The sequence below is a fragment of the Lutra lutra genome, chromosome 9 (assembly GCF_902655055.1).
Source record: "Lutra lutra chromosome 9, mLutLut1.2, whole genome shotgun sequence".
Lineage (NCBI taxonomy): Eukaryota > Metazoa > Chordata > Mammalia > Carnivora > Mustelidae > Lutra > Lutra lutra.
The window spans coordinates 132,534,904-132,660,359 of record NC_062286.1 but is presented as its reverse complement, the minus strand read 5'-3'; the positions used below and the strand labels follow the sequence as shown (position 1 = coordinate 132,660,359).

General features: G+C 44.7%; 1 protein-coding gene across 1 annotated transcript; it reads left to right on the top strand.

Moving 5' to 3' along the window:
- The first annotated feature begins 48,815 nt into the window (after window positions 1-48,815).
- Window positions 48,816-125,077, top strand: B4GALT5 (beta-1,4-galactosyltransferase 5). Its single transcript, XM_047744676.1, has 9 exons — window positions 48,816-49,152; window positions 104,453-104,587; window positions 114,844-114,957; window positions 115,867-115,991; window positions 116,962-117,078; window positions 117,702-117,889; window positions 118,594-118,716; window positions 120,881-120,982; window positions 121,914-125,077. Exons 1-9 carry the CDS (start codon window positions 49,038-49,040, stop codon window positions 122,059-122,061), a joined length of 1,167 nt encoding a protein of 388 aa, XP_047600632.1. The 5' UTR covers window positions 48,816-49,037; the 3' UTR covers window positions 122,062-125,077.
- Window positions 125,078-125,456: the final 379 nt, after the last annotated feature.

Genomic DNA, 125,456 nt, shown 5'->3' with positions numbered 1-125,456 from the left:
GACCTCCTTTCCCCTGTTTCCCCTTGTTCTCTGTCCTCCAGTGATCTGGCATTCTCCCAGTTGCTCCACAGCCCTCACCCTCCCTGCCACTGGGCCTTTGCACATATCATCCCGTGCCTGAAATGCTGTTCCTCCTCCACTTCTTTTACCTGGTTAGCCTCTAAACCTCTTCACAGGTCATGTACAATGACACTTCTTTCAAGAGGCCCTGCTGGAATGGGTTGAGTTTTCCTGGTCTACATTATCATAATTTCTCAGATTTCCCTTGAGAAATGCTTTCCCCTCCTGGAATTACTTCATGAATGTTGGTCTCCCCCTGTCAACTGTGAGCTCTTGGAAAGCAGAGAGCTTTTCTGACTTTATCATTGTTGTGAGCCTGGCCCCGGAGTGACAGACCTGCCTCTCCTACCCTATCCCGGTCCCATTCTAACATGGCTTCTTGTATTATAAAGGTGAGAAAGTGAAAAAACACGTTTCCTAGACATCCTTGCAACAAACAGGTGTGACTTATGCAATCCAGGCTCCCCTGGTGAAGACTGAGAGACAAATACAAGCTGTTGGATGCCAAGTGACTACCTCTCTGGGCAAGCATAGTGGTCGGAGTATCTGGGCCTTCTAGGGAATAGTGTGTGTGTGGGGGGGGGGGGGGTCCCATCAGCCAACCCCTAGCCCCCTAAGTCCTAAGCTGAGGTGGTGGCAGCAGTAGTGACTGTGATGGTGGGTCCTCTCCTGGCTCTGGTGCTTCTACCCATGCTGTTTATGGTTAACATCTTTGGTACTACCTGAACCCTTTAGTTAGTCCCTTTCTGTGTAAGCTGGCTCTAATTGTTTCTATTGTCTTCAATCCAAAATGCCTGGCCCAAGCACTCAATAAATATTTGTTGGGTGGATGGGTGGATGGATGGATGGATGGATGGTGACCTCTTAGGAAACTTCCTGTTCCCATTGCTTTTATCCCCAGAGGTAACGTCCCAGGCCCTGGATGCGTTCTGTTCCTAGAAAGGTCAGGGACAGGAAGATGACTAGAATGTCTTATCCTGCCAGTGATAAGACAGAACAGTGAGGTCTTAGAGATGAAAGAGAGCCTGGGGAGGGAGCTGGGCCCTCTGCGGGGGTAGGCAGTGGAGCTGGCCAGAGTCAGGGAATGCATGAGCTCAGGGAAAGGCTAAAATGAGAAGGAGGGAAGGGAACAGGGGTGGGGGGGATCATTGAGTGGTCCCAGGGCCACCTGGGGGCGTTTCTCTTCCCAGCATCCTTTCTGCTTTGTACACCAGTAGGCCAGTGCGTGTGCTGCATATCAGCTGAAAAGCAGGTTGGAAAAATATAGTTAGGAGGCATATGTGTTCAAAGAACGCTTGAACTGCGTGTCAGCCAGAGCGCTTCTGGCTGCGAGTGACAGAAAGCTGATCTTAGGAAGTGCTTCAGTTGGGTTTCCACAGAAGCAGATCTGAGACAAGGGTGTGTGTGCAAGAAATTTATTTAAGAGAAGATGGTAGGCGGGATCCCTGGGGGCGGGGGGAGCGGGAAGTGAGATGGGACACTGGAAGAAGAAATATGAAGTAAGTTACTGAGCAGGTGGTCCCTCTGAGCAACCCCACTGTGGGATTCCAGGACTCAGAGGAGAACAGTCCTCAGGATCAGGATCAGGATCAGGATCAGCCACCTAAGGCTCAAGGGAGTTCAGGTATTTTTCCAGCAACTTCTGTCATTCATTGGTTAAGGCTGTTTCCAGGGAAAGGGGAGCCCCCAACATTCTCTCCCTTTTTGTGCTAAGCGCCTGTGGGAACAAAGGCTTCCAACAGAGAGACTGGTGCCATTACGCTGTGGAGCATCACAATGATGAGTGTCAAGGGGATACGAGGCCCAACACCGTCTGACAGGGTGACGCTCGCCAGGCAGAGCCATGTGGGCTCCGAGAAAATAGCATGTCCAAGGCTACGTGGGCTTCAGGTACGGCTGGCTAAATCAGGGGCTTCCTCAGGGTTCCGAGCTGTCTCTCACTCTCTCACTCTCTCACTAGTGGCCACTTGGAGCTTCAGAGCCCCCTCACACTCTCTCAGAACAGCAGAAAGAACACAGGGCAGTGCCAGAGATTCCGAAACCCGAGGGCTGGCTCATTGGTCCACGTGGGGCTCATGCCCATCCCTGAACCCATCCCTGTGGGCAGCGGGGCTGACCGGCTGGCTTAGGGCACCTGGCCTGCCGTGGAGCCAAGCATGGAGTTTGCCCCATGTGCTTCACAGGGACAGGGAACAGAGGAGGGGGCTCCCAGGAAAATCAGGGTGCTGTTACCAGAGATCGGGGACTTGATACTGAGGAGATAACACCACAAGGACAGATGTCGTCCAACCCAACGTCACTCATTCTTACAGCGGCAACCCAGATTCTTTTTTCTTTTTTTTTAATTTATTTGAGACAGAGAGAGAGAGAGAGAGAGAACACACACAAGCAGGGGAAGTGGCAGAAGCAGAGGGAGAAGCAGACTCCCTGTAGAGCAGAGAGCCTGACCCAGGGCTTGATCCCAGGACCCTGAGATCATGACCTGAACAAAAGGCAGACACTTAACTGCTTAACAGACTGAACCACCCAGGTGCCCCAACCCCGTTTCTGTCTCAACCCATCTGTCCTCTAGAAGCCAGTAAACAGCCCCTGTTTAACCGACACAAACCCTTTAGTACCCTCCTATCCCAGGTCCTCGCTCAAGTCATGGCTTCTGTGACTCTAACCCATAGGTCCCTGCTTTTGAGAAACAGCTAAGCCCTCATTCCCCAAGCAGAGATACTGAAAGGTTAAAAAAAAAAAAAAAAAAAAGATGTAATGCAGGGATTGGCAAACTTTTCTGCAAAGAGCCAAATAGTAAATATTTTCAGGCTTTGCAGACACCACGTAAAGCCTCTGTTGCATATTCCTCTCCTCCTCCTCTCTTCAACCCTTTAAGTATGTGACAACTATCCTTTGCTACAAGGGCCTGCAGGCTGCCATTTGCCAATTGCAGGTGTAGCCCAAGGACATGGGACTCAAACTCCAGAGTATCAGAGGATGGGCTCCAGCGCTTCCCAGCTATGCGGTTGAAGGCATCTCTTAAGCCCCTCAACTATTAAAGTTTTTTGTTTTTTGTTTTTTGTTTTGACAGGCAGAGATCACAAGCTGGCAGAGAGGCAGGCAGAGAGAGAGGAGGAAGCTGGCTCCCTGCTGAGCAGAGAGCCCGATGCGGGGGGGGGGGGGGGGGGGGGGGGGGGGGGGGGGGGCTCGATCCCAAGACCCTGAGATCATGACCCAAGCCGAAGGCAGAGGCTTCAACCCACTGAGCCACCCAGGAGCCCCAAGCCCCTCAACTATTAAGAGGCCACCATACTTCCTGTGTCCCGAGGCCGACCTGAGAAATAAAGATTATGAACCTAATGTGTTATATATTAGGGCTACAAAGTAACTATGACTTAACGAGGGAAAAGTTTTTTGTCTTCTTAAAAATGGAGATAAAATTCACGTAACATACAAGTCACCATTTTAACCACTTATAAATAGACAATCCAATGAAGAGAGATTTTTTAAAATTTCATTTGTTAATCTGTCTTGGAACTATGTGGGTGTCCATACTCCGGGGCCAGGACAGCTCCCTAACTCTATGGCTGTCGTTTCAGCCAGAGGGAAGGGGTACAGTGGAGGCCAGAGCATTGCGCATTCCTCGGGAAGCGCAGGACCCAGAAGTTGGTCCTTTGGATGTGTGGGAGCAGAGCTTTCCGTTGGCTGTCATTTAGTCTAAACGGGGCTCCACCTCACTGCAGAGAAGGGTGGGACATGTGGTGAAGCCCCAGAAAGTTGTGGGTCCTGCTAAAAATAATTTCTTCTCTTAATAGTAGAGAGAAGGCAGGAACATAAATGGGGAGGGGGGGGTCATTCGTAATCTTTACTCAAAGCATCTGACTCAGAGAAGCTCTGCAAAAGATACCTGCTATTGTTGTTTTATTTTTATTTTATTTTATTTTATTTTATTTTATTTTATTTTATTTTGAGAGAGAGCGTGTGCAAGCAAGGGGAGGGGCAGAGGGAGAGACAGAATCCCAAGTAGACTCCCTGCTCAGTATAGAGCTGATGTGGGCAGGGCTCGATCCCAGGACCTTGAGATCATGACCTGAGCCTTAATCAAGAGTCAGACGCTTAACCGATTGAGCCACCCAGGTGCCCCCTCAGTAGGTATATTTGAAAGATGTCCATAAACGCTGGGTGCTGACACCACCCTGCATTGGACTTTGGGATCAATACAGTAAAGGTTGAATCTTTATTCTCATGCCTTCCCAGGCTGTGCAAACTTGGATAAGTTACTTAACCTCCCTGAATCCTGCCTTCATCATCTATCAAGAAGGGATAAGGGTATATTCCTCATTCAGGGCTTGGGAAAATCAAATAAAGCTCAAACACAACGTTCAGCTCAAAGAGAAAGTTCAATAACTGATCATTTTATCAATAAGAAACGTGTATGGTGGGGCGCCTGGGTGGATCAGTGGGTTAAGCCTCTGCCTTCGGCTCAGGTCATGATCCTAGGGTCCTGGGATCTAGCCCTGCATCGGGCTCTCTGCTCAGCAGGAAGCCTGCTTCCCCTCCTCTCTCTCTCTCTCTGCCTGCCTCTCTGCCTACTTGTGATCTCTCTCTCTCTGTCGAATAAATAAATAAAATATTAAAAAAAAAAAAAAAGAAAGAAACGTGTATGGTGGGTAAGAAAATGACTCGGAGATCAGACAGACCTGCATTCCAATGCAGACTCTCTGCTTCCCAGCGGAACACATTATTTAAGTTCTCTGTGCCTTAGTCGTCTCATCTGTGACATGGAAGCGGTAACAACTACAGCCCGCGGGATGGTTTTGAGGCTCCAAGAAATGGCTGGTGCCTAGAAACCAGCTTCGCAGAGTTACCCAGTTCCCATTCCCACTTGGAGCTCGTGGAGGAAGAGGGGAGGTCGAAAGGCCGTTGCTACAAACATGTCATGTGAAGGAGTAATAAACAAAAGACTGAGGGCCGTATGATCCACTACATGAAGTGCAAAAACAGGCAAAAGTAATCACCAGTGTTGGAAATCAGGGTCAGGGTCACTGTTGAGGGTGGTGGTAGAGACTGGAAAAGGTCTTCTAAGGGATTGGGAATGTTCTGTTCCTGGTCTAGGGGCGTTGCCGTTGTGAAAATACTGAGCTGTCACTTCAGTGTGCGTTTTTCTGTACATATGTTACATTTTAATAAGTTTCCTCCAAAAAGTATCTGTGGTCTATTGGAGTCCGTTACTGGCCGAGGGGCCAAGGGGCACAGGTGGGGGCATCGAGCATTGCCAGCCACTGAAGTTTCTGTTTTGACCCCAAGTACAGGCATCAGCTTCCCTAAATGCTCCACCCCTGGTGCCTCTGGCCACAAAATTCCCCTTCGCCCTGTGATGTGGTCTGATTACCACATCCAGGGCCGGTCCGGTGCCAGCCAGCCTGAATGCCCCCGTTATCAGCTCCTGGACTGCGGGACAGACTTGTTTCAACAGGGAAGTTTCAGTAAGTCACTATGAACAGCAGCCTCTGATCACTGATCTCACAAGTGGGATTCTCGCTCTTCATTCCTCATTTCATGAATTCAAATGCTTTTTGGGTGCCCACTCTGCATGTAGCTCTAGCAAGTTTGTGTTTGGTGCAAAGATGCTTCATTCATTCATCTATTCATTCGTGCAATAAATATTAACTGGGCACCTACCAGGCACGGTGCCAGGTGCTGGAGGTGCCTCTGTGTGCAAACAGACGTGGTCCCTGCTCTTTCTGACTGTTAGTGGAGGTTGAGATGATGACCAGTGCTATGGAGAAAAATTAAGCAGAGTGGGGTGTATGGACTGCGAGACACATTTGGAGAGGTTGCAGTTTTTGTTCAGGGAATGCCTCCTTGAGGAGGGGACATTTAAGCAATGACTTAAAGAAGGGGAGGATATGGGCCATGTAGGAGAGAACATTCCAGCCAGAGAGGAGAGTGGGGAGCTGAGATTGGAGAAGTTGCAGGACATGTGATCTCTCGGGTCCTCGTGGGCTAGGGTGAGGATTTTGGCTTTTCCTCCGAATGAGACAGCAGCCATTAGAGGGATTTGAGCAGGAAAGGGATGTGGCCTGATTCTAACTTAACTTTGGGTTTCAATTTGAAAGTAAGTTATTGGGGGGGGAAGGCAATAAGACTAGTGAAGAAGCTGCTGGAATAATCCCAATGAGAAATGATAGTGGTTTGGCCTGGAATGATGTTAGCAGAGAAGTATTGATTCTGGATGTATTTTTATTTTATTTTATTTTATTTTATTTTATTTTAAGAGAGAGGGAGTGGGGAGAGGCAGAGGGAGAGAGAGAATCTTAAGCAGGCTCCACACCCAACATGGAGACTGATGTGGGCCTCCATCTCACAACCTGGAGATCATGACCTAAGCAGAAACCAAGAGATCATGACCTAACCAGAAACCAAGAGTTGGACACGTAGCCAACTGAGCCACCCAGGTGCTCTAATTCTGCATGTATTTTAAAGGTGGTACCAAAAAGACAGGTTGGGCTGGATATGGGGGGTGAGGAGGAGTCCAGGATGGTGCACAGATTTTTGGTCTGGGCAAATAGGATGGAAGAGACATGAACTAAGATGGGGCTGGTCGGGTGAGGCAAATGTCAGGTGAGGCAAATCTGGATTTGGGATATGTTCCTTTGGAGATAGCTGCTAGGTATCTAAGTGGAGACGTGGAAGAGGTAGATGGAAACCTGTTACTGAAGTTCAAGACAGAGGTGTTGGCTGAAGACATACATCTGGGATGTCAGTGTTGAGATGCTATTTCAAGCCAGGAGTCTGGCTGGGAGAAGCTGTCTGCGGACTGAGCTGTGGGGCACATCCAACATGATCAAGGTCAGAGAGACGAGGAGAAGCAGCAAAGGAACATGAGCAGGAGCAACCGTCACTAAAATTATACTGGCCCATCGGTCTGAAAATAAAAGCTGACCTTGGAATAGATTGTATCCAGATGGGATGCACTCCAAGATACACCTTTACAAGAAAACAAGACAAATGTATATATTTCTATGACCAGAAAATATATGTTTTTAAAAAAATTTTGTTTATTTATTTATTTACTTGAGATAGAGAGCATGTACGAGTGGGGGGAGAAGGGCAGAGGGACAAGCAGACTTCCCACTGAACATGGGGCCCAATGCAGAGCTTGATCCCAGGACCCTGAGATCATAATCCGAGCTGAAGTCAGATGCTTAATGACTGAGCCACCCATGTGCCCTCAAAAAAAAAAAAAAAAAAAAAAAAAAAAAAAATATATATATATATATATATATATATATACATACCCATAAACCATCACATTTTGACTGATTCAGGCAAAAATTAACAGTGAATGCTTTGGGGCGCCTGGGTGGCTCAGTGGGTTAAAGCCTCTGCCTTCAGCTCAGGTCATGATCTTGGGGTCCTGGGATGGAGCCCGGCATCAGGCTCCCCGCTCAGCGGGGTGTCTGCTTTTCCCTCTACCCCTCCTCTGGTTCACGCTAGTGCTCTCAATCTCTCGCTTTCTCTCGCTCTCTCTCAAATAAATAAAATCTAATGTTTTTTAAAGTTAATGTCATAAAAGACAAAGAGAAGCTGAGGAATCGGTCCCAATTAAGGAAAACTAGAGATATAATAACTAAGTACAAAACATGGCCTTGAGCTGGATCCTGTCCTAGAGAGAAACAGTGATTAAAGGACATTATTGCAACAGTTGACACAGTTGGAATATGGGTGGTAGTTTACAGTGTTGTATCAAGGTAAATTTCCTGAATATGGTAACCATGCTTAGTTATATAAAATAATATCCTTTTCTTAGGAAGTGTATGCTGAAATTTAAAGGGTAAATGGTACATGGTGTATATAATCTATTCCCAAATGGTTCAGAAAAATAATTATGTTTTTTAAAGATTTTATTTGAGAGAGAGATAGAACGAGTGGGGAAGAAGAGCAGAGGGAGAGGAATAAACAGACTCCGTGCCTAGCACAGAGCCTGTTGTGGGGCTCAACCCCACCACCCTGAGATCACAACCTGTGCTGAAATCAATAATCAGATGCTTAACTGACTGAGCCACCCAGGTGCCCCCAGAAAAATAAACATTAATAATGATACATATTCACATGAAAGAGAGGGTGATAAAAACAAACATGGCAAAATATTTTGAAAATTGGTGAATCTGGATAATAGGGATACTGCAATTCTTAGAATTATTCTTGAACATTTCTACAAATTTGAAACTATTTTGGGACCCACAGCTGTGGTGTGTCTGGAGGAGGGGTAGGTGGGGAAAAGAACAAGAAAGAAGAGAGATTGACTTTTCACCTTTTGTACTTTTTACAGGTATGATCTAGCCCAATAAATAAGTACAAAGTGAAAAATAACGGAAGTTCATGTATTAGGCACATATTCTAGGTGTTGCGTGAAGTCACTTACACACGTGAGAGGATTCTCCTTTATTCCTTTTAATCACGCCCATTGCATGGAGGAGGAAACTGAGGCTCAGAGAAGGGAGGTGATCGGACCAGAAACAGAAATTAACGCAGGTCAGTCTCATTTCAGAGGCCTTAAAATCATTTGGGCAGGATCTTTGTCCTCAAGAAGAGGAGATTTCTCAAAACCTTCTTCATTGTTTAAGAAATAAAAAAGCATGACTTTGGTTCTGCAGGCGTGCATTGTCTGCTATGAAGATTATTAAATTGCGGTGTAGCTATTTGCCCAATTAGTCATTCAGCAGACATTTATTGAAAATCTTTATTGGGTCCAATGGTAGGTTTACCATGATTTACCAGTCCTGGTAGGTACTAGGAGTTCTAGAGTGTTCTGGAGTCAGTGAAGGGCAGCTAGGGTACTATCGGGAGGCATTTCTATATAAATTGCTCAAAGAGATCTCAGGAAAAAGGGTCCCAACTCACCAAACATCCAATAATGTGAGATGAGCTATTTTTTTCTTTGTCAATAAACACTTTTGTACCTATTTAATATTTACAGCTTTGTATTTTTTTTCTAAAATTGCATGAACTTCAGAACCCATAACCATCAAGAGTCAGAGAGGGAGCTCCGTGAAGCTCTGCTGGGGGAAGTAGAGGCACCGTGGACAGATGGTTCCTGAGCCAGTCACCCAGGGAGACCCAGTGCCCGTCTCTTCCTCTTTCTTCATGGTTTGACTGATGATTGATATTATTATTATCTGTTTTCTTGCTGTCTCCAAAGTGACATGGGGAACGAGATCGCTCAGCAGCACACGTGTGATCATAGTAGATCATGTAACGACTGCTCATGGTGGGCTAGACATCCCTCCACACACTTCACCAATGGAACAGTCCCATGGGGGACATAGGACTGTTATTGTGATCTGCATAAAACAGAGGTTTGGGGGGTAGTAAAGAATGTAAAGGTTTAGCACTTTGCTGAGGTCACAGAGCAAGCGAGTGGAGGAAGCAGGAGTCAAACCTGGGCAGTAGGTCCACGGTTCCTCAATACCATGGGCATCTATGGCTTGCACCTGCTCAGAATCCTGGTTAACTTTTGGGGACCCACTTGTCCCCACTTCTGACCACATGATTTGGAGGGAGCTGACCATACTTCTTTGACTCTAGGGTGGCTCATGTCACCCTGTCCTGAACCATCAGAGCAACAAATTGTTCTGGCCACAGTGAGCAGTGTAAGGGTGATCCAGGCCAGGTCAATGAGAACGCTCCTCCAAAACTTTATTGATACTATGCAGAACTCCCCAGAGTGGTGGGGGTGTTTAAGAGTGAGGCAGCTTGGAGCGGCCAAGGTCATCTTTGTCACCTGCTTGAAAAGACAACACAGGCAAATCTGAGCTTGACAAAACCCATTGACATCTCTGAAACTCCTGGATCCAGCCATGCCTGAAACATCCATGAGCTTTTCCATTCTTCTTCCCTCCCCTTTGTTGTCTCAGGCTAGTTAAGCACAGAGTAGCAGATATTCAGGCCATTCTCTTACTTTTTTTTTTTTTTTATTTTGACTTGTGTCTTTAACAGCTTTATGGAGATACAATTCACATACGATATAATTTACCCATTTCAAGTGTACGATTCAATGGTTTTTCACGTATTCACAGCCGTGCAGCCATCACCCTAAGAAGAATATTTTCATCATCCTGAAGAGAAACCAAGTACCCATGATTAGTCACTCCCTGTTTCCCTTCCACCCTTGACCCCATCCCAGTCCCTGTCACTCACTAATTTACTTTCTGTCTCTATAGATTTGCCCATCCTGAACATTTCATATCCATGGGATCATAGAATATGTGTTTCTTTGGGGCTTTCCTTCACTTTGCCTGTGTTCGGGATCCATCTTGTGTCACAGTTTCATTCCTTTTCGTAGCAGAATAAGACCCCATTGTACAAATAGAACACTTTTTTTTTTTTAACCCATTCATCAGTTGCTGAACATTTGGGTTGTTTCTACTTTGGGCTATAATCAATAATGTCACTATAAATCTACTTGGGCGTGTTTTTGTGTGGACGCGCGTTTTCCATTCTTGGGTTTATTCCCGAGAGTGGAATTGCTAGGTGCTGTGGTCGGTAATGCTATGTTTAACCTTTGGAGGAAATGCCAGGCTGTTTCCCAAAGAGGCTGCACCGTGTCCCCTTCCCACACAGCAACAGACTCTTGCCATGTGACTCACTTTTGCTGTGTGACTCTGGTAAGTTGTGTCAATTCTCTGGGCTTTGGTTTCCCCATTTTTGAAACAGGGATGCTCTGTAGCGAGGATGAAAAAGATGTGAGGTTTGGAGCAAGTCTCCTCAATCCTGGGCCTCGGTTCCTCACCCCAGTGTGACACGCGGAGAGCCAACGCATTTCCCTCCTGGGGTTCTTCTCAGGAGGAAAGGAGACTCAGCTGCTAGGGACAGGACACAATCAATAAAAAGTGGTCGTAGACCTGGTTATAATGGGATTCCCCTCTTTCCAATTGAACAAAACTGGCCTGAACATCTGTGGACTATATGCCCAGCTTGTCTCATAAGTATTAATGCTCCCTTGATTCTCAAGTTGGAATTCCTTTGCCTTGTGAAACTCTGGAAGAGTTCTTGTCCAATCTGTGACCTGACATTCAGGAACTCACAGAGTGGATCAGTAGGGTGACATGGTCTGCTGATGAATGACACATTTGCTGAGATACAGAAACTGTGCCAGGCTTGAAGCCAGAGAGTGTGAAAACCCCATGACTGAGTCATGATCTTGGGACTGGGATGCCGGTGGGGAGGTGGGGGGAGGGGCTTGGGGCAGGGCCTGGCTAAAATTGCAATTCCCTAAAGGCCTCCGGCCTTTCTCCCTGACCTCATCACTTCCGCTCCCTCCCCACACAGTACCCGTGGGTCAGACTAAATCACTCACATTTTCCCGAACAAGCAATGTTCTCCAGACCTTTGGACATTCCGTTCCCTCTGCCAGGTGTACCCTTTCTGCCCCTTTTCTCCCTGTCACCTGGCATAATCCAGCTCATTCCTGAGTTTTCAGCTTAGAGGTCAATGTCTCCAGGGAGCTTTCTATAGCGGGGGATCTTTTATCTTGCTTGTACAGCATTGGCTTTTGCTGGATCAGAAAACAGCCTCTCTTTAATTTCCTGTTGGGGAACCACTCCCTCCCCCACGCTTATCCATGGGGTTCAAGGAGGAGTCCCTGGTTCTATGAGTGAGCCTGGCCCATGAGCATAGCCTCCACCCCCCACAGTGATTGGTTTGTCGCTGGCCGTCTTCGCCAACAGGTGCAGGAAGCCTGTCTGAAAGTAAATTCCAAACAGAGAAAAGCAGAGCACAGAGATGGAGAGAGAGAACGAGAGAGGAAAGAGAAGAGACGGAGAGATGTATATGTATTTTTTTTCCAAAGACTTTATTTATTTATTTATTTATTTGACAGAGAGATCACAAACAGGCAGAGAGGCAGGCAGAGAGAGAGGAGGAAGCAGACTCGCTGCTGAGCAGAGAGCCCGATGCTGGGCTTGATCCCAGGACCCCAAGATCACGACCCGAGCCGAAGGCAGAGGCCTAACCCACTGAGCCACCCAAGTGCCCCGAGAGATGTATATTTTCACATCATTTGAGCCCCTGGATCCAGTCACACGTGAAGGCAGTCTTATGTCATGATTTCTCATAAACCAATGAATCCCTCCCCCAATTTGTTTCGCTACTTAGTGGGTATTCTGTCACTCAAAACCTAAATACACCTGACTAGTACTCCCTGGCCCCCCATAACCCCTGGGATGGAGTGGGTACACTTTTGGCTTTTCAAAACAGCCTGTTTCTCCATTTTCATTGCACTTAATAGATTGTGTTATAACGATCTCTTTGCTTGTAGCTCCTAGGACGCTCGAGGAGCAGGTGTCCCACGTTACAGCTGTGTGGCTTGCACCTGGTCACGCCTGGAAGGTAAGAGCATCTCAGTAAAATTGATTTTAATTCCTTTTTTAAAAATTGCAAACAGTTCATGATGGCATACATTCAAACACACACAAAACAATTCAAAACTTTTCTATGGACCTGCATGGATACATACCAAAGAAGTCTAGAAAGACACCACCCGTGAGTCCCAGTGTGAGTTACCTTTCATCAAGGAGACAGTGCTCATGTATCAGTCATTATTAAAAATTAATTAAAAACAAAGCTGAACAAAGGAGCATGTACTGTTTGTAATACTGAGTGCATACAATTCAAAAGAGTTACCTTGTCCCCCCAATAATATGTGTTGGATAAAGGAATAAAAGGCATAACTACAGAGTTGGTGAATAAATGATTGAATAGGAAAACAGCTCTGTCCAGACAGACTTCAGCTCAAGATGAACCCCCTCTTGCCCCCAGCCCAGTGGACCAGCTGGTTTCCCCGAAAGACTGGGCCTGAGGCCAATGTTTTATTTCTTTCTGGGATGGGCCCCTGTCTGGGAGTCCTTTTTCCCTGGAGCCTCGGAGAATGACTCACTGGGTTTTGCATGGACAAGGAGTCTGCTAGTGACTAGAGGGTCACCTTCTGTTCCTTAAGCAGGTAGATTTTGAGTAGATGCTCTAGGGGGTGGGTTGTCAAGGAAAGGGGGGCTCCTGTGTGTCTGCGTGGCCAGTGGCTGCTTGCTGTTCCCCAGGAAACAGTCTCCAGCAGACTCTCCGTCCCCAGTTGTAACAGTGGAGAGTCTGCTGGCCCAGACTGTGGGCTCAAGGTTCAATCTTGCCAATTAACTTGCTGTGGGGCCTTTCCCAGCTATAAAATGAGGGAGGTACGTGGCAGACACTGCTGGGTACCTACCTAATAACCATCCATTCCTTCTTTCTTGCTTATAGAACCTTAGTTTGAGGGTGGGGAGCACTGGATGGCCATGTGTTTAAGGGGAAGGCTGGGCCTGTCTTCAGCCCTAATTTTCGGTGTCTGGGTGCACACACCCATAAATCTTACACAGCCTAAGTGAATCACAATAACGCTATAACATCTACTTGCCAGTAATGGGTTTAGGCACATGATGACATTCTTCTCACTTCTATTTGGCTTTGGGCTTAATCTCACTTAAACTTTTTGGCCTCGGTTTCTCCTTTAAAATGGGAATCATTCTTTTTTTTTTTTTTTTTCTAAAGATTTTATTTATGTGACAGGGAGAGAGATCACAAGTAGGCGGAGAGGCAGGCAGAGAGAGAGAGAGAGGAGGAAGCAGGCTCCCCAGTGAGCAGAGAGCCCGATACGGGGCTCGATCTCAGGACCCTGGGATCATGACCTGAGCTGAAGGCAGAGGCTTTAACCCACTGAGCCACCCAGGTGCCCCAAAATGGGAATCATTCTTACGTGCCAATGTTTGCTGTGGCCCTTAAAAATAACCCAGCTAAAAGACGCCAGGTACAGGAGAAGTTAGAGTAACATTTCTTGGACACACTGTTGGCTTCCTTCTCTGTTTGAGGACACCTTGGATTTTTTTCCATAAGTACACAATGAGTGACAGTTATTAACACAGTCTGCCCCTCCAGCTAATTCCATCTGCAAAATGTATGAATTATTACAGTATAAGTAGATTTTGTTTGATAAGCAAAGTAATTTAAAAACATTGGGGGTATGTATGAGGAGAAAGCTGTAAGGACAAAAGACAGGAGTGGTGGAATGTGGAGAGCTGCTGGTGTCTGGAAATTGTTGCTATCTGGAAAGCCACCTTGTGGGGAATACACAGCTGCTGGCTCCATCCCGAAAGGTTTAGGCACAATGGGGCTGGGATGGAGCTGGGACCTCTGGTAACGAGGATTTAATCAGTTGGAGAGTTTGGGACTCTTTTTGAGTTTGGGACTGCTTTTGTGTTGTCTTTTTTTAAAAGAAGATTTGTTTATTAATATATTATTTTAGAGGTGGGAGAGGGTCAGAGGGAGAGGGATAAAGAGAATCTCAAGCAGACTCCCAGTAGAGCACAGAGCCTGACATGGGGCTTGATCTCATGATCCTGAGCTCATGACCTGAGCTGAAATCCAGAGCCGGACGCTTAACTGACTGAGCCATCCAGACACTTTGTGAATCACTTGGTTTTGACATTAACACTAATCCCTGACTTTGCCCTTAACCATTTAAACAAGTCCTCCTGTTTCCATACCCTGGTTTCCTTATCTGTAAGATGATGGTGATATTATCAGCCTTGGTGGCTTATAGGACAGATTAACAATGGTTCTCAACTGGGGTGATTTTGGACCCCAAGGGACATGCTGCAATGTCTGGAAACATTGTTGGTTGTCACAGTTGGGGGAGGGTGCTACTGACACCTGGTGGGTAACAGGCCAGGGACATTGCCAAACATCCTTCAGTGTGCAGGATGACCCCCCATGACAGAAAATTATCCAGCCCTAAGTATTAATAGGACCAAGGTCAAGAAACTCAGGGGATATGTATTAATGTGCCATGAGGTTGGAGGCCAAGGAGACCATTCTATTGTTTTATCATAAGCACAGTTGCCCACACATAAAGGCCTTTTCCAGTGCAGGGAGATAGAGTTAAGTGTGTGTGTGGAGAAGGTTGGAGAGCCAAAGAGAGCGCCATTGTTCTGTGTTGCAGGGTGAGGGGGGTGGGTTAGTGGCACTGGTGCCAGAGTCTGTGTGTGACTCACTGGGAGAAGCCAGCGGGCTGGCAGGGGCTGCGGTATGTGTGTGATGAGCTTGAGTCCCTGTGTAAATGGTATCCACAGCTCCATGCCAATGGACAGAAGTTGCTTATTGCTATGCTTTATATAATACTAAGGAAACATCAGTGGTCTACCTCAGTGGTCCCAAACCAGGGGTCATTTTATCTCCTAGGGGATATCTGGCAGTGCCAAAAACATTTGTGATTGTCACAACAGTGGGGGCCGCTGCTGGCATCAAGTGTGTAAGGGCCAAAGGATGCTGCTGAACATTCTACAGTGCAAAGGATAGGACCCACCCAATATGATTTGGCCTCAAATGTCAATAGTGTAGATGTTGAGAAACCCCAGTTTATACTAGGATACTGTTGCCATTGGGGTCTAAAACCACCCCCCAAGCTGTCAGGGGATGATGGGGGACAGGTTTGGGGGATGGAAGTGATACCTTATATTCGGACAGGTTAAGCAGTCCCTGAGATCATTTGGGAGCTAGAAGGGGGCCCTAGAGGTATTTCCCAGTGTTTCTTGAGACCACACGACATGACATGCCTTCCGCCCTCTGCTGACCACAAGGGCATATTAGAGGGAGTTCATCTCAGCTCTGAAGAAATGTCCAGTTAGCCAAATGACAGACACTAAGGATTCTGAAGGGTACAGAGTCCTGATTTTGATTCTGTGAGACCAGCAAGTGCCTCCTCTGTTCTGGTCCTTCATTTCTAGCTCCACAAGTCCTGGAATCCCAGGGCTGAGATGATCCAGAAACAAGGTGGTAGGGCATGCAGGATTCTGGAAGCAGGACAGAGGTTTTGGCATCACTGGGGTTACCAGTGGAGGACGGAGGAGGTCCAACAATGAGAACAGAGAGTAGGCAGAAGGCTTGGCTACCTTTTAGTCAAACAGGAAGTGATGAAGGGAAAGAGAAGCTTGTTTGGAGGAGGAGAGAGCACAGAGGTTACACTTCTCCACCTGGAGTTAGGGTCTCAAGTGACATGGGGATGGCGGCATTGACCAGAACCCTCTTGTCCCAAATGGGGATGGTCGGTCACCCTGTTCCAACTGCCCATTTCCAATCTCCTGACCTGGCCATTGTCAGAACCTTCCATGAACGCTGGCCTAGACGTCATCTCTTTGAGGACTTTCTTAGGTCTCCAGGGATCAGTTTGTTCTTGCACGCTTAAAATTATGGGCAATTAACGCTCCCGGGAGTAGCTGTCAGACAAGGACTAACAGGAGTTGTTAGTTAAGCCCCTCAGTGCCCTCTATTCTACAATGGGAAAGCTCCAAGATGCATGTTCTACACTGGCTCGCAGAGTTCCCTGATGGGATTAAGCTCCAATTGCCCACAGTGGTAACTTGTTCAAAAACATCTTGACCTCCTACCTTTCCCTATCCATTCCCTCAAGCCCCTAAGGGTGCTACCTGGGATCATCTCCCAAAGAATGTACTTGCACTTGAAATCCTTGTCCTGGGGTCTCCTTGTAGGGAAGCCCAAGCTAAGGGATGCAACGATCTTCCCTGTTCCCAGGTCTCCATCCCTATATGCTGGAAGTGAGACTGACCCCACCCGGCAACTCCAGAGTTGCAACTGCCCATTCACTTCACCATATGTCTTTGACTACCGCGATTGGTTCACGGATCACTACGTGACCCCCACCCCAGGCCAATGGCAGCTTCTTCCTGGACTTCTGGTGAAACAATTGAGAACAAGAACATCTTTTGACTGTTCAATTACTGGTTTGGGGGATGGTGTTCTCTGCCAATGAAGCCACCTCAGAGGACAGTGGTGCCGAGATGAGGAAGAGAAGTCAGATCCCAGTGGCCATCTGTGCATCCCTGGTTCCAGCGCGGTGTAGACATAATTTTACATGTCATTTATTAGCGTGGGATGTCCTGAGCGCTCCTGTTGCCCCACAGACAGACCAATTTCCCATTGCTACAGAGGCTTGCTCTCCCTATCTGGCCCCTCAAGTGACAAGGTATGCAGTCCCTGGGTTTGGCTTGGAAATAGTTCTTGCCTGACTGTTCTGAGTTGCTTTAGCAACACTGTGGAGCAAGGGGTGTTACCAAAGCTTATGGTGGAATAACCTGATTGAGAAACTAACAACTTTTCATTTCCTCCACTCCGGAGTCACTGGGAAAGAATGAAAGGTATTTCCCCTCCTCTTTGCCAAGAAGGTAGCTGGACTTTGTGATCAAAAGGTCTGGATTTCTTTTACCCCTTGTTAGGATAACAGACCATCCATCCTTCCCCAAGGTCCTAGAGGCTCCAATGGGGGTGGGCAGGACCACCTACGTTAGGGGACTTGGAGGAGCTGGTTCCAAAGTAGAGTTTCAGGCCCCAGCCCTAGGGGACTCAGTCTTTGGGGACCAGACCAGGGAATTGACCTTTCAAACACACTTCTCCAAAGGTTGAGAAACTCGGGATTCTTTTACTTGTAAGTGATAGAAAACCCATTTGAAACTGGCTTTCCACAAAAGAGGCAATGTATTGGCTTAAGGACCTGAAAAAGGACTGGCTGAAGCAGCCCGAGAGCTCTGGCTTTAGGGCTGTCTGGATCCATGAAATCAAATGGGGTCACCCAACAGTCTCTTGCCATCTCTTGCCTTGGTGTCTTGCCATCTTGACATCTCTTGCCACCTCCAGTGACTTGGCTCCATCCTCAGACTCTACCTGACAAGATAGCAACCAGGAGCTCCAGGCCTGCATTCTGCCAGGTACAAGTCTGGTAGGGAAAAGGGGGTCATTTCCTGAAAACTCTGCTGTAGTTCCGGTACCCACTCTGATTGGACTAACTTAGGTCATGGCCTGTCTCTGAACCCATCACTGTCACACCAGGAAGGCAATGTTCTGATTGTCTAGGCTTGGTCACATGCCTGCTGAGGTAGAGATAGCCTCTCCCGAACTACAGGGACTGGACCTGTGGAGGGGACGTTCCCCAGAGAAAGACTGAGTGCTGTGGGCATACATGGGAGAATGAATGCTGGACAGGCAAGACAATGGTGTCCAATGTAGAGTCCCCGGTATAGGCCGTGTATCTCAAGGGCTCTGGGCTTCTTGGCACTCTTGTGGGTCTAAGTTATTCTTTGGTTCAGACCATGAGAGGAGAACCAAGACACCCACTCAGGAAACAACCAAAACCATGAAGTAGACTCTGTTGATGGCTTCATTCCCCTTCTTCCTTGCTATCAGAGCCTAATTTTGTTGGGGTGAGGAGCAACATGTAAGGCCCAGAGAATGAATATTTTAAAAGATTTTATTTATTTATTTGAAAGAGAGTGAGGTCACGAGCAGGGCCAAAGGGTAGAGGGAGAAGCAGACTTCCCACTGAGCAGGAAACCCAATGTGGGACTCGACCGCAGGATCCCAGGATCATGAACTGAGCCGAAGGCAGATGCTTAACCAACTGAGCCACCCAAGCGCCCCCAGAGAATGAATTTTGACTGGTCTAAGCCAACCATGGCAATCCTGTCTCCTTTTGTCCTAGTCTTGGGGTAAGCATGGGACCCAATTCTGGCCAATGAGGCAGCAAGGGTAGTTTGTGGAGGGTTTCCAGGCAGGATTCTCCTCCCTGTTAAGAGAGAGATGTTTTCTCCCCCAACCCCTTTTCTTTCTTATATACATTTTTCCATCCTTTGGACATTGTTGTGCTAGGATGTGACCTTTAGAGCTACAGCACTTACTCTGAGGCTATAAGGGAAAGGCAAAAGGGATCCTCAAGAAGGGGACCCATTGCCCTAACACTGAGAGGTTGAAATAGCCAAATCTGAAACATCTTACTCATTGATTTGTTGTTACCTGAGATAACAAAGATCGACCTGTAAGGCTGTCTTGATGGAGTGTCCAGTTACCTGCTGTCCAAAGTGCCCTAACTGGTCTCCCTCTAGACTATAAAAATGGAAGGCCAGGAAGGCAGAACAAAAAAGGCTACCACTTCTCTGAGATTATTCTGGTTCTAAAGCCAATCACACTTCTCTCATTTGGCTCTTTATTCCATTATGAAGCTCTTGTTGCTGATAAGCATTAATAATTCATCAGGACCCGACTATTCTGGACTGAATTTTGTCAACTCCCTCATAAGTCTAAAAGTTGCCTGAAGCCCTGTGTGAGTATTTACCACGGAGAGGGGAAGACTGGGCTGACCTAGGAGCTTGGCCTCTAACATTTTAATTTTTGTTTTGAATCTTTTAATTTGTGAATACTATTAAAGCTACAGAAGAGTTAGATGAATAAAAACAGGACAAAGAGCACCTCTATACCCTTCACCTCAATGTACCTATTGTTAACATTTTACTTTCTGTTTTTTATCATTTGTGCTCACTCTGTCTCTCCCGTTTGAGCATAAGTGAGGTATATCATGGTCCCTTACCATTAAGAACTTTTAGTGTATATTTGCTAAGAATAGGAAAATTCCTTACAGGACCCCAGTAGTTATCAATCTTGGTACTTTTTTAAAAACATTATATATATATATATATATATACATATTTTTTTAAGATTTTATTTATTTACTTGACAGAGAGAGAGCGATCACAAGCAGGCAGAGAGGTAGGCAGAGACAGAGAGAGAAGCAGACTCCCCACTAAGCAGAAAGCCTGACATGGGACTCAATCCCAGGACTCTGGGATCATGACCTGAGCTGAAGGCAGAGGCTTTAAACCACTGAGCCACCCAGGCGCCCCAAAGATTATATTTTTTAAAAAGATTTATTTATTTGTTTGAGAGAGAGTAAGAGCAGAGGGAGGGGTAGTAGAAGAGGGAGACAAGCAAACTCCCCGCTGAGTGGAGAGCCCAACATGGGCTTCCATCCTAGGACCCTAGGATCATGGCTTGAGCCCAAATCGAGGGTCACACGGTCCACCAACTGAGCCAGCCAGATGCCCCGCCCCTCCCCCCTACCCCACCCCCCTGCAACTTGGTACTTTAACATTGATAAAATTCTTTAATCTACTATTTGTATTACGATAAAATACAAATTTTACCAACTGCATACCAATTTTACTAACTGATCCACTAATGTCTTGAAGTGTTTTTTTCCCTCTAGCTCAAGATCCAGTCAGTTTAGGGCTCAATACTGCATTTAGTTGTCATGCCTCTTTAGTTTCCTTTAATCTGGAACATTCACAGTCTTTCTTTGTCTTTTATTATATTGACATTTTTCAGTAATACTCTCCCCCACCCCTTGTTTTTTTTTTTTTTAATAATATTTCTATTTTGGAATTGTCTGATATTTCCTCATGATCAGATTCAGACTGTGCATTCTCAGTCTGGCCTCTAATTTTGGTTCTAACAGAACCTGACCCTAAGACCCCAAGCAATCTGTATTGTCTCTTTGAGCATCAGTTTCCCTATCTATAATAAAAAAGGATTGGATTAAGTGATGATTAGAACCCTTCCCTAAGGAGTCTACTATCATTTTTATATGACACCAGCCCTCTAAATTCTTTTCTTGCTTCTCAGGGCATGTGGGTGGCTCAGTCAGTTAAGCATCTGGCTCTTGATCTCAGCTCAGTCTTGATCTCAGGGTCCTGAGTCCAAGCCCCAGGCTGGGCTCCATGGGCTGGGCATGGAGCCTACTAAAAAACAAACAAACAACGACAACAAAATAAAACTTTTCTAGCTTCTAAAAAGAAAAAAAAAAGAATAAGAAGAATTAATAATAGAAGTAAATAGCTATTGTAGGGACGCCTGGGTGGCTCAGTCAGTTGGGCGTCTGGTTTCAGCTCAGGTCATGATCCCAGGGTCCCAAGATCCAGCCCCGCATGGGGCTCCTTGCTCAGAAGGGAGCCTGCTTCTCCCTCTTCCTCTGCCCCTCCCCACCGTTTGTTCTCTCTCTCTCTCAAATAAACAAAAATCTTAAAAAAAAAAAGAGAGAGAGCGATGTATTACAGGAAGTGGACCACCCACAATTATGAGAGGAGTGGGGAAGTGAAGGTTTGGAGGAGGACTTGAAGGATCAGAAAAGAGTCACCAGTCAAACCGAGAAACCAAGTGTGACCAACAGCAGAAGTAAGACTGAGTTGGAAGGATCAGGTGACCATTCTGGACCAATCATTGCTGAAGGGGAATGGGATCACTGCTTCTGCTTAAGATGGGTCATGATTTATCTGTTGGGGCTGGAGAGCAGTCCACCCTCCAAAGATCAAGCGATTCCTACCCCTTAGCTGAGCCCCAAATCAAGGGAGTTACTGGAGAGATCTATGGGAAGCAGTTGCCTCTGTGAGTCAACAGCCAAACATCTGGCCATGGGCCTAAGATAGCTTTCGGTCAGCAGGACTAACAGGAAAAAGAGCTGGAAATGGCATAGTGGAGAGCAAAGACAACTTCACCAGTCATAAGAACAGACAATTACAATCTAGTTTGATAAGGTTTTTTCTTTTTTAAATTTATTTATTTCTTCTAGTGTTCTCTATACCCAATGTGGGCCTTGAACTTATGACCTGGAGATCAAGAGTCACAGGCTCTTCCGACTGAGCCAGCCAGGTGCCCCTTAATAAGTGTTTTAATAGAGGCTAGCATAAGGTACAATAAGAGATGTAGGGATTTACTGAATCCAGTCTAGAAATCAAAGAAGTCTTCCTGGAGGAGACAACACTTGAGCTGAGGCCTGAAGAGTAAAGAGAGAGCCAGATGAAATGGGGGGAAGAGTAGAGGAATTAGCACATGCAAACACCTAGAGGTGAGGTAGGATATCAGAGGACGAAAAGTAGCTCAGTCTGGTTGGAGCCCAAGTATGAGGTAAAGAGGGGCAGAGTGATGGCCCGGTGCCTGCAGGTCTTTATAATGAGAAGTTTGAACTCTGTCCTGAGAGCAGTGGAAAGTCATGGAAGGACTTCCTGAAGCAGGAGAGAGGCAAGTGTCGAAAGCAGGTGTTAGCAATTTGAGAATGGGAGGATTTTCTGAATGTCTTCCTTCCTGGGAAAGTCCAAACACCTCTATGGGAACTCTGAGCTCTGCACCTTCAAGGGTTTGTCGGCTGTGGTTTCCTTCCTCCTCCTCCTCTCTTTCCTTCTAGTCGCCCCCAAGGAATCTGGGTAATAGAATATCAGTAAAGTGACCACATTGGGTGGGACATTTTCACCTGCCAGTGACAGCATCTCCGACTAATAGTGGGTTAAGCAAAGAAGAAATGTAATTATCTTTTATAACAAAAACTCTGGAGGTCAGCAGCTCCGAAGTTGTTGCAGTGGCTTGATGGTGTTGTCAAGGACCCAGGCAGGCTCTTCTCAACTTCCTGCCCTTCCTTCCTTTCTCCAGTGGTTGGCTTTTGGCCTCAGACCCAATACCCATCACAGCTATGGCGGCCTCACATGCCATCTGATCATGGAACACCGATCAAAGCAGGAATTGATGGGGACAAAAGGCCTTCACCCTCTGAAGCTCTATCTCATCAATGAAATGAACTGCCAGATTTCCCCTGACCTTCCCCGGATGAGAGCGGGATCACGTGCCCATTCTTGACCAATCACTGCTGAAGGGGAACGGGATCAAGGCTTTGCCAAAGACGGGTCATGATTTTTATCTTCTGGGACTGGAAAGCTACCCAGTCTCCAAAGATCAAGGGATTTCTACCTCTTCGCTGAGCCCCAAATCGAGGTTCTTTGGGCAGAGAAGATGTGGACGTGGGGTGGGATTGCCTGTGGGGCAGCAAGGGGCAGTGCGTCAGTTCACGCCCTCTGGGAAGCAGATGCTAGGATGGAGTGAGGTTTACAGGGGTAGGAGAGGTGTTATGATTGTGAAAAATAAATAAAAATAAATATGAGAGAAAACAGAATTGATTGAAGGAGCCTCAGACTGCCATGCAGATCTGCCAAGCCCTTGTCAACTCCATCGGTGACCCAGAGCAGAGACTGTAGGAGCCCCATGTTGGGCAGAGATAGCCAGCCCTGGAACCCTCCCATGCTCAGTCACTGATCTGGGACTATTCTGGGAGAGCATGTTGTTGGCTTGAAAGCTGAGACAGATCCCAAAGATGTTGCAGCTGGGGGCAGCCAGCTAACCACATTCTTCACAGGGGAACGGTGGATTCTTCCTGAAGCTGTGCCCCTCCAGGACTGTCCTAGGGTGTCCAGCATCTGGCCTGGCTATGCCCAAGGAAGTCAGTCATATGTGAGGTGACAAATCCATTTCTGCCCAGGGCTAGCATTGAGTTTGACAGAAAGGTTAGAAAAACAATGGAAAGATGAGGCTCAATTCAGAAATTGAGTTTCATTAAAACACACACACACACACACACACAAACAGGGGTGCCTGGGTGGCTCAGTGGTTAAGCCTCAGCCTTCAGCTCAGGTCATGGTCTCAGGGTCCTGGAATGGAGTCCAACATCGAGCTCTCTGCTCAGCGGGGAGCCTGCTTCCCCCTCTCTCTCTGCCTACCTCTCTGCCTGCTTATGATCCCTCTTTCTCTCTGTCAAATAAATAAATAAAGCTTAAAAAAAATCTTTTTCCCAGAGAATACTTTTATTATAGTAAAATTGGAAATTGCACCTTTGCAAAAAGAAGACAAAAATCAAATCATAATTCTTCCACCATCGATGAAAGACAATAACTACCATTTGTAGAATGATAATCATGTACCAGGCACTGTGATGCACCATTCATATTCATAACCTCATTTAAATCCCAGCTCTGCTGCGTCAATGAGTTACTTAGTCCCTCTATGCCTCAGTTTTCTCATCTGCCTTATGGGGAGATGCAATAGCATTGATCATGTGGGGTCGTTCTGTGGATTCAACGAAGTTAATCCATGGGAAGTGCCTGCAACATTGCCTCGCTCGAATAAATGCTCAATAAATAAATATTAGTTATTGTTTTCCTTACAAGCCCCCATTCCTTTATCTAGAATTCTGAAAATTTTTTGCAAAAGCTGCGAAAACCAACAGTTTCCCCAAAGTCTGGCACCAAAACTCATTTGGGAGCAAACCCTGACCTGCTCTGAGGTTATTTATAATCTTGTCAAGGCTTCTTCATGTGAATCTGCAGTCATGAGTTACAAATCAATGTGTTTGATTATGGGATGTTTTAAAATATATGCCATATAAACCACATTACTTTTCTAAAACCCAGAAATTACTATATTTTGAAACACTGGTCATCCTCGTGACAACTCTGTGAGATCGGTGCTATTAATATCTTCATTTTATTGATGAGGAAATTGAGGGTCCAAGGCATTATTTGCCCAGGGCCCACAGCGAGGAGGTAGAAGCGTGAGGTTTTAGACCCAGGAAGACTGATTCCAGAGCTTCTGTTTGGTTTTTTTGTTTTGTTTTGTTTTGGTTTTGTTTCTTTTTTAGGCAGTTTCCTTTACGGTAGGATTTTCCAGAGGCTTTCATCTGCTAACATGCTCTGTAAATCTCCAGTAAAGGACTCTAGAATGCAACATTCTCCAAACTCATGGACTTTGAATGTCAAGGTCATTTTTTCAAGGCAATCCTCCTAGTACTAACACTGAGAATCTGGGAGGCCTCCAGGAGGAGATAAGGAACCCTGGGCAAATCAGGAGCATGAAGGGGCCAAACTAGATACACCCAGGCAGGCAGCGGAGTCCTTGTTACTCCCTTCCAGTCATCTGTTAGACTTTGTATGACCTTGAAAAAAAGAAATCCCACCTCCTGACTTCTAAAACAGATGGCAAAACCATCTCTGAGGTCCCTTCGCTTGTCAGCAACATTTTCTCTACTGTCTTCAAAGAGGAAGCAGGCTGATGCATTTGAAACAGTCATTCAAAAGAATGTCAAGGGGCTGTGGCTGGTGTTAGTTTCCTGGAAATCCTCTGGAACATCAGGCTGGGCCCACTAAGCTGCGCAGTGGCGGGAAGTTCAGGCCGGAAAAATTCTGAATGTTTCTGGAACTTTGCGTGCTGGGTCCCAGATCACCTTCCGACCCCTGAGTAACTGAACTTGTCAACATTTCTTCTTTTGCCCTCCTAACGGTTTCCCAGAGACTATTTCAGCAAGGGCCAGGCTTGTCAGATTAATTTTATTTATTTCATACACATAAAAGAGATGTAAAACTCAATTGTTCCACTGACTTTTGAAGTTTTACTTTCTAGTTTTTGAAATGGGAAAAGCTGACTCAAGGTCAACAAAATTCGAGCAGAATAAAAATATCCAGAAAAAGTGAGTCTCCCTCTCATTGGCTTCTCACTGCCTCGCTGCCTCCCCTCCCTGTCCCAGGTGGCGTCCACTGATCCCACATCCCCTCCGGGTAAACCTCAGATGCACATAAGCATATATGTTGTATCTTTTGAGATCTTTTTGACTCTAAGTACAAAACAACAGCCAACCTACAAAGGAATGCCTTACTTGTAAGATGTCTGGGTGTCGAACAGTTTCAGAGTTGGTTCATTTAGGAGAGCCATGATATCATCAAAGACCCAGATTCCTTCCCTCTGTCTTCCAGCCTCCTTAGCAGTATGACCTTTGTCTCTGTACCTTTGAGTCTATGTTAGGTGAGTCAGTATGGAGGCCATAGGAGGGTTCTGGAAGCCACTGCTATGCCAGGACAGCAGGCTGTGCCTTCACTGTGCTTGGAAGAGATGGACAGCTTCGTGATCACACCCACTAAGCCCCAACTGAACAGAGTCCCCAATTTAGCTTATCTTTAGCTGATCCCCCACGTCCCCATGGCTCCCTGATACCACCTGATGCCAAGGCAGGGATGTGGGGGAGTTGTTGAGACAGCAGACTTGTTGATTGCCGTTACAATACTTTACTTTTGCAGGTATAACGGAATCATGTGGTCCTGTAGCCACATTGCAACACTGCCCAAATGAGGCACCCTGAACTCTTGTCTCCTTCACTTCATGGTATGTACACCTCTGGGTTTACAGGAAAGCCAGGCAGGACTGGATGTAACAAGTGAGTCAAAGAGAAATCAAGAGTGATTCTAATGAGCTTTTGGCTTTGAGCAAACACGGGTTTAGTAAGCAAGAAATAGATTTGGGGGGTTCAGAAATCAAAAGTTCGATTTTGACCACGTTAAATTTGAGATTTCTATTAGACATCAACAGGTAACAGGTGGACACTTGAAACAGGTGTTTATTACCTCCAGACTTTTTGATAAGTAAATAGTACATTTTTTGTTTTGTTTTGGTTTTGGTGCTTATAGCCAAAAACATTCTTAATAGATATAGTATATGCATATACATATATATGCATGTATATATATCTACATATGTACATATATACATATATACTATATAGATATATAGGTATCTATCTTATCTAAAATTTACCTGGAAGGTGGGGTGCCTGGGTGGCTCAGTCAGTTAACCAAGTCCAGCTCTTGATTTTGGCTCAGGTCTTGACCTCAGGGTCATGAGATCAAGCCCTATGTCAGGTAGTGGGGAGTCTGCTTGGGAGTCTCTCCTCCTCTCCCCCTGCTCCTCTCCCCACTCACTCTCTAAAAATAAATAAACAAATCTTTAAAAAAGATAAATAAAGGGTGCCTGGGTGGCTCAGTGTGTTAAAGCCTCTGCCTTCGGCTTGGGTCAGGGTCCCGGGGTGCAGGGATCGAGCCCTGCATCGGGCTCTCTGCTTAGCAGGAAGCCTGCTTCCTCCTCTCTCTCTGCCTGCTTCTCTGCCTACTTGTGAACTCCGTCTGTCAAATTAATAAATAAAATCTTTAAAAAAAAGATAAATAAAATTTACCTGGAAGGTGATATATGAACCTAGTAATAGTGAGTGCATTCTGGGGGTGGGGGTACTGGGAGCAGTGGGATGGGGGAGGGAGAGAGAATAATTGTGCTTGTAGGAGGAAACGGAGGCTCAAATGTAACTTGCCTAAAGCTATACAATCTGTGAGTGACAGAGCTGCCATTTGAAACAGAGGTTGGGGGGTGCCTGGGTGGCTCAGTCATTAAGCGTCTGCCTTCAGCTCAGATCGTGGTCCTGGGATCCTGGGATTAAGCCCTGCATGGGGCTCCCTCCTCAGCAGAAAGCCTGCTTCTCCCTCTCCATTTGTTCTCTCTCTCTCTCTCTCTCTCTCTCTCAAATAAATAAAATCTTGGAAGGAAGGGAGGGAGGGAGAGAGGCAGGAAGGAAGGAAGGAAGGAAGGAAGGAAGGTTGGCCAGGCCCCAGAGTCCAAGCTTCTTCTATTCTGACAGACTCACTCCTAATGAGCCCCTCCAGGATAAAGCCTGGTCTTCTCACCATCCTCTCCCTGGGCTGGCTTCTCTGTGTGTCTCCCTGTGGCATCTCCTATAGCTGAACATCTATAACTGCCTGAAAGGATTCCTGTCTGTGGCTGGGAAAGGCTGCGTGCACTCTTCTCCCCTCTGTTATGGAAACCACAAATCCTGTGGCTACAGCTGCAAGTAAAAGTCATCCTGGAAGGCCCCCACCCTACACACCTGCCCCCAGTGGGTGACTGTCTCTTTCCTTTCTTTACCTAAGAATTAGAGCTGCTTGGGATTCTGGCTGAAGAGGCCTGGGTTCTAATCTCTGTTCTACCACTGCTGATGGAGCTGTGTGTCCTTAGGCAAGTTACTTACTTTCTCTGTGTCTCACTTGCCTCATCTGCAAAAGTGATATTAAAGATCTCACAGAATTATTGTAAGGGTTCAATGAGTCAACATTGTACAGGTGTATATTGCTTGTTTCTGCCTGGCTCACCATTAGTCTACCTGCATCTGTCTTGCTTCACATACTCCCTCCCCCTACAGGGCCTTAGCACATGCTCTTCCCTCTATCTAGAATGCTGTTCCCTTCTCTCTTTGTCTAATTAATGACTGTTGGTCCTTCAGACCCTCCGACCTTTGACTATAACCTTTGTGAAGGCAACATCAGTTTTGCTCTCCATGGTGGGCCCAACACCCAGCCTGAACACATCTGGCACACGGTGGGCGTTCAGTAAATATTTGTTCAGGAAGTGAGTGAACATGGACAAATGAGTTAAGTGATCAGTTAAAGTTAAGTCATTCAACAAGTGTTCTGCAATGAGGATCCTAAGTACCTATTTCATTGTATCATTGTGAGGATTAAAAATATTATGCAGTTAAGATATCTAAAGGGAAGCCTGGTAGTACCACGGAATAAGGATTACTATTAGTGCTCCTTTGTATTATTATGATGATTGATATTTCCTGCAGGTGTTTCGCAGCTTCCTGGTGGGAGACAGCTCTGCTGTCTGTTCTGGCTGGATGCTCCTCCAGGCCCAGCAGAGCCCTGCCCGACAGATGGGTCCCCTTGCTCCTGAAAGCCGCCTCAGCCTTCCCCCGGAGGCAAGGCTCGGTCCTGTCCTGAGGAAACAAATTCCTGGCTTCTGGCAGTTTCTGCGACTTGGCTTCCGTCTCTTTGTAACTTACCTCATTCAGGTACAGAGTACTGGGGACACATTATGTGGGATCTGGCCAGCCCATCGCAACCCCTGGTTTTGCAACAGGTGTGGACACCCTAGGAAGCCGTGCTTACGACTACACAGTCCTGCCCTCCAGCCAGAGTTGACTGGATGAAGCTGGGGACCTGATTAAATGAGTCAACCGCATCCTCTCTCCTGAGATTGTGGGATTATGATCCAGTGATTTTTGTCAGCTGTTGTTTAAGGAAGAGGTTGCACGCTTAGGTGCTGTGAGGCAGCCATATTTGGTCGTGGGCTTGGGGAAGAAGAGCGAGAGAGAAGAACAGCAGAGATGAAGGAACCTGTGGGCTGAGTGATAAAGGGACACAGAATATGGATGCCATAATTCCAGGTGACTTTTCAGATGCTAGTTCCAGAAATGTCTGAAGCCAGTGCACTTTCTGCCCTTGTGTTTGCCATGATAACAGCGGTTCTCACAGGAAGACAGATGGGTGGGCTAGCAGACACCTACTGTCTTCGCTTTTCAGGCATCCTGGCTTCAGCATTCAGGGCCTGACCACTGGGCTGGAGCCTTCTCCGTGAGCTGTCTCCGTGCCTGAGACTCGCCCTGGGAATTCCCAAGCCTGTGGCCTGTCTGCCCGGTTACGGCAAAGGCCGATCCCGCGTGATAGACTGCAGTGTCTCCTCAGATGGCCTCACAGGGCACCTTGCCAGGCCCTTTTTTCCTCTGGAGCCTGGCCTAGCTCACACAGGCCGCTCTGTGAGGCTGTGGGCAGGAGGCCTCTCTTGCCAGAAGTGTTCAGTTACCCCAGTGACATTCAATTGTTCCAAGAGAAGAGGCCTGTATTTGGCAGCTCCTAGACCTGGATTCCAGGAAGCTCTGCCTGACTCCTTTCCTGTTTGTTTCCAATCAACCAGTCGGCCAGTATCACTTTCTACCAGGTTGCGTAAGTCCGCATGCTGCTCTCACTGTCTCTCTTGCTGTTGTCATACCACTCTGAGCTCACACCAGCCTGGGGGGAAGACACAGGGCATATCAGCAGGAGTTCAGTGCTGCCCAGATAGACCCAAAGAGCAGCTTGGCCCCGCCAAGTTTCCAGTTTCCAGGGATGTGCGACATACCCTAGAACAAGGATCCCAAGGTCTCAGCCCAGAAATGAGAGCCCTAGGCTGGCATTTCAGCCCTATAGGAAGGGCCCAGGGCCGTGTCTGTCTCCATCCTCTGCAGAGTAGTTTGGCAGGAGCTAGGAAAGCTGAAATTGGACGTGCAACTCTGGAAGAAACTGCTTGAGAACTCAAATCCTGGCTCTGTCACTTACCAGCTATGCGACTTTGTGCAAATGACTCAACCTCTCTGTGCTCAGTTTCTGCATCTGCACTCTAGGGATGATAACAAAACCTCCCTTATCGGACTGTAGTAAGATGTAAGTCATTCAACACATGCAAAGGGCTCGGTACAATGTCTGGCACATAATAAAGTCTGAACGAGCCCAAGAGATTATTATTATAATTATAACAATAACTATTAATATTAATATTCATGAGAGAAAGGTCATATTTATGCCCAAGGAGATATGGATAGGAATATTCATTGCAGCATGATTTTTAATAGTGACAGATTGAAAACCACCTGAGTATCTCCCAGTAGGGAATGGCTAAACCAATTATGATACATCCTCACATCCCCACTATGGGTTTCTGTGCAGCAGTTGAGAAGAATGGGGCAGAGCTGTATGGCCTGATATGAAAGGACTTCCAAAATATAGTGTTCAGCCAAAAAAAGCAAGAAGCAGAAGGATACAAAGAGCATGAAAACTCATGTAAAACACAAAAATGCAAAGCAGTCTATCAGTAACATACATATGTAAATGCCCAGGAAAAAAAAAAAAAAACCATCCAGAACAGTACTGTCTGCTACAGTTGTCACCAGCCATATGTAGCTATTTACATTTAAATGTAAATTCGTTAAAATTAAATAAAACTTAAAATTCAGCTCCCCGGTGGTGTTAGCCACACTTCAGGTGCTCAGTGACCACATGTGGCCAGTGGCTGGCAGCTGGCATATTAGACTATCTCCAGATACATAGATGTAGACTGTCTCCATCACTGTAGTACATTCTGTTGGATGGTGCTGGTCTGGATGGTTTAAAAAAAAAAAAAAGCCAAATTGAGGGAAAACTCCTGCCTAAAATAAGTAACTTGGAATAAACAACAATAACAACAAAAGCCAAATTGATAATAATAATTCCTTTGCCATGGATGGAGGAAGGCTGGCAGAATATTATTTATTCCTTTTTTTTTTTTTAAGATTTTATTTATTTATTTGACAGAGAAAGATACAGCTGAGAGGGCGCCTGGGTGGCTCAGTGGGTTAAAGCCTCTGCCTTCAGCTCAGGTCATGATCCCAGGGTCCTGGGATCGAGCCCCACATCGGACTCTCTGCTCCGCAGGGAGCCTGCTTCCTCCTCTCTCTCTGTCTGCCTCTCTGCCTGCTTGTGATCTCTGTCTGTCAAATAAATAAATAAAATCTTTAAAAAAAAAAAAAAAGATACAGCTGAGAGAGGGAACACAAGCAGGGGGAGTGGGAGAGGGAGAAGCAGGCTCACTGCAGAGCAGGGAGCCCGATGCGGGGCTCGATCCCAGGACCCCAGGATCATGACCTGAGCCAAATGAAGGCAGCCGCTTAATGACTGAGCCACCCAGGCGCCCACTCATTTATTCTTTTCACAGGTGTTTATTGGACGCTTGCTCTGTGCCAGGCACTCTCCTCACACTGGCACCTGGGCTGTGACTACAACAGACCCAACTCCCTGCCGTTTTGGAGTTGTTGTTCCAGTGGGTAGTACGTTTAGGGGAAATGGGGGCTTTGGTGGAAAACAGAGCAGAGGGTATAGATGAAGAACGCTGGCAGATGGCCCACGGTAATCATTAAAGACATTTTTTACACCTACCTGCATTTTTTTAAAAAAATGAGGAGTCTGCCTTATTTGTGTAATTAAACATTTACAAAAGGAAACAAAAGTACCTCAGCCCTGCAGAGAGGAAACCTGGATTCCCGCCCTGGTTCTGTTCCTAACTCCCGTACTCCGTGCCTCGCAGCTTGGCCATTCCAGTCCTCCGTTTCTTTCCCTTGATGCACATTTGGCAAGGGCTCTGAGGCCCCACCAGCCCTCCATCCTGTAACTGAATGCCTTCCCCACCTTTGTGCACCTGTCCCAGATGCCCGTGGCCCACTGGATGGAGATATTTGGAAGTGTTAACAGGTAAAGACTCTGCAGGAAACTGTTGCGAGAATCACAACGAACTGGGGTGCCTGAGTGGCTCAGCCAGGTAAGCATCCAACACTTGCCTTTGGCTCACGTGATGATCTCGGGGTCTTGAGATCAAGCCCCACCTAGGGCTCTGAGCTCAGTGGGGAGTCTGCTTAAGATTCTCTCCCTCTCTCTCTGTCACTCCCCCCTGCTGGCCTGCTCTTTCTAAATAAATAAATAAGTAAAATCTTAAAAAGAAAAGAATCATAAAAACTATGGATGGGAGAGGGGAGACTGAGGAAGGGGGAGGGGAGAGGAGAAGACCTGCAGCCAGCTTGAACCTCCATCAATCTCCCCTGAGGGTTATCTCTGGGCACCCAGGTTAAATCAACACAGAGTTTCTGAAAAGTTCTTATTAGACTTGTGCAGACAGACACTTTGTAATAATAGCTAATATTTACTGAGCACTGACCATGCTCTTGGGATCCTTCATATGGATTAACTCATTTAATCCTCACAACTTTGTGGAGGTCAGTATAATTTATCAACCCCATTTGATGGGGGAAAAAAAAAACCTGAGGTTCCAACAAACTAAATAATACTGGGTTATTAGGTGGGGAGGCTGGGCTTCAACCCAGGGGCCAGCCTCTACAGCCCTTGGTCTTAATCACTGTGCTTCTCACCTGCTTATAGATAACTAGAATATAAAACTAAAGAAATAAAGGCTTTTGCTTGTTTAAAGCAGTTTGTGCATGGGTTCTGGGTGCACAGACCAAGGGGGCATTGATTCTGATTGAGGCTGTTGGGTCTTCTTTCTTCTGCTCTCATCAGCCCCTCTCTAGAACGCAAAGGAATCCTAAGTCAGACTATGTCCCTCAGCTCAAAATGCTCATGGCTCCCACCTCATTTGGAGTAAAAGCCTTACTATGATTGATCAGGCCTTCTGTGATGGCATCCCCCCTCCCTGCATTACCTCTGATCGCCTTCCTCCAGCTCTCCCCCAACTCCACTCCTCCCTGCTGCCCCAACTCACCACCTTGGTCCCTCCCCTGGGCTCTGAAGCTTGCTGGTGGAGGTCAAGTCGGAGCTGAGCCTGGCAGGTGTGTAGGTGTGTGTGAGCCTAAGAGAGTGGGAAGGGCAGGGGAGGGTTTCAGGGAAACTGTGTGTGTGTGAGGGGGGTGGGGAGATAGAGAGAGAGAAAGGCAGAGAGTAGGGAGAGAGAGAGAGAGTCAATGAAAGAGAGAGAGAAAGGAAATGGTTCATTCAAGCAACATAAAAGCAAACCACCAGTGAGATCCATGCTCCTGAAAAGAAACTGAGAGGAAGATAGAATCCAACTCCTGCAGAGCCTGGCAAACACAGGACATTTGAGTTTTCTCTTGAGGGCCATGGGGAGCTGTGGAAGTTTTGAGCAAAGGAAGGACTTTTTGGATTTGCTTTTCTCCAGCCCATTCAGTGTTTCCGGGGGTACCTTGCTAGCCTTGGCTTGCCATGTTTGGCTACAGGTGATCTTTAGTCTCATTTCCATCACTAACTCGCTCAATAATTTTTTAAAATTATGTCTTTTTCTGGGGCGCCTGGGTGGCTCAGTGGGTTAAGCCTCTGCCTTCGGCTCAGGTCATGATCTCAGGGTCCTGGGATCAAGCACCACTTTGGGCTCTCTGCTCGGCGGAAAACCTGCTTCCTCCTCTCTCTCTCTGCCTGTACTTGTGATCTCTGTCAAATAAATAAATAAAATCTTTTAAAAAAATTATGTCTTCTTCTGTCTTGGGGTATGTATGTGTAGTGTGCTCTTAAGAGCTTTTTTTTTTTTAAGATTTTATATTTATGTAATCTCTACACCTAATATGGGGCTCGAACTCACAGCCCTGAGATCAAGCGTCGCATGCTCCCCTGACTGAGCCAGCCAGGTGCCCCAAGATCTTGTTTTTTAAGAGCAGTTTTGGGTTTACAACGAAACTGAACGGGAGGTACAGAGACTTCCCATATGCACCCTGCCCCCTCATACATAGTCTCTCCCATCATCAACATCACTCACCAGAACGGCACATTTTTGGGCAAGGAGCAATCTATGCTGACACATCATAGTCACCCAGAGTCCCCAGTTTACCTTAGAGTTGTACCCTCTTGGTGTTGGATAGTCTAGGGGTCTGGACAAAAGTATGATGGCGTATATCCATCCTTAACATACAGAGTCATTCCTCTGCCCTAAAAAGCCTCTGTGCTCTACCTCTTCACCTCCCCCACTCCTCGCCCCTAGCAGCCTCTAATCTTTATGTTGTCTCCATAGTTTTGCCTTTTCTGGAATGTCATATAAGTGGAATCATACAGCATATGGGCCTTTTCAGATTGGCTTTGTTCACTTAGTAATCTGCACTTGAGGTGTCCACTCTGGGGCCATTAGGACTCATGTTGCTGTGAACATCTGTGTACAGGTTTTCATGTGGACAGATACTTCCAGTCCTTTGGGGTATATACGTGCAAGTGAAATTTCTGGGCCATTTGGTAATTTGATGTTTGGTCATCAGAGGAACTGGGCTGCTTGAGTGGCTCAGCCAGTTAAGTGTCTGCCTTTGGCTCACATCATGATCTCAGGGTCGTGGGATGGAGTCCCGTGTTGGGCCCCTTTGCTCAGCGGGGAGCCTGCTTCTTTTTCTCCTGGTCCCCCTGCTTCTGCTCTCTCCCTCTCTCTCTATCAAATAAATAAATAAAAATCTTAAAAAAATATTTTTTTAAATAAACACACACACAGACACACACACACAAAACCATCAGAGGCACTGCCACACTCCTTTCCAAAGTAGCTATGCCGCTTTATGTCTCCACCGGCACCTGCGAGGGTTCCAATTTCTGGATACATTTTTATACCTTTTGGCTTTTTGTGACACACAACTGTGCGAGCATTTAGGTAGAAGGAGATGAAGAAAGGTGAGCACAATGTGACAAGATGGGGTTGGAGGGGAAGGTGGAACCAGCACAGCTTCTAGGCCTCAGTCAAGTGTTGGGTTTTATTGTGATTTCAGGGGGCAGCTCTGGGAGGCTTTAAAAAAATAATTTTTTTAAGATTTTATTTATTTATTTATTTGACACACACAGAGAGAGAGAGAGAGAGAGAGAGAGAGAGAGCACATACAAGCAGGGAGAACAGCAGAAGGAGAGGGAGAAGCAGACTTTCTGCCGAGCGGGGAGCCCAATGTGGGGGCTCGATCCTGGGACCCAGGGATCATGACCTGAGCTGACAGCAGGCAATTAACCGATTGAGCCTCCCAGGTGCCCCTATGGGAGCCTTTTAAGCAGAGAAGAAACATGAACTTACTTACGTGTGTGTGTATAAGTGTGTAATATGTGTTTTCATTGTTTTTTGCATTTAATCCCTAAATGGGTAATGATTCCTATGTTTCCCTCCCCCTGCAAGAGGTAGCTTCTGTTTTACTTTCTTTTTTTTTTTTTTTTAAGATTTTATTTATTTATTTGACAGAGATCACAAGTAGGCAGAGAGGCAGGCAGAGAGGGAGAAAGGAGGAAGCATGCTCACTGCTGAGCAGAGAGCCTGATGCGGGACTTGATCCCAGGACCCTGAGATCATGACCTGAGCCGAAGGTAGAGGCTTTAACCCCCTGAGCCACCCAGGCGCCCCCTGTTTTAATTTCTTATGTGTTCATTTGAAGTTTCTTCTGGCATACATACGTAAATATGAACATATATTTTTGTTTTCCTACCGTTTTTTATACAAGGTGGGTACTATCAGGCTCGTTTTTTCACACGGCACTCAGTGTATCCTAAAGACTTCTCCATTCCAATCTATAGAGAACACATCATTTTTTTTTTAAATATATTTTTTTAAGATTTTATTTATTTATTTGACAGAGAGAGATCACAAGTAGACGGAGAGGAAGGCAGAGAGAGAGAGAGAGAGGGAAGCAGGCTTCCTGCTGAGCAGAGAGCCCGATGCGGGACTCGATCCCAGGACCCTGAGATCATGACCTGAGCCGAAGGCAGCGTCTTAACCCACTGAGCCACCCAGGCGCCCCTAAAAATATTTTTATTTATTTATTTGACAGAGATCACAAGTAGGCAGGGAGGCAGGCAGAGAGAGAGGGGGGAAGCAGGCTCCCTGCTGAGCAGAGAGCCTGATGCGGGGCTCAATCCCCGGACCCTGGGATCTTGACTGGAGCCGAAGGCAGAGGCTTTAACCCACTGAACCCCCCTGCCGCCCAACACTGTCATTCTTTTTCCTACTCTGCATAGTATTCTGTGATTTGATGGGTGACGTTTTATGCTACCAGTCTCCTCCTAATGCACAATGGGGTTGTTTTCCTTTGTTGTTGTTGTTTGTTTTGTTTTGTTATTACAACCCATGTTTTCCATAAATAATTGCATATAAGTGTCATCTCACACTCATGCAGGACAAACTCGTGGAAATGGAATTGCTGCGTCAAAAAGGCCTATGCAAGTATTATTTTGATAGATTCTGCCAATTGCCCTTCAGAGCGGTTGGGCTAGTTTATAGGACACCGGTACCGGGAATCCTGAAGGTGCCCTATGGCCTCAAACTCTTATCGGGCTTCTGGAACTTTGCATGAGAGATGGACCGCGGCGGTTTACATTTGCATTTCTTAGAATGAGAGCAGAGGAGCGGGTTTTCCCGTCTGTTTAACAGCCATTTGAGTTTCCTTCTTTATGAACTGTCTGTTTGTTTCCTTTGTTCTGTTTTTTTCTATTAGGCTGTTGTCCATTTTTCTTATCTAAGAGCTCTTCTTATACAAAGGAGAATAGCTCTTTGTGGTATGAGCTGCAAGGATTTCTCCGTGGTTTGTCATGTGTGTTTTGACTTTGCATACAGTGGCTTTTTTCCTCTTACCCTGTTTTCGCCATAAAGGTTTTTTGTTTTTTTTTTTTAACGTAGTCAAATTTACTAATGTTTTGTTTTATGGCTTCTGGATATTTTTTTTTTAAAGATTTTATTTATTTCATTTGTGAGAGAGTGAGAGAGAGAGAGAGAGCACAGGGAAGGGCAGAGGAAGAGGGGGAGGGAAAGACAGCAGACTTCCCACTGAGCACAGAGAGGAGGCGGGGCTCCATCCCACCACTCTGAGACCAGGACCTGAACGGAAATCAAGACTCAGATGCCTAACCGACCCAGCCACCTAGGCACCCTTATAACTTCTGGACTTCTAATCATAGTTAGAAAGCCCTCTTTCCTATTTTCTTGTCATATTTTATAGTTCCATTGTTTATATGTTTTACAGTTCAGCCAAATGTTATCCTACTTCGTGTCTCCTTCTGTAGCTTGCTGTTTTCTCGCCTTGATACATAGAGAAGCTTTAGTTCATTCATTGTCACTGCTGCATAGTATGTCATCATGTGACCAGTAAAACCGTATTTCTTTTTTTTTTTTTGCTGTTCTGATTCTTTTTTTTTTTAAACCGTATTTCATTAGCTTATTCCTCTAATAACAGAATTTAGTTTGCCTACAAATACGTTCACAGTTAGACTCAGTGCTGCAGTGAATACCCTGAATATATCTCCTTATTCTCACTTGCCGGAGTTTCTTTGGAGCACATACGTACAAGTAGAATTTCTGTCAATCTTTGGATGTAAAGCAGTATCTGATTCTGGTTTTAATTTGCATTTCCCTGATTAATCTGGAGATGGAACATCTTTTCATATGTTTGTCATGCTCACAGAAATGCCTTTCAAATCCTTCCATCCTTTTTCATTGGGATGATTATCTTTTCTTTCTTATCAATCTATATGAGTTCTTTATAAATTCTGGATTTAATTCCTTTGTTATAGTGGTTGCTAGTATCTTCTCCCAGCTTGTCACTCGATTTTCCCCTTTCTGAGGTCTCTTGCCATAGAGGAAATATTTCAATTTTGATGTACTCCAATATATTAATCTTTTCCTTTACAGTCTGTACTTTTTGGGCCTGGTTGAGGAAATCGCTTTCTCTCCAAAGTCTATAGGTTCCTTTCATTGTTTTTAGAGTTTTTGAAGAGAAAACATTTTTTTTTTTTAATAATCTAAAATGATGCCACAAGAGACTGAGATGCTTTTATGTTTGTTGAAATGGGGTATGGGTTAAGAAAACCGATAAACAGAGCTATAACCTCTGCCCATCCTGTGGCCTCTAGCTCGGGGCAATATTTCATTTGCTGTCCTGTGAGTTGATTGATGAGCGCTGGGCTCTGGGGTGTTAAGACCTTAGACTCAGATTTTCCCTCACTGTCTTTGATCAACACTCCTCTTTCCTTTCTTCGGCTCTGGGGCTTAGGTGTGGCCATAGCTCCTTGTTTTGGCCCCCATTACTCTGCTCCGAGTATTGCTGCTAGCTCAAAGCCCTCCCCCGAGACTCAGAGGATGTGTAGGGGGAGGAAGGTGGAGAAACAGAAACAGCTGTTTTTCCTTCCTGAGACCATGACAATATCTGATTCTTCCAGACACTTGCTACAATGTAATGTCCTTGGCTAATTGGCTTTCCCTGTTGCTGTCATGGCCTTTCCTTTCCCCTAATCAGTGGTGACATTTGGAGCCCTGTCCATTTCTTGGGAGATTCCCAGCTTTGGAATGTCAGTGTTCTGGTCAGGAGCCAGGCTGGACAGGGGCAGCAGGTGGCTTGGAGATAGGAGTCCTCTGACCTTCCCGCAGGAACTTTCCAGCACCTTCCCCATCTGGGGCCACTTTGGGATCTTGCTGGGCTTCTGGCATGACTTTTTAAGGCCCACCCATATCCTATTAAGGATAACAAAATGCACTCTCATGACCCATTAGATACAATTAGATGTAATCATGTGAATTCAGAAGCAGCTGACAAGTTGGCCTAACATTATATTTTGTAGACATTTTAATTAAGCCGATTAATTTCAATTTTTGCAGCTTCCTTTTTATATTCTGGAGTCAATATTGTTTTTAGGTCTAAAACATTGTTATGTTCACTTGAAATATGTGGAGCCTCTGGCCTCGGGTGTCCATTGGTAAAACTGCCCAGTGCCCAGCTTTCCTTCATAAGGCCAAGTTTGCCAAGCCCACTACAGCCCACAAAATCCCCAAGCTTTTGCCAAGCACCCTCCTGTGTATTAAATCATGAACTGCTTCCAGATCATTTTATATGTAACACTGGAGGATACTCACAGAGATTCTGTGTCCTCTTCGTCAAATCAAGGAATATTTCCTGGACCCCCTTCATCTGTGTAAGATCTTGGAATGCGTTCTGAACCCTCTCCTACATACCAAATCGTGAGTTATCTGCAGAATCCCATCTTGTACACAGTCATGGCCTCTATGCACTGCCTGCTCCCCTCCTCATGGGGAATTGAGAAATATTTACAGAATTCCCTCCTATCTGTAGCAACACTAACTTCATACAGATTCCTATGTTTAAGACCATGGAATCTTTATAGAGCACCCCTGTTCTAGGTAGAGTCTGGGGAGCAGATACTCTCCTCCATGTAGAATCATTCATTGTTTGCAGAACCCTCTCCAGGATCACCAACAGGTTGCAAAGCGCATCGGGAAATCAAGGAAGATCTACCTAGCCTTATTCTATCTATAGAATTACATAATATTTGTAGTCTCCTCCTAGGTGTAAAAATCCTAAAACGTTTACAGAGCATTCCCTGTATCTGGAATTTTAGGGTGTTTGGGTAACTTTTCTTTCCTGTATATAGAATTCTGAACTGTCTTTGAGGAACACCCTCATGTATACAGAGTCACGGAATGTTGGCAGAGCTTCTTGTGGCTTGAATCAGATATGATTTATAGAACACCTGCCTCTACAAAATCACTGAGTGTTTTCAGAGCCTCTTTGCTTATCATTATGGAAAGTCTTTAGAGCTTCTTTGTCTGTATAGACATAAGGAATTTTAGCTGAACCCCTTCTTCTGTGTCAAATCATGGAATGTTGACTGAGCACACTACTGTGTAGAATCATAGAATGTTACTAAGCACACTCCTTGCTATACAATTTCAGATGTTTACATCCCCACTTACACATTGGAAAGAAGGAAGAGATACAAAGGATCACGATCACATCATGGAGGGTCTTAAAGGTCAAATGAAAATTAGGCTTTGTTCTATAAGCTATAGGGAGCCACCAAAGTTTTTGATCAGTAAAGTGACATGATGGGAATTATGTTCTCGGGGCACCTGGGTGGCTCAGTCAGTTAAGCATCTGCCTTCAGCTCAGGTCATGATCTTGGAGTCCTTGGATTGAACCCCACATCAGCAGGGAGCCTGCTTCTTCCTCTCTCACTGCCTGCCATCCCTCTGCTTGTATTCTCTCTCTCTCTCTCTCTCTCTGTCAAAGAAAGAAAGAAAGGAAGAAAGAAAGAAAAAAAGAAAAGAAAATTATGTTCTCTAACCTTAACATAGTGAAGGAAGTACATGAAATCAACTAAAGAGTAGTGGCTTAAGAATAATTTTTTAGGGGCGCCTGGATGGCTCAGTCATTAGGCATCTGCCTTGGGCTCAGGTCGTGATCCCAAGGTCCAGGGATGGAACCCTTCAGTGGGCTCCCCGCTCAGCGGGAAGCCTGCTTCCCCCTCATCCACTCCCCCTACATGTGTGCTGTGTTTGTCAGATAAATAGATAAAATCTTTAAAAAAAAAAAAAAAGGAATAATTTTTTAAACCAGAGGTGCCTGGGTGGCTGCCTTTGGCTTGGGTCATGATCTCAGGTCCTGGGATGGAGCCCCACATCCAGATCCCTGCTCAGCGGGGTGTCCGCTCGCACTCTGCCCCTCCCCTACCTTATGCGCATGGCCCTTTCTCTTCTTTCCCTCTTTCAAATAAACAAATAATAGTCTTTAAAACAAAGCAAAAATTAAGGTACTGATTGATTTTACTAACTGCAATTATCTGTAGTAAATACTCTGATAAAAATAAAGACTCATTCTCTACTGCAGGGATTAGCAAACTACAACCCAGAGGCCAAATCTGGCCCGTTACCTGTCTTTGAAAATGAACTTTAATTGGAATACAGCCACATGAGCTGTTGTACAATCGCAGAGTTAAGTGGTTGTGACAGAGCCTTCAAAACCAAAAACATCTGGCCCTTTACAAAAGAAGTTTGTTTTTCTGTGCCTTAGTGGGAGGAGAAACACCCTGACTTTTTTTTTTTTAAATATTTGGATTTTTGAGGTTTTTAAAAATTTTCTCACAGCCAACTCAGTTGAATTCATAAAGTTTCATTTACTCATTCTTTCAAAGATCTACATTGTGCCAGGCCTTAATTTAGGCACTGGGCGGTGGGGGTGGGGGGGCAAAGGTAGAAAGGAGACAGCCCTTCCTTGCCCTCAAAGAAATGTATAATATAGCTAGAGCTGTCACATAATTTATAAGATGCCAGCTGTGTGACCTTGGACCTTTTTAGATTTCAGTTTCCTCATCTGCAGTTGAGGACGATGATAGTACCTGCCTAGAGATATTTTTGTAAGGGTTGAGTGAGTTACTATGCATTAAGTGCTTAGAACAGCTCTTGATTTTGGCTCAGATCATGATCTCAGGGTCATGCACTAATGTGGAGCCTGTTTAAGAGTCTCTCCCTTCTCCCACTACCCTTCTCCCCTGCTCATGCATTCTCTCTCTAAAACAAAACAAAACAGGAAAATCTCAGCAAGTACAAAACCTGGGGGGTAAAATGATGACCACCAGGGCTAACTGGATTCAGGATTCAAATTATGTCATCAGGATTCAATTTCTTGTTGTTTGCATCAGTCTCTTTCCATATGCCAGCTTCATTGCCAGGCTCCACATGTTGATAAAATGGCTGCCATTGCTCCAGCCTCACAACCTTTCATATTTAAGTCTAGCATGAAAGAGAAAGTTGATTTCTCCAAATGCACACATTTAAATATATGGGAGTTGAATCTCATTGGCTCCGACCAGTCTGTCCAACCCCCAAATGATCACTATTACCAGAGGAATACAATGTTCTGACTGACCTAGCTGGCTCATTATCATAACAAGTCTGAAGGTGGAAATGGAGTCAGCAACCCCAGAAAACCACAAGCAAAAGAAGGTTGTTCTTTTGTGGATAACAAAAGCTGTTGTGGAAGGTGAATGAACATTAAGTAGTTAAAAACGTTTAACAAATGCCTGGTACCTAGCCCTCATTCTCATCATTTCTGGTAGCATTTATAAAAATGCCTGGCACATAGTTTGGTACTTGATAAACATTTGCTGAATGAGAAAATTACTTTTTGGCACACCCGGGTGGCTCAGTATGTTGAACATGAGTCTTCATCTTGGCTCAGGTCTTGTTCTCAGGGTTTTAAGTTCAAGCCCCTCACTGGGCTCCACACTGGGCATGGAGCCTACTTCAAAACAAAACAAAGCAAAGCAAAACAAAACAAAAAAAGAAAATTAGTTCTATCAGCTAATATTTCCCAGGAGCAACCCTTATGCCTTAGGCCTTCCTGTCCAGGACAGAAACGACAGTGGCAGAATTTTTAAAAGGGGTATAAATCAGTCTTTGATGGCAAAGACATAGGCCTCTCAAGAATCAACATTCTTGGAAGACTTTTGCTGACTCTTTTTTTTTTTTTTAAGATTTTATTTATTTATTTGAAACAGAGAGAGAGATCACAAGTATGCAGAGAGGCAGGCATAGAGAGAGAGAGGAGAAAGCAGGCTCCCCGCTGAGCAGAGAGCCCGATACGGGCCTCGATCCCAGGACCCTGAGATCATGACCTGAGCCGAAGGCAGAGGCTTAACCCACTGAGCCACCCAGGCGCCCTTGCTGACTCTTTTATACCAGTTCCTCATATCTTTCTCTCTACAGAGGAGTTTCATGGCAGAACAGAGCCTTGGAAAAGTGGGATCATAGCAACTGTGGGTGAGGTAGGAAGTCACAGGAACCCTCATTCACTGCTGCGGGGAGTGCAAATTGGTACACCCATTTTGAAAACCAATTTGGAAATAGTTTAGCAGAAGATGTGCAAACCCTATTGCTCAGCAAATCCACTCTCATATGTACATGCTCTGGAGAAACTCTTGTCCACATGCACAGGATATGTATAGAAGGGTAATATAACTGTAGAACAAACCACTCTAAGCTTAGTGTGTAAACAAGAACTATTTTATTATGCTCATGGATGTGGAAAGGGCACAGTGGGGACAGCATATCTGGGGCTTCAGCTGGGAAGACGGGTCTAGGGTGACTTCACAGCTAGGGCCTGGAATATCTAAAGAGTCGTTCTCTCTCATGTCTTGGGATTGATGCTGACTATTGATCAGAGCACCCATCTGGGGCCACGTCTTTTTATTGGCTTGTAAGTGATTCATAATCCCACCCAGATTCAAAGAAAGGGGAATTAAAGAAAGTTCTAGAAGCTCATGGAGATGGGAAATATTGCTGAGACCATCTTTGGAAAACACACCCCGCCACAGAGGCCCGTAGCAGCAGTGTTTGCATTAGGCCACAGGCCTTTATCCAAATCCCAGGGGGCCAGATGCGCTTTGAAATTGTGAAGGTCACAGAATTTTGAAAGGTTATACGGTACATACACTGAATATTTATATAACACCCCTTGAGAGGGATAGGTCAGTCTGTAAACAAAAAATCTACGTATTTCCTCAGTGAAACGTATGAATATTCACAGTGAGATAAAGATTATAGATAGCTTTCTGCCTATTGAGGTCAAGTTTCACCACTGAAGATGTTTAGGCTGGGTCAGGTCTGGCTGCCGAATAAATTATGAAAAGCCTTTTAGGTCTTAGTTTTTTTTTGGATTTTGAATTTTAGCAAAGGACTGATGGGCCCATAATAGTAAAAAAGGAAACAACCTGAACAGATATCATCATGGAGGAAGACTTGAAAAGTGTGGCCTTGTCATGCAGTGAAACGCCACATACTAGGGCAAATGAGTAAAGTCAAGCTACCTGCTTCACTGTGGTTATAGCTCAAAAATAATGTCGAGAGAATGCATGTTGCAGAGAAGTATATTCATGACCAGTTAGGTAAGCCACGATAAGCCGCAGTAGTAAATAGCCCCTGTATCTCAGAGGCTTAAAACAAAGCTCTATGTCTTGATCATGATGGGGTTGGGGGTGTTTCCTCCTCACCCTGGAACTCAGCTGGTGGGGCATCAGCTCTGCAGAACATTGGTGGTTACTGTGGCAGAGGGAAAAGAGTGGCAAAGAAAGTACTGCCTGGCTGAAGCTTACCAGGGTGAGCCCCCCAAGTCAACGCCCAGGCAACGGGCATTCCTGGTGCAGGAAGCATTCAGTGCCAGGGTTCTCGGACACAGAGAGCAGTTACACACATGTCAATGATCTTTATCTGCTCATGCCTCTGGGAGTTTGAACTGAGATAGTCTTTGCTCTACGATGTTATCGTACTACTGGTGATTAGTGTCGGTGGATTGAGCAATGGCTTCCTAAGGGCGGATTCCTGGAAACTCCAGTAGAGTCAGAGAGGGTAGGAAGGGCATGGATTCACTTGTGACCTTACTTTATGCTGTGGGTCCTTTTCTTTATGTGTTTGATTTGGGCAAGCCTTTTTACTGGGTGCTGACAAGCACACATGAGACCCAACTTGTGCTCTCTGGGGTTTCTCCAGAGACCTCCCTTTCTTTAGGTTACTCCCCTCCTCCAGAACCTTCAAGGGCTCCCTATGGCCCACAGGAAAGAGTGTGAGAACAGCAACAGTGACTGAGTACCTGCCATGTGCCAGACGCTTTACAGATACTATCGCAAATCTTCCTCATAGAAACCTCTGGAGGAAGGAATGTGGAAATGGAGGCTCAGAGCGGTGAAATGACTTGTCCAGATCATAGGGTGAGAACAAGGAAGGGGCAGGACTGGCTGGTCTCCAGATCTTTCTGACTCAGGGCCCCCTGCTGAGCCAAAGGGGTCAAGTCACCTCCAGCCTCACCCCTTTTCTTTCCCTTGTCCTGGGGCTGACAGGCTGCTCCAACCAGGCGTGACTCCTCTCACTGCTCTTTGAGCCAGGCTGCCTCAACTCCCCTTCAAAGACCATCTGGAATCTCACAGATCGCCTCCCCCTGACTGTTGGCGTGAGTCCTGTCCCTACCACCTTGTATCACAGTTACCCACTCTCCTGTCGGTCTTGCCACTTGGACTCCGAGAACCTCCTCTTGGGCCCCTGTGGACCCACCAAGGCCAACACGCTCAGAGCACACCTGTGATTTCTTCATTCCTCCAGCAATTATTGAGCACCTATTATGTGCCTGGCACTAGGTGCTAGATGCAAGGACATAGCACAAAAGGAAACAAAATCCCTCACATCATGAGGCTTATATTCTGATACAGGACACAGAAAACAAATAAAATAAACAGATACATGTATAATATCATGTCAGGGATGAAAAGTACTATGAAGATTTAAAAAAAAAAAAAAAAAAAAAAAAAGCTAGGTAAGGGGAGAGAGAGTTCCAGCGTGGAAAGGTATTTTGGAAGAAAGATCTCTTAGGGGGGTACCACCTGAGCAGAGACCAGAATGCAGTGAACTTGTTTGACCGATGGCTGAATGGTAGAGGAGGGATGAACGAATGGACACATGTTTGAGCAAGCTGGAAACCTAACATGAGATGAAAAGGTAGAAAAAAATCCCAATCTTTTTCAGTACCGTGTTATTTCTGATAGGACAGGAGTGGAGATTGGTCATCAGTACCTAGTCCAGATGTAGGAAGGCTTCTCTGTCTCTTTTTATAGGGGAACAGCAGAATTCCATGCCCACCTAGGCTAGGTTGGAGGCCAACGGTGAGGACATTTGTTTTGAGTCGGCTGCATCTCCACAACCCCCCTTCCTAACTGGAGCCCATTTTGTGAACTCCAGAGGGGCCAGACCCTCTTTTTCCTTGTGGGGTCAGAAGTGTAGAAGTCCCTGAAATATTTCCAGACCCCACCCCCCAGCCCCCATGCGCCAAAGAAGGCGATCCTAGGAGTGCCATTTTATAGATGGGGAAAGACGGAGTGCCGGATTCCAACAGAGCCATTCAGAGTCAGGTCAGCCTGCTCTCAAGGACGGAAGTACCTCTTCCCTTGGCTTCCAGAGCACTCAATCTCCCAGCTTTGCCTCCTGCCTCTCCACTTGCGTGGCAGAGTCACACTTTCCTACTACTATGCCGTTCAAAGAGGGACTTCCTCAAACCTTGGGGGCAGCTCTCCCTCTCTTCCTCAGAACCATGTCCCACAGATGGTATCAAGGTGTGCTTTTCCTTTGCATTTTCAGAAGATTGAAGCAGCTTTTCATTGGCTTATTGGCCATTTAGATACCTTTTATGAAATGCCTGGTCAAGTCTTTTTTTTTTTTTTTTTTAACTTATTTGGTTGTCAGTCTTGTTGTCTCTGTAAGTCGATGGGTTTTTAAAAAAAAACTCTATGCGTTCTTATAAGCTATGTATTTCTATTTCTTTTTACAGTGCTGCCTGTCATTTTCCTTACTGGTGCCTTTTGATGATGAGAAATTCTTATTTTAAACAGCCCTTTTTATCAAAATTTCCCCTCTGTTTGGTGTTTGTTCCTCTGACAAATCTCTGCCCACCCCAAAGACATGAAGATATTCTTCATCTAAAAGCTTTTTTGTGACCTTTTACATTCAGATTTACAATCCATCTTGAATTGATTTTGTGGATAGTATAAGGTAGGAGTGAACAGTCTCTTCCCCCCCCCCCCCACGTGGAAATCTAATTGATCCAGCGCTGGTTCAGTTAAACAAAACATTGCATGGTGGTGTACAGCTGTTCATTGTATCATTTGTTCAACTTCTCCATAGGTTAAAAAAATGTTTTAAATAAAATGTTGGGAGAAATTATTTTAAAAAGGTACAGACGCTGTTGTAGGTAAATAAATACTATGGAAATAAGTCCAAATGCAATGGATAAGTCTTAATCTGATATTGTTGAGAAAAACAGCTATAAAAGACATCCTTTAGGCAATTGGGGAAATTTGGGAATGCACTGGCTATTATGGCATATTATAGTGTGATCATTCATTCTCGTAGGTGTGATATTATTATTGTGGTTATGTAGGAGAACGTAATTTTTCTTAGGATTTTTGCTGAAGGATTTCTGCATGAAATACCACCAGTAAGGCAGCAACTTACTTTTAAATAATTTGGGGGTGGGGTGGGATCTGGACTTAGGAATATAGAGAGATAAATCTGGAAAAATGATAACACTTGTTGAATCCAGGTGGAGAGTGTACAGGTGCTCCTTGTACTGTTCTTTCAACTTTTCTGTATGTTTGAAAATGATTACTACAGACATGGCGGGGTGGGGGGTGGTGCCATGGTGTGGGTCCAACAAGGAGTAGTTGCTGGTCAGATTATTCCAGCTACTTTGACACTTCTGGTCGAGGGCCTCAGCTCAGCTATCTCATTTACTCTAAATCATATGCCTGCGGCTGTGGGCAGCACTGGGTCCATTTTACAACCAATGAATAGGATCTGAGGGGTAAGTGACTTAGCCTAAGGTCACACAGCCAGCTGAGACCAAGCAAAGATTTGAACCCCAATTTGAGTCAAAATTCTCTGCTTTTATTTTTTGTTGTTTATGCTTCTTCTGGCCCATCCCACTTCCTAAGGGTGTTGGTCAGGTGAGAGCCACGTGCATTTACCATGTGCTTGACTCTGTGCGTATTACGCAAATCCTCACAACGGACCCCATGCAGTTATTACTAATAATAACCCCCACCTTACTGAGAGGCACAGAGAGGTTAAGTAACTTGCCTAAAGTCACTCAGCTAAGAATGGAAGAGCTAGGAGTCGGGGTACCTAGACGGCTTGGTTCTAGAGCCCTTGCTTGAAGGGCCAAATACCGTAAAAAGTAGAAATCACTTAGGAATAGAAAGCAGGATTATTGTTGGTTCTCAAAGAATGCTGCAAAGTCCTCTCTCCTCCTGACAGCTTCTGCCATTCCAAGACAGCCTCTCCAGGTTTGAGATGTGCCTACACAGGGAATACTTTCCTCCCCAGTTCAGCTGGGAGCTTCCTGAAGCTGGGGCTAGTTTTTCTGGCCCTGTGAGTTTGTAGTGACTGTCTACTGTCTCTGGAGGTCTTCTGGCCTGGGGCTGATCTTAAAGCATTGTTTTGGTTGTGCTCGCACACTATTCTATGGAGTAGGATGCCAATTTACCTGCAGGATGAGAATTAGGAGCCCCAGGGAATGCTGAACTAAGTTACCACCTAGTGGTTGCAGGTCAGGCGGCCTTGGGAGACAGCTCAGTTTGGATGTGAGCCCTTATTGCTTCTCCGTCTAGAACAGGAATAAGAAGAGCACACATTTTAGGGCTGCTGGGGCAGTTTAATGAGATAACTGAAGACCCGCGTCTTTCAACCCAAGCCTTCACGTTGATAACTGTTATCATTACACTCCTTATGGTTCTGCGGGATGTGGACCTTGCCTTGCCTAGAGATCTAATCTCATTCGTGCCCGCTCTACTTTGCCTCACTAGATTTTATCTGTGCTGGCCTTGGATAAGCTGGGGACAGAGGAAGCTCTTTAACCTCAGGGCCTTTGTGCCCGCGGTTCGCCCTTTTACGTCTCATCTCAGGTCACCTGCTCATCGAGGCCTTCCTTGACCACGCTAGCCTGCCTCCAAGACATTCTCCTGTTTTATTGTGTTCATATCATTTATCAGTTCCCGATACTATGAATTAATTTGTCTCCTTTTCTCCTCCCATTTGAGTGTAAGTTCACGAGGACAGATTTTGTCTGTTTTGTTCTTTGTAGCATCCCCAGCACCAAGAACAGTGTCTGGTCTATGTCTGGCCTTCAATAAATGGTGAAATGAATGAATGAATGAATGAGTGAGTGAGTGAAGGTGTATGCACAGCCCCTATGCCTACAATCTCCGCTCCACTGTCGCAGCAGGCGACCAGCCGCGTCCGACATTGCAGACGGCCCCTTGGCTCTGGGGCTGGGGGCGCCCACGAGCGGAGCCGACCGGCATTTGAGCGACGCTCCCCGAAAGCCTGGGCGGTGGCTGCGCCAGAAGAGGGGCTGTCGCCATTTAGCGACGTTCCCTGAGGGCCGCCGCTCCGCCGCGGGAGCCGGACCGGGGGGTCGGGCCGGCAGCGCGCGCGCGCCGGTCTTTTGCGACGGTGCCCGGCGGCGCTGGTCCCGCCCCCGCCCCGCCTCCCGCGCCGTCCGCCCCGCCCCGTCTCTGCTGCCGCGTTCGCTCCGGGCCGCTCAGGCCCCCCGCCCGCTTCATGTGGCCCGGCCCGCGGCGGCCGGCGGCAGGGAGCGGTGAGGCGGCGGCTGGGAGCGGCGGCCGAAGAGGCCCGGGAGGTGGTGGCCGAGGCCCAGGCAGCGGCGGCGGCCCAGGAGGCGGCGGACGGGGAGCGGCGGGAGCAGGCCCGGCCCGGCTCGCCAGCGGCTGCCCGGCTGCAGCATGCGCGTCCGCCGGGGGCTGCTGCGGCTGCCGCGCCGCTCGCTGCTCGCCGCGCTCTTCTTCTTCTCGCTCTCGTCCTCGCTGCTCTACTTCGTCTATGTGGCGCCCGGCATAGGTAGGAAGGGGGCCTGGAGTCCTGGGTGGGGGCTGCCACTCCGGCCTCGGGGGGGATCCCGGGAACCCCCCCGCCCCACCCTGACGGAACTCCGGCCCGAGCCTGGCCCTCAGAATACTGCGGGGACCCCGGCCCGGCCCTCGGGAGACCCCACGCCCGACCCTCGGGGGACGCCGGGACATTCCCGCTCTCTGCACCACGACCGGCCCTGGAACCCACAGCCGCCCCCCGCTAGCTTCCCACGCACCCCCGGTCCTCCTAACCCCATTCCCTGGCGAACCCGACGGTACCTCCACCCCCGCCCCCCGGGCCGGGACGCCCCCTTTCCCGCCCTTGCCTCTCTCGAGCCCCCCTTCCCGCTGCTAGGCTCGAGAACTCCCGTTCCTCCTCCCCCGGGGTCTCCCGACGCCCCGGTTCCCGGCATTCCGCGGACCCCTGAACCTCCTCGGCCCGCCTGCTAATCCTCGCCGAGCCCAGGGGCTCGGGTCTCGAGGTGCCCCACCTCCCCGGTTCCCATCCATCCTTCCCCTCTCTCCTCCCGGTTGAGTTCACCGTTTCCTGCTCCTCCTCCCTATCCTTTCTTCCCTCCACTTTCCTGTTACATCCACCTCCAGGTCCTCCTCCCCAGCATACACATTCCTCTCTTCTTGGCGGCCCCTTTCCTCACTGGTGACACCCCCCCCCCACCTTATGGAGGTCCACCCCCATTCAATCTAACCCTTGAGCGACCCAGGCCGTCTCCCCTGCTCTGTCTCCTCCACCCTCCCCCAAGGGCACACCCTTGTTGTTACCTCCGCCCCTGTACCTCTTTTCCTTCCCCAAATTCTCTGCGCCCCTATCCCCCCCCACCCGTTCCAGTCCTCGGTCACAGTTTCCTCCTTGAACAAGACTTGGGGAAGGGTTTGTCTGGATGTTTCCACGCTTTTGTTGCTGCCCTCCCCTAGTCTCAAGGTAGAAGGTGGCCCTTTAGTATCCTACGGCTCCTGCTCTGGGACCGAGAGGAGATGTAAATTGGCCCTAGAGGAGAATTTGTGATAAGAGCCTTGGGGAAATGGTGCCAGGTGGGAGGGAGGAGCATGGAGAAAAAATGGAATGGGAACTCATTCTTCTCGAAGGCATGTCCTTTAAAGGCAAGGCAGTCTCTGGGGAAACTGAACACTGCCCACAGATTTTGTAAGACCACCGAGCAGACATTTAGGACATGAAGAAAGAGATTGGAAGGAAATACAGCATGAGGGTTAAGGTCAGAGGACACTGAGGTCAGACTTGGATTCAAATCCCTGTCCTTTATGACCTTGGGCAAGTTAACAGGCCTCAGCTTTTCTCCTCTGTAAAATGGGAGTATTAATCTTAACCTCATAGGGTTTTAAGGAAGTAAATAAATTCCCTTTTAAAGCACTCACAGTGCATAGGGAGTGTTCGTGTGTGTGTGTGTGTGTGTTTTAAAGCAGTTATATGTAACTTTTCAGAAAGACGGGAGTAGATGGAAGGTTTAAAGAAGGTATTTGTCTGACATGGTGTCACCACTGGCTCTAGAGAAAACTTCAGTTCAGGGTGAGGAAAGACCAGAAGATGCTGTTGGAGCTGGGGCAAGGAGAGTGAACTCTGCTCTAAAAAGTCTGGGTCATTTGGATGTTAGGAAAGGGTTGATGGTTTAACTATAGGGGAATGCCCTTTAGGATTGTATTAATGCCCAGTGCCATTCTCTGTTGACCTGTCAACACTGAACTAGCTGAATAGAGAAATTTCCAGATAGAGCAGGAGATTCTCTCCTGATTTTTTTTTTTTTTTTTAGAGCATATATTCACCTAATGGTGAATATTGGTGATCTGTACTGTTAACTAGATCTGGGAAGGTAGAAAAGGCAACATCAGATTGTCCTAACAGTTCATGAAGTATCTAAGGAAAAAGCATCCCTCTGGGATAGTACAGTGTGTGGTCTGACGGATCAGATGAGGAGATAGGAATTTTGGCAGAACCAGAACAGGTGCATAATTAGTGGAACTAATTGAGAAAAGAGGTCATTAACATATTGGATCTCAGACTCAATAACAGTGGGTGTGAAATGATAGATTTGGACCTCGATGCAGTCATTCTTGGAGCCATAACCACTTCCAGCGATGGGGGTTATTTCTGTTGTTTGTACATAAATCAGCCATATCTACATGCAGAATAATCCCACTGGGATTGTGGTCACTCTTTAGATTAGAGAGGTTAGAAGCCAGATTCTCCAGCAGAAACGGAACTTACCAATTTACTTAAAATTCCTCAAGGATAGATTTTTAGGTCAGTGGAACCCCAGTGTAAAGTAATGGGCACCTACTGTGCTTAGATTCTTGTATCACTGATAAGTGAAAAAGTTGCAAAGTACTTAAATTTTCACTAGTTTCTACTTAAATGGAAGTCTTCCAAAGGGCAGATCTACTTAAGATTCAGATTTTGTTAGTGGGAAAGGCGAGCCATAAAAAAGATGTGGAATGGCTTTAGGGCTCCTGCAAGCACAGTTACATTCAGTGGTTTGGTGGTTTGTTTTTTTTTGTTTTTTTTTTTTTAAATCTTGGCTTTCTTGCTAATAGGCTTAATTTTTCAAATGACCAGCTTTGGACAGTGGGGTGGCAAATCTTTCCAAAGGTTAAGGCAATCTAGAGAAATACAAGATTTTATGTGCCTTGGGTTGCGAAGACCTTAATTTGAGACAATTATTAAAATAAGCTTAGAAAATATTAGGTTGAACCATATGAAATTTCCATTTTTGCAGGTCAAAAATGGTTTGTATAGTGGCAGCGTGATAGTAGTTCAACCTAATTCATTTCCAGAGAATGACAGTTCTGACTTCTGGCATAATGGAAAGTGTTAGACTTACATTTCCTTCTGGGGTTAATTTTTTCCAGTCCTGCATCTGATTTACTTTATATACCTTTTGACCGTGTTTTTTGCTCAAGGGTCTAAAGAGTCTAAAGGGTCTAAAGAGAAATAGTCCAAAGAGCGTGTTACAGTTGTATTCAGAAATAGGTAGACTTGAATTGAATTTGAGATAAGAGAAAAATCATGTCAGTTATAAATGTGGTGTTTTTTTTTTTAAAGATTTTATTTATTTATTTGACAGAGATCACAAGTAGGCAGAGAGGCAGGCAGAGAGAGGAGGAAGCAGGCTCCCTGCTGAGCAGAGACCCCCCCCCCCCATGTGGGACTCGATCCCAGGACCCTGGGATCATGACCTGAGCCGAAGGCAGAGGCTTTAACCCACTGAGCCACCCAGGCGCCCAGTTATAAATGTTTTAAAGTTGTTCATATATGATACAATCCAGTCCCAACGTCAGCCTACCCATTAACTTAGTATTTTTCGGATCTAATGCCAGCTTTTAATATTGGTGACCTATAGTCTGAGAGCAAAGGGAAATTTTCCTGGATTTGAGGGTCACCTGAAATGGGGCTAATGGTGCCATTTGACTTAGGAAATTGGATGTGAGGAGTGTTAACTAAATCTGACTGTAGTGTGTTTGTAACAGAGTGCTCTCAATTAACTTTAATATCCCTATCCAAATCCAGTTAGGGATTTCAAAGTACGGCTTCACTGGACATTACATTTTTGTTATGAATTCAGAAGTAGTGTCTTACATCAGTAGTTTGAAAGTAGGAACGAAAAGGATGGGACAGACATGTGGTGGGGGGTGCCTGGGTGGCTCCGTCAGTTAAGCACCTGACTCTCGATCTCAGTTCAGGAATTGATCTCAGGGTGGTGAATGCAAGCCCCGGATTGGGCTCCGTGCCCACTTTAAAGAAGAAAAAGAAAAAGAAGGAAAGAGAGAGATGGAGATGGTGGATAAGAGGAAGCCGAGGTGGTGATGAAGATGCGTTCACGCTTCCTCTCTTGCTCTCTCCCAGCCACAGCCTGATTGATTCTCATTTCCTGAGTCACTGTTTCACCTGTTCTGGTGAAATACCCTATGCATTTCAGACTTCTGAAGGAAACTTTGAACATACTTATATGATGCTTTAACTTAAAAAAAAAAGAGAAAAAGAGATCTACAGCTCAGAGTATAACCATATTCCCATCTGACCAGGTCTTTTAGTAGATAAGTGAACTATTTATAGATATACATATGAAGTGCTGATTGGAAAACATCTAATAAGTTTATGGTGCCCTCAGCTGGGAAGGCTGTAGAGAGGTTATTGACCTTCGCGAGTTGGTAAAACAGTTAACCAGTTTCGGGAGAGGTGCCTATTCCTGGTTAGAGGTACTAGTCTATTGATGAAATTTCATTAATTGAAGTTCTGCTACTTAAACTGATTTTCCTTTGCCCTTTGATTATTGAGGAAAGGAAATAGGGAATGATTTTTCCCTTTTGGTCTGCTTAGTTCCAAGAGAAGTTTGATTTATGGCTGGCTTTTGTAGGGCAGGAACCAGTAATTCTAATTCTACCTGATTTGGCCAAATGACCTTGAGCAGGTCACTTGATTCTCCGATCTTACACTTGGGAAAAGCCCAAAACTGTTCGAAAAACTAGAAGTGCATCTTAGCCAAACTTTTTTTTGAAAGACTTGAGATGGCGGGAGAGAGCATGTGAGTGCACGAGGTGTGGGGGAGGGGATGGAGGGAGAGGAGGAAGCCGGCTGAGCAGGGAGCCTGACATGGGGCTCAGTCCCAGAGCAGATGTTTAACTGACTGAGCCACCTAGGCACCCCTTAACCAAACTTTTATTTTTACTTATTTATTTATTTATTTTTTAAAAAAGATTTTATTTATTTATTTGAGAGAGAGAGCGCATGAGAGGAGAGAGGTCAGCGAGAGAAGCAGACTCCCCGCAGAGCAGGGAACCCTATGTAGGACTCGGATCCCGGAACTCCAGGATCATGACCTGAGTGGGAGACAGTCGCTCAACCAACTGAGCCACACAGGCGCCCCTTAACCAAACTTTTAATGAGATGTTTTTATATACAGAAAGTTGATAATTCATTCACATTCTGTATAAATATTAGACCTAAGATTTTAGATAAGATACACGTTTTATGCGGTGCCTGGGTGGCTCAGTGCTTTAAGCCACTGTCTTGGGTTTAAGTCATGATCTCAGGGTCCTGGGATCGAGCCCCCGCATTGGGCTCTCTGCTCAGCCGGTGGGAGCCTGCTTCCCCCTCTCTCTCTGCCTGCCTCTCTGCCTACTTGTGATCTCTCTCTCTCTCTCTGTCAAATAAATAAAATCTTAAAAAAAAAAGATACATGTTTTATGTAATCAAATGCAACCTTTTCTTTTTTTTTAAGATTTTATTTATTTACTTGAGAAAGAGACCGCTAGCAAGCGGGAGGAGAGGGAGAAGCAGGCTCCCCACTGAGCAGGGAGCCCCATGCAGGGCTCAGTCCCAGAACCCTGGGACCATGACCCTGACTGAAGGAACCAGCTGAGCTACCTGGGTGCCCTCGAATGCAACTTTCTCTAATAACCACAGGAAAATTTCAGATTCCCCACAGTTTAGTATGAGAACGGCCTTTTTTCTTTTTTCTTCTCACATGAAAATGTCCTCTAAATGCTAGTGCACATAGTTCTTGAGCTTTTGTGGAAGGATATACATGTGGTGGAATGTGTTATTGTAAAAAAGTAAAAAACCTCGTCCTGTTAAAGAACCCCACCTCCCACATGCCCATGAGCACTCACTCTCTCAAATATTTTCTGAGTTGTGTCATTCTAGAAGGAACCCATATTTAGGGAGCAGGTTGAAGTTTTAATACCTAACAGCACACTTTTGACCAGTACTTTGGTGATGTTTTACGGCTTCCTTGCAGAATTTTGCTACATTGGAAACAAGGTCTGGGTTTGGAGTCGAAATTTCTTTAACAGTGAAAGTATGCTAATCTTGGACAGTCTTTAGAAGCAGTATCAGTTACAGTTCCAGTCTGTCAGTGGTGTAGCCAGTAGATGATTCTGCTCTAATTCTGACATTTCTCCCCGCCCCCAACAGCTTGGCAGGCCAGTGGGAGCAGCATATATTAAATTACCAGGAAGAAGGGTCTCTGTGTTGCTATGATTCTTTAGAACTCTTCAGGAGAGAAGAAATTCCAAAGCTGTAAAAGCCAGAATGCTCTTGACTTGCCCAGTTTTGCAGCTTTTTTGATCATGGAAGATCTGTCGGACACATCTAACCATGTAAAGCAAGCAGAACTTGCAGAAGCAAGAAATAAGGGATGTGATGCTGCTGAGACCTGTCAAAGAAATAGAGAAAACTGGGGGTTAACACTGGCCAAGATAAAGGATAATCAGAAGCAAACAGATTGGGTGTGGCTTGGAAGAGGTTAATGGAGAGGTTTGGAGAGGAGAGGCAGGCCAGCATACGACTAGCATAAGGCCCTTATTCTTTAGGTTTCTAATAACACTAGCTGAGTAAGTGTGTGCCTGCCTTTGCACAATAGGCTCATTTTTGTAGAAAATTGTGAGAAAATGAATGTGAGATCTATGGGTCAATAATTAGTATTTGAATGTCTGCCTATTATGTTACCAGCTACGGGAGGGAAATGCATGAAAAAATTCTAGACTTCTGACTGCTTCTTTCGTTTTATAGATGACCACATAAGCCCACGTGGAGTCATTAACTCACCCAAAATTGAGAATGATAAGATATCCCTGAGGCATACAAAAAAATATGGTTGAAAAGACAAAATTAATCACAAGAAACAACTAGGGAAAAACAGGAGATAGTTTGTAGTTAGTTGCTAGATTATATGACACTCATTCTTAATGAGATGGGAGTTCAGGCAGGCATTCATTCCTTTATTCAACCCGTCGTTCTTTTGAGTGTCTCCTCTTGTCTGATACGCTTTTGTGTATGGAGCAGTCTAGAAATGAATAAAGCAGAATGTTTCTGCAACCATGGTGGCTTTTACATCAGCGAGAGGGTTTTGCCCTTATAGTGCTTTTATTCTAATGGGAGGTGCAGCCAGTGCAGAGGACAGTTTCGGATAGTGGTGGGAGTGACTGAGTGTGTTTTAGATTGAGTGGTTAGGGAAAGCCTTGTTGAAGAGGTGATACTTACCTTGACTGTCGCTAACACGTCTTGGGGTGGTGGGCAAGGTAGGGGTGGGGGGTACCCGCACATGTAAAAGATGGACAAGGATGAGTTTGAGTGAAGGTTGACTGGATTTTTTCAATGACGGAAAGAGTGGTAAAAGATGAATTTGGAAAGGTGGGAGGGCTCAGGTCATGTAGGACTCTGGAGCCATGGGAAAGACTTGTAGGAGAGGGGTGAACATTAGCTTTGAAATCAGCCATACCTAGGTTTAAATCAACCCACTAAATGGGCAGATTTAAAAAAAAAAAAATTTTACTTCTTTTTAAGTAGGCTCTACACCCAGAGTGGGGCTAGAACTCACCACGCTGAGATTAAGAATCACCTGCTCTACTGCCTACCGCCAGGTCCCTCAGGCAAATTATTTTCAGTTTTCTTACCTACCGGGTAGAAGATACTATCTTCCACAAGGGCTGTTGTGAGAAATGAGTATACATGTAAAGGGGTTTACGCAGAGCTTGAAGCCCCACATTACAGTGATTATTTGTAAATGGGAGAAATCCTCTCTGGCCTCATGCTAGTGCGACACAGAGCTGGAAGGACCCGGGCTCCAGTCCGGCTTTACCAATAACTAGATGGGAAGTGTTACCTCAGTTTTTTCTCCTCTGTAAACGGAGGACATGGGTGACAGTACAGATTCTAGGGTCCCTTTCAGATCTGAGGTTACATGAGTCTAAGTAAGTGTGGGTTGAACCTTCAAGTAGAAGGTGTGACAACTTAGGTCAAGTTAAAGCACCCCATTTTTTAAAATGCAGGTTCCCCCTCACTTGGTTTCCCATCTTTGATGAAGTGCTGAGCCGTGGCTTCTGTGGCACTGCTGGAGTGATGAGGTGTTTGCGTGAGTCTGCACACGGCCCGGTTTCACCCTTTAGGGTGATGGAAAAGTTTACACCCTGCAGTCTCTTGTTTTCGGACACTTGCCCTAAAAAGAATTTTTGCACTGAAGCCAATATGTTTGAAATCACTATGACAAAAATTTGCATTGTCTTGGTCAAGGGAAAAACTAAAAAGAATTTTATGGCAATATCTTCAGGATGTTAAGACCATTTCCCCCCCTTTTTTCTTTCCTTTCCTCTCCTTTCCTTTCTTCTTTTTTTTTTTCCTTGTCCTTGGGGAAATCCTTTTAAGTTTTAATCTGCTAAATCTGTCCTTTCCCTAGTTTCACACTTTTGCTTTTAAGCATGAGAGCGAGCCCTGGACTCATTAGCTCCTGGCCCATCCTCCCTCTCCTAGGTAATTGATGTTAAATGAAAATGAATATTACATTTTGACCCAGTAAATTCTTTTTTATATTGTGGCTTCATACAAAGAACACTCATGCCTCCTGCTGATCCCCTTAATGCAGCGTTTTCCCAGGCACAGGAGTCCCACCGAATCTTTTAGAGTCCTGTTCCCCCCTCCTTTCGTTAGTTTGGGTAAGCAGTTACTAGACTCAGGTGTTGTTCCTCCTCCTTCCCAGGTTACAGATACCAGGTATTCTGCAGCGACTAGAAGGGAAGCTGGTCATTGTTTCTGAGTTGCCTTAGTTACTGTCATCAATTATGAACAGTTCTCAGAGGTGATTCCTGGCCTAATTATGGTGATGAAAATGCTGTGGGGTGTCAGGTACAGGCAGGCGTGGATTGTAGGGAAGCTCAGTGTTGTGTTTTAAAACTTAAATTAATCTAGGCTGTGCTAGTGAGCATGACTGTTTATTATTTTTATTAAAGAGCTGTAAAACACATAGATATAAAGAGGGAACTGTGTTCTTCACCCTCCACATGGTCCTAAAAGTATAATTAATAGACATTTAAACCTTTAGCTCAGTTCTCATTGTTGAACAACTGTGCGCTCGGAAAGATGGGAAAATAGGAATTTTTTTTTTTTTCCTCGTAAAACTGCTCATTATCCCATTTTGAGGAGTTCTCCTTCTAGGCACCGTGTCTAAATTGTACTCAGGCTTGTGATGTTTATATTTTCTTTTCTCTCTTTCTAATATTTTATGTATTTATCTGAGAGTGAAAGCATGTGCGGGAGGAAGGGCAGAAGGGGAGGGAGAGTGAGAATCCAAAGCTGAGTCCCCGCAGAGCATCAGGCCTTATGCAGGGGCTTGATCCCACCACCCCGAGATCATGACCTGAGCCTAAACCAACCAGCCCAACTGCAACTAAGCCCAACCAGCTGAGCCACCCAGACACCACTATGTTTTCTGATTGGTAGACCATTGTCCTCCGAAGCCAGAAAATAGTATTTTCCTAATTGCTGAGATGTGGTCACATTTGTGTATTTAAAAAAAAAAAAAAATCCTTTATTCCAGTTTAGAAAATGACAAATTGGCAACTTAAGGAAGTTAAACCATGTGGACCAAAGATGGTAGTAGACTGGCGTTAGGATTTTTCATGTACTTTAAATAAAAGCATTTAATCTTTTAACTTAAGAGACACTCACTTTATCCGTATCCTCATAACCTATAGAGAGAGTAGTGATAGGAAAGTTTTCTGGGTTGTGATTGTGATTGTGATTGTGATTTTTCTTGTGCCAGGATAGTGCCTAGCACATTGTACGCACTTAAAATATTTAATGAAATGAATGAGGATAACTGTTGTCTGGTCAGCCAGCCTCTTCATTGTTGGGATTGTATTTACTCTGGGGGAAGGATCACTGCTTCTGTTAATCCTGATTTTTTTTTTTTAAGATTTTATTTATTTATTTGACAGACAGAGATTACAAGTAGGCAGAGAGGCAGGCAGAGAGAGAGAGAGAGGAGGAAGCAGGCTCCCCGTTGAGCAGAGAGCCCGATGCGGGCCTCGATCCCAGGACCCTGGGACCATGACCTGAGCTGAAGGCGGAGGCTTTAACCCACTGAGCCACCCAGGCGCCCATGTTAATCCTGATTTTGAAGTGACTCTGATTTCGTTTTGCCCCATGCTACTTTGGACTTGTTTTCCTTGCTGTTTCTTTGGGGTGAATACATACAATATGATGTTTGTTATGTATTTTGGTAATTTAAATGTGTAATTCTGTGGCTTTAATTATATTCACAGTGTTATGCAACCATCGCTGATGTTCCCCCAAATTTCATCACCCCAAGCAGAAACTCTGTTCCCACTAAGCAATAATTCCTCATTCCCCTTTCCTCAGCTCCTGTTACCATCTGATCTAATTTCTGTCAATGTGAATTTGCCTTTTTCTAGGTGCTTCACATAAGTGGAATCATCATACAGTCCTTTTGTATCTAGCTTATTTCACTTTGCATCATGTTTTCAAGTCTCATCCATGTGAAAGCATGTATCAGAACTTTGTTCTTTTTATGGCTGTGTAATACTCCCGTGTATGTGTCTGCCACCACACTTTGTTTATTCATCTGTTGATGAGCACGTGAATGGTTTCCACCTTTTGGGTATGTGAGTAAGTTCTGCTCTGAACTTTGGTGTTCAGATGTCTATTTGAGTCCCTGTGTTTAATTCTTTCGGGTATATATTTAGGATTGCAATTGCTAGGTAACGTAATTCTAGTTAATTTTTTGAGGAACTGCCCAACTTTTCTACAGGGACTGCACACCATTTTACATTCCCACCAGCAGAGGATGAGGGTTCCAGTTTCCCACATCCTGGGCACACTTGTTATTTTCCTTTTTTTTTTTTTTTTTTTTTTTTTTTGGTTTTGTGTCTTTGTTTTGTTTTTGTTTTTGTTTTTTTTTAAAGATTTTTTATTTATTTATCAGAGAGAGAGAGAGAGGGAGAGAGAGCGAGCACAGGCAGACAGAATGGCAGGCAGAGGGAGAAGCAGGCTCCCTGCAGAGCAAGGAGCCCGGATGTGGGACTCAATCCCAGGACACCGGGATCATGACCTGAGCTGAAGGCAGCTGCTTAACCAACTGAGCCACCCAGGCATCCCTTGTTTTTGTTTTTAAGGCATAGGCATCTTAGTAGGTGTGAAGTGATTGCTCATTGTGGTTTTGCTTTGCATTTTCTTAATGACGGATGATCAGCATCTTTTCATGTGTTTATTGGCCATTTGTGTATCTTATTTGGAGAAATGTCTGTTCTGGTCTTTTGACCATTTTTTAAATTGGATTGTCTGTTGTTGAATTGTGAGAAGCTCTCTATATTTTCTGAATATTAAACCGTTACCACATGTATGGTTTGCAGATAACTCCTCCCATTCTGTGGGTTGTCTCTTCAGTCTTTCGACAGTGTCCTTTGATGTGCAAAAATTTTTAATTTTAATGAGGTTCAATTTCTCTCTCTTTTTCTTTTGTTTGTACTTTTAAAAATGTACTAGTCTCTAAGTGTCACTTAACTTTGCTCCCTACAGCTTGCCTATTACTTCTTCTGCCTGTGAAGGTCTTACAGGCACTTGTAAATGATTTAAGTTACCAAAAGGCATTTCCTGCACAAACTACTACTGATCTGATTTATTGAGGAAGCAGGCGTCAAGGGTTTGGGGTTTATCTTGCTCTTAACCTCTTTAAGTTTGATGCTGGTTGCTTGATTTCTCTTTGTCTTTAAAATGGTCACTCTTCGGGGCGCCTGGGGTGGCTCAGTCAGTTAAGTTGGGTTTCAGCTCAGGTCATGATCTCAGGGCTGTGAGGGCTCTCTCTCAGGGCTCTCTCTGCCTGCCTCTCTGCCTACTTGTGATCTCTGACTGCTAGATAAATAAATAAAATCTTAAAAAAATAAAAAAAAATAAACATACCCTGTAGAAGAGAAATTTGGAAAATATTATAGATTGGTGAACATAGTTAGTGAAACACTGGACTCATCATACAGAAATGAAAGGGGCTGCTGACTTTTAAGATAGGGAAAAGTAAGTTTTTCTTGGCTTTTTTTAAAAACCCAAATCTCCATTAACCAGCCAGCACCTTTGTATTTTGTTATTTAGGAATGATGACATGGAGGTATGACTTTCTATTTGGTATCAAGCATGGGGTTTTGTTTGCTTGTTTTCTGTCTTCTGATTCGGTGAAAATCAGTTAATTCCTTATTCACCAGAATAAGGATGGGCATTCTGTTTCGCCATGCCTCCCAGTCATCGGCACAGGCACAGGGTGGCAGGTGGAGGTGAGGAACGGGTTGCCGGGACAGGCCCTGCATGACTGGGAGGTGTGTGATGCAAACCACAGGATTCCCCCCCCCCCCGCCCCCAACCCTGTTTCCTTCATAAACATTATCAGAAAATAAACAGAGTGCTAAAGAATGAGGAGTATGGAAGAATCTAATTTGTAAAACCTGCTGAACTCCTATAACTCAAGGTAAAATACAGCAATTTTATATTTTTGTCCTGGGTACCAGCTGAATTGCAAATGTATTTACCTAAATGTGAATGATAATGGTAGCAATTAAAGACAGGTGGGTACTCAGAAAGGTTTATGCTGTGAGGCCTCTAATGAAAGAAAAAATATATAAACTTGGCTTTTCATTTGCCTGATTTGGCTATTAGAGCTAACTTCATTAGCTTAATCTTTATGATGTACTACATCGCTACAGTGTGCTGGGGTTGGGGGTTCAGTGAGGAATGAAGCAGACACCATAGCTGTGTTACATTTTAAGTATTCAGCTAGGGAGTACAGCTTCCCCATAGTAAGAAATACTCAGTTTTTTGTTTTTTAAGAAATACTCAGTTTTGAGTGGTTTTCTACTCCTAGATGGGTGTGTTTAATTGAAGGTCGGTTCAGTCCAGTTCAACTACTGTTCAGTTGGTGTTAACATTCCTTAATTGCTAGACATACTAGTCAGTATGATTTAACTATAGGTATTTAAGACAGCAAAAAAGCTTTTAAGAAATTCTTTTTTCTGGGGCGCCTGGGTGGCTCAGTGGGTTAAAGCCTCTGCCTTTGGCTCCGGTCACGATCCCAGGGTCCTGGGATCGAGCCCCACATCGGGCTCTCTGCTCAGCAGGGAGCCTGCTTCCTCCTCTCTCTCTCCCTCTGCCTGCCTCTCTGCCTACTTGTGATCTCTGTCGGTCAAATAAATAAATAAAATATTAAAAAAAGAAAAAAAAGAAATTCTTTTTTCTTTTTAAGGGTTTATTTATTTATTTACTTATTTGACAGACAGAAAGTAGGCAGAGAGGCAGGCAGAGAGAGCAGGGGAAGCAGGCTTCCCACTCTGCAGAGAGCCTGATTCGGGGCTCGATCCCAGGACCCTGGGATCTTGACCTGAGCTGAAGGCAGAGGCTTTAACCCACTGAGCCACCCAGGCATCCCGCTTTTAAGAAATTCTTGAAAACACATTTAATTTCCTACCCTATTGGCTCATTGGTTGTGCCAGTTTTTGGTGGTGGTCGTATTTACAAGGAATGTGTCTGCTGTTTATCTCCTGAGTGACCTGAAGTTTCTTTATAACACTAGTGCGCTCTGGACCAGTGGAGGACGCATGAATTTACATGCCAAGGCCTCTTCCCTTCTTCCTTGAAGAGTGTAGGTTTTAGAATACAAGTCTGGCACTGAGTAGGTGCTCAGGAGGGATTTGTCAGACATGATGAATTTGTCTCCTACCCCTCAGTGACTTTCATTACTCTTGGGATAGAGTTCAGACTCCTTGTTGTAACTTATAAGGCCTTTCATGATCTAGCTTCAGCCTACCTCTCCAGCTTCATTTATGCCACTCCTCTCCTATCCCTCCAGCATGGACGAAGTAGCTCTTTTCCTTTATCTTTTCAGTGGTCAATTCATGTACTCCTGCCCATCCTCAGACCTCTAAGTCAGTGTTCAATGAGCAGGTCTTATCTTTCTCGATCATTGTTGTATTCCTGTCTAGAACACTGTTTTGGCACACAGTAGGTGTTTAATCAATGTTTATTTGTTAAGTCAGGGAAGTGAAGTAGAGGTGGACAGATCTGAGGTGCTGAAAAGTACAGTTAGCCAGTTCTCTGATTGTTCGGGTATGTTAACCAGGGCTGTGCTAACCGCTGAGATTTCAGGGTGAGGAACTAAAAGGATCAAATAAAAACACAATGATTTGTAGATATGTTCATTATAATTGAAAATGTGATTCATAGCATACTTTTAGATTAATTATGCCCCAGTGCAGTCAGATGTTTGGTGATGTGGAGGCCTGGTTTGTGGGCAGATGACAAGTACAAGTTTCAAGTTTTGCCGGTTTTATATTCAGCAAGGATTTGAACCCTTCCAAGTGCTTTGTGTCCTGCATACTGTGTGTATGGTAATGCTTTGCAATTGGAAGTCACAGATAAATTTATCAATGGTTTATCTTGTACCTAAACTTGACATTTAGATGAAAAAAAGGATAAACATAGGAAAACAGTGAGTCCAAATTTAGGATGAGGCAGCTAAAGTAATTTTCTTACATTGCTGGGGACATTGTTTCTAATTTTTAATGAGAAAGATATTTAGGTTAATGGCTTTGGTATTTTCAAATTTATAAAAGTATACCTTTATGCTGTGAATATGCTTGCCAATCTTTAATTTGAGAGGTAGTTTTTGCCTAGGACATGAGAAATTGTTTTATATTTTATTTCATCCAGGGAGAGATGAAGATAAAACACTTTTCTGAAATTGGAAGTCCATGTGAATGGCTTGGAAAGTAAGACCGTTGTTCATAAGTAGTCTCTTGTGCTTCATGCTGCTGGATGGAAGATGGAAATGACCTTGCCTCGGTCACTAAGATTATATTTTCAATAAAAGCTTGAGCTGATTAGTGCTAGACCAACACCCATCAGTTTCTCTGTCTGGAAGGCACAACTAGAACCCTCCGTTGTGCTCTGTGTGTGTGTGTGTGTGAGAGAGAGAGAGAGAGGAAAGCGAATGTATATGAGAGGGGAAGTGAAATGTTTTGCTTTTGGTTTAATTGCCTATTTCATCATTGACTTGGTTTGTCTGGCTTTTTCATTCTGGTTTTAAATATTGAGAAATATTAAGATTTGTGTGAGTTAGAAAATTTGGATTTATTTGAACTCTGTTGAGAATTAACCTTAGGTAAGAGAGCTACTTTTTTGGTTGGCTTTATGTTTGAGATAACTTTTTTCCTTAATTATTTTATTTTACTGCAGAAAATTTCAAACCTATGCAAAAGCAGAGTGAATAGTGAATACGAACAAAGGTAATTTTTTGATGTGGCCTTTGTATTTATGAAAGATATAAAGGTAAAAGGGCCCAAAGATTCCCCCTTCTAAAACAAAACAAAACAAAACAAAACAAAACATAAGGATAGGCTTACACTAATTAGTAACTGGATTTTTAAAGTTTTTAGGTAATTTGATAATTTGATTTCATTTTTGTTCGGAAAATAAGCAGTATATAAATGCAAGATGATTGCAACCATAAAGGAGAGAAATTATCACATGTTTGCAAGTCTTGATACTAGTTAGGTATTCACCAGTCCCCGTCCCCTCTCCCTTCCCCAGCCCCTTGATCACAGTGCTCAGTTGGAGGAGGGACAGGAAGGGAAGGTGGGAAATTTCCTGCTGGGATTACCAGCTCCCCTGAACGGGTGCATAGTAGACCAGAGCTGAAGCAGTTGATTACAGCGAAGTTTCTGGAGGATTTAATTTTTTCTGTTACCCTGTTCTTCATTTGAAACCTCAGAATTCAGTGCAAGAACAAAGGTCAGCATGTTTGCAAAGGATACGTCTTTCCATGCTGTGGTGTTACCTGGAAGGTTCTGAGTTTGAGGAGCAGGTGCTGGGGCTAAGGATGCTGAAGCCTCAGGGGCCCTTGGGAGCAGACCATTACTGCTAATGTGTCTACACAGGTGGTAACCTGTGTTCTTTTGGTTTCCATGACCTTTTTTTCTGAGACTGTATTGCTAATTTCTATAGCTGTTTATGTCAGCCTTGACCAAAGCCAAGTACAAAGTTTGCAAAGGAAAGTGGAAAAAATACCTCTTTTAGGACTCGTTTTGGCATAGATTTTGTGGTGTGTGTTTAGTAACATCCCCCGAGATCCACAAATTAAACATTACCACCACTGATTTGATTTTAGTATTATTTGGTTAATTTAAGAGTTCTAAAATTAAAATAGTTAAACAGCATAGATTGAGGCTATAGTTTTAAATTGTATTGTATGTGTGAAAAATTGACTCTCTTCATTGTGCTATCCAAACAAACTTACCAGTAGATTATTTATGTAAGTTGGTGTCACCAGAAACATTCCGGAATGAATCATGTTTAATTATAATCTCACAAATGTTACCACCCTTGTTCTGTTGAACAATATTGTTAAACTATTAAATCAGCTTCAACAATGATAAAATTACAATAATTTATTCATAATCATGTTTTGCTCAAGTGTTTTCATTTCGTGGTTTCCTTCTGATCTTTATACACACTCAGATACTTGAAAAATTTGCACCTTAGGAATTGTTAGTCTGAGAGAGTTGATTTTGGAAGAGTAGTAGCGAGTTTTGTGCTGGAATAACCTGTCGGAGTTTCTCTGCTGTAACATCTTTTCCTGGTTGGTTCTGTGTTTCCCTTACTATAACTAACCATAATGTCTTGCTAGGAGATTATTTCTGGCATGGGAATTCTTGAAAGCTATAAAGAAAACATACTTGTTCTGTTTACTGATATGCAAAAAACCTGATAGGAAATTGTAGTCCCTTTGGTGTCAAGTTGGTTTAATCTCATTTCTAAAGATGATGAGTAAAATTAAGTGGAAGAATTTAAAATTTCATGAAATCCTATACCAGTGTGACTAATTTAATGCGAAAGTATAATATTTGATCTAGTTCCTCCTTTGATTGGATTCAGCAAAGTAGAAATAAACACTTTCTCAGAAATCTTGTTGTACTTCGTGATTGTTTTTCTCTAGTCTGGTATTTTTTCTCTAGTTTGTCAGAAATAACTAAACTTTGACAGAGGAGTTTCTCAAAGGTAAGTCAGAGCAGATAAAACAAAGAGGGTCAGTTGGGCTGCTCTGGCCACTGCTGTTATTTCCCTGGTGTTTTCAAATGTAGCTGTGCGATACAGTGTGCCTTCTAAATCTGTAATTAAAGGAATTAAATACGTAGTTTATTTGTGGGCCCTCTCTAGGCTTTCTGGGCTTTTCTAGACTGTTGGAAGATCCCATCTGGAACTATGAGACAGGATGAAAATTCAGGATATTCCTTTGCTTCTGAGTTGCTGGAAATTTAGGTTGCAACTAAATGTTGTATTTTCTTTTTCCACCTCTTTCCTATAGCTAATACATACAGAATAGGGACATCATTGATAGCACGCAGGTTATTCTTTGTAAAGGTGGTTATACTAAATACAGTTAGTTCTGCTATAACATGACTGGAGCATTCCTAAAAATCCACATGCTCCACACAATTGTTGAACAAAAGCCATAGAGCTTATGGGAAAAATGAGTTTAGGTACACGACACTTAAGAACTTTATTAGTGACTTGTTTTTAAAAAGGAGACCTAATGAAAAAGGAAACTAATTAAAACACAGCACAGGTTTACACCTATTAAATGGTTGAGAAATACCATAAAATAGAACAGCTGACTTTGAAAAGACCAGAAGTTTGCTCATGGATGTGGGCATCAGGCCAACCAATCCGTGAGTTATTACCTGGTGGTGGAAGGATTATCTGATGCAGAACCAAATGTCACGTTGGACGTGTATAGGACACCTGCTTGGTGAAGTCAGGTAGCTGGTAGATATTCGGGGTGTGTGAGTGCATGTATGTCTGTTCAGCTGGGGATAGTTAGCTGGGTATTCCTTATGGGTGAGATTACACATAAGCAAATGTGAAGTTTTTAGTTTTGCTCATTGTTGTCAAATATATCAGTTACCGTGGAACAAATGTGCACTCTCAAAATAAGCATCCTAGGGGAACTGTCTTTATAAGACAAAATGTGATGTAATTTGGATAAATGTGTGAGACTATTTAAAAATGATTTTTAAAAAAAGATTTTATTTATTTATTTGACAGAGAGAGATCACAAGTAGGCAGAGAGAGAGGCAGGCGGGGGGTGCGGGTGGGGAGCAGGCTCCCTGCTGAGCAGAGCGACAGATGCGGTGCTCAGTCCCAAGAAACTGAGATCATGACCTGAGCTGAAGGCAGAGGCTTAACCCACTGAGCCATCCAGGGGCCCGTAAAAATGATTTTTTTTTTTTAAAGTTTGAAATCAGGATTCTTGGGTGGCTCAGTTGTTAAGCATCTGCCTTTGGCTCAGCTCATGGATCCCAGGGTCCTGGGATCAAGCCCAGCATCGGGCTCCCTACTCTGCAGGGAACCTGCTTCTCCCTCTCCCACTCCCCCTGCTGTGTTCCCTCTCTCCCTGTGTCTCTCTCTGTCAAATAAAATCTTAAAAAAAAAAGTTTGAAATCACAAACTGAACAGAAAAGGTGCAATTACAGTACATCAACTTTTTCTTGAACCATTTGGTGACGTGATTTCCTATCACCCCCAAATACTAGACTGTTTTTGTTTTGTTTTGTTTTGTTTTGTTTTTCCAACAAACAAGGATATTCCAGCAAAGGACCATCCAACCATTGAAGTTAAGAAATTGACATTGATACGTTACGGTCTTCTAATCATTCAACCCCCATCAGAGTGCTGCCAGTTGCCCCAGTAATGTCTTCTATATCAAAAATAATTTGGGTCAGCATCCCTGTTTTACTTTCTGCCATAACAACATGTTCTAGGCCCTTTGTGCCTTCCTTATCCCAAACCTGGAATCAGTTATTTCTCCAAAGAACTCTTGAGTCTTTCTAGCGGAGAATGGATATTTAGAAACCAAGATCCAGGTGTTGGGGGCACTCATTGCTGTTGGAGTGTTAAGGCTTCTTGCCTCTATATATAAAGCTATGGGATACATATATGTATGTGTACATACATATGCACATTGACATCTATATTTCTACATGCGTGTGAATGGAAAATTGTGGAGTTCACATTAGTACCTGCAATTTAAATCCAGCGCTTCAGGGTTCATGCTAGTTTTCTCCCTTTCCATATTTATAACTCCGTTCTCTGACGGTGGAATCCTAGCTCCCATTTTTCTTAATATATTCCCTTAGTTGATCAATCCTTTGTATGTACCATGCTGCTTCATCCCCAATCCCTGTTTATATATCCTTTTCACCTGGAACAGTTCAGTTCCCTTTCCTGGGCTTTCCTCCCTCTTCACCCCACCCCCACCCCCCGCTCCGCCCTTAAGCTCCCATACCCTGCACAGCCCATCTGCCAGCATGGGTGTCCTCTGCACCCCACTTGGGCTCTGACACACTGGACCAGGCTGCCCCATTTCCCGCGGTAGACACTCCTCTCACCCCTGCTCGGCCTGTGGCACCCCACCCTGGCATTCCCCTCTTCCCTGGTGGGTGCCCTCCTCACCCTTCCAGGCTCTGACACTGCAGGGAGGACAGCCTGTTCCTGCTGTGCTCAGGCCTCCCTCTGTGGCCCTTTGTGTCTTCTCTTGACCCCTCAGCACAGACACCTCCCTAGGTGCGGCCCCATCTAATGGCTTTAGGACTGAATTGTTTTAGAAAAGAGGAAAGAGCCCAAATAAAACTTTCTGATAAGTAAATTCACATTTTGGGGGGAAGAATTGCCTGGGCCACGTCACCTAGTTTTGCATTCTGAAAATATAGTCCCCATACCTTTCTGAAATTCTTTTTAGGTTATTTTCTATGTCTCTCAATACACAGGATATTCTTGATTACTTCCTGTAAGGCTGTACATTTTTAGCTAACCAGAGTGGGTGACAAAGTGAAACATTTAACCCACATAATCCTTATGAGTCTTTTTCCCCCTTCTTCGATCTTTCCTGTGGCATAGATAGGGGCTGTAATGTCTGAGAAAGCCTCCTTCCCAGAAGTGACTGTCTTGGTCAGTAGATGGCATTTCTGTCTCTCCCCTTCTAGCTCGGTGCCATCGTCCTGTGACCCAGCATGGCAGTGGCAGCAGACACAGTTTCCATTAGCTCAGTCTTTTCTGTAGGTGTTTTGCATGTATTATCCTATTAAAACACCCTACCTCTGTGAGACGTCGGTCTTTTACGGATGAGGAAACCAAGGCTGGGAGGGGTTAAATAATTTGTTCAAGGTCACATAACTTGTAGGAGGTTTGGAGATGTAATTTTAATCCAAGCTACTCCCCGCCCCCCCCAGCCTATCCTCTTGACTATGTCTGTGCTGCCTCTGTATGATTAGGATAAATTTGATGATACTGAGTTTTTTAGTTACAGTTTTTGTTTCCTTTTGATTTAGGAAAAGGAAACATAAGCTGTAGCGTTGGGAGAATAGATGCTGTTAGCTGTCTGGAAACAGGGCCACTTAGGCATTCCTGGAATGGGCCCACAGGAGTGGTCGGCGGAGAGGCTGAATAAGCCCGTTTCTCCCTGTGATCTGAGCACAATTCCACTCTTCATACAGAAAGGGCACTTTGAAGTACTGGGATCAAAACTTCTGCCTGGAAGCTAATGTGAATCCGAAGGTCTTCTGTGAACTACATTTAAGCTGTCTGATGTTCCGCAAGGAAGAGCAGTTTTGAGTTGACTCAGTTTATCAGCCCATCTCAGTCTTGTTTTTTCTCAGAATGGAATGATGTGGCTAATTGCTGTGTTGAAAGTGGGTACCCGTCATGTGGTTTTGAGTTCTTTTCGAGGTGCAGAGATGAATTGTTTTGTGCCTCTGCCCCCCCTTCACGACAGCTCTCCCTCGTGACTAGTGTCCGGCTTCTGCGAGGTGGCGGGGGGGCACTTAAGGAGCTTCCCCCAGGCGACTCCTGATGCCAAAAGCATCTTCATGCAGAGCTGCAGGCCTGCCCTGGAGTGGAGCTGGCACCGTGACCTCATTCGCGCGGCTCTCTGACCATGGAGCTGAGCTAATCATATCTGAGAAGAAGCGTACTGTCAGCCAGGCTTTTGGAAAGCGGCTGAGGAAAGCAAGCTTGTTTCTTAATGATGTATAACCGTGAGAATAGTAAGGATATTTGTACTCAGGCCCTAGACTCCTCAAAACAGGTGTAGCAAGCTAGCTAGCTTGCTTTCTCTCTCTCTTCACTCTTCCAGTCTGTCCGTCCCTCATCTGCCTTACAGACCTTTAGAAACACACAAGTTAGATGTGTACCGCGTTTGCTTTTTTGTTCAGGACAGAGGAAGTGTGCCTGCCCATAGGAGGAAAATACCGCATTAGGCTGTGGAGCTGCACCTTCTGAGCTCATGTCCCAGCTCTCCAGTTTGTTGGTTTTGTGACTTGGGGCAAATTACTGAACCATTCCGTTCCTGCTTCAGCTTTCTCATGGGGTGATAAAGTTCCTACTTCCTAGTGAAGTGCTTAGCGAGCCTCCTGGCAACGGTAAGCATGCTCAGTGAATGCTAGCTGCCCCTGTGACCGATACTCTGCCCTCTGGGAGATTATAATCTTGGATGTGTTTTCAGGACCTGGTTACATATACAGAATAGAACAGGCTCGAAGAATTACAGCATAAAAGAGTGGGAGAGGATATTCAAGAGTACTGGAACAACCTCTGTATTTTACAGCTGGGGAAATGGAATTTTAGAGATGGTGAAGGATTTACTCAGTCTTCGGGGTGGTGCCAAGACCAGAGCTTACGCTCAGTCTAGTTGTTAAACCAAGGGTTTTCATAAACTTCCCTTTGGATGATGATGATGATGATATGATGATACCAGGATTTTTTGTGGGTGGTGGTGAGGCAGAGAGAGGCTTGTGTATAAATAGAAAAAGCACACTCAACATACCTATTGTTTTTATAATGCAGACTACAGTGAATAAGTTAAAAAAAAAAACTTGGCAGATGGGAATATACTGAAGGTAGTGAGAAAGCATGATTGTGGGGGCATAGGTTTAAAACAGTTCAAGTATAGTCTCCTGTCCTTACAGACGTGGGCTAAGTGGGAAAACCAGGTTATATGCATCTTTTGGGTGAGCAGCAAGGATAAAACAGGTACAAAGGGCATTGTAGCTTCATAATCATAGTAGGATAAGGATCATTACAAGTCAGTCACTGCTGGGGTTTTGGTTTTTTTCCCCCAGTAGTTAATATTTATTTTGGATTATAAAAGTAATACATTAAAAGTATAAAATTTGGAAAATAACCAATAATGACCAATAAGCCAAACATAAAGAAAATAAAGGCAGCATATAATCTCATAACCCAAAGATCATTTACTGTTAACATTTTGGTTTTTTTGTTTGTTTGTATTTTAGTATGTGTGTAATTTTTCAGAAACATAATTAAGCCCATTTTGTATGTGTGGTTTTATATATTCACTTAAAATGTACAGTCTAGAGTCAGTGTCAGGTTTTCAGTCCTCTGTGAAAGTGTGGACTTGATCATAGGCCATAGAAGCACATTCTTTGGAATGTGTTTTATATAGGACAAATGTCCAAATCAGGCTGATAGTGCTCTCCCTTTGTTTTTATCAGGATGACTCATATTTCCCTGTCTATAGGCCATCTCAGAAATTAAAATAATAAATTAATCCTCAAGGAAGTTTTGCCTGATTCAACAAGCAGTGTTTTGGTCACTTACAGCTCTTACTGTTGTTAAATAATATTCTAGGAGCACGGCTCAGGCAGTTTGCTGACCTAACGTCAAATTAACCAGTTCCCCGATAAAGTGAGGTAACTACAGTTCACAGCAGACAGAACATTCCGTTCTTGCCAAGAAAGTTCGGTTTGGTCATACGCAGAGAGGAAATGCAAGTATTCAAGGGATTTAAATTATGGATAAAATGGAAATCCGTGGCTGAGGATTCGTCCTTCCCTAGAGTATTTTATGCTTCCATGAATTAATAAAAATAGAATTTCAGCAAACAAGAATAGTTGTTAAATATAGGATTCATATGTTGGGCATACCAATCAGTGTGCCTTCTGTGGGGCTGAATATTACGACATTAAAAGGTACTGGTAGCAAATCAACTGTTAGATTAATGTCACTTAAAGGGGAATTTAAAGGAATTGTAGGAATTTAAAGGTGTCACTTTTCCCCAACTTCACATATGTAAGTATGTAAATTTAAACTTCAGGAATGTGCTTTCATTTGATATAATTAAAATGATCTCTTTAAACATTGCTTTTCTAAGATTGATTCCTCACACCATAGACTCGAATATTATTCAAAATGCGTTTCTGAAAAAGAGTGGGTTGGAAATGACACTTGTTCTGGGAGGGAGAAATGAGTGTTGGGATTGACCAGAAAGAGGCTGAGGAAATGTTAATATGGTAATGTTTCATGTCTTGATAGGGATTTGGGTCCTGCAGGTGTGTAGTCATCAAAACTCAGCAAGCACATACTTTCATTTTATGAAACTTTATATCCGAAGGGGAAAAAATTATGCAAATATTGAACACTTACTAATGATACGCTGAAGTATTTAGAGAGCAGTTTACTGATCTCTACAATTTACTTGGAAATGCATGAAAAAAATGAGATGAATGGGTGGATAGCTAGATGGATTATTTGTGATAAGAAAGTTAAGAATAGAATCAAGATTGTGAGTATATGGGTTTTCACTGCAAATTTCCTTTTTTTTTTTTTTTTTAAAGATTTTATTTATTTGACACAGATCACAAGTAGGCAGAGAGGCAGGCCGGGCAGGGCTGGGGCTGGGGGGGAGATGGGGGGATAGGCAGGCTCTCTGCTGAGCAGAGAGCCAGATGTGGGACTCAATCCCAGGACCCTGAGACCCTGACCTGAGTCGAAGGCAGAGGCTTACCCCACTGAGCCACTCAGGTCCCCCTTCACTGCAAAATTCTTCCAACTTTGCTATATGTTTGCAATTTTTCATAATTTTAACTTTAAATTGATAGAGAACTAAGAATTGTTGGATTCTTGGTCTTTACTATGTTAAGACTCCCCGGGCACGTGGGTGGCGCAGTCAGTTAAGCATCCAACTCTTGGTTTCAGCTCGGATCTGCTCTCAGGGTCATGAGATCGAGCCCCATGTTGGGCTTCATGCTCAGCAGCTCAGAGCAGAGTCTGCTTGAATTTCTCTCTCCCTTTGTCTCTGCCCCTGCCCCAAACTCTGCGCATATGCCTCCTCTCTCTCTCTCAAATAAATCTTTTTTAAAAAGAGAAGAATCTCTTAGTGTCTTTCTCGCTGAGTCCTAGGATTATTGTTCTGATTATTTTACTTTCCCAGAAATGACCAAGTAACATAAACCCTGTATAATGGTCAAAGAGGTAGCATCTGTGTTCATTTCCACATACGATATCCAGTGGACACACAAACACTCTTTGCCAAGACACTTTCTAAGGCTGATGCTCATCAGCCTTAGAAATACAAATCTGTATTTTTCTGTTCTTCTCTCCGGACTTCAATGTGGATATTTTTTATTGCCCTGACATCAAGTTCCACTAATTCTCCTTTTTTGCTGTATCTAATCCAGTATTAAACCCATCAATTAACTTCTTAATTTCAGTTACTGTATTTCTTGGTTCTACAGTGTTTACTTGGTACTATTCTATAGTTTCCACTTTTATGATGAAATTCTCCATTTTTTCCTCATCTTTACTCTTTTTTTTTTAATCAGTAAACACAGATTTTAAAAGGCACACTTTCATAGAGTTTCTTCACAGTGCATCTTAGGAATGAAGCAAATTTTGACTCACTAGTACACAGTGATATTAATGTATTACAGTATGAATGTATTAAATTAATGTATTAATTGTATTAAATATATTAATACATTAATGTATCACTGTGGGTCTTTCCCTGTTGTCTGGTTCTTCTTTTTGATATTCAGTCCTTTGGACCAGTCTCTTGGCATGCTTGGCAATTTTGACTGAAAACTGAATGTTGTGTAAAAAAAGAAAAAGTTACAGCGATCCTGTAGGATTTCATCCTCATCTGGAGTGGGCTTACTCCCTTTGCCAGGCAAATAGGGTAGGGACCTATCTATTCATCCTATCAGGGAGTGAGCCACTGAAGGAAGGGTGTGGCTATGGTGAGGCTCCATTGACCTCTGGTGGCCTGTACTCTTAGGGAGTAGACCTGTGGGAGTTCTGAGAACCTGGGGTGTTCAGCAGGATGTGTCCTGGACTTCAGTCCTTGTCTCCTTAGCACATGGAATGGATGAACTCTTCTCTGTACTTTAGAGGCTTTCTGTTTGGTTTCTTGGCCTCCTAACCTGGGCGGCTCTGGGGTTCTGCAGATCTCCTGGGGGGAAAACTGGCTCAATTCTTTTCACTAGGATTCTGGTCCATTAAGTCTCTATTTTTGTTTCTCCAGACAAGGAGGTGTTGCCAAAGTTCTGCTGGTTTCTCTGCCTCTTAGTAGTGGCTCCAGTCCTGTGCCCGGACTGCCTGCTCCCTCAGCCTTATTCTTGGTACCCGTAATTGGCAAGTGCCCTGAATGATAAAACTCATTGCAGTAAGCTGGCTCACTTCTGAGGGCTTCGCCCTACTCCAGGATCTGGTGCCCTAAAGTCCTGGTTGCCTCAGCAGCTCTCCTCAGTCGTCATACCTTTTTTTTTTTAAATCTGGCTTTTCTAGTTGTTCTCTGTGGGATCCCTGGTTTATAACAAGCTACTCAGTCATAGTCAGAAGTAGAAGCTACTTTATATAATTCTTGTTCATGTGTTTTGTTTCTTATGTTGCAGAAAAAATTAGTCTGTGTTCCATTTATTTTTTATTTTTATTTTTTAAAGATTTTTTTATTCATTTGACAGACAGAGATCACAAGTAGGCAGAGAGGCAGGCAGAGAGAGAGGGGGGAAGCAGGCTTCCAGCTGAGCAGAGAGCCCGATGTGGGACTCGATCCCAGGACCCTGAGATCATGACCTGAGCTGAAGACAGAGGCTTAACCCACTGAGCCACACAGGCACCCCCTGTGTTCCATTTATTAAAGAAGGCACATTTAGTTCAAAGGGAATTGAAAGAAATATGATGTTTATTAATTTAAAATGAACCACCATTATAAAGTTATTTGTGCATTACTACTATGGTTTTTGTGTAACAGTTTAACAGCTAACTTAAAAGTAAGTTTCAACACAAAGTAAATGCAGAGTTTCTCAGTAACGGCCCTAGTGACTTTGGGCTGGATAATGCTTTGCTCTTGGAGGAACACTGCAGAATTCTAGCGGCGTCCCTGGTCTTTCACCCACTAGATCCAGTAGCACCCTTCTCTCTGAGCTACAACAACCCACAACATCTCCAGGTGTTGCAGCATGTCTCCTGCGGAGCAAAATCACCTCTGGTTGAGAACCACTAGTCTAGGACTAGGCTTAGTTTTCCTAATCTGGCCTGGTGCCAGAGACGTGGAATGAAGTCTGTGTTAAGCAGGTCCTTGTCTTCCATCATAGGGCGGCTTTCCAGCTTCATTCTTGCCTGATCTTTTGATGGTAGATACCATTAAGAGTACATGGATTCGTTCACCGTTCACTTGCCTGCTGTGAATGGGCAGTTGAAGTCACCTGTTCACTTGCCCTAGAGTTGAGAGGACAGATTTGATTTCTAGGTGGTGGGAACTGTTGCCACCTGTGGGGTATCTCTTCGGGCTTCTGTAGAGCAGTGTTGTGCCAGTCTTTTCTCACTGTGATCTGACTCATGTACAGCCCTTAAGCTTACGGGAGCAAATGAACACAGAGAAATCCTCTCAGAGAATGTAAATAATAACCATTTGGAATTTCAGGTAGGAAGGACATAAAGAGACCCAAATTAGGCCCAAAACTAAGGGCTAAAAGAGAAAAAGACTGCTTAAGAAGAGAGATGACTTCAAGTGGACGTTTCTGAATGGTGTGACACTGCCAAAAGTGATTTAAGCTGCTTGCTCCTCTTTTTCTTACTCTGCAGAGATTTTCCTGTTTTCCAAATCATTCTGCTTTGATGCCAAGGCTCTTATTACTAATGCATGGCTTTTTTATGGTCCTCCCTTTTCCCATCGTGCCTTTTGGGTGCTGAGTCAGAGTAGATTGCAAAACAGGATCCCAGCACTGGCGAAGAGGAGAGCTCCCTCTGTGGTGCCCAGATGCTGCTGGTTTTCTTGCACAGGCATCTTGTAGCAAGCGTTCCACATGAATTACTCTGATGCCTCGATTCACATGATGCTTTCTTCCTACTCTCCTACTCTTAAAAAATAAGGCTTTATAGGTAACCTGGCTAGCTCAGTCTGTTGAGCGTCCGACTCTTGATTTCAGCTTAGGTCATGATCTCAGGGTTGTGAGATCAAGCCCCACACTGGGCTCTGTGCTCAGCCAGGAGTTTGCTTTAGATTCTCTCTCACCAGGGCGCCTGGGTGGCTCAGTGGGTTAAGCTGCTGCCTTCGGCTCGGGTCATGATCTCAGGGTCCTGGGATCGAGTCCCACATCGGGCTCTCTGCTCGGCGGGAAGCCTGCTTCCCTTTCTCTCTCTCTCTCTGCCTTCCTCTCCGTCTACTTGTGATCTCTCTCTGTCAAATAAATAAATAAAATCTTTAAAAAAAAAAAAAGATTCTCTCTCACGCTCCCCTTGCTTGCCCTCTCGTCTTCTCTGTCTCCCAGATAAATTAATTAAAAAAAAAAAAAGTACCTTAAAAAGAATGAGGCTTTAAAAACTTCCCAGAAATGTCGATAACAGGAGGTTTTTAGAGTTCTTCAAAATGAGCCTCAAATAAGAAAAATGTTGGTCCAAATGTTAATGTGAATCATACTTAATTTCTGGAACGGTAACTTATTTTCCCGCTTTTCTAGCTGTTGTCTGGACATGTGTCTTCTGAATCTCTAATTTCTATTTTGTAAAATGTAAAATGATACTTTTACATTGCCTTTATGATAGGCAGCTGCTAGGAGTAAAACAGATACTAAGGAATGGGACTAATTGTTCAGTGTGTGCTCAGATCCCGGCTCACATCTCCCATTTTCCCCCCATACCTTTGCCAGCCCACAGTGTTCTGGGGGACCACTCATAGCCTGACCTTTGAGAGCCCAGCAGCTGTTATCCCTGCTGCTTTCAAATGCAGGCCTGTCTGGGCCACAGACTATTTCATTTTCTGGTAGGTTAGGAAATACTGTGTTGTGCTGGGCCCTGCGGGGCGTACGCGGTGTTTTTGAAGCCTGGAGGAGTTGCCTGCTGAAGCTCGTGTCAGAGATGGTAATGTGGAGAGGGTGTTGCTACGTCTGTGATGAGCATTGTAGCCTCCTCCTCACATCTGCCTTTAAACATACTGTACGAGACATCTAAACAGATCTGTTAAATTGCTTCTGCTGATGTGGTCTGGTGTGTTTCAGTGCTTCAAGTAGGATTTTCCCAGAGTGACAGTCTTTGCCATTGTCCTAGGTCTTAAAAGTAGCTTAGAAAAAAGAAAGAAAAAAAAATAGCTTAGAAATCATTCCTCTGTCTTCACAACCTGAGTAACAATGTGGGTAAAAGTCATAATGGTATGGGAACTCTTTGTAATATAGCCACCGTTTTTCTGTAAATCTAAAATTATTCTAAAATCAAAGGCACATACAAAGAGTATAACTATGACTTGCTAAAGGCCCACTCTATTCTAATTACTAACTCAGGGGTTTGACATTTGTTATTTCTAAGCCGCACAGGACTGAGAAGTTTAGTCATGAGCTCAGGACCACAGGATCCTGACTCAGACCTTCATCTGAGCCGACGGAAAGACGAATCGCACCCCATTCGGCTCCCTCTGTGCTTGCTGGGGAGTGGGGATAGAAGTCTTGGCTCTTCAGTGTGTGATTTAAGCTCGCATGTATGCCTCGGTTTCTTTCTATTATAGCACCAGTAACAGCGCGTGGCACTTAAGGGTGTGTACACTCCGGTCCCTGCCTTGTGGCCTCCGTCAGCTCAGGGACCAACTTTTTCTCTCTCTTTTTTTTTTTCCATTAATTTTTAAAAGAGTGTTTATTTAAATTCCAGTTAGTTAAAATACAGTGTAATGCTAGTTCAGGTGTACAATTTAGTGATTTCTTTCAATAAATTTTGAACTAACACATGAGTGTCAGCCACATACAAGGCCCTGATCTTTGAACTTTGCATGCATTGCTTATCTTCCAAGCCCGCTGAGATAGGTGTTGTTATTTGCTTCATGTTCTAGGTGAGGAAAGTGAGGTTCAGAGAGGCTAAGTAACATGACCGAGTCTATGCAGTCAGTGTATGGCAAAGCTTATGTTCAGGGCCAGGGCCTGCTCTTAACCACTAAGCTGTAGTCCCATTTTAGTGTCTCTGGGTCATCATTGTTTCATAGTAGACACTCCCATGTTGAAGGATGGTTAATGGGGTGCCTCTCTGATTGGATGGGGGCCTGCAAATGCAGGGTGACTCGATCGGGGATCCCAGTGGCACAGGGGGTGAAAGGATTCGCCTGAGGCAGACTGAAGTTTATCGAATACATAGCAAGGAAGCAGCTGTCTGGCCGTATTTAAAGGAGGCAGGTGAGGAAGTATGGGGACATAGGGACTTTTCCCTTTTTTGGGAACTTGTGCCCAGGTGTAAGTAGCCCATTGGTCAGTTAGGGCCTGTGGCTTTTGGAGGTGGGTCACGTAACGAGCTGGTTTGTACTCAGCTCAGTGGTCAATGTGGGGCCCTTCTGGTTTGATGATATTTCCATTGCTCAAACACGTTGCCTAAAAGAGGCCTCTCTAGTTAGATTGATAATATAAAAGTAACTCCTTAGACTGTAGAAAACAGTGAAATTCTGATTTTATAAAAATATTTTCCTTCTTCAGTTTAGATCAGAGGGCATAAATGAGGGTTTAGGGTCAACTAAAAAGATTGTATTCTGTTAAAAGGAGATGGTCACTGGGCTACTCAACACCTGATGATTCCATCAAGGTGGCAAGGTGGAAATCTTAGTCTCGTTTTTGCTAGATCTTCCAATACTTTGAGAGACTCTAGAACCTGAATTTTTATATGAATGATAATAACAAGCATTTAAATAAATGTCCTTATTATGTTCTAGGCTTTATTCTTGATGTTTTACAAATAATAACTCATTTAATCCTAAAGGAAGTACAAATATTGTTGTTCCTATTTTATGGATGAAGAAACTGAGGCACAGAGGTTAAGTAATTTGCCTAAGATCATTCAGCCAACTATGATTTAACCTCAGGTAGTTTACCTCCGAAGTTGATAATTTTTTTAAAAAACATTTTTTTACTTTTCTTTATTTGAGAGAGAGAGAGCATGGAGCATGAGTGAGGGGAGAGGGAGATAGAGAAGCAGACTCCCCCCACCCCCCCAAGCAGGGAGCCTGACATGGCTCGATTCCAGAACTCTGGGATGATGACCTGAGACGAAGGCAGGTGCTTAACCACTTAACTGACCAAACCACCTAGATGCCCCCAAAATTGATGCTTTTAACTACCAAACTATTTACCTGGTAGTTAAGTCACAGTTTAAAGATAAAAGGGCCACCTGGGTAGCTCAGATGGTTAAGCATCTGCCTTCAGCTCAGGTCATGATCTCTAGGTGCTGGGATCGAGTCCCATGTTCAGGCTTCTGGCTCAGTGAGGAGTCTGCTTCTTCCTCTCCCTCTGCTTCTCCCCCTCCTTCTGCTTCTCCCTCTGCTTCTCTGCATTCCTCTGCTTCTCCCCCTGCTATTCTGTTTCAAATGAATAAATAAAATATTAAAAAAATAAAGATAAAAGGAAACCAGAAGACACCTACTAGGCCAAACAAAACAACCTTTGTGAGTAGATACTTGGCAAATTCTCATCTGAGCATTAACTATTTGTGAGATCAAAACAGTTTATTTCTAACATAACTGCTTCATTAATCATTAGTTGGGAATTTTTATCTGCTGTATCTAAGCTTATTCACTCTTCTGTATCATTTCTGTATTTTTCTTTTACAAAGGAATATGGAGTTATAGAAGATGAAAATGTTACGGAAATGTATAATCATAGAAGGTTAAAAGCCCTGCATAACCCCGCCATTCCTCCAAGTAACTGCTGTTTAAGCAGCCTGGTACATATGTCTCTAAGCTTTTTTCTAAACATTAATAATAGTTTTTGAGTTCATTTCAGGTATATTATTCTTGTTAAATGTCAAAGTTGTATTTATTAAGCTATCCCCCCTTAAGGCCAGTTTGTTATATATTTCCTTGATTGTGGGGCAAAGAATTTACTACCATTTGTCCATCTTTGACTTTCTTGCATAATACATTTTTCTTCTTTTGAATATTGCTTATAGAAACTAGAGTTACTGGGTGCCTGGGTGGCTCAGAGTCAGTTAAGTGTCTGCATTTGGCTCACGTCATGATCATGGGGTCCTGGGATTGAGCCCAGAGCAGGCTCCCTGCTTAGTGGGGTCTGCTTCTCCTTCTGCCCCTCCCCCTTCTTGTGCTTGCTCTCTCTCTCTCTGTCTCTTTCAAAGATAAATAAAATCTTGAAAACAAACTAGAGTTATCCATTTTCTCAGCTCTGGGTTGGTGTGGTTTTTTTTTTTTTTTTTTTTTTTTGCTAACAAACCTTTTCTTTAGCCTTCTTCGAAGCAGGAGGGGTTTTCCCTCCTAGTTCTGGTCCTTTCGGCTAAGAAGGTGGAATGAAAAGCTGTATTAATGGAAAACTGGAATGGAATGATAGGTTATATATAAATTAAGATGTTGACTTTGAAGATTAAAAATAAATTCAGTAGAATATGAATAAATTGGAAAGCTAGAGCTTGAAACAGGTTTCAGATTATAAGCACAGATGGTATTTATTACTTAATTGCAACTCTAGACCCGTGTTTGATTTTTTTAATTGAAAAATTTATCTTTAATTTTAGAGGTATTTGTCTATATTTGGAATGTGCCATAAGCCAAAATTGTATTTTCAGATCTTTTAAAGTATGGATCCTAATTTTTTCCATCTCTTCTGTTAATCATTTAACCCTTCCCCCCATTAGAATAGAAATCTTGAATTTTTGCCTTAGGCTTGCTAGCCATACCACACATTCTCTTTCAGCTCTAGGTAACATTTATTTATTGGGCTGCTACTGTATGCTAGCTACTGTACACTGGGCACTGGGATCAATGTATAGAAATCATAAAAGTCTGTCCTCTGGAGCTAATTTTCTGTTAAGTGATCAGCACTTTGGAGAAGGATAAACAGGAGAATGGAAGGTGCGGGTATGTGTTTCTTTTGCTGGGCTAGGCTTGTAATGTTAAATACAGTGTGGTTAGGGAAGGTATCACTGAAGGGACAACTGAATACTTTCAGGAGTGGAGCTGCCTTGCAGGTGCGGGGAGGAGGGAGCCCCTTGGGCGGTGGATGTGAGGTGGGAACTTGCTTAGGGTGTCCCGGAACAGCAGGAAGGCCATTGTGGCTGCTGCTGAGTGAGTGAGACTGAGAGAAGTTGTTGCTACCCTTAGAGGGGGTGAGGACAAGGCACAGATCTTTCGGAGCTGCGGTGGGCAGACTGTGTGTGCAAAGGGCCAGCTGCACCTGTTGCCGGCGGTGCAGTCTCTGCCAGCAGCCCGTAGCCCCGAGCTGGAAGCAGCCATAGACAACACATGGGGCTGTGGCAGGGTTCCAGTAATATTTTGTTTACAAAAACGGGGTGGGCAGGATTTGCCCCCCCCCCCCCACCAGGTTTGCTGACTCCTGATTTAGGAGACAGCCATAGTCCAGAGTTTGACTTTTACTCCGAGGGAAATGAGAATTCGTTGGAAGTTTTTGAAAAGAGTGGACTGAGATCATCTGACTTCTGTTGAAAAGAATGCCTCGCAGTTCCTGGTTGAGAATGGCTCTTAAGGGGTGAGGTGACAGGGTAGGGTTGCACTTAAACCAAGACAGGAAGGCTGTAGGCGGGGCAGGTGGTGGGTGAGGATGGTGTTTTGGTTTAGACAAGGTGGGTGTGAAGCGACTGTTAGACATCCAAGTGGGGATGTCAAGGATGCAGTTGGCCTGCAGACCAGTGCATAGGAGAAGTTAAGGCAGGACTCAGTCGGGAGCCTTCAGTGTGCTCGTGACATTCAAGGTCATGAGACAGGATGAAGAGTGGGAGCGACTGTAGCTTTGTCTGGACTGATTCCATACTTTGGGAGTGTTGATTCTTTTCATTCTTTTTTTTTTTTTTTAAGTGGGGGAGAGGCAGAGGGAGAGAGCGTCTTAGGCAGGCTCCATGCCCAGCATGGAGCAGGACTCAGGGGCTCGATCTCATGATCCTGAGATCATGACCTGAGCTGAAATCAAGAGTCAGACACTTAACTGACTGAATCACCCAGCTGCCCTGATTCTTTTCACTCTTAAATGGATTTGAAGTACAAGAACCTTCACGCCCCTTGGGTTAGGCTTATTATTTAACACCTCTAATTTTACTGATTCTAGCTCTTACATACAGCCTTTTTAAAATTGTGGTAAAACTTTGGAAAACAGTGTGGAGGTTCCTTAAGAAATTAAAAATAGAGCTACCCTTTGACCCTGCAATTGCACTGCTGGGTATTTACCCCAAAGACATAGATGTAGTGAAAAGAAGGGCCATCTCTACCCCAGTGTTCATAGCAGCAATGACCACAGTCGCCAAACTGGAAAGAGCCAAGATGCCCTTCAACAGATGAATGGATAAAGAAGATATGGTCCATATACACAATGGAATGTTATTCCTCCATGAGAAAGGACGAATACCCAACTTCTGTATCAACATGGATGGGACTGGAGGAGATTATGCTGAGTGAAATAAATCAGGCAGAGAGAGTCAGTTATCATATGATTTCACTTACTTGTGGAGCATAAGGAGAAGGAAAGGAAAAGTGAATTGGGGGAAATCGAAGTGGGAGACAAACCATGAGAGACTGGATTCTGAGAAACAAAGTGAGGGTTTGGGAGGGGAGGGGGTGGGGAAGGGGTGAGCCTGTGGTGGGTATTAAGGAGGGCACGGATTACGCGGAGCACGGGGTGTGATGCATAAACAGTGAATCTTGGAACACTGAAAAAATAAAGTTTAAAAAAATTGTGGTAAAATATACATAACACCTAACATGAAAATGATCATTGTACACATTGTAAGTGTGCAGTGAAGCGGCATTAAGTTCACTGAGAATACTGTGCCGCCATCACATCACTCCTGCGCATTCCTGGAACTTCTGCTCATGCCAGACACAAACTCTGCACCTGTTGAACCACAACTCCCCAGTCCTGCTTTTGTCTGCTCCTTGGTAATCACGCTTCTACTTTGTCTGTATGAATGTGCCTGTTACAGGTCATGTGGGATCATGTGGTATTTGTAGGTCTGTTTCTGGCTTATTTCACTTAGCATAACATCCTCAAGGTTCATCCATGTTGTAGCCTGTCAGTGCTTTCATCATGTTTTTTTTAAACCTCTTTGAATAATTAATACAAACCGCTTATATTGAGGCCTGTTTCCAAGAGGAGGTCCTTGTTTCTGAGAGGTCTCAATGACTCAGCCTTGTGTTCCAGAACGTTCCTGGTCTGTGGATCTGAGAAGCTGTAAGAGCTTGAGGAACTGCTCCTTCAGCCCATGCAGCCCCCTTCTTTTTGTGTGACTAGTAAAATAGTGACAGTGATAATAAGTAGCCGGACGATTGCTTCTCTGACGTGATCTGATGGATTTTCTGCTGTTATATGGCATTTTAAAATCAGGACAAGGTGGTCTCATTTGAAATCAATAGAAAACCTGAAACAGGGACAGCTTATAGGACAGCTTATAGGTGTGTCAGAATAGATCCTTCTGGAAATGGGATGAGAGGTATTTCTGGAGAGCATAATGTTACAGCTTGCTCGTTTGACAAATTGCTAAGGTTGGGAACGAGTCCTGCAACGTTTGCCTGTTGCTTCAAGGCATTCGTGGTGTTATTCGCCCTGTCTCCTTGACTCTGCGCTAGATAACAGCAGTATTTATGGCAGGGAGTGCATTGAGGGAGAACCTGGCCCTCCTTTCGGGTTCAGGAGTTAAGTTCACTGAACGCTCAGTTGACATGTGAACAAGGCGTTGTTTGTTTAACCAACATTCAGTCTCCTAGGCAAGGCTCAGTAATGTTCTTTACTGTGGTGGCAGAGAATGGTGGAGAGTAGAACAAAAACGAATTTTTAGTTTCACTTGAAGACTGGCACTTGCAAAAAAAAAAAAAGTAGTTAAAAATTTTTCATTATTTTTTGAGAAGAAAATTAGAGGCAAGAAGTTGTTTTCAGGACGCAGCCCTGGGGTGGTGGCTTCCTGTGGAGCTTTCAGGTCACTTCCCAGAGCGCATTGAGTCGTCCCAGCAGTGCTAAAAACCGTCCACCGCAAAGAGTTGACAAGGAAGATCAAAGTATCCATTGTCTTCTCCTTTTCAACTGTGGTTAGTTTGGGGTCTGGCTCTAGGTTTTAAAATTTTTCTTTTTTTCTCTTTTTACGTAACCACCTAGTGGGCAAGGGATGGTATGTAACCACCTAGTGGGTAAGGGATGGAATGCACATATCTGGGAGATTGGAGGGGACTTTGCTTCGGGCTCCACGAACGCTGAGAACTTTTCCCTTTTGTGCATTAGCTGTAAGAGCAGCCGCAGCCTGTACTGAGTGAGGTACTTCCGCAGGCCAAGGCTCACCAAGGTCTTAGTAGCACGCTTGGTGAGAGCTTATAGGCCACATCAAAGCAAGCGTTTGACTCTCCACTTGTTTTTCTATAAAATGGAAATAATGATACTTCATTGAAATTAAATGAACCCCCTTAATTTTCTTCTTGATTAAGGTTTGTGCAAGGAGGAAGTTTGAAAAGAATGTGGCCTTGTTATCTGTCAGCCTCACTTTGTCCCACCAAAGGCCCTGTGAGCCCCTGGATGGCTTCCAGGGCTCAATGATCTGTATCTTCTCCTGCATGCATTGCTAGGCTTTTTTCACGATCCCCTGGCCAGCAGATTAGAAGTCTTGCCCTGGGGGCGCCTGGGTAGCTCAGATGGTTAAGTGTATACCTTTGGCTCAGGTCACCATCTCAGGGTCCTGAGATCGACCCCAATGTCAGGCTCCCTGCCCAGCAGGGAATCTGCCTCTCCCTCTCCCTCTGCTGCTCCCCTTGCTCCTACTCTCTCTAGCTCTCCCTCTCAAATGAATAAGTAAAATATTAAAAAAAAAAAAAAAAAAAAGAAGAAGAAGAAGAAGAAGTCTTGCCCTGCAGAGGGGGCATCCACACCATTGGGTATTTCAGCTTAAGGACTCATGGCTGGTGCCTGGCCCATGGCTAAATAGGAAGGCATCTACATTATTTGAACAGTAGGGAAATCAGCTCAGGAAAGGGCCTAAACTCTTGTCCAGCCAAATTACTATCTACTTGTCGGGACTATAAATAATGCTGTGACATGCATTTAATCCTATTTGAGTTCCAGGGTTGGTTCTGCTTTTCTATCTTGATTCCCTTGGGCTGTCTCTGGGAAATTAGTAACCAAGTTGACCTTCATCTTTTAATTTGGCTCAGGAGCCTTAGGCTGTATCTGATTGGTGTATCAGGAGGGGTGAGATCTAGGCTCCCTTCCAATGTCCTCTGATTCTCTACCTTGCCATTTTCCTGTGCTTTGAAGAAATAAAATTTATTTACTCTGTGTCTTAAGGTGGAAAAAGCTCTTTTTAAAAAACTGTTACTTTTAAAAATTTTGTTTTTTTTTAAAGTGCTCTACGTCCAGTGTGTGGCTTGAATTCACAACCCCAGCAGTAAGAATCGCATGCTCTTCCAACTGAGCCAACCAGGTGCCCCAAGATGGAAAATATCTTCTAGAACATGTGCTAATATATGACTTAAAAGATATTTCACCTATCACGTTAGCCAAATCTTTGTGTAATTTTGCAGGACATGACTCTTATTTTGTATTGCATTCTGGTTACATTTAAATTTTGTCGTATCCATTCAGCTGGATAATAAAAAAGCAGTTTCTCCCATTTCCCTACAGACAGTTTACTTCAGAAATCAGAAATGGATCGAGTGAGAATCAAGGAAGCCTTACTTTAACATCATTGCCAAAAAGTGTTAGGGGTCATATTAGGGGTCAGAGATCGGTGTTCACAGTCTCAGTGGTGCGAAAGCGGATTAAAAAATAGAAATACTGGGGGTACCTGGGTGGCTCAGTTGGTTAAGCTTCTGCCTTCGGCTCAGGTCATGATCCCAGAGTCCTGGGGTCGAGCCCCTGCATCAGGCTCCCTGCTCAGCAGGGAGACCACTTCTCCCTCTCCCATTCCCTCTGCTTGTGCTCTCTCTCTGTGAAATAAATAAATATTTTTTTAAAAATTAAAAAAAAATAGGAACACTAGTACAGATTAGCCCGAGTTGTCATAGATTAAAGAGCAGTGTGGTCCTGGAAGTGCTGCCTTGGGAAACTGCTTTTGGGTGCCATGCTGGGGTGGGGTGGGGTGGGGTGGGGGGGATGATGCACGTTTTACCAGGCTCAGTGTCTGTGGTGTTATCTTAGGGCCTGGCTCTGGGGAGGGAGATTTGGACTCTCCTCCTCAGGAGGAACTTGTATTTTAGTTGAGCGTGGGTCATCTCTGCACAACGGCTCGTGTAGTTATGACCACCTTTGAAGTCCTGTGGTTCCTTTCTAGCCCATGCTCACCACATGACATCAGAAAGTTGTAGTACTCTCTGGCTAGCACTCTAAGCTTCTGAAAAGGCTGCACGCAGACAAGGAAGTCCGCAAAACTGTAGCGCCTCTTAGAAGATAGGCACACACACCTCCTGGGGTGGTATTCGAGTGCCCCGGTCTCGTAATTTGGGGATGATTATGCCTTTATGTAGGTAGAGGAATACAGAAGTTCCTCTCCGCTTCTCAGAATGACTCCCCTTCATTATTACTCACCAGAAAGCAGCAGGCACTAGTCCTCTAAACATGGAGGATGAATGCCATTTAACCTTGTTCTTCTCAAGAGTGAGAACACTCACTGTGTAGGGCTTTCTTTTCCTCCCCCAGTATGGACAGATGCTCACTGTCTTGTATCCGGTTGTGCCTCTCCTCCCTTCAGCCAGCTTCTTAGTAGTTTTGCTGTGTCCTGCTGTAGTCCTGACACCACGTGGCCTTGACACACTTTGCAGTCATTGAGCATCTGCCAAGTGCAAACAGTGGTGCCCGGAAGAGCAAGGGGACTTCTTCCAGAAGGAGGAGATCATTTGGCAGGTACATCTCTATTGGGTCTGGAAGGTACCCATTCATCCTTCTCTCGTCTCTGTTTGACAAGGTTAGCATCTTTAGTCAATGGCTTAGCTTCATCTCTGCTTTGATTACCACGCCAAGCATAAATTATTTAGCACAAACGCAGACGCAATCTCATAAAATTACTCGGTGTTAGTGATCTGCTGTGAGCATCATTTTCTTGAGTGTGTTGTGCTGTAACCGCAAATTAGCAAAGATACCTAAAATCTTACTGTGGATCCATTTAGAGGGGTTATTGTAGTTGGTGTTACCTGATCTTTTTTTTTTTTTTTTTTTAAGTAGGCTGTGCGCCCATTGTGGAGCCCAACAACGTAGTGTTTGAACTTAAAACCTTGAGATCAAGAGTCAGATGCCTAACCAACTGAGCCATCCAGGCATTCCTACTTTTATTCTTATATAGTTCATAGCTTTCCTAGAACAATTTTTTTTAAAAGATTTTATTTATTTATTTGACAGAGACATAGCAAGAGAGGGAACACAAGCAGTGGGGAGTGGGAGAGGGAGAAGCAGGCTCCCCATGGAGCAGGGAGCCCCATGTGGGGCTCACTCCTAGGACCCCAGGTCGTGACCTGAGCCGAAGGCAGACGCTTAACAACTGAGCCACCCAGTCGCCCCCTTTTTTTTGTTGTTTCACTTTTTACCCCTCAGAAATTTCTCAGTTACCCCATCCATGGCCTGGTCATTTTATGAGTAGGGATCCAGAAAGTGCCAAGCTTTGGGGGGCTGGATTTGGAGGAGAGGGGAGGGAGTCTTTAACCAGAAAACTCTGGGCCTGTAGTCATTTAAGAATTGGGGTTTTTTTTAGGGTGGCCTTAAAGATAAAATCACTCATCCCCTTAATGATTTGCCAGATTGTTGAAGTAAAGTCTAGAGCTAAGAATTTTGCTCCCTTTTAACAGTGATCTAATTATGAAAATCACAGATGGCTACTGATGGTTTATGAACGTGAGGCATTTGCTGATTTTCAAAATAACTGTGGGAAAGGAAAAGCCAAGGTGAGACGAGAAACTGAAAATCATATAGCCACATTATTGGACGTCGGGGTCTTCAGACAGCAGAAGAAGCGAAACAGAATACAGGCATAGGAAATTGGCTCGTGATTGTACTAAATTAAAGTCCGGCCTCCCTGTGCACGGAGCCCTTAGAGCATTGTTTGTAGCCGCTCATTGGTCAGGGGCCTCCGCCAACAAACCCACAGGGTCCTCCGGCAGCTTGGAAGCCTGGTGAGTCTAGGTGTTGGGCGTGGTGGGAAATGTTAATTGGCCTCTGGGCGAACTAGCTAAACTGTTAGGATTCTTATCCCTTGATAAACTTACTCCCTCCGGGCGATCTTGTTAATATTTAAAAATAAAATGCTAAATCTATTACAAAGCACCGTAATTTAATTTTGTGGCATTTCTGTGTTCTGTGGTTGTCAGCAGAGGGTTGTTTTCATAAAGTTTTTAGGCACACTGAGTTTTAACTCTTAACCTATCCAAGGTTGTTTTTGTTCTTGTTTTTTTTGATTGTCGGGTGTGCAGTCCTAGGAATTTTTGTCTAAGAATAAGGTCGCCCCGGGAATTTTTAGTCACTTTTCTTTCAGTAAACCTGCAAAGGTAATTTTGAAAGGGAGTGACAAAACAAACCAAGCTGGGAATGTACTTTGAAAGAGAGAGGGAAGCACAGCTGGGTTTGGCGGTCACTGGCATCGTCTCCACTCCCCCTCCCTTTTCATCCTTAGCATGTGCTTTTCCTTGTGATCGTTGATTTTTCCTGGAACTTTTTCCTTGACTTTGTCTCAGGTTTTTTCTCTTTAAGTTGCGGGCCGGAGAAGCAGTGTTGTCTGAGATCTTGGCTGGTGGCGCGGAGTTGCTGCTCTTCAGGGAGGAGGGTGGAACTGGGGAGTGGCAAGATAAGAAATTGCAGAGACAGACCAGGTTTTATGGACACTGGTGAGTCATGCTATGCAAGAGGAGTTTGATCTTGACCTTGACGGCAGTGGAAAGCCATTCAAATATAAACTGAGGGAGCAACAGGAAAATTTATTTGTAATTTCCCCACAGCTCGCCTGTAAAATTATATGAGAAGAGTATAGGCAGTTCTTGGTTTCAGAAACAAAAAAAAATTTTGTTGGCATAGAATAGCCACCAAATGCTTTAGCTTCTTATGCGAACATTACTTATGTATTTACTCCCCATATTATAATTTTGATCCATTTACAGGATTCTTAATACGGTATTAATATACTTTAATTTAGATTTAGTTATAGTAATTTAGATAGCATCCAAAATCAAACTTTCCCCCTTCATTTTTATTATGAAAAAATTTAAGCCTGAGAAAAATTTAGAAGAGTAAACACAGTGTACATATTACCCTTTACCTGGGGTCAACAGTTATTACCATTGGTTTATTTTAAAATAAACTGGAAAGAGTACCCCCCCCCAGCCATGTGAAATTAAACTGTAGATACAGCAGACATTTAATGTCTAAATGCATCAGCACACATCTCTTAAAAATGATAAGGATTGGGATGCCTGGTTGGCTCAATTGGTGGAATATGCAACTGTCGATTTTGAGGTTATGGGTTCAAGCCCCACCGTGGGTACAGAGATTGCTTAAAAATAAAATCTTTTAAAAAAATGATAAAGATGTTTTCCTGCATAACCATCATACTGTTAGTAAAATTAAGAAAATTAACAGTACCTTGAAAATACCTTCTGATGTCCAGACCATACCCAGATTTCCCAAAGGGTGCCCAAAGGGTTATTTATAGCCACCCTCCCCTCAGATCACACACATACTATATTTGATTGTGTCTCTTCAGTCTCAGTCTATAGCCGCCTTCCCGCCCCTCCCCATACCCCTCATAATAGTAACTTTTCTAAGAGAATGTTCTACATTCTGGAATTGCTTGCTGTCATTTTGATGTGTTTTTAAAAAATTCCCCTGAATTTTTGTAAACTGAGAGACAGTTCTGAAAGCTTGATTAGATTGAGGTTACAGGTTACTGGTAGAAATATTCTGAAGGTAATAGTAGCTTGTTCAGTGTTCGCATGATCCCTTGGCCAAGGGGTGTCCGTCTGAACTCTCCACTGTAAATGTGCGTTTTCCCCTTTGCAATCAAGTAATCTGGGGGAAGAATTTTTTTTTTTTTTTTTTAATGTTTCAGGATAGTCTTACCAGTTTTGACCATGCATTACGCTTTCCAGCATTCTCTTGCTTGGCCTCTGTTTCTGTGGACTAGGTAGATCTTGCATTGCTTAAACAGGTGAAGAAATGCTAGTGTCTGATCATTCTGGGCCAAGTGAAAGACAAAGCAATACAATAGATGAGAGAAAATGAGTCCAGCGTTTTGCATGGCTCGGAGGACCCCTTTCTAGGACTATAGTTTCATGTCTGCTAAGCACAAACCATCTTGTCTAGAGGAAGGGTTCATACCTCTAGGGTGTCAAGGGAAGATCTTTCTTTGCTAAGCGTGTATGCCGAGAGTCAAGATGTTTTCAAGTGCTTTCTCTGGTAATTGTTGCCTTTCTCTGGAAATGATGGCTCTGATTTCATGTGTCTAACAGTGTGTTAAATGTCAGCTAGAATGATGCTTTTTGGAAACACTTGAATTCCTAAAGAGTAGATAACCCTATTAGTCTGTTACAGTCTTCTGGGCTAACGGTAATATGATTATAATATATTATCCCCATAGGACATGGAGAATAATCTCCTTTCCCAAAGAGGATCAGGAGGGCAGCCAAAGAACTGTCCGTGGACGGATACTTCGGGATCGTGGGCTAGGTGGAGGAAGCGTGCTTGGTGAGGTTTTAACTAGAAGGATCGGAAGTGCTAAGGTAATTATGAATCATTAGGGTGTAGGTGAAGGTGAAATAATGGTTTAGGATTGAGGAAATTATTTCGGTCTGGAGCAGTAAAGAGTGAAGAGCTACTAAGGCAGAAGCTTGGTTGTGTTTGTGTACTGCCTGCGACCCCGCCATTAAAATCATTAAAATGATTGTTTAAAAAATGAAGAGAAAGAGGGGTGCCTGGGTGGTTCAGTCGGTTAAGCATCTGACTCTTGGTTTTGGTTCAGGTCATGAGCTCAGGGTCAGAGATGGAGCCCTGCTTCAGCTCAGCTCGAGTTCAGCACAGGGCTTGCTTGATAGTCACTCCCCCTCTCTGCCTCTCACCTCTCGAGCACGTGTTCGCTCGCCCACTCCTTCTCTATCTCATAAAAATAATCTTCTGAAAAAAGAAATGAAAGAAGAAGACCATGTTTGAAGGCAGCATTCCTAGAGTGTGTTCATAGATACTCAGTGGGTGCTCTGTGAAAAAGGGATTCTCAGTAACTCTGGAAACTTCAAAATTTGGGGTCAGTTCAAACAGATGTGGTTACTGCAAGAACTTTCGCTGTTGGAATAGAGAACTTCTTCATTATGCAAGGATTTTTCTGATGGCCATGGAAATGCTGCATTGTAACAAAGAAAAGAAAGTGCAGAAACCCCATAATTCTAAGCAGAGATGCCACTGAACATTTGATGTACAAATTTTAAAACTTTTATGTGTAAATTTTCCTGTGTCTTTTTCTTTAATTCAGATATGCTATAATATATACATTCTACAGGATGATTTTTTTTAGATGAAGTAATGATTGCTTAGATTTCCATGGTGTGACTTTGCCTTAATTTTTATCCCTAGTCCCTTTTTTTGCACATGGAGGTGGGTTTGTGGTTTTGTCTTTATAAATAGTACTGCGATAAACATCCTTGAACATACGAATTTATCCAGTTACTTCTTTAGGATGAAAAGCTGAAGTGGTAGCTGTTGGGTTAGAGTGTGAGCATTTCATTTTGACACGCATCTCCAGGTTGCCCTCTAAGGGTTGCTTATCCCAGTTTATGTTCCTTCCCTCAGGCATGAGATACCTATGTCCCCACATCCTCACCAGCATTTATTATTATTAGTCCCTTTCTATTTTTTTATTTTTTATTAAGTAGGCTCCATGCCCAGTCTGGAGCCCAACTCGGCGCCTGTCCTCTCCACCTTGAGATCAAGACCTGAGCTGAAAGGGAGAGTCGGAAGCCTAACTGACTGAACCCCCCAGACACCCCCATTATTATCAGTCTTTTGGAAATGGAAGCAACTTCTCTAGCCTCATCCTGAAATCTTGGGTTTCACATTTGCAAAAGGAGAGAAGAAACTTAGCTGTAGGCAGATAGCATTTCATGGGTAAAGAGATTCAGCTCTTTGCTGTAGAATTGCATTCTTTTAAATCATCACTAAATCATAGTTTTTCACTATGATAAGAGGAAGGAAATACAGAGAATTAGAAGCCCTTTTATGGCTCTTGTTACTGTAGGTAGCTTCAGTGTAATGTCCTGACGGGCTTGTTTGGAGAAGGAGGTGGCTCTGAGAATGTGCTTTCCCATCCATTCGGAGGCCCTCCAGTTTTATCAGGGGGCTGAGGCACCATTGTTACAAAAGTGAAGGCCAACAGTGTAGGACAGTCAAACCCTAACCAGCTGTGGAAAGGAAGAGGAGAGAAGGCAGATGAATGTTCCAAAGTGAAGAAAGGAGAAAACAGCCTTAGAATTGTGAGATTTTGAATGTAAGGAGACTTGGCAGTTCAGTGATCCTCAACGACCCGAGGGAAGGGAGAAGAATCAGAATGTTTCCGTATTCTCTACTCTTATATTTTGAATGCACGCAGTGTAGTTCTATCTGCAGATCTCCTTTGTCTCAGTGATGGAGGTTGAGGCTTGGTTGGAAAGATTGAGAAAGCTGCCCGCAGTTCAACATGAATGTTGTATAGATGGGGTGGCTGAGGCCCAGAAACCACAGAGCCAGCCAGGGATGGAACTCAACACTGGTATTGTTGACTTCCCCAGTCGAGGAGTTTCTTCTCCACCATCTTCCTTAGAAGGAAGATTTTTATGAAGAGTTTCTTACTCTTCCCATCATACCTATCATTTGTGCTGTATACATAATAATCCACTCCCGGAGAGACAGAAAACTAGAACTCCTTGTCAGTACGTAAATTCCTGGATCTTGTTGACATTTCTGGTTCTAAGAAGCTCTCCTGGGCTTCAAGGCGGGGAGGACTTGAGGAGTGGCTGTTTATCGACAGCCTTTCTAGAACAGAGTGTTGATGTGGAGATAATTCAAGTATGACAGCTGCATAAACCTTACCTACTTGCTGCTCCCCACACCCCCAGCCTAACAGCTAAAGAATGAAATCACGAATGTTCTGTTTATTAATGTCTATTGTCAGATAAATTCAGTCTGGCTGGAGGAATCCTTCATACATATATATATATATATATACACATACATACATATATATATATAAATTTTTTTTTTAACTGTTGTGAAGTTGTAGAAACAGGAGAAGGTCAACTCACATACTGTTAACAAGTAAGCCCATGGGTAACCTTGCCTCTAGCCTTCTTTTGCCTCATGCATATGCTTATTCTTTAGCACTAGTTACGATAATCTAACAGAACTTTGTTCATGTTAAGTATGGTAGTCTGTGCTAGGTATTCTACATTTGTTGTGTCTCTGAGGTTTCATAGCTTTTTAAAGCTGCATAAGATTCTGCGAAATGTATGTATCACAGTTAACTTATCTGTTACCTTATTGTTGCTTTTGAGTTGTTTTCCAAGTTTTTGCTTTTAGAAATCATTTAATAAAAGACTTTGTGCAAGGAATGTCTGCATATTTGGAATAGTTTCCTTGAAATTGCTTGGTCAGAGGATATGAGCATTTTTATGGCTCTTTGTTGAATTTGCAAACAGTTTTTCCAAAGGGTTATACCAATTTACGCTTAACACCTGCAAAGTTAGTCAAGTGTAAGTTTCACTCTGTTTGCCCTTTTCTGGCTGAATCTTTGTGGTATGGTTGCAGAAAAGCCAGTACTTCTAGCTTTCGAAAACAGGTCACCTCCACCAAACGGCCATAACAGCGTGCTGTGTGCTGAGCCGTAGTTCATTAATTTAATAAATAGCTAAGTGTCTACTATTAATCAGACATTATAGATGAAAAAAATAAAGAAGACAGTCCGTATTCTTACATCCTGCTGCAAGAGCCATGCTCAGATGTATGGGGTCATGGATAAGACCTTATGTGTCAGTGGGAAAAGAGCCAAAGTCATTCTAATCCTGAGGGGTGGGGTGATACCAGGAAAAGCTATGAAAGGGACCAGGACAGTTTAGTATGAACCAGGTTTCAGCAGAGCATTCACACGGAGGCGTGGTGGCCTCGAAATGGGGAGGTGAGGCCCAAGGGCTGGGCTGAGCCTTTGTTTGGAGCCGGCAGCAACAGTGTTATCACGGCCCTCCCTGAGACTTCACTCCCCAGGGCAGGGCCAGGGGGGCTGTAGGCGTTCAGTGTGAGCAGCGCCTGGAAGGTAATTTCTAGTTTTTTCTGACCCAGGGTTCCATGTAGGTTGCACAGTACAGGATTGGGGCATCCGTGTTGGCCAAGCCCCTCTTGTGGGTATATACTTGAGGAGGTTGGGAATCATACTGTTAAGAATTTGGGGGGAAACAGCGAAAGCTGAAGTGACCGCCTTAGGCTGCTTGGCTAGTTAATACTTGTTCAGGAAGAATTTTCATTTTGAGTCTCATGTACAGTTTAATAATTTAACAGGTAATAGACTAACAGGTCGGTGGAAATGTTTACAGAGGATTTCGTAGTGTTAATTTTTACCACTTGGGTTTTTTTTTTTTTTTTTTAATAGCTGGGAATAATAACTAGGGAGGGTGGAAATCAGAACCTGCAATTGACTTGGTGGTTTTTCTGCTTCAGATGGGAAGAACCAGGAAAGAAAAAGACTCGGCGAGTGAAATTTTTCCCCCAAAATAGTTTTGGGGGTTCCTTACTCTCTTGATGTCTCCCCTGCCAACACCCAGTTTTCTTTAAATACTTCTTGTGTGAAAATTGCCAAACAGTTGCTCCTGAACATTAAAATAGATGTGCCAAAGGCTGTAAATTTGTTGTCAAAAAATTCCTTGCATCTTTTTTTTTTTTTTTTTTTTTAAGAGAGAGATCACAAGTAGACAAAGAGGCAGGGGGAGAGGGAGAGAGGGAAGCAGGCTCCCCGCTGAGCAAAGAGCCCGATGCGGGACTCGATCCCAGGACCCTGAGATCGCGACCCGAGCCAAAGGCAGTGGCCCAATCCACTGAGTCACCCAGGCGCCCACAACCTTGGATCTTAATATCTCTCAGTGTGTAGTATAAGCCTCCAACATTTAAGTAGATCTGAAATGCAAAAATTCAGGATTCACATTAGAGCTTCAAACTTACTACATTTTTGTAAAACTTCAAGTTTTAGGGACTCACCATACTATATAGCATGAGCACTGGCATGGACTACTGAAATATGATATTGGGAGCCAATCGGGGATATGATATTGACAGTGAAGATCCCGATAAAAGGAATCCGTAAGCAAAGTGCAGGAACACGAGCTGTGTGTTTAAGGGATTTCTAGGCATTTGAGAACCTAAGAAGATCATGGAACATAGTATTCATTAAAAACTTGGACTCTGTAAATTAAAAAAAAAATTAAATATGGAACATAGTATTCATTAAAAACTTGGATTCTGTAAATAAAAATTTTAAATAAAATTTTAAATAAAAATTTTAAATAAATACTCAGACTCTGGAGACAAATCTTGGCTACAGTCAAGTTACTTTTCTAGTCCTGAGGCCCCTCATCTATAAAATGAGGGTGGTAACCTACCCTGATTTAATGTAAAGAGGGAATGAGATGACGCAGGTATTTGGGAAAGTGCTGGCGCACAGGGGCTCAGGAAATGTATTCCTTCTCCCAGGAATCCTCTTTATAAGCAGAACACTAGTGAATGCATTCTTTATACAACACCTCTGTACAGAACAGTGAACATCGATGATCTCTGTTTTCGGTGGTGAGATCAGTTATTTTTTCTGGTTCTTATTTTTCTCAGAAAATACTGGTCAAAAAAGGTAGTGAAGGTTTTGCAGTACTCTCCCACGGCAAAATTCAAGTCCAAAACTCCTATGACACATCTCTGTTCTTTGTTTCCCCTACATTTGCATCTTATCTTTTGTCTCTTATATGTGGGGGAGGGGGGAGAAAGTGAGCAGCCTTCCCTTTTCCTCTAGTCCTTCCTTTTCTGCTTCTGTTCTCTTTACATTCTCTCTCTTTCCCGGCTCTTTATTTGAGAGCCGTGGACATCCGAATAGGGTATAATCCTGGTTCGTAAGATTTGTTGCAGGCATGTTTTCCTGCATTGTATTTGACACTGTTATAAATCACACATTGCATGGTCTGTAGGGGTGGACAGAACAGAGATGCCTGGTGTGAGTGAACCCAGCGAAAGAACACGGAGTCTGGCAGCCCACGCGAATGCGAAGCGGCCCCTTGCCCACTCCAGAAGCCTGCCCTTCCCCCCCAGCCCTACCCCACTGTAGTTAGTATGAGTAGTCCCCAGGTTTCTATTTTTCACTCCATCTGCTGGCTCCAAGATTTGGCAGACAGAATGTTTCCTCCTGCTGCTTCACGTCGAGTGAAAATATGGCCTTTGGTAAGACTTGGACACCCAACTTTTAATAACCAAGTGGGATTCTGCACACACAGGCTCAGTCAGCTCATCCAAACTTTCTTCCTTTGATTAAGGAACTTAGGTCTAGATACTAAAAATATCAGTCCCTTATCTGCAGCCTATCTGAGTAGCGGTGAATTCACTCGTTTTGATTAATACCTGCTAGTCGGCCCACTGGAAATTGGATCCTGGACTATTTCTTCAATGTCAAGCCCCTAAATATAGCACATAAAGCCCTTTGCGATCTCACCACCTCTGTCTTTCTAGCTTCCCTTCTCGTTTTTGCAGTATATACCCTTCAGTCCAGCCCTGCTGAACTGCTTTTTGATTCTCAAACACATTTCCTCCCTTGATGCCCGTTCGTCCTTCTGGGTGCTCTTCTCCAGCCTATGCTGCCCTCTTCTTTCCAGACCCGACCCTAGACTCAACCTCTTCTTTTTTTTTCTTTCAAGATTTTATTTATTTATTTGACAGAGAGAGCGCGCACAAGCAGGGGGAGCGACAGGCAGAGGGAGAGGGAGAAGCCTCCCTGCTGAGCAGGGAGCCCAATGCGGGGCTCGATCCCAGAACCCTGGGATCATGACCTGAGCCAAAGGCAGACGCTTAACTGACTGAGCCACCCAGGCGCCCCTAGCCTCCACCTCCTTGAGAGTATTTTCCCGACCCCGCCTCACAGTATGATTAAGAGCCACTCTCCTGTCCCTTGGACACATGACCAGTTACAGGTTTCCTTGTCTGGGTGATGGACTACAGATAATCACAAGGACTGCTCTATCTTATTTATAGTTAACTTTTTACCACAGAGCAGAGGGCAGTTCTTGGCCCATAATAGGTATATAAGGAGTGTTTTACCTGGTTTGCCTTTTGTATGTTTCTTTTTATAAAAATGTATGAGTGTATAAATTTCACCTCATTGCTAAAACAGCACACGTGCGTGTGTGTGCACGCAGTTAAGGCTTTTTGCTTTTTTTTTTTCATTTAACAAGATATCCTGGAATTCAGTTTACAGGTTTTCTTTACTCTTTTGGGGGGGGGGGCATAAATTTTATGGAAATATACTTACTATTCACAAATAAATGAACAGCTTGATGAATTTTTACAAAATGAACACACCTTTGTGTGCCCAAGAAATAATAAAATTACCAGAAGCCCCCTTCAACCCCACCACCCATCCCAAGGATACGTATTCTCCTGACTTCTTAGGCTATACACTGGTTGTGCCTGTTTTCAGCTTTATTTGCACGGAGTGACATCACGTGCTCCTTGGTGTCTTTGTTCCACATGATGTGTGAGAGATCGGTTGGTATGGTTGCATATAGTACGGTTGTTCATTCTGGTCACTGTCTAGTATTCCAAGATCCAGATAAGCTACAATTTTTAATTTGTTCTACTGTAGAAGGACTTACGTGTTCTTTCCGTTGGGACTATTTTTAATGGTTCCTCTCTTTTCTTTATGGCCTCATAGTACTTCCTCCATTCATGTGAATGTACGAGAATTTATAGTTCTCCTCCATCCATGTGAATGTACAAGAATTATTCAACCAGTCTTGTTTGGATAGACTTTCAGGTTTTTCCTCAGTGTTTTTCTGTTACAGATAATGTTGTACAAGGTTTCATTTTTGCTTTGTTTTTTTTATGATGATTCATTTATTTAAGAGAGAGAGTATGCATGAGAGTGGGGAAAGGGACAGAGGGAGAGGGAGAATCTTCAACCAGATTCTTCAACTAGAATCTTCCCTGCTGAGTGGGGAGCCCAATGTGGGGCTTGACCTCATGACCCATGAGATCATAACTGAGCTGAAAGCAAGAGTTGGATGATTAACTGACTGTGCCGCCCAGGTGCCCCTTTTGTATAAGTTTTGAATAAACTGTGCATTATATAAGAAACATGGCGGGGGAGGGGGACAGACAACTTTGGGAGGAGGGGAATACCCGGAGAACATTTTTTGGGGGAAAACCTAATCTATTTGGCAGTTTTGCTCAATTGGTAAAAAGTAATTGCTGAATTTTTCTTAGGAAACAGGTTAGTTCATGGAACAACATTTGGGGTTTCTCTTAAAGGAGAGGTAGCTAGTATAAGAGAAGGGCTTGGAATCCCATATCTCTGCCTCCTTGGGCGCAGCCAAGTTCAGGAAGACTCCATTGTTTAGTGTCCTGACTGGCTTATTCGCATATTGGTTGGGCATCTTCTGGGTTCCAGGACACCACTGTTCTCGCCACCAGGGGTATAGCTCCTTGCCCTCATGGAGCCACATTCCAGTGAGGGAGGTAGCAGTAGACAAGACAAATAAGAAAATGTGTAGTATATCAAATGGGAAGATAAAGCAGGGAAGGCAGATTGGGCTGTGTGTGTACGTGCATGTGTTCGTGTTGGGGTGTTTGCTTATTGGGGATAAGACACAGATCTTTAAGAGTAGTCAGGAAAAGAATGGCTTTCTTTTCCTCCTTGTAGATTACCAAGCCAGATGTAACAAACACGAGGAATTACACATGTTTAGGATAACAAATTATGAGCTCTTTAAGTATATAGGATCTTATAATGTGTCTTTTCCTTGGATTATTTTGCTCCTCATCGGAATGTCAGATCTCATTATCTTGTGAGAATTTTTATTTAGAGTCATTTATTAATGTGTGTGTTCAAGTGAAAATCATTACCTGATTTCATATGGATATGGAGGCTGACCAGAATTCTAATGGAAGGGAGAGAGTGTGCTTCCCATTAGGAGACCCAGTGCTTTGCTCCCCGAAACGCTCCAGTTAAGTCATGGCCCAAGGCTACTTACATTGGCACCTGGATGAAATTTCCAATTATGCAAACCTGAATGGGGCTTACTTTTCTCGATTGCATTATGGTCATAAGAGATCCTTCAACCTAGGTACTGGGCCTCGATAATAATAATGGTTTCTCGTGAAAGCGTAAAAAAGTTACTAGTAAGCCTGAATTTGTAGTAAATGTTATTTTAGCATTTATCACCCTGCATGATAATTTCTTGTATGTGTCTGTACCTTACCCTGTGCTGTCCTACTCATCCTTGGCTCCCTGTGGCCTAGTACTGCCTGTAAAAAGTACCCAGGAAAGCAGGTGCTCCATAGATAATTTGTTGACACCATGGAGGCTAGAACCACAGTGTGCCGGTTTAAATTAGGTTTTTTAGCTGTGATTCAGTCACCATTGATCAAGACCATATTATTGGAAACTACTGTTTTCCCCAAAGCTCATCAAAATCTTAGGGAACACCTGATTTCACCTCTCGGGTTTTTGACTTTGCTGACCTTGTGACCTTGGATAAATGACTTCTGGAGGACTTGACTTCCTTATTTAAAATTAAAAAATCATGATGATATCTACCTCACAAAGATGTGAATTTTAAATGAGATAATTTAGATTGAAAGCAATGTGTGTGTGCCTATGTACTTTCTAGCTCAGGCCAGAGCCACACACAGATTTAGTAACAGGACTTTAATGGGAACATTTGTAAGGTCCTCTAGTTTGATCTGTATAGCCACCTGCATGAGCACAGAAGAGGCAAGGGGCAGCGGTAGCCCATATCTAAAAAGATTGAGGATTTTTGACTCCAGCAAGCTTCATATGAATCAGTAATGTGGTGTGGCTGCTGTTATTAGTGACAATCAGCAATTATCAGTTGATTACCTACAGGTAATGGGAAATTCTAAATTCTATTAATAAAACAGAATTTCCCAAAGTTCTGCAGAGAATCACTTGATGTTGTTAGTTATCATGCGGAGGAAATGGGGCTGATTTGGGAAGTGGCCAGTTTTAAATAATTGAACATCTCTGTTGCAGAATTTCTTTGGCCTCGTGTTATCCTGCATTGTGACTCTCCAAGAGGCGCTCAAGTAGACCAGTTTGTAACAGCTGGAACAGGTGGCGGTCCTGCTCGTTTCTGGGCCCATCAGACCGCTCCCGGCGGCTCCGCCGGCATGGCGCCGCCCTTCGTCAAGTGTAGACGGCTGGGCCTCCATCCAAAGGCCAGCAGCCAGGATGCAGAGGGGCGCTCAAAGGAAGTGGGGCTGCCTAGCCTTGCAGGGCAGGAGAGGTTAGGTGGGTTGAGGTGAGGGTGGAGGGAAATAGAAAGTACTGCCCTCAGCTATCCCGGGCGGGGGGCGGGGGGTGAATTTGACTGTGGAATGAGAACCAGTGGGTAAAGTGATGGGGAAACGTTTTGGACTAAACCCAAAGTAGGATTTTCTTCGAAGATAGCTGTGGCTCACATACTGACTCAGTCTTCCTGGAAGGCACAGTTTGGGTTTGGTGTGGAGCATTAAATGGTGACGACAAGTGTTCTTCAAAATCCCATCCAGTCCTGAGACTGTGAATTTGTGATTATTTTCTTTTGTTTGGCAGAATTTATTTCCTTGGCTTTTTATTTTTTTCAGTGTTGTGCTGATTCCTGTAGATAATCAGAAAAAGCATTAATAGGTGGTTTGTGTACATTTGTTAGTTGAATGGCAAGACCAACATGTGAGACAGTTGCTAGCCAACTAGACAAAATACAAACAAGGGGCCCAGTTTTGATCATCTGTTAACAGTAGCACAGAAATTCCAGAAGAAGACTGACGAAGTATGTAAACGGGGGGTTGAAGGATTAATGAGATTTGCATGGCAGACAGGAGAGCAGGAGCTCCCGGATGGAAGGCTTTTGAGCAGGAGCAGTGTGGATAAATCTGTAATTACAGAAAATCCATCTGGCAGCTTTGTGGAGGGGATAAAGGTTGGAGAGGCTGGCTCCTTAGTAATCGTGTAAGCCATGTGGGTTCCTGAAATCTTTGAGGGAGAGGCTGTGGTTAGAGCATGGATGAGCAGGGTCTTAAAGCTCAGTCCTTTGAGCATAGGTACACCTGGTGTGGGTCTGTTGGTGAAGCTGCGTGGAGAAGCTGGAGCCTAGACATGGACTGTAAATTGAATAGTATTACTTGCCTCTTAGGATAATTATGGGAATTAAATGAGATAAGGAATTATGTAATTAAGTGCTCAGCAAATGTTACTCATGGTTTCTTCCTTAGCTGAAGTTCTCCAGAGCCATGGTTCTGGAAATGTCCTCAGACCCCCCACTTTGGTATCACTTGTGAGCTTGCTACAAGTGCAAGTTCATGGGCCCACGTGGGATTCCAGATAAAAGAAAGGGAGAAGGGCGCCTGGGTGGCTCAGTTGGTTGAGCATCTTGGAGTCCTGCGCCCCCCATTGCTGTCTGTGCTCAGTGGGGCATCTGCTTTTCTCCCTCTCTGTCTGCCCCTCCCCCCTGTTCTCTCAAAAAAACCCCAAATCTTTTTAAAAAGGGGGGAGAATTTAAAAGAGGGGCCAACAACAGTGTCCTTTGTGGTACAGAAGATCAAAGTACCCCTGAAGACTGAAATTTAGGGGAAGGGAAGTAGTATGTTTCTACAGTGTCCAGCTAACAGCCTTACATGCAATGTTTAATAAATACCTCTATTCATATTATTTTTTTTAAAGACTTGATTTATTTATTTATTTGAAAGAAAGAGTACATGAGCAGAAGGAGAAGAAGGCACCCCTGCTGATCAGGGAACCCGATGTGGTGACTTGATCCCAGGACTCTGGGATCATGACGTGAGCTGAAGGCAGCCGCTTAACCGACTGAGCCACCCAGGTGCCCCACTGTTTTCATATTATTGAAGCAGCTTGCTTAGTATTATGTTGGGGATGGAAGGAAGGTTTCAGGGCAGTTATATATAATATGTATAATGTACATATTCTGTAGCCCAAATGATTAAAAAAAAAAAATACCTTGAAACCACATTAGAAATTTGATATTGTATGGAGTTTAAATCTTCTGTTTAGGGATATTTCTAGAATCCTGTCTTCTGTGACCTGTGCTATCTGCTGTAGATTAAAACTAGGATGTGACTCTTGCTTTCAGAGGCTTCGCAGAATTGCACTTTTTTAAAGATTGAAGCTGGTCCTTTCCGATAACATCTCCGGCTGTAGAGAATAAATATTCTATCTGATCTCTCCTCTGCCCCTGTCAGAAGTGAATGTGTGGTTGTCTTCCCGTTGGTGCAAGGCCGACTTTGAAACCACCTCATTTCTGAAAGCATTACAAACGTTGACTTTTTAAAATTATTTTATGGCTCAGGATATACCTTAGAGATCAATTAAATCCTTTGCAAGATTTTACGTCTCTGTTTAATGTGGGCCACCTTGGGTTTTCATGGACAAGTGTGCCAGTTGGTCTGTCCCCATCCCCTCCCCTGTCTCCAGTCCAAGCACCAAACAGAGTAGCTTGAAATAAAGTAAATTGACGTCTACACTTCATTCACTTAGCCGTTATTTACTGCCCATTGTGTGCAGGACACTGTGGATAATAATGAAGTGGTGTCCATAAAACATGCCTAATGGAAGAGCCAGGACAGCCCGAGGCCTCGTGGATGAGTCTGGAGGAGTGGCCCGGGCCCCTGGTACCATCCCTGCCTGGGGCCTGGTTGGAGGGCAGTTAGGTGCTCAGATGATCTCTCCAGCACACACCGGAGTTTGGATTTGTAAATGTGCCACCCCTGTAAGACACCCCCTTGTACTGTGGTGAAGAGAAAAGTGGGTAGGTTAGAATGGCTGGTTAAGAAGTTGTGTTTTGAGGGTGCCTGGGTGGTTCATTCGTTAAGCATCTGCCTCCGGCTCAGGTCATAATCCCAGCATCCTGGGATCCAGTCGGCATCAGGCTCCCTGCTGGCTGGGAAGCCTCCTTCTCCCTCTCCCTCTCCCCTTGCTTGTGTTCCTGTTCTCGCACGTGCTGTCTCTCTCTCTGTCAAGTAAATAAATAAAATCCTCAAAAAAAGATAGTGTTTTGAAACCTTGTATTTCTTGAAAATGGATGACATGATGTTTGAGATTGCAAGGGAGCAAACAGGAACCATACTCGCTCGTCTTTGTGACTCCCTAGTTTCACATCTCAGAGACACTTCAGAAAAGCACAAGTGGAGATCATTCCCCAGGAATGACACTGGGATAGTTAATCTGAATAATTGTTAAGAATAACTTTCTTGTTTTGTTTTGCTTTTATTGAAGTATAGTTGACAGATGGGTCACAGGTGTGCAATGTGATAGTTCAGTATTTGTAGTACGAAGGGAATATGTTTCACTTGACACTTGGATCAAGTTGCGGGTTCTTTGCCCATTGCTTTGGGCTTTCGGGCTGGGGCGGGTGGGTGGTCCGACTGATGACGGTCTTTCATTATCTTCTTGTCTCTCCAGATCCCCCAAAGAAAAGTTGTTGGAGCCTTAGTCCACCACTTTCAGAGATTGCCAGGACCATATCTGGACCTAAATGTTTCTAGTAGGCGTAGTGGTTTCCTTTCTCGGAGTATAGCTGTTGAGTGTCAAGAAGGTCAAGTTAAAGGGAGATGAGATATTTTTTAAATGTTTTAATCCAATCCATAAAGGTTTCGGGTCATCACAGTGCCAGAATACAGATTGGAAATTGAAGAGTAAATTTGGTGGAATATACTTTTTAAATTTATGGGTTGTGGTTTTTTTCCCCCCTGAAACTGCTGAATATTGACAGAAATTCCCTTTAGTCCTACTGAACTACCCAAGAAATGTTGGTATCCTAGAAACATAGACCCCAGTATGGAAAATAGAGTTAAGGCATTTGGGGAGTTTTAGAGCTGAAAGAAGTTTAAAAAAGAAAGAAAGAAACCCCAAGTATTTGTGTTTGTTTTGTTTTGTTTTAATGATTATTTTTGAATTCCGCTCTTTTCCCTTTCCCTTCTGTTCTCTGCAGTGAACACCTACCTCTTCATGATGCAAGCTCAAGGCATTCTGATCCGGGACAACATGAGAACAATTGGCGCTCAGGTCTATGAGCAGGTGGTTCGGAGCGCTTATGCCAAGAGGAACAGCAGCGTGAATGACTCAGGTATATTTTTAGTAAAGCAGTGGTCTGATTAGAATGTCTTCTCCCGGGGCACCTGGGTGGCTCAGTGGGTTAAAGCCTCTGCCTTCGGCTCAGGTCATGATCCCAGGGTACTGGGATTGAGCCCCGCATCGGACTCTGCTGGGGAGCCTGCTTCCTCCTCTCTGTCTGCCTGCCTCTCTGCCTGCTTGTGATCTCTCTCTGTCAAATAAATAAATAAAATCTTAAAAAAAAAAAAAAAAAAAGAATGTCTTCTCCCCACAGAGGTAAATTTGGTTCAAATAATTATTTTTGATGGGGAAAAGTACATTGTAAAAGAAGGTTTGGCTGCGTCTTCCCTGATTACAAAAAAAAAGAGACTCTTGGAAAATGAGTCCTTGTTCATTTTGCTAACAGTATATTAAGGGTGGCCGAAAGGAGGCATGTGTTTAGGACGCAAGCAAAAGAGGAGGACCAAAAGCTGTTTCTGGAAATACTTTTGATTACTAAAAATGCTCCACACGACCAGAGTTCCTTCACTTAATGATTGTATGGTTTAACACTTTGGGGTTGGTGGGCATGTTTTGTTCTGTTTAGTTGCATGTGGAGGTGGTAGTGGTGGTCCACAGTGTATTCAAAGCAGATCCGGCCAGGGGCGGCCGCACGGGAAGACTTGGTCCAGCTCTGTTCTTCCTGTTGCACTCCACTCGAATTTGGTCAGTCCAGCAGGACCTAGTTCACCTCGTTGTTTACCAATGCTTTGAGACTCCACAAATTCCCATTTACAGTGCTCATGTAATCTGGGGACAGTCTCCACGAATCAAAAAAGCGATTTCTGGAAGAAAAGTTTAATTGTTACCTGGTTTACCTTTGTGGTCAGCCGTGGTTTTCATCTGTGGTTTAGCTCCGGCTACGTGACGGAGTTTCTCGGTGGTAATCTCAGCATCATTCAGCTTTGCAGAAAGCATGCAGACTCTTTAGCTAAAGGTAGCAATGACAGACACAAGAGTGAACATTTCTGCCTTCTCAGTCTTTTACCTGTGGTTTTTATTATCTTATAAGCACTAATTATATAAAGAGGAAAAAAGAACACAGAGGTTAGATGGCTTGCCTAACATTATATTAAAAGAACTTGTTTCTGAATCATGATTTTGACTCTTAACTATTTTTATAGAGGCTAAACATGGTAAGTTCCTCACCTTTGAAAGCTGTCTTTTTTGTCTCTCTTTTTAACTCTTCCAAAAATTGAACATAGAAAAGTATTTCCAGACGGTTAAATGGGACGGTCGTGCAGCTTCTCCTGTCTGGCCAGGGATAATTTTTATTTAAAAAATAGATTCTGAGATATTATTTTGCTAAGGATTGATGATTTGCCTTTTATGTCTTTAACTGAGAACTAGTGTGCTTTCCTGTGGCTCCTTAACCGATTTCACTCAAACCTAGTGCAGTATTATAAAATGAGTACAGTTTAAGAAATATTCTTTCCTTCAAATCAGCCCTCTTTTCTTCCATAGTAAGTTCTTCAGTTGTCCAGAGCTCACTGTGGAATGTGAAATCGCTTTGCAAACATTGCAGATGAGAATTCTGTGGTGCTTGGGGTCTCAGGAGAAAGCATTGCCTCTCAGAGGGAAATGAAATCCTTAAAAGAATTGACCACATCCTCATTTATCTTCACTTTGCCCTGCTGGCCAGCTTAGCAACAAAGGAGTATAGTTAGCAAACTGAAGCTTTAACACTTCCTTTCTTGTTGTTTGCAAAGAGCAAGTGATTGACTTCCCAGGGCTTTTCTGCCAAATTGTGGTTTCAGGGGACAGTTACCTGAGCTGTGACCCAGACCTGGAAGAGGAACCTGTAGAGCGCCTCAAGCCATGGGAGAAGGCTGAGCGCACTTTTGTTTCCTAATTCATTGTGTGTGGCATTAGGTTTTGCAAATAATCCCCTCACACATTGTCTCCCTCAACTCCAGCATGGCCCTGTGGGTAGGCAGGATTTTAGGTGACTTCCATTTCTTCGGCAGTACAAATAATCTTGGTTTTGGAGTGGCTGGGTCATTGTGACTTTCCCTGAACCCTGCCTCAAACCTGCTTGTCGTCGTGTGATGAAAGTTGGGAGTCCTAAAAAAATCCAAACAGAGGGGCACCTGGGTGGCTCAGTGGGTTAAGCCTCTGCCTTCGGCTCAGGTCATGATCTCAGGATCCTGGGCTCGAGCCCCGCATCAGGCTCTCTGCTAAGTGGGGAGTCTGCTTCCTCCTCTCTCTATCTGCCTCTCTGCCTACTTGTGATCTCTGTCAAATAAATAAATAATCTTAAAAAGAAAGTAGGGAGTCCTTCGACTGCTTCTCCAGAGCTCTTTCTCCTGAGGAATCAGGAAAAAGGAACGTTTATGCCACTGGGAAATTTATCCTGTCCCAAGTGTTCATGCCTCTCCGAGGTCACATGACTGGTGGGACTTCCATCTGGGCCTTTGGCGAAGTAGTCTGTTCTCTCTCAGAAGTTAGAGAGGCACAAGCAGGGCACAAAGTCTCACTAACTCCTCCGGGGTGGCTGACCTTGAAAACTAAGCACCAACCGAGTTGTGCCTTGGAAGGCTTATCTAGGGACCTGGTATTATTTGACGTGGCATGTGTTTATTCTCAAATTATCATACACTGAAATAATTTTTCTCAGCATCCCTCTGATTGAAATAATCATTCATTTTGTGTTCATGGTGTCTGTTTCCCTTATAGATTGGAAGTCTTTGCTCTCAGGGGCCGTCTTACTGTGTGCTAGACACTTGACTTGCTTTGCCTCATGGACTTGTGAGGAACTCAGTAGGGTATCTGCCGTGTCCCCACTTTCGGGGTGAGAGGCTGGAAGCAGCCAGGAGTTAACGGACTTCATGTGGCTGCGGGGTTGGGCCTGCTGACCTCTGGGTCCGCGCGGTGCCTTCATAGCCTCTCCCATCCGTGTAGCCCCAGCATGCTGTACACTGCCTAGCATATAGGCCCTCAGGATGCTGTTTTTGAGTGCGTGAGTGAATAGATTTAACAAGAAAACATTTAAGTGTTGTAACCTAATTTCAAGATTATCACCCTAATTGGCTTCTGTGTTATTGGCACATCCAGGGAAGGGAGTGGGTATTAAAGAAGAAATACTAGTTCACGGGAAGTGTATTGCGTGAAAACGCACCTTTTTTATTCATTTCAAAGCAGTTCTCTGCCTGGCACCGTCGGAGTCGGTACCCTGCACTTGAAGCTTCCAAGACCGTTGTGGGGACTGTCGTTTCTGACCCGACCACTCTGGCCAGGAGCCACCAGGGGCTTGACAAGGGTAGCAGCAGCAGGACTGAGGTGGTCCCTGACCTCTGCTGCCCAACCCTGGACACGGTGCTGGGGACTCACCCACATTCAGTAGCCTTCGTGAGGTCGAGGGTAGCTGAAAAGTTTCATGCGACATTTAGGTAATGCTAGCTTTCTTTTCCCTTGAACGCTAAAGTGGTGATCGTCTAATAAGAATGCACTGTAAGGGATGAGGACGGTGAGCCAGGAAATACACTTGATGTGATAACCTGGAGAAGTTTCTTGCTGTCACTGAAAGCCTTGTGTGTATGAGATCAGGAATCCTACAGAACTTCCTGTGAGCAGAGGGGGAGATACTCAAAAGAACATTGGCTTCAGAAGAAAATTCCCACTTAGGGCTTTTTTTGTTTGTTCGTTTAAAGTTCATTTATGTTTTTTAGTAATCTCTACCCCTTCCCTGGGACTCAAACCCACCACCCTGAGATCAAGAGTCACACACTTCTCTGACTGAGCCAGCCAGGCACCACCACCACCTCTGCCACTTAGTTTTATAGATAAGGCGAGTGGTTGGGTGACCTGTCCTTTCTTGTCCTTAAATAGGAGTTGGCAGGTGCCCTTCTACCTGTGACTTTCATCCAGAGGGAGATTTCTTACCTCTCTACACACATGCGTACACACGTGCGTGCAAACCTTCCCACACCTCTGGCCCCAAGCCCCTTGTAGTCACACACTCAGAAAAATGTTTTCTTGCCCACATTCTTGGAAGCAGGACTGTTGCCAGAGGCGAATAAAGTGAATCAAGTCATTGCTGGGGCGCTTTGTAATCTGTTCAGTGAGCTAGATATTCTTCCCCTCGTTCTCCATGGTTTTTAGGCATTTAGTTTATAGTCTTCCTTATGTGTACTCGCCCAGCAGGTGCAGGGGTCATCCTTAGGCAGGGGTCATCCTTAGGCGTGTGAAAAATGCTAATTCTTTCATTTTACAGATACTGGTTCTGATGGCATGATTCTAGTATATACAAATGTCCACATTTTTCAAGCAGAGGGGCAAGTGTTCAGTCTTTTCTCAAACGGAAGGGGAAGTTGGTGGTTCTTCAGAAATTTGTTGGTCAGCACTTCCCAGTCCCTGCTCAACTGGATATGGTAAGATAAAGGAAAAGGCAGATTTTAGCCACCCCTGTGTATTGGGGTAGCCCTGTCGACCCCAGTGCACATGGAAACCCCCCCAACAAGGTGGGGCTTTAAAAAATACCAATGTCTGCACCCCACCCCCAGAGGTTCTTATTTCATTAGTCTGGGAAATAGCCTGGGCATTATTAGGATTTTTAAAAGCCTCGTAGATGATCTAATGTGCAGGCGTGGCTGCCGAACCACCAGTGTGAAGCAGAGTTGAATCATGATACCATCTGAATTTGTAGGTAGGAAGGATGTCTGTTGTTTTTCCATTTTATAAATGTGGAAGCAGTGCCTTCTTTGCCCTTCTACCTCCCTTGCTGGGAGAACATGTCCTGATTTAAAATAGATTACAGTTAAATTAAAAAATAAAGCCATGGCCAGAGAGGTTCAGCAGGCTTGCTCTATCCTCGAAGCCGCTCCCTCACGCAGTAGGGACGCACAGAGGAAGAGGAAGGGGCACCTGGCTGGTTCAGTGGGAGGAGCCTGCGACTCTTGATCTCCTGGTTGTGAGTTTGAGCCCCACGCTGGGTGTAGGATTACTTTAAAAATAAAATCTAAAAAAAAAAAAAAGAAGAAGAAGAGGAAGGAGCTGTCATTTGGACATACCCATTTCTGGGCAAGCTGGCACCCCACAGTAACCAAGCAGCTTTATCAGGTCACAAGCAGTTAATTTCCTCTACCTCTTCCACTTCTTTAGAAGGTTTCTACTGGTGAGGGGCGCCTGGGTGACTCAGTTGATGAAGCAGCTGCCTTCAGCCCAGGCCATGATCCTATGGTCCTGGGATCGAGCCCTACCTCAGGCTCCCTCCTCAGCGGGGAGCCTGTTTCACCCTCTCCCACTCCCCCTGCTTGTGTTCCCTCTCTCGCTGTCTTTCTCTGTCAAATAAATAAAATCTTAAAAAAAAAAAATTCTACTAGTGAGAAAGATTTCAATTACATTTTTATGTAAAAAATTTTAAATTAGAAATGAGGAAATGGAGGTTTTTGTGGGGGGTTTTCCCCCTCAGGGTGTAGGGCAAGGCTACTGCCACGTAGAAGTTGTGTATTTGTGGGGTCTTTAAAAAAATGACTTCAGGGGCGCCTGGGTGGCTCAGTGGGTTAAGCCACTGCCTTTGGCTCAGGTCATGATCCTAGGTCCTGGGTTCGAGCCCCACATCGGGCTCTCTGCTCAGCAGGGAGCCTGCTTCCTCCTCTCTGCCTGCCTCTCTGCTTACTTGTGATTTCTCTCTGTCAAATAGATAAATAAAATCTTTTAAAAAAAATTAAAAATAAATAAAAAATTAAAAAATGACTTCATTGGGACTCCTGGGTGGCTCAGTTGGTTAAGCGGCTGCCTTCGGTTCAGGTCATGATCCCGGCGTCCTGGGATCGAGTCCCATATCGGGCTCCTTGCTTGGCAGGGAACCTGCCTCTCCCTCGGTCTCTGCCTGCCTCTCTGCCTACTTGTGATCTCTCTCTCTTTCTGACAAATAAATAAAATCTTTAAAAAAAAAAAAATGACTTCATTAATTTGGCAATCAGAAGAAAAAAAAGTGGTGCTGATTTTGTCTTGTTTTGTTTCATGCTGGTTGCTACTAGGCTTATTAGTGTTTGACGGGGGTAGAAGGGCTTTATCTGTGTCTTCACGCAAACCCCCAAAGGTAGGATCATTAAGGCTAGAAAGTGTCTTAGCCCTTCTGCACGCTAGTTTTTTGTTTTTGTTTTTACGTCTTATTTCCTGTTTAGGTTGTAGTTCTAAGGCTTGGTTCTGTCATTGCCCAGAATTATTATTCTCTACTTCTGTGTTTTGTATTTTTAATTTGCTTATGAAAATGCTATTATAATGCCTCTGGGAATTTCTTCTCCTTCAGAGGCAAATATAATTACTGTGGTGCTGTTTGCAACAGCTGCTCCCTCTGCACGTGTGCATATCACAAAATACACCTTTTCTAGCACCCATGAAAACTTTTCTTAAAGAGAATCATTTATATGGGGCGCCTGGGTGGCTCAGTGGGTTAAGCTGCTGCCTTCGGCTCAGGTCATGATCCCAGGTCCTGGGTTCGAGCCCCGCATCGGGCTTTCTGCTCGGCGGGGAGCCTGCTTCCTCCTCTCTCTCTGCCTGCCTCTCTGCTTACTTGTGATTTCTCTCTGTCAAATAAATAAATAAAATCTTAAAAAAAAAAAAAGAGAATCATTTATATATTTAAACACACACACACACATACATGTAATTAAGAAGCAAAATCACAATTATCCAGAATAATGATTAGTACTGGAGATTCTTAACATAGGTCTTTGAAGTGTCAGTACTTTCAGAAAGGATCGATTTAGGACACGTTTGCATATACAAACTGAGGACTTAGGGGCTGATTTCTGTAATTTCTGTAAAAAAGCAAAAATGTAATCTTGCTGTTAGGGTTCATGCCGGCGCTGTTCATGTCTGTAAATGCAGGCTTGGTGTTTTTGTCAGGAAAGCTACTACTGAAAAGGACAGAAAGCATTGTGTTCCTCTCTTTCCCTCTTAAGAGACTTCGTTCTCTTGCAGTGGACTCTCAGAGTTGTGTCCGGTGGACACTTGCACAGTGGACAGCCTGTGCCCCTGTGAAAGGATTCCCTGTATTTATTAGCCGTAGATTCTTGGAAACCCTCTCAGTGTTGCTTGAAAAATATCTGAGTTGAAGGTTGTAGAATTCTTCAGTGCAAAAGCGAGTTTGAATAGGAAGTTTTAATTTTCATAGAATCTGCATGAATCCCAAAGGGGGTTGGGGCGCCTGGGTGGCTCAGTGGGTTAAGCCGCTGCCTTTGGCTCAGGTCATGATCTCAGGGTCCTGGGATCGAGCCCCACATCGGGCTCTCTGCTCAGCAGGGAGCCTGCTTCCCCCACTCTCTCTGCCTGCCTCTCTGCCTGCTTGTGATCTCTTTCTGTCAAATAAATAAATAAAATCTTAAAAAAAAAAAAAAAAAGAATCTGCATGAATCCCAAAGGGGGTTGGTGAGACGGATTTTCATACTCTGAAAAAACAGTGCAGCGCACTGGAGAGATCACTAACCCAGACCTTAGTCGGGTCTCTGTTGTAGTTGTACCAGTGGTGTATGTGATGCCTTGGTTTCCTTATCTGAAAAAAAAAAAAAAAAAAAAAAAAAAGGTTGGAGGGCCCCTTCATACAGACTCCCTAGGAAAAAGGCACCCACTTCACACTCTCAAGGCCCCACTAACATGACAGTAAAGAGGGGGTGTGCGTGTGCACATGTGTGTGGTTCAGTGGCACAAACCCCAAAGAATGATGAGAACAAGCAGTTGGAAGTCGGAAAGCAGGCAGGCCAGTGATACAGGACCCAGCAGACCCAGGAAAACGGGACTGCTGATGTGGCCGCGGGGATAGCCGCTACCCCCTAGAACCCTCCAGAAGCTCGGGAAGTAGCAGTATCAGGTACTTCTGCAGATGAGAATGAAAGTGACAGCTAAGATAAAAATTGGTTGAAAGGTACTTAAAAAGCAGTTGGATACCCAGGTTCTTACCCCATCCTGGCAGAGGACTAGAGACCTGATCGTCCTCAGGGATGGTGAAACAGGGGCCCCTCAGCTTGGGGGCTCCTGGCTGGGCCTGAGTGCTTCCAACCCCTTTCTCTTCTCCTGTCGCAGTGTGCTTGTATTGTAGCGAGGACTGCAGCCTTCTGGCAGGAGGTTAAGACTAGAGTGCTCTGGGGACACCTGGCTGGCTCAGTCAGAGAGTGTGCGACTTGATCTAAGGGTTGTAAGTTCAAGCCCCACACTGGGGGGAGGGATTACTTTAAAAAATATATATATATAGCGTTCTCTGGGGAATCTGATTGGACCAAGAAGAAGGAACCTAAGATTCTGGTGCTGGAGGCTCCCAAACCAGACTTCTGGCCAGAACACTCTGCAGTGGAAAACCTCAGGCCAAGCCCTTGCAGTTAGTGCCCCACTCTTAAATGTGAGCAGTGAAAGGAGCATTGTGCAGGGATCAGACCAAACAAGGTGCAGCAGATGGAGAGACACAGGCAATGCTGGGAGAAGAAGAATGCAAAACAGCTGTCATACGTTCTCAAGGGTGAGGGGAAAAGGATTGCAAATGTGGAAAAAAAGAGTATATTGTAAGAAACGAACACTCAGGAAATAAAAATGACTTTTTAAAATGAAAAAATAGCAGAAATGAAAATTAAAAGAAGGGCTGGGGGGCCTGGGTGGCTCTGTTGGTTAAGTGCCTGCCTTCCGCTCAGGTCGTGATCCTGGGGTCCTGGGATGGAGCCCCGAGTTCAGCTCCCTGCTCAGTAAAGAGTCCACGTCTCCTTCTCCCTCTGCCCCTCCCTCCACTCCTGCGCGTGCTCACTCTCAAATAAATAAAATCTTTAAAAAAAAAAAAAAAAATGAGGAAGCAGGCTCCTCCCTGAGCAGAGAGCCCTATGCGGGGCTTGATCCCAGGACCCTGGGATCACAACCTGAGTCGAAGGCAGGGCCTTAACCCCCTGAGCCACCCAGGCACCCCCCAAAAAAAGACTGAGAAGATGAGAAAATTAGAGGACCAGGAGGTCCGACATCTAACTCGTGTTTTCTGTTCTCCAGAAAGAGAGTGCGGAATACAGAAGGGAGGGAATCATCACCACAGTGATAACCTCTAGTCTTGCCCCCAAATTCTAGAACAGGAGCATACGAGTTTCTAGACTGTAAAGGTCAAACGGTCAACACAGTGGGCGAGCATAGAACTCGGAATAGAAATGTGACATTTCCTGAACCAAGACAAAGTTCCTCACACTTCCAGAAAGAAATTCCCAGTCACCTTCACAAAGAGCCGGATTGGAATGGCTTCCAATTTAACAGGTGTAGCTGGATTCTAGAAGGCAGTGGGGAGCACTCGCACAGTCCTCAGGGAGAATTGTTTCCAGCCGAGCATTCTGTAAACCCCGGCACTCTGTGAATCAAGTGAGAACAAAAACAGTCAGATGTGGAAGGTTTCAAACACTTCCCATCCCCCCTGCTTAGGAAGTTACTTGCAAAAGAAGTTTTCCAGCGAGAAAAAGGGAGAAATTGAAGCCAGGCAGAGTGAGGTCTCACGCTGGTGAGAATTGAAGGGAGTCTCTAGGACGCCAAGGAGGGGAGACCTCAGGACGGCATCTGTACAGCGGGCACGGGGAGAGCCAGTCAGGATTGGAAGGCGCAGGACCGTCTCTGGGAAGACAGTGGAGGGAATGTCTCATGCTGGTGGACATCCTAAGAGGGGCCGTGGGTGGCAGAGGGCATGGCGTTAGTCATGATGCCATATAAAACTAAGCAAACAGAAACAAAACAGTCACTCTAGGAAAAAAAAAAAACCAAATTATGCAGGAAAAGAAATCATAACTTGGCACATTTCTCAGCTATGAATAGTATCTACAGAGTGAAGACTTCAGGGTAAATACTGAAGATGGGCCCCACAGTGGAAGTCTGTGGGTAAGGCGACAGAAGCATCTGGAACAGCTGTATGGGAAGTACGTACTAAAGTAATTGGCTGGAAAGAATGAAATTAGTTCCTATAGAGAGTAAGACATGGGGGGAGGCGGGTGCTGGTTGGTTTTTGTTTGTTTTTAATTACGTTGTTGAGTTCTGCAGCTGGACAGTGAGTACATATAAAGCTGTAAGACCAGTAAGAACAGAGACACTGGTTTAAACAGTATCATCTGGTTAACGTTTTTATTGATGGGTTCAAATTTTTAGCTGCAGCAAAGAGCTAGTCCAGAATCCTGATTCTGCAGAAGATGATAGCTAAGAAAAATGCTTTGATAGGCCTCTGAGAATTGCAGAATTGATGACCTGTGCTGGTCTGAGCTGCCTTTTCTCTTCCCTGTCTAGATTATCCTCTTGACTTGAACCACAGTGAAACCTTCCTACAAACCACAACGTTTCTTCCTGAAGACTTCACCTACTTTGCAAACCATACCTGCCCCGAGAGGCTCCCTTCCATGAGTGAGTACAGTGCCCCCTGCTTTTCAGACTGAAGTGTCTGGTTTGGTTTGGTTTGGTTTTATTAAAATGAAAGAGAGAGTGTTCTCGATCTCTCAGGATGCCTCCCCTATGTGGAGAATTGAATGCCTTCCTGCCGTTGGAAACAGGGATTACAAAAGCTACTTGTGTCCTGACCCTTCTTCAGCCCTTCTGCAAGGTTGCCTCTGTTCCTGGTGTCATTTTCTACCATATTTCTCAGTCTTCCCTTTGCATGTACCCCCTCCTTGATGACTTGGGGCCTGTTAGGATGTCCTAGAGAAAGTAGAGGCAACCAGCTTTATCTTTTAGTATAAATCCCGTGCTGATTATACCTTGTTTGGTAATGTGGATGAACGTGACTTTCTCCAAGCATTGGTTCAGGATTCTGTGGTCTTGTCCTTTCATTCTTGCTGTCTCCTGTATAATCTCAAGCAACGGCAGTAAGTCCTTCTATATTTTCCGTGCCTTTGGGCTTTTTACACAGGCCCCCTTCGCTTAAGTCAGTGATGACGAGTGTTTGGGGTCGGGGCCGCATCACTTGGGATCATTGAGTGAATCAGGGCCCTGTGTCTGTTTTTGCCTCTGGAGCACGCAGAGAGGCTCCAAGTTCAGCCACACTCTTTCCTCCTTCCTCTTTGAGAAGTTCAGCTGCCGTTCTACGGAGTCTTAATTTCTCAACTTGCCGCTTTACGTAGCGCTAGTGATGAGCTGAAATGCAGGGAGTTGCAAGCAGGGGAAGGGCTTCCCATCGCGGTGAAGAACACAGTCAGCTGAAAAAAAGCACTGACCCTCCCTAGAGAGTGAAACCTTGGTCATACGGGGAAAATGTGCTGTCACTTTCTGGCCTCTTAATTCTTTTTCCCCCCCTCCCCCCAACCACTCTCTGTTTAGAGGGCCCAATAGACATAAACATGAGCGAAATCGCAATGGATGACATCCATGAAATCTTCTCTAAAGACCCAGCCATCAAGCTTGGAGGTCACTGGAAGCCTTCAGATTGCATGCCTCGATGGAAGGTAGGGTGTGGGCCCGTGCCCGAGGTGCTGGGAGACCCGCCCAGCCTTGCAGTCCTTCCAAGCCACCATGGGATTCACAGACTGTGATAATTCGTAATTTGCACCCTATGACCTGTTGCAAAGTATCTGCATTTGATGGCAACACTTCGGAGGCATGGGTTTCCCTAAGGACACTGTAGCCCCAGAAACATGCAACGTTCCTATGACTGTGCAGGGCCCTTTTGTCTTTATAGGAATACTGGCTAAGCGAGGGGGAGGGTTGGTAGGTCTCTTGGGCCACATTGGTAAAAGTCGTCTTCACAAACTCACTGCTTCGCGCCTCGTCCGGCATTGTTGCTGTGAATTCAGTGCAACAGAGAGCGGAGCTCCCCAGCCCAGCATTGACACTTGCTTAGTGGTTTTCTGCATGACGGTGGTCAGGAGGCCTCAGTGTGGACCTGGCCCCTGACACTGGCCTGCGTCCGTCCATTCTTGTAACAACTATTTGTTCAAGTGCGGCTTCTGTGCCCGTCGTGCAGTGAGCAAGGCAGATCTGGACTAGATGGGCATTTCCAGCCCATCACTGGGATGTAATATCTACTTAATGACCAGCATTTTTTAAAAAAAGTATATAAAAGATATATGTCAAAGTGTACTGCATGTTGTAAGGGGAGTACTGTCTTGTGGAGTCCATTTTAGTTGTGTGCTCATATCTGTGGGCACGTGTATGCGGGTCATGGTGTAGAATGAGTGTGTGTCTGGGTTCTGGTTAGAGTGACTCATTCAGCCGGCCGAAGGTATACGCAGTGTGGTGCGTGCTTATGCCCAAGGGTCCGCCTGCCGGCATAGCTCTCCATGTAGTGGAGGTCATGGATAAGGCAGCCTTCCAGAACGCCCCAGGAGCTAGTTGGTCACCGATTCTGTGGCAGGGTCCTGCCGCAAAGCCGATGTTGTGGGCATTAACGGCCTGTTGTGTGGTGACCCTCTCCAGGTGGCGATCCTCATCCCTTTCCGCAACCGCCACGAGCACCTCCCGGTCCTGCTCAGACACCTAATCCCCATGCTTCAGCGGCAGCGCCTGCGGTTCGCGTTCTACGTGGTCGAGCAGGTGAGTGGCCCGTCCTGCTCTTTCTGAGACAGCGGTTCAGGGTGGTTTCGGCCAATCCGCCTTGGCGGACAGAGCCGGTGAAACTGAACTCTTGGGACTGAGCCCCCCAGAGGTGAAAGGGGAGCAGAGAGCAGCTCCGGGCTTCTGGCTGGGGTATTACTCAGCACCCGCAGACTTGAGTGAATCCAGGATGGAACTTTGTTTACCCTCGAACAAAGGCCCCTTGTAAGGTGGTTTAGCCAGAGGTGCGTCGTGGGTGGTGTCTTGGGTCTCCAGACCCAGGAAATTTCCCTTAAGATAAGGAACTGTGGGGAGAAATGGCCGTATTGTTCTTTATGGGGCCGGATACTCCTCCAAAGGCCCAAGAGGTTGAATGCCTGCTCTTACAACAGCCGTGGGAGAGAGGAGCCTGGGCCCGTTACGTTACCCTTCTTATTTCTAAGGAAATCGAGGCCAGATGTCAAGTGGCTTACAAGAGGCAGTGATGAGCCTGCAGGCCAGGTCCCGCTCTGGCCGGGTCATCTGTCCCAGTCGGGTTCACGAAGCTCTACTTTAGGCTGCGCTGAGGCAGTGAAGATGTTGCTCCACGAGTCCTTTTAAAAAGACAGTTCTGCTTCTTTTAGGTTGGCACCCAGCCCTTTAATCGAGCCATGCTTTTCAACGTTGGTTTTCAAGAAGCAATGAAGGATCTGGACTGGGACTGTCTTATTTTTCATGACGTGGATCATATACCAGAAAGCGATCGGAACTACTATGGATGCGGGCAGATGCCCAGGCACTTTGCAACGAAGTTGGACAAGTATATGTATCTGTGAGTATCATTTCCTCCGGAAGAGGTTGACTCTAAAGGTGCTGCGAGACGCAAAGATGGCAAAATCCTGTTAGCTCTGCCCCAGCGTGCGGCGGCTGGCAGGTGGACGAAGGAGATGGAACACAGCCCTGGTGCGGGCCACTGTCAGGCAGGTAAAAGGGATGGAGCCCTGCTCCGTGTGGCCAGAGAGATGAACCTTGAAAGCGCGGCTGTGTGAAAGAAGCCGATCACCAGAAGCCACATGTCGCATGATTGTGCTCCCGTGACTTGCCCAGAATAGGCAAATCCGTAGAAACAGAAAGAACAGCGGTTGCATCGGGTTGTGGGGAGGAGGGGGAATGAGGAGTGACCGCTAATGGGTACAAAGCTTCTTTTGAAGGTGATGAAAGGTATTAAAATGGATTGGTGTTCATGGTTGCACAACTCCACAAATATCCTAAAAACAATGGAATTGCATGCTTTTTAAATGGGTGAATCGTTTGGAATGTACAGTTATGTTTCAGTAAAGCTGTTATGAAACAAATCAGTTAGAGAAAGATGCATTTAGCCACCAAGGTCGATGTGTTTCAGCGTGAGGGAGCATGGCAGGTGGTTGAGGGGGGTAGGCTCTGTGTCATATAGGAAGCAGTTGTCTAGTGCAGTTGTGGCCCCTGAAACCATCCTTCAATTCTCAGATGATTCAGGCTGTATATGTCTCCTTTTAGGCTTCCTTACACCGAGTTCTTTGGTGGAGTGAGCGGCTTAACAGTGGAACAGTTTCGGAAGATCAATGGCTTTCCGAACGCTTTCTGGGGTTGGGGTGGAGAAGACGACGACCTGTGGAACAGGTACTCTCCTCTTCCGGTTTCCAGGGCCTTCTAGAAATGCTGCCTTAGGCTCCCCAGACAGCACCACCCAGATAGGATAGAGTGCAAGCCATGTCGGTAATGTGAAATGTTCCGGTAGCCACATTTAAAAAGGTTAAAAAAAGAACTTTGAGATGAAATTCATTTTAACGTATTAATAAAACATGCCAGTAGTATATTTATCACACTATATCAAAAATAATATCCACCCAACATATAATCAGTATGAAATATTAATGAGGTATATACTTCACATTTATTTTTTCTCTTACTGTACCTTTGAGATCTGGTATATATTTTACAGTGAAAGCACATTTCAATGAAACCTTCCCAAACCAGAGATGACGTATTAGTGACAGGAATATGCCGATTTATCTGTTCTGTTGGACAGGGCCTATATTATACAAGTCTGTGAGAATGATACTGTATTTGAGTAGTATAAACTTAACTTTTTACACAATAAGTAAATAGTAACCTAATAAGGAACAAGTAAGCAAAACAATATCCATCTTGTACCTGTTGACTTTCTCCGTGGGCTTTAAAAACGGAAGTTACTTGTTGCTTTAATTACAAAGTAATACTTGGCTGGTAAAATTCAGATAATAAAGGTGCATAAACCAAAGAGTATAATTCTTAATCCCTGTCGCTGTGCTGTCTCGTTCCCAGGAAGCAGCTGTTTTAACGGGGCTGTTCTTTCTCTCCTTCTTTGTATTCAAACAAACAACCCAGACCTTTCCCTTCGCTTCCAACCCTGTTAGCGCAGAGAGAACCGCTTCGTTATCTGTAACAGTCGCCCGGCATTCCTTTATGGAGATGCACGATATTTTATTTTAACCCTTTCCTGTTAATGAACATTGTTTATAGTTCCGAACATCCTTGTTCATGTGTGCAAATATTTCTTCAGAATTAATTCCTAGCTGTGGAACTACAAAGTCAAGTAAATGCTCTTTTACATTAAAATAGTTACCAGAATTTCCCTCCAAAAGTGATCACAGAAAGATTCCAAGCAGCCGTGCGTCAGCATTCCCGCTTTCTCACATTACCGCCCACGTTGATTATAGACAAGCTTTTATGTTTTGCCACATTTCAGCCCTAGGCTGCTGTACTGGACAAAAGAGCTCCAGATAATTCTTTCTCAATATGAGAGGTAAAAATGGCATCTCATCCTCTTAATTTGGGTTTCTTAGGAACCTAGTAAAGATGAACAGCTTTTCCATAAACGTAACTGGTTTGACCGGTTGAACTCCCCCAGGACATCTGTCATAATTCTCCACTCGTGCTCTCCCCAGCTCAGCAGGAGCCCCCAGGTGCAGGAACGGGGGAGCTGGTTCTCCCCAGTGCCCTGCACCCTGTAGACCTCTGTGTATTTACCAAACCGGAGAGAGAGCACATTTCCCAAAACAAAAGGAGAGTATTAATTTGGAGTCAAAAGGAGGATGTTGAAATGATACTCTGCCAAGTTTTAAAATAGTGATGACGACCATGGATTCCGTGTTGATATCCAGAGTCTGCCTCCATGTGCTACTTCTTACAGCCCTGTCAAAGTGTCCAGCAAATCCAGCTTGTGAAATCCTGTCTTTATCACATGAAGGATAAGTAACCGGACACCTCCTTAAGTTCTGCTTTCCTCCTAGTGTTGTGAAGTTTTACATGGAGATCAGAGGATGTCATACAAATGAGTTCGTCTCCCTGACGATGGGGGAGTAGACAATCATTAAAGTTCATAAGCAGGGACAACACAGTGCAACTCGGACTTCACTGACTTGCTTTGTGGTAGGCTGTGGACAGGAAAGGTGCTGCCCGCCAGGGAGAAAAGCACTTTTGCTAGGACCAAGACAAGCCGGCAGAGGGAGCGTACGTGTGTACTCACCTGCGGGGGGAATGTTCACTGTTGCCCTGTCCCTGAGAGCCTGTGTCACACCTTACTCCCAAGAATTTTGAATTCCTTTTGCCTTTTAAAACGTTTTGGTATCGTAGACCTCTTTTCTAAAACTGTGAACTTACCCAGGGGGGATGGGCGATTGAACATTCAGATGGAGAAGAAGTTCTGCTGTTCAGCCTGGGGTTTCTCAACCTTGGCATGGGTGTGGTGGTCTGGGGTACTTGAACATGGAATCTGAAAGCCCAATGTCTTTGTTTGGGACAGAGTACAGAATGCAGGCTACTCTGTGAGCCGGCCAGAAGGTGACACCGGGAAGTACAAGTCTATTCCTCATCACCACCGAGGAGAAGTCCAATTTCTTGGAAGGTTGGTGCAGTTTGTTTGTTGTTCTTACACGTAATCCTCTATACTTCGCATTTGCAGATGTCCCAGAGCATATCATACTCAACCCTCATCTTACTCCCCACCTTCTCTCCATGGTCCTGGTCTGGCTGCGTTGCAGTTTCTAGATAGGTTTTCATGTACCTATGAGGCGGGCATTTGTGTGAAAGCAGATTATCGGTTAACAGATCACAGATCTTGGAAGGAAATCACTCATTTGGCCTCTTAAGCTTCATCGTCTCCTCTGTAGCCTTCAGGGAGTTGGAGAAAGATCCACTCAGTTAAAGTTCCCATGTAGCTTACACTGACAGGGCAAAGCAGAGTTGGCTCCCCTTTCTGTGAGCTCCAGTTCGGGAAGGGTACCCCTGAGCTTCTGTTCATGTGCGCGCACTTGATCAGGAAGTTCCATTCTGGACTCATTGGGGCATGTGGATGGAGAGACAGCTCTGTGTTGAGTGAGTGCCTTTGTGTCTTGCTCACGGGGAGGAGGACTGCTCTCTGGACCACCAGTTCTGATTGCATGAACTCTGTTGGCAGGGGAGTGAGAGGGCACCGAATGCAGACCTGACCTTGCTCACCTGGTGTATTTTTAATATCTTACCTCCCGCTTCCCCGTTCATGACCTTACCTTGGGCCAACCATTGAACAACAGAAGCCTTGGTTTCCTTGTTTGCTTAAGGAGCGGTGCATTAAATGAAATGAGGTCATAAATAAAGCCCCTGGCATGAAATAGGAGGGGTCTCTAATAATAGCCTTCAGCAGGGAGCAGTTGGGAGGGGTGGGCTTGTCCCCCGGCCGTGTGATGCCGGAGAGCTGCCCTGGGTTGTGGCCCGTGTGTGGGCTGTCCTGCTCTGTCCTCCGCCATGAGGGCGTTGGGCCCTCACTCAGAGCCGCCCTCTCTTCTCTGCTCAAACAGGTATGCTCTGCTGCGCAAGTCCAAAGAACGGCAAGGGCTGGACGGCCTCAACAACTTGAACTACTTTGCAAACATCACATACGACGCCTTGTATAAAAACATTACTGTCAACTTGACACCCGAGCTGGCTCAGGTGACCGAGTACTGAGATGAGGAGAGAACCTATGTTTGCTTTACCCACCGCCACCAAGAAAGCAGCCTGGGGAGAGGTCTTGGGGCTCTACACAGGAAGAGAATAGAAATACGGCGTCTGGTGAAGGGTCACAGGGTTCGAGGAGAAAATGTGAACAGAGTACACGCACACAACGCCTTCACTGTGGCTGGGACCACCCTTCATCAGGACTGGCTTTCTGTTTTCACAAGGCGGACGTCGGTCCCGCTGCTCTTCTCCCCCGGTCTAGAACCCCAGCGTCCCGTCCCTGCCGGGATCTCCAGGATAGGAACCGACATCCGCCGGGGTCCCCGCGCCGAGCCTGTTGCTACGAATGGCCTTTGGAGCTTCTCGGCCTTCAGAGCAAAGAGGCAACCCCACCACAGGGCAGCTGTGTTTTAGGAAGAGCAAGTGAAACTCCACACACCATTCTTCTCCATCTCTGGTGTTCTCTTTGGTTTCAATTTTCTTTTTCTTTTCTTTTTTTTTTTTTTTTTTAATTACCTGCTTTGGGTGGGGATTGAGGGTGGGGGGAGGGAGTGGGGAAGATAAATAGACCTATAACAATCACTTCTTGAAGAAGTATAATTGTAAATAAGCCATGTAAAATGCCTTTTTTAAATTTAATTTTATAGCTGGCTCCAATTCAAACAGGATTTATATATTAGATCACTCACTTGGTTGGCAAATGCAGGGACTCAGTTAAAATGCAGTAGAAGGCTGTCACCTCCCAGATTTCTATCACTTTGGAGGGGAGTGGGTATAGGGCATGTCACAAACAGATGGGGACAGTCCAGTCTGTCACTGGTCACTGACTCCTGTCCCCTCCCTCCCTCTTCCAGAAGTCTTGCTCTTGACTTTGCTGTGGACTCTGTCTTCCCTGTTGGGCACATATGCTCTCATCCCAGTCTTCTGCTACACAGGACCTCTCCCTGCTCAAAGCAGACCCCTTCAGGGGGCCTCCTGTGCACACGCCCCTGGATCTCTGGACTTAAGTTTTTGTCCTTTCATCACCGAGAGTGGTGGGGTCGGGTGGGTGGGTTTTCGGCCTCTTCTCCCCCCCCCCCCCACTTTTTTTTTTTTTTGCTCTTGTGGAACTTGGCCACAATTCCTGAAATCTGTGCCTAAATTATCAACTAGCTTCAGTGATTCCTCTGAATTTTTCCCTTTTTGGTTTCTGGGAAGATTCTTTGTCAACATTGTGAACTAGTTCATAGAACTAATGAGCGATGGACTGAAGAAGTCAGCCAGGGAGCAGGTGATACTTGTGTGCTGTGGCTCAGCTGGGGGCCAGGGGGAGCCCAGTCAGAGCTGTGTGGGTAGACAGAGCTCCCGGATGCCAGGACCCAAGCCTGAGTGCTGGGTTCACACCTCATGCACTTCTTGAAGTTAGATTCTAAATTGCCCTTGAAGTTGTGCCTCTCTGTTTTTCCCTGAGCCACATCCCTCCATCCATAGTCCCTCTTGGTTTCTGTAGGATTCTGAAAAATGCCAGTCTTTTCCTCTCCTCTTCCATAAAGCATATTTATATATTGTGATTAGGAGTACTTTCTGAAAAGTACTTCATATTTTTTTTAATTGCCTTGTTTGCCTTCAACTTCCTTAATTTTCATGGTTTACATGGATGTGTGTGTAGGGATATATTTGTGTATATACATGTGGGTTGGGGTTTTCACCGTTGCATGTGTTGGTTCCGTGGACATATGATCCCCACAGGCTGTGGGAGTGATTGGCCAGGCCTTGTTTTTTGTTCATGCTTTTGTTCTTTTGAAGAATAGAGCGGTGTTGTAGAAAACCAGCTGCATTACAAAGCTCTTATCGGCTCATATGAGAGAGCAGGCTGCTGCCCTTGAAGATGCTGGTAAGTCGTATCACGTGTTTTAAAAGAACGTTGAGCATCTCATGCTATAAAAGACCTTCATGAGGGAACAGTACACACAGGAGCTCACTTGGTTTTCCTTTGAAGTCTGATGCCCAGAGCAATAAAGATTTCTTTCCCCTTTTCTCCCACCTCCCCTCAAGCCTGTGTGCTGGCCTCGACTCTGCCCCTCCTCCTGTCCTCTCTCAGCCCCGAAGGCCGTGAGCGGCTTTCAATGGGACACAGCCATGACGTCATTTGGAAGAATTTGCCAGCACGGAGCCATCCTTGGTTAAGGATGCCGTGTGTGTACACGGCCGTGTAGTAAAATGGTCTTGTTCGAAGCTTTTCACGAACATACGTGCCACCAAGAACAAAACGTTGGCAAAAGGCTACCCAGCTGATTTTAAAAAGAAAACGCCGATTTGAGGCCAAAAGGAAGGTGTCTTTTCACTCCTTGAGGTAGGGTCACTGAAATTACTTTGCGATCAAGTGTGAGTTTGTCTTATTAGTGGAGACACCCTCCTGCGCACCGCCCCGTCGTTCACCCGCCAAGCTATCATGTGGGAAACGTGGAAGTTACAGCCAGGCCCGTGAGCTGTTAGTGGTGTGAGATTCTCATGTTTAACAAAAAAAAAAAAAAAAAAGAAAAGGATAATAAGAACCAAATGTGACCTTGTGCGTATTTTGGCAGCTGAAATTCTTTCAAGGCTACTGATGGGTGAACTGTTCCGTCAGTCCCGTCTCAGCTGCGTGCAGGGAAACGTTTGTCCTTTCACGCTGTTTTTCTGAGCAAGGAGTTAACTGCAAAAATACTCCTTTTGACGTGACAGGGGCTCCTGTTGGAGCTCCTCTGTCTACCACAGTCACGAGTAGCTGAGCAACAGCCACCTGTCCCGATTGTGCCCGCTCTCCGTGGACGATGGCATTGAACGTAGCTAGCTTCCTTCCATCACGATGTTCTTTTTGAGCTTGCTCTTATGTTTTAAGAGGTGCCAGGGGTACATTTTTGCACTGAAATCTAAAGATGTTTTAAAAACACTTTTCACAGAAATAGTCCTTTGTCATTACATTATTTACTCATGTGTTTGTACATTTTTGTATGTTAATTTATGAATGATTTTTTCAGTAAAAAATACATATTCAAGAACCAAACCTTGGTGGTCGTCTTTCTTTGCCTAGAACAATCTGGCTTCTAAGAGGCCTTTCCCCTCTTTTTCTCACGGAGTTCAGCGTCTGTGTGGTCCTTCAAGCAGCTTGCGGCTTCCACGTGGCTCGGCTGACCCCAGGGTGCTCCCAAGAAAGACTGCCCGCCCGAGCCCGGCCACCAGACCAGCTGACGGACAGCCTCAGCTGATGGAGCAAAAGCACTAAACCCCCTGTGTGACCCAGGCGTCCTCCCACACTTGGGTTTTCTTTCCAGAATGGGCCCAGGAGATGCCCATTGAGTCAAACAAGACACCTGGGCAGGGAGAGGATGAGAGGAGTTGGGAGTTTGGATCCAGAAGTTCCTCTGGGGTCCGTCCAGGGTTTG

Coding starts and splice junctions, on each gene's coding strand:
- B4GALT5 (XM_047744676.1), top strand. CDS start 49,038: ATGCGCGTCCGCCGGGGGCTGCTGCGGCTGCCGCGCCGCTCGCTGCTC. Junction 49,153..104,452: donor CTATGTGGCGCCCGGCATAG/GTAGGAAGGGGG, acceptor TGTTCTCTGCAG/TGAACACCTACCTCTTCATG. Junction 120,983..121,913: donor GAAGTCCAATTTCTTGGAAG/GTTGGTGCAGTT, acceptor CTGCTCAAACAG/GTATGCTCTGCTGCGCAAGT.